Genomic DNA, 144179 nt, shown 5'->3' with positions numbered 1-144179 from the left:
TACTATATTAGGCACAAATAGCATAAAAAGCAGAAATACTATAATTTAGCAGAAATACTGTGTTATGCACAAATCCTATAAAAAGAATAAATACTATAATTTAGCAGAAATACTATATTAGGCACAAATCTTATGAAAAGCAGAAATAGTATGATTTAGCAGAAATACTGTATTTAGCACAAGTACCGAAAAGTACCAGAAATACTATGATTTAGCAGAATAGTAATAACTTACAAAATTACAAATATGGAGGCATATTGAAACACAAATGCACAGAGGGACACACAAACACAGGCTCTAATCCAGTCAACCAGTCTAACTATATTCAATTTAAATCCTACAATGACATGCTGCCAAATAAGGGCAGGGTCCTCTCTCTCCCACTAAACACACACACACACACACACACACACACACACACACACACACACACACACACACACACACACACAGAGGGAGAGAGCTGCCGAATTTAAATCCACCAATCAGAGTGGCTGTTTACGTTTTCCCGCCAAAACAGGTGCATCCTTTTTACACACGCAGCACAGAGAGGCACAGGATTATTGCAGCCTATTTCTCATAGTGACGACTCCCCTCAAACAAATGACCATAATTTCCTAACCGTAGGGGCTAGAGCCGTCATTCTTACACCGTTTTGTTCAGAAGAGATGGGGGAATCTTCCAGTGTTAACAATTTATCATTAAAATATGAATTATTAAAGATATTTGACTTGTAATGCACCATAACTGAGCAGAGCGAAGCAAAAACTGCCTTGACTTGCCCTCAAACAACGCTTTCTAACTCTAAATCTATTTGGAGTATCGATATCATTTTTTCACCGTAAGAGACAGCAGGCTTTGGTGAACAATCATGGAAATTTTCAGGTCTCTGTGGAAATCCAACAAAAAGTTATGACGAGAGAAAAAAGTGGTTCATTTCCAGAGTTTGAAATCTGAAGAAATCTGAGCGAAGGACGAATTTCCTACCCTCAAACAAGTCCAACTCATTTCAGAACGGTAATAGGTGAGAAAGAAATTCTTGAATTGTGAGCGTCAGGGGTGTCTGAAGATATACCGGGACAAGCCTCATGTCTTAACTTTGCTTCGTTAAGGAGATATGACGATTCGAATATGCCTCTCATTACAGAAATCCAGCCGTGATTTTGAACAAACTCTCCATTGACTTTATATGGAGAGTTTTCTGACCTTGTGTTGGTCTGAGGAGATTTGCCAAAATTCTATAAATCCCACAACAATGATGGTGACATTTTCGGAAAGCCAGCAAAAATACCTACGTTTTGATGTATAATTTGTGGAAGTTGAGTGAAAATTGAGCAAGTAGCAGGAAGTTGTTCGGACATGAAGTGAAAATTGCAAAAGCTTCAGTGTCACACTGGAAGCCAAGAGCATAGCAACCATAACAACACATGTATTTTGTGAAAAATCACAATTTTGCAACTGAAAACTTTAAGAGGCATAAAAGTAAAACAGTAAAAGATTTGAAAAAGCTGAATCATACCTGAATAGCCCAATAATTTGTGAACATTTTAAAATTTGAATGGTTGTTCTAGGTGAAAGTATGAGGAAGTAGTTAAGTTTCAAAAACAAGCAAATTTTAGCAGAATTGCTGAAGTTTCCCATTCATTTCAATGGGACAAATTAAAGGAAAAAAGCTTAATATTTTAAAAAGTATAATAGTTAAAAATACCAAAAGTCATAGCCGGCATTAGCAAAAATAGCTGAATAGTTTAAAGTTTGAACGGTGAAAATAGCACAAAAACTGTGGAAGTAGTTAAACGGCGAAAAGTGTACGGAAGTCCTAAGAATAATAAAGAATAAAGAGAAACAGGAACTCAATAGTGTGGATGCTTAAAGCATCCACACAATAAAGAGAAACAGGAACTCAATAGTGTGGATGCTTAAAGCATCCACACAATAAAGAATAAAGAGAAACAGGAACTCAATAGTGTGGATGCTTAAAGCATCCACACAACTAGAAAAATTTGCATTTCCTGCGAAAATGCAGTGTGGATGCTTTAAAGCTGAAGCTGTATGCAAAAAGTAGCTGAAAAAGCTGAAAAGTTGCAGAAATTGTAAAAACTTTGCAGAAGCAAAAGAAGTTTGCTAAAATGGAATAACTTAGCAGAACTGCAATATCTTAGAGGAAACCTAATACTTGGCAGAGATACAATAGCATAGCAGAATTTAGCAGAAATATTGTAACTTACCAGAAACATGATAACTTCTCAAAAATACAAGAATTTAGGAGAAATAGTATAAGATAACAGAAAGAATATATTTAGCCAAAAATACTTAAACATTACAGAAACACTATGATTTAGAAAAATAGTACAACAGAGCAGAAATATTGTGATTTACCAGAGACACTGTGATGAACTATGAATATTGTCATTTTAAATTAAGACTATGTTTTAGCACAAATATTATAATTTGGCAGAAATACTATAATTTAGCAGAAATACTATATTAAGCACAAATCCTATAAAAAGCAGAAATGGTATGATTAAGCATAAATACTACATTTAGTAGAAAAACTATAATTAATCAGAAATACTAAATTTAGCAGAAATACTATATTAAGCACAAATCTTATAAAATAGCAGAAATAGTATGATTTAGCACAATAGTAATAAGTTAAACAGAAAAATTGGAAAAGCAAAATGGACAGCTGAAAAAATGCTGAACATGCTGAGGGTCCCTCAAATATACTTGTTAAATGACAAAAATCTGAAAAAAAATTTATGACAGCCACACAATTACAAATATGTACACATGAGGAAACACACATGCACAGAGAGACACACACACAAGATCCAATTCAGTCAACCAGTCTAACTATATTCAATTTAAATCCTACAATGACATGCTGCCAAATAAGGGCAGGGTCCTCTCTCTCCCACTAAACACACACACACACACACACACACACACACACACACACACACACACACACACACACAGAGGGAGGGAGCTGCCGAATTTAAATCCACCAATCAGAGTGGCTGTTTACGTTTTCCCGCCAAAACAGGTGCATCTTTTTACACACGCAGCACAGAGAGGCACAGGATTATTGCAGTCTATTTCTCATAGTGAGGACTCCCCACAAACAAATGACCATAATTTCCTAACCGTAGGGGCTAGAACGGTCATTCTTACACCGTTTTGTTCAGAAGAGATGGGGGAATCTTCAAGTGTTGACAATTTATCATTCAAATATGAATTTTTAGAGATATATGACATGGATGACTTATTGACTTAGAAGCCACGAATTCCCCAATATGCAAATTTGAATGGCTGAGGCCACATATATGATTGGCTGGCTGGGAAGCCATGCAGGCCCTGATTTGTGGATTTGAATTCCTCAGCCCTCAGATATGATTGGCTGGCTTAGAAGCCATGAAGGCCCCAATATGCAAATTTGAATGCCTCAGGACACATATATGATTGGCTGGGAAGCCGTGCAGGCCCTGATTTGAAAATTTGAATGTCTCAGTCCTCAGAGAGGATTGGCTGCCTGGGGACCTGGCAGATATATATATAGAAATACTATGATTAAGCATAAATACTACATTTAGTAGAAATACTATGTTTTCGCACAAATACTATAAAAAGCAGAAATACTATAATTTAGCAGAAATACTATATTAGGCACAAATAGTATAAAAAGCAGAAATACTATATTAGGTACAAATCCTATAAAAAGCAGAAATACTATATTAGGCACAAATCCTATAAAAAGCAGAAATACTATATTAGGCACAAATAGTATAAAAAGCAGAAATACTGTAATTTAGCAGAAATACTATATTAGGCACAAATCCTATAAAAGCAGAAATACTATATTAAGCACAAATCCTATAAAAGCAGAAATAGTATATTAAGCACAAATCTTATAAAATAGCAGAAATAGTATGATTTAGCACAATAGTAATAAGTTAAACAGAAAACTTGGAAAAGCAAAATGGACAGCTGAAAAAATGCTGAACATGCTGAGGGTCCCTCAAATATACTTGTTAAATGACAAAAATCTGCAAAAAAAATTATTACAGCCACACAATCACAAATATGTACACATGAGGAAACACACATGCACAGAGAGACCACACACAAGATCCAATTCAGTCAACCAGTCTAAATATATTGAATTTAAATCTTAGAATGAGATCATCCCATTAAAAGCCTCTCTCTCTCTCTCTCTCTCTCTCTCTCTCTCTCTCTCTCTGTCACACACACACACACACACACACACACACACACACACAGGGAGAGAGAAGTAAGTTTCTAGGTCAGCCTGGGAGCTGGTGAATTTGAATCCACCAATCAGAGAGGCTGTGCACTTTTCCCCACCAAAACAGGTGCATCTGTTTACACACGCAGCAGCACAGAGAGACACAGGATTTTTGCAGTCTATTTCTCATAGTGACGACTCCCCTCAAACAAATGACCGTAATTTCCTAACCGTAGGGGCTAGAACGGTCATTCTTACACCGTTTTGTTCAGAAGAGATGGGGGAATCTTCAAGTGTTGACAATTTAATATTAAAATATGAATTTTTAGAGATATATGACATGGATGACTTGTTGACTTAGAAGCCACGAATTCCCCAATATGCAAATTTGAATGCCTGAGACCACATATGTGATTGGCTGGCTGGGAAGCCGTGCAGGCCCTGATTTGTGGATTTGAATTCCTCAGCCCTCAGATATGATTGGCTGGCTTAGAAGCCACGAAGGCCCCAATATGCAAATTTGAATGCCTCAGGACACTTATTTGATTGGCTGGGAAACTGTGCAGGCCCTGATTTGAAAATTTGAATGTCTCAGTCCTCACAGAGGATTGGCTGCCTGGGGACCTGGCAGAAATATATAGAAATACTATTATTAAGCATAAATACTACATTTAGTAGAAATACTATGTTTTAGCACAAATATTATAAAAAGAAGAAAAACTATAATTTAGCAGAAATACTATATTAAGCACAAATCCTATAAAAAGCAGAAATACTATAATTTAGAACAAATAGTATAAAAAGCAGAAATACTATAATTTAGCAGAAATACTATGTTAGGCACAAATCCTATAAAAAGCAGAAATACTATAATTTAGCAGAAATACTATGTTAGGCACAAATCCTATAAAAAGCAGAAATACTATAATTTAGCAGAAATACTTTATTAGGCATAAATCCTATGAAAAGCAGAAATAGTATGATTTAGCAGAAATACTGTATTTAGCACAAGTACCGAAAAGTACCAGAAATACTATGATTTAGCAGAATAGTAATAACTTATTGAAACACAAATGCACAGAGGGACACACAAACACAGGCTCTAATCCAGTCAACCAGTCTAACTATGTTCAATTTAAATCCTACAATGACATGCTGTCAAATAAGGGCAGGGTCCTCTCTCTCCCACTAAACACACACACACACACACACACACACACACACACACACACACACACACACACACACACACACACACACACACACACACACACACAGGGAGAGAGGACTAAGTTTCTAGGTCAGCCTGGGAGCTGCTGAATTTGAATCCACCAATCAGAGAGGCTGTTTACGTTTTCCCGCCAAAACAGGTGCATCTTTTTACACACGCAGCACAGAGACATAGACCTGCTTCTTTCAGTTTATTTCACATAGTGAGGATTCCCCTCAAACAAATGACCATAATTTCCTAACCATAGGGGCTAGAGCGGTCATTCTTACACCGTTTTGTTCAGAAGAGATGGGGGAATCTTCAAGTGTTGACAATTTATCATTAAAATATGAATTTTTAGAGATATATGACATGGATGACTTGTTGACTTAGAAGCCACGAATTCCCCAATATGCAAATTTGAATACCTGGAGCCCACATACATGATTGGCTGGCTGGGAAGCTGTGCAGGCCCTGATTTGTGGATTTGAATTCCTCAGCCCTCAGATATGATTGGCTGGCTTAGAAGCCATGAAGGCCCCAATATGCAAATTTGAATGCCTCAGGACACATATATGATTGGCTGGGAAGCCGTGCAGGCCCTGATTTGAAAATTTGAATTTCTCAGTCCTCACAGAGGATTGGCTGCCTGGGGACCTGGCAGATATATATATAGAAATACTATGATTAAGCATAAATACTACATTTAGTAGAAATACTATGTTTTAGCACAAATACTATAAAAAGCAGAAATACTATAATTTAGCAGAAATACTATATTAAGCACAAATCCTATAAAAAGCAGAAATACTATATTAGGCACAAATAGTATAAAAAGCAGAAATACTATAATTTAGCAGAAATACTATGTTTGGCACAAATCCTATAAAAAGCAGAAATACTATAATTTAGCAGAAATACTATATTAGGCACAAATCTTATGAAAAGCAGAAATAGTATGATTTAGCAGAAATACTGTATTTAGCACAAGTACCGAAAAGTACCAGAAATACTATGATTTAGCAGAATAGTAATAACTTACAAAATTACAAATATGGAGGCATATTGAAACACAAATGCACAGAGGGACACACAAACACAGGCTCTAATCCAGTCAACCAGTCTAACTATATTCAATTTAAATCCTACAATGACATGCTGCCAAATAAGGGCAGGGTCCTCTCTCTCCCACTAAACACACACACACACACACAGAGGGAGAGAGCTGCCGAATTTAAATCCACCAATCAGAGTGGCTGTTTACGTTTTCCCGCCAAAACAGGTGCATCTTTTTACACACGCAGCAGCACAGAGAGGCACAGGATTATTGCAGCCTATTTCTCATAGTGAGGACTCCCCTCAAACAAATGACCATAATTTCCTAACCGTAGGGGCTAGAGCGGTCATTCTTACACTGTTTTGTTCAGAAGAGATGGGGGAATCTTCCAGTGTTAACAATTTATCATTAAAATGTGAATTTTTAGAGATATATGACATGGATGACTTGTTGACTTAGAAGCCACGAATTCCCCAATATGCAAATATGAATGCCTGAGACCACATATATGATTGGCTGGCTGGGAAGCCGTGCAGGCCCTGATTTGTGGATTTGAATTCCTCAGCCCTCAGATATGATTGGCTGGCTTAGAAGCCATGAAGGCCCCAATATGCAAATTTGAATGCCTCAGGACACATATATGATTGGCTGGGAAGCCGTGCAGGCCCTGATTTGAAAATTTGAATTTCTCAGTCCTCACAGAGGATTGGCTGCCTGGGGACCTGGCAGAAATATATAGAAATACTATGATTAAGCATAAATACTACATTTAGTAGAAATACTATGTTTTAGCACAAATACTATAAAAAGCAGAAATACTATAATTTAGCAGAAATACTATATTAAGCACAAATCCTATAAAAAGCAGAAATACTATATTAAGCACAAATCCTATAAAAAGCAGAAATACTATATTAAGCACAAATTCTATAAAAAGCAGAAATACTATATTAAGCACAAATTCTATTAAAAGCAGAAATACTATATTAAGCACAAATCTTGTAAAATAGCAGAAACAGTATGATTTACCACAATAGTAATAAGTTAAACAGAAAAATTGGAAAAGCAAAATGGACAGCTGAAAAAATGCTGAACATGCTGAGGGTCCCTCAAATATACTTGTTAAATGAAAAAATCAGCAAAAAAATGCACAGGGAGAGAGAAGTAAGTTTCTAGGTCAGCCTGGGAGCTGCTGAATTTGAATCCACCAATCAGAGAGCCTGTGTACTTTTTCCCGCCAAAACAGGTGCATCTTTTTACACACGCAGCAGAGAGAGGCACAGGATTATTGCAGCCTATTTCTCATAGTGAGGACTCGCCTCAAACAAATGACCATAATTTCTAAACCGTAGGGGCTAGAGCGGTCATTCTTACACCGTTTTGTTCAGAAGAGATGGGGGAATCTTCCAGTGTTTACAATTTATCATTAAAATATGAATTATTAAAGATATTTGACTTCTAATGCACCATAACTGAGTAGAGCGAAGCAAAAACTGCCTTGACTTGCCCTCAAACAACGCTTTGTAACTCGAAATCTATTTGGAGTATCGATATCATTCTTTCACCGTAAGAGACAGCAGGCTTTGGTGAACAGTCATGGAAATTTTCAGGTCTCTGTGGAAATCCAAAAAAAAGTTATGACGAGAGAAAAAAGTGGTTCATTTCCAGAGTTTGAAATCTGAAGAAATCTGAGCGAAGGACGAATTTCCTACCCTCAAACAAGTCCAACTCATTTCAGAACGGTAATAGGTGAGAAAGAAATTCTTGAATTGTGAGCGTCAGGGGTGTCTGAAGATATTCGGGGACAAGCCTCATGTCTTAAAGTCGCTTCGTTAAGGAGATATGACGATTCGAATATGCCTCTCATTACAGAAATCCAGCGATGATTTTGAACAAGCTCTCCATTGACTTTATATGGAGAGTTTTGAGACCTTGTGTTGGTCTGAGGAGATTTGCAAAAATTCTATAAATCCCACAACAATGATAGTTACATTTTCTGAAAGCCAGCAAAAATACCTACGTTTTGATGTATAATTTGTGGAAGTTGAGTGAAAATTGAGCAAGTAGCAAGAAGTTGTTCGGACATGAAGTGAAAATTGCAAAACCTTCAGTGGCACACTGGAAGCCAAGAGCATAGCAACCATAACAACGCATGTATTTTGTGAAAAATCACAATTTTGCAACTCAAAACTTTAAGAGGCATAAAAGTAAAACAGTAGAAGATTTGAAAAAGCTGAATCATACCTGAATAGCCCAATAATTTGTGAACATTTTAAAATTTGAATGGTTGTTCTAGGTGAAAATATGAGGAAGTAGTTAAGTTTCAAAAACAAGCAAAATTTAGCAGAATTGCAGAAGTTTCCCATTCATTTCAATGGGACAAATTAAAGGAAAAAAGCTTAATATTTTAAAAAGTATAATAGTTAAAAATAGCAAAAATCGTAGCAGGAATTAGCAAAAATAGCAGAATAGTTTAAAATTTGAACGGTGAAAATCGGCTGAAAATTGTGGAAGTAGTTTAACGGCGAAAAGTGTACGGAAGCAACTAGAATAATAATAATAAAGAATAAAGAGAAACAGGAACTCAATAGTGTGGATGCTTAAAGCATCCACACAATAAAGAATAAAGAGAAACAGGAACTCAATAGTGTGGATGCTTAAAGCATCCACACAATAATAATAAAGAATAAAGAGAAACAGGAACTCAATAGTGTGGATGCTTAAAGCATCCACACAATAACTAGAAAAATTTGCATTTCCTGCGAAAATGCAGTGTGGATGCTTAAAGCTGAAGCTGCATGCAAAAAGTAGCTGAAAAAGCTGAAAAGTTGCAGAAATTGTAAAAACTTTGCAGAAGCAAAAGAACTTTGCTAAAATGGAATAACTTAGCAGAACTGCAATATCTTAGAGGAAACATAATACTTGGCAGAAATACAATAGCATAGCAGAACTTTGCAGAAATATTGTAACTTACCAGAAACATGATAACTTCTCAAAAGTACAAGAACTTAGGAGAAATAGTATAAGATAACAGAGAGAATATATTTAGCCAAAAATACTTAAACATTACAGAAACACTATGATTTAGAAAAATAGTACAACATAGCAGAAATACTGTGATTTACCAGAGACACTGTGATGAACTATGAATATTGTCATTTTAAATTAATACTATGTTTTAGCACAAATACTATAATTTGACAGAAATACTATCATTTGGCAGAAATACTATGATACAGGAGAAGTACTGACATGTAGTAAAAGTACTTTGATTTAACAGAAATACAATTATGGAGGAGTAATACTTTAAAATGGGAGAAATATTGATACACACACACACATACACAGAGCCTAAAGGGAAGAGTATTTGTGCCATGGAGTGTTAACAAGAATGTGAGGTCCATATTAGAAAAGCTCGTAAAATCACAAAAGTTTGCAGAATTGTAATAAATGATGAATATGAATTACTGGTCTGTGACAGTGTATTAATTTGTAGGGAAAAAAAATGTTGACCAAGGTGGAATCGAACCGGCGACCTTTGGCTTGCAGACCCGTGTCATTACCAACTGCGCCACTGGGAAAAAGAGCAGCCGCTTGGAAAAACAGGGTGATGAGCAGTCAGAATTAGATCGAGGTGAGAGGCGAAAAACGCAGTTTTTTGGAGTTACAAAACGTTGTGTAACTCAAACACTAGGTGGACTAGAAGCATAATCCTTGTACTGGGTGAATCAGTGGACTTTGGTGTACTTTGACTGCGATTTTCATTGCTCTATGTACATCCGTCGCTGAGATATGACGAGAGAGGAAACGAAAGACCTCAGACATGATTGGCTGGCTGGGAAGCCGTGCAGGCCCTGATATGTGATATGAGTCTGAGTCCTCACAGAGGATTGGCTGCCTGGCAGAAATATATAGAAATAGTATGATTAAGCATAAATACTACATTTAGCAGAAATAGTATGATTAAGCACAAATCCTATAAAAAGCAGAAATAGTATATTAAGCACAAATCCTATAAGAAGCAGAAATAGTATATTAAGCACAAATCCTATTAAAAGCAGAAATAGTATATTAAGCACAAATCTTATAAAATAGCAGACATAGTATGAATTAGCAGAATAGTAATACGTTAAACAGAAAAATTGGAAAAGCAAAATGGACAGCTGAAAAAATGCTGAACATGCTGAGGGTCACTTAAATATACTTGTTAAATGAAAAAAATCAGCAAAAAAATATATATAACAGCCACACAATCAGAAATATGTACACATAAGGAAGCACACATGCACAGAGAGACACACACACAAGATCCAATTCAGTCAACCAGTCTAAATATATTGAATTTGAATCTTAGAATGAGATCATCCCATTAAAAGCCCCTCTCTCTCTCTCTCTCTCTCTGTCTCACACACACACACACACACACACACACACACACACACACACACACACACACACACAGGGAGAGAGAAGTAAGTTTCTAGGTCAGCCTGGGAGCTGCTGAATTTGAATCCACCAATCAGAGTGGCTGTTTATGTTTTCCCGCCAAAACAGGTGCATCTTTTTACACACGCGGCACAGAGAGGCACAGGATTATTGCAGTCTATTTCTCATAGTGAGGACTCCCCTCAAACAAATGACCATAATTTCCTAACTGTAGGGGCTAGAGCGGTCATTCTTACACCGTTTTGATCAGAAGAGATGGGGGAATCTTCAAGTGTTGACAATTTATCATGAAAATGTGAATTTTTAGAGATATATGACATGGATGACTTGTTGACTTAGAAGCCATGAAGGCCCCAATATGCAAATTTGAATGACTCAGGACCAATATATGATTGGCTGGGAAGCCGTGCAGGCCCTGATTTGAAAATTTGAATGTCTCAGTCCTCACAGAGGATTGGCTGCCTGGGGACCTGGCAGAAATATATAGAAATAGTATGATTAAGCATAAATCCTATAAAAAGCAGAAATAGTATATTAAGCACAAATCCTATAAAAAGCAGAAATAGTATATTAAGCACAAATCCTATAAAAAGCATAACTAGTATATTAAGCAGAAATCTTATGAAATAGCAGAAATAGTATGATTTAGCACAATAGTAATAACTTAAACAGAAAAATTGGAAAAGCAAAATGGACAGCTGAAAAAATGCTGAACATGCTGAAGGTCCCTCAACTATACTTGTTAAATGAAAAAAATCAGCAAAAAATCTAAAACAGCCACACAATCACAAATATGTACACATAAGGAAACACACATGCACAGAGAGACACACACACAAGATCAAATTCAGTCACCCAGTCTAAATATATTGAATTTGAATCTTACAATGAGATCATCCCATTAAAAGGCTTTCTCTCTCTCTCTCTCTCTCTCTCTCTCTCTCTCTCTCTCTCTCTCTCTCCCTGTCACACACAGACACACACACACACACACACACACACACACACACACACACACACACACACACACACACAGGGAGAGAGAAGTAAGTTTCTAGGTCAGCCTGGGAGCTGCTGAATTTGAATCCACCAATCAGAGAGGCTGTGCACTTTTCCCCACCAAAACGGGTGCTTCTGTTTACACACGCAGCACAGAGAGAGACACAGGATTATTGCAGTCTATTTCTCATAGTGAGGACTCCCCTCAAACAAATGACCATAATTTCCTAACCGTAGGGGCTAGAACGGTCATTCTTACACCGTTTTGTTCAGAAGAGATGGGGGAATCTTCAAGTGTTGACAATTTAATATTAAAATATGAATTTTTAGAGATATATGACATGGATGACTTGTTGACTTAGAAGCCACGAATTCCCCAATATGCAAATTTGAATGCCTGAGGCCACATATATGATTGGCTGGCTGGGAAGCTGTGCAGGCCCTGATTTGTGGATTTGAATTCCTCAGCCCTCAGATATGATTGGCTGGCTTAGAAGCCATGAAGGCCCCAATATGCAAATTTGAATGCCTCAGGACACTTATATGATTGGCTGGGAAGCCGTGCAGGCCCTGATTTGAAAATTTGAATGTCTCAGTCCTCACAGAGGATTGGCTGCCTGGGGACCTGGCAGAAATATATAGAAATAGTATGATTAAGCATAAATACTACATTTAGTAGAAATACTATGTTTTAGCACAAATACTATAAAAAGCAGAAATACTATAATTTAGCAGAAATACCATATTAAGCACAAATCATATAAAAAGCAGAAATACTATATTAAGCACAAATTCTATAAAAAGCAGAAATACTATATTAAGCACAAATCCTATTAAAAGCAGAAATACTATATTAAGCACAAATCTTATGAAATAGCAGAAACAGTATGATTTAGCACAATAGTAATAAGTTAAACAGAAAAATTGGAAAAGCAAAATGGACAGCTGAAAAAATGCTGAACATGCTGAGGGTCCCTCAAATATACTTGTTAAATGAAAAAATCAGCAAAAAAATGGACAGGGAGAGAGAAGTAAGTTTCTAGGTCAGCCTGGGAGCTGCTGAATTTGAATCCACCAATCAGAGAGCCTGTGTACTTTTTCCCGCCAAAACAGGTGCATCTTTTTACACACGCAGCAGAGAGAGGCACAGGATTATTGCAGCCTATTTCTCATAGTGAGGACTCCCCTCAAACAAATGACCATAATTTCCAAACCGTAGGGGCTAGAGCGGTCATTCTTACACCGTTTTGTTCAGAAGAGATGGGGGAATCTTCCAGTGTTAACAATTTATCATTAAAATGTGAATTTTTAGAGATATACGACATGGATGACTTGTTGACTTAGAAGCCACGAATTCCCCCAATATGCAAATTTGAATGCCTGAGGCCACATATATGATTGGCTGGCTGGGAAGCCGTGCAGGCCCTGATTTGTGGATTTGAATTCCTCAGCCCTCAGATATGATTGGCTGGCTTAGAAGCCATGAAGGCCCCAATATGTAAATTTGAATGCCTCAGGACACATATATGATTGGCTGGGAAGCCGTGCAGGCCCTGATTTGAAAATTTGAATTTCTCAGTCCTCACAGAGGATTGGCTGCCTGGGGACCTGGCAGAAATATATAGAAATACTATGATTAAGCATAAATACTACATTTAGTAGAAATACTATGTTTTAGCACAAATACTATAAAAAGCAGAAATACTATAATTTAGCAGAAATACTATATTAAGCACAAATCCTATAAAAAGCAGAAATACTATAATTTAGAACAAATAGTATAAAAAGCAGAAATACTATAATTTAGCAGAAATACTATGTTAGGCACAAATCCTATAAAAAGCAGAAATACTATAATTTAGCAGAAATACTATGTTAGGCACAAATCCTATAAAAAGCAGAAATACTATAATTTAGCAGAAATACCATATTAGGCATAAATCCTATGAAAAGCAGAAATAGTATGATTTAGCAGAAATACTGTATTTAGCACAAGTACCGAAAAGTACCAGAAATACTATGATTTAGCAGAATAGTAATAACTTATTGAAACACAAATGCACAGAGGGACACACAAACACAGGCTCTAATCCAGTCAACCAGTCTAACTATGTTCAATTTAAATCCTACAATGACATGCTGTCAAATAAGGGCAGGGTCCTCTCTCTCCCACTAAACAAACACACACACACACACACACACACACACACACACACACACACACACACACACACACACACACACACACACACACAGGGAGAGAGGACTAAGTTTCTAGGTCAGCCTGGGAGCTGCTGAATTTGAATCCACCAATCAGAGAGGCTGTTTACGTTTTCCCGCCAAAACAGGTGCATCTTTTTACACACGCAGCACAGAGACATAGACCTGCTTCTTTCAGTTTATTTCACATAGTGAGGATTCCCCTCAAACAAATGACCATAATTTCCTAACCATAGGGGCTAGAGCGGTCATTCTTACACCGTTTTGTTCAGAAGAGATGGGGGAATCTTCAAGTGTTGACAATTTATCATTAAAATATGAATTTTTAGAGATATATGACATGGATGACTTGTTGACTTAGAAGCCACGAATTCCCCAATATGCAAATTTGAATACCTGGAGCCCACATACATGATTGGCTGGCTGGGAAGCTGTGCAGGCCCTGATTTGTGGATTTGAATTCCTCAGCCCTCAGATATGATTGGCTGGCTTAGAAGCCATGAAGGCCCCAATATGCAAATTTGAATGCCTCAGGACACATATATGATTGGCTGGGAAGCCGTGCAGGCCCTGATTTGAAAATTTGAATTTCTCAGTCCTCACAGAGGATTGGCTGCCTGGGGACCTGGCAGAAATATATAGAAATACTATGATTAAGCATAAATACTACATTTAGTAGAAATACTATGTTTTAGCACAAATACTATAAAAAGCAGAAATACTATAATTTAGCAGAAATACTATATTAAGCACAAATCCTATAAAAAGCAGAAATAGGATGATTAAGCATAAACACTACATTTAGTAGAAATACTATGTTTGAGCAAAAATCCTATAAAAAGCAGAAATACTATATTAGGCACAAATCCCATAAAAAGCAGAAATAGTATGATTAAGCATAAATACTACATTTAGTAGAAATACTATGTTTTAGCACAAATAGTATAAAAAGCAGAAATATTGTAATTTAGCAGAAATACTATATTAGGCACAAATCTTATAAAATAGCAGAAATAGTATTATTTAGCACAATAGTAATAAGTTAAACAGAAAAATTGGAAAAGCAAAATGGACAGCTGAAAAAATGCTGAACATGCTGAGGGTCCCTCAAATATACTTGTTAAATGAAAAAATCAGCAAAAAAATGCACAGGGAGAGAGAAGTAAGTTTCTAGGTCAGCCTGGGAGCTGCTGAATTTGAATCCACCAATCAGAGAGCCTGTGTACTTTTTCCCGCCAAAACATGTGCCTCTTTTTACACACGCAGCACAGAGAGGCACAGGATTATTGCAGCCTATTTCTCATAGTGAGGACTCCCCTCAAACAAATGACCATAATTTCCAAACCGTAGGGGCTAGAGCGGTCATTCTTACACCGTTTTGTTCAGAAGAGATGGGGGAATCTTCCAGTGTTTACAATTTATCATTAAAATATGAATTATTAAAGATATTTGACTTGTAATGCACCATAACTGAGTAGAGCGAAGCAAAAACTGCCTTGACTTGCCCTCAAACAACGCTTTCTAACTCGAAATCTATTTGGAGTATCGATATCATTCTTTCACCGTAAGAGACAGCAGGCTTTGGTGAACAATCATGGAAATTTTCAGGTCTCTGTGGAAATCCAACAAAAAGTTATGACGAGAGAAAAAAGTGGTTCATTTCCACAGTTTGAAATCTGAAGAAATCTGAGCGAAGGACGAATTTCCTACCCTCAAACAAGTCCAACTCATTTCAGAACGGTAATAGGTGAGAAAGAAATTCTTGAATTGTGAGCGTCAGGGGTGTCTGAAGATATTCGGGGACAAGCCTCATGTCTTAACTTTGCTTCGTTAAGGAGATATGACGATTCGAATATGCCTCTCATTACAGAAATCCAGCGGTGATTTTGAACAAGCTCTCCATTCACTTTATATGGAGAGTTTTCTGACCTTGTGTTAGTCTGAGGAGATTTGCAAAAATTCTATAAATCCCACAACAATGATAGTGACATTTTCTGAAAGCCAGCAAAAATACCTACGTTTTGATGTATAATTTGTGGAAGTTGAGTGAAAATTGAGCAAGTAGCAGGAAGTTGTTCGGACATGAAGTGAAAATTGCAAAACCTTCAGTGGCACACTGGAAGCCAAGAGCATAGCAACCATAACAACACATGTATTTTGTGAAAAATCACAATTTTGCAACTCAAAACTTTAAGAGGCATAAAAGTAAAACAGTAAAAGATTTGAAAAAGCTGAATCATACCTGAATAGCCCAATAATTTGTGAACATTTTAAAGTTTGAATGGTTGTTCTAGGTGAAAATATGAGGAAGTAGTTAAGTTTCAAAAACAAGCAAAATTTAGCAGAATTTTGGAAGTTTCCCATTCATTTCAATGGGACAAATTAAAGGAAAAAAGTGGAATATTTTAAAAAGTATAATAGTTAAAAATAGCAAAAATCATAGCAGGAAAGAGCAAAAATAGCTGAATAGTTTAAAATTTGAACGGTGAAAATCGGCTGAAAATTGTGGAAGTAGTTTAACGGCGAAAAGTGTACGGAAACACCCGGAATAATAATAATAAAGATAAAGAATAAAGAGAAACAGGAACTCAATAGTGTGGATGCTTAAAGCATCCACACAATAAAGAACTAGAAAAATTTGCATTTCCTGCGAAAATGCAGTGTGGATGCCTTAACGGTTGAAGATATCTGCTGAAAAAAGCTGAAAAAGTTGAAACAAAAAAAAAAAAAAAAAAAAAAAATGCCCTGAGCAGGATTCGAACCTGGCCCACCTGGTCAAAGGGCAGCTATTTAGCTCACTGAGCCAAACACTTTCTCACAAAGAAAAGGTGGAGAGATTGACAATTGTGCTAGCAGAATTTGGGCAAAAAAAAGGGGGTGAAAATTCTGCTGAAAAGAGTTCAATCAGCAGAATTTCTGCTGAAAAGAGGTGAATGAGCAGAATTCTGCTGAAAAGAGGTTTTTGCTGAAAAAGAGCTGAAAAAGTTTGGATTTGTGCTGAAAAGGGGTTAAAAAAACTGAAAATTTTGCTGAAAAGGGGTGAAAAAAATGAAATTTGTGTTGAAAAGAGTTTTAAAAAAGTTTAACTGTTAAGTGAAAGAAATGTTGCCATAAGCTGGATTTGAACCCAGGCCTCCCAGTCTGAGAACGGATGCTTATCTCACTGAGGTAAAACACAGCTCAGCCCATCATGCAAAATCAGTGACCACATTGATAATGTGTTCCATTCATTTCAATGGTCAAAAGTCATAACACACATCAGCAGAAATAGCAGAATTTTTTAAAGTTTAAACATAGCATTTCTGCTAAAACTTAGTATTTATACTAAATAATATTTTTTTCCTGCCAAATCATAGCATTTGTGCTGGAACACAGAAAGTTCCACCAAATCATACAATTTGTACTAAAACATTATTTATGATTTAGCAGAAACATTGGGACTTGGTAGAAATACTATGATTTACATGAAATACTTTGACTTAGCAGAAGTACTACAATCTAGGAAAAAAGTACTAAAGCATAGCAGAAATTCTATCATTGAGCAGAATTACTAGGATTTAGAATAAATACTAAGATTTGGCACAAACACTGATGTGGCTCAAGAACCTTTATTGTGCAGTTATACTATGATTTGGAAGAAATACTATACTTTGGCACAAATACTATGAGTTGGAAGAAATACTATGTTTTAGCACAAATACTATGATTTGGCTCAAATACTATAACTATCCTCAGTCAGAAGGAGAGGCTGACATCCAGGGATTAGATTACCACAGGTGGAGTTTATTGCGGTCAGATGGATGGTACAGGGAGGTATGGCATACAGTAGGAGGATGTGGAGAGGTGATATGGTGTGGTTTCTATGATTAAGAACAGGGTATGCATTACAACATGCATACAGATTAAAGATTAAGAAAACTGGTAACAAATTCCTCCACTACAAATCAGTCTGATGCCACTTTTTACAGGGTTCCCGTTTACTAAGGCACTACCCAAAAGGCGCCACAAGAGGGCACTCCAACACAAGAGATGACCTATTTACACTGATGCACTTAGTAAACAGCCCCTACTTAGCCACTACATAATACAGTGATATTACAGTATACAAATTCACACGAATACTATGATTTGGCAGAAATACTATGACTGAGTAGTAATACTATAACATAACAGATTTCCTAAAAAAAAACTATTAAATTGCAGTAATTCTATGACTTGGCAGAGATACTACGTTTTAGCACAAATACTATAACAACGCAGAAATACTATGACTTAGTAGTAATACTATAACATAACAGTTCAATGTTCTTGCACAAATACCACAATATGGCAGAAATACTATGTTTTAGCACAAATACTGTGATTTGGTATAAATACTATGATTTGGCACACATACTATATTCCGCAGATACACTATAACATAACAGATATTCTACAACTTAGTACTAATACTATAACATAACAGAATTATTATTTGGGCACAAATACCACGATTTGGCAAAAATACTATGATTGGGTACAAATACTATGATTTGGCAATAATACTGCATTTTAACACAACTACTGAGATTTAATTGAAATACTATGATTTAGAAGAAATACTATTACTCCATACAAATACGATACTTTGGGACAAATACTATGTTTTGGTTCTAATACTATGATGTGCAACAAATACTATGATTTGGCACAAGTACTATGATTTAGTACAAATACTATGATTTGGCAGAAATACTATGACTTAGTAGTAATACTATAACATAACAGATTTCCTAAAAAAAAACTATGAAATTGCATTAATTCTATGACTTGGCAGAGATACTACGTTTTAGCACAAATACTATAACAACGCAGAAATACTATGACTTAGTAGTAATACTATAACATAACAGTTTAATGTTCTTGCACAAATACCACAATATGGCAGAAATACTATGTTTTAGCAAAAATACTGTGATTTGGTGTAAATACTACGATTTGGCACACATACTATATTCCGCAGATACACTATAACATAACAGATATTCTACGACTTAGTAGTAATACTATAACATAACAGAATTATTAATTGGGCACAAATACCACAATTTGGCAAAAATACTATGATTGGGTACAAATACTATGATTTGGCAATAATACTGCATTTTAACACAACTACTGAGATTTGATTGAAATACTATGATTTAGAAGAAATACTATTACTCCATACAAATACGATGCTTTGGGACAAATACTATGTTTTGGTTCTAATACTATGATGTGCAACAAATACTATGATTGGGCACAAGTACTATGATTTAGTACAAATACTATGATTTGGCAGAAATACTATGCCTTAGTAGTAATACTATGACATAAAAGATATACTATGGTTTTGCAGACATACTATGATTTTGCACAAATACCATGATTTGGCACAAATGCTATGATTTAGCAGAAATACTATGATTGGGTACAAATACTATGATTTGGCAATAATACTGCGTTTTAACAACAACTACTGAGATTTGATTGAAATACTATGATTTAGAAGAAATACTATGACTCCATACAAATACGATGCTTTGGCACAAATACTATGATTTGGCACAAGTACTATGATTTAGTACAAATACTATGATTTGGCAGGAATACTCTGATTTGGCAGAAATACTCTGATTTAGCAGAAGTACTATCTTTTGGTAGAAATTCCTGCTAAAAGATACTATTTCTGCGTTTTAGCAGAAATAATGTAATTTGGCATAAATACTATGATTTGGCATAAATACTATGCCTTAGTAGTAATACTATAACATAACAGAATTATTAATTGGGCACAAATACCACGATTTGGCAAAAATGCCATGATTCAGCACAAATATGATGACATGGCAAAAATACTATGATTGGGTACAAATACTATGATTTGGCAATAATACTGCATTTTAACACAACTACTGAGATTTGATTGAAATACTATGATTTTGAAGAAATACTATTACTCCATACAAATACGATGCTTTGGGACAAATACTATGTTTTGGTTCCAATACTATGATGTGCAACAAATACTATGATTTGGCACAAGTACTATGATTTAGTACAAATACTATGATTTGGCAGAAATACTATGCCTTAGTAGTAATACTATAACATAAGGGATATACTATGGTTTTGCAGACATACTATGTTTTTGCACAAATACCATGATTTGGCACAAATGCTATGATTTAGCAGAAATACTATGAATGGGTACAAATACTATGATTTTGCAATAATACTGCGTTTTAACAACAACTACTGAGATTTGATTGAAATACTATGATTTAGAAGAAATACTATGACTCCATACAAATACGATGCTTTGGCACAAATACTATGATTTGGCACAAGTACTATCATTTAGTACAAATAATATGATTGGGCAGAAGTACTATGTTTCAGTACAAATACTATGATTTGGCAGGAATACTCTGATTTAGCAGAAATACTATGTTTTAACATAAATACTATCTTTTGGCAGAAATTCCTGCTAAAAAGGACTATTTCTGCTTTTTAGCAGAAATACTGTAATTTGGCATAAATACTATAATTTGGTATAAATACTGTGATTTGGCACATATAATATATTCAGCACATATACTATAACATAACAGAAATATTATGATTTGGCCCCAAAACCATGATTTTGCACAAATACCATGATTTGGCAAATATACTATGATTTTTCAAAAAATACTATGATTTAGCAGAAGTACTAAGATGTAGTAGAAGTACTTTGCTTTAGCAGAAATACTATGATTGAGGAGTAATACCTAAACATAGGAGAAATATTGATACACAGACACACATACACAGACAGTAAAGGGAACAGGAGCTGTTGAGAGTCTGGGCTTGGTATATGTAGGTCAGTTAAATTAGCTGCACCTGCTGTAGTCAGCCCTTACACACGCAGACACAGAGAGAGGTGTGAGTTTTCTTCAGTGTATTTCTGACATTCAGGATTCCCCTCGAACAAATGGCCATAATTTCCTAACCGTAGAGGCTAGAACGGTCATTCAGACATTGTTTTGTTCAGAAGAGATGGGGGAATCTTCAGGTCTTCATAATTCAGAGATAAAATATAAATTATTAAAGATATATGACTTGTAATACACTGTAACTGAGTAGAGGCGAAGCAAAAACTGCCTTGACTTGCTCTCAAACAACCTTTGGTAACTCTAAATCTATATGGAGCATCAAAATCATTCTTTCACCGTAAGAAACAGCAGGCTTTGGTGAACAGTCATGGAAATTTTCAGGGCTCTGTGGAAATCCATCGAAAAGATATGATGAGAGAAAAAAGTGCCTCATTTCCAGAGATTGAAATCTGACGAAATCTGAGCGAGGGACAAATTTCCACCCCTCAATCAAGTCTAACTCATCTCAGAACGGTAATAGGTGAGAAAATAATTCTTGAATTGTGAGCATCAGGAGTGTCTGAAGATATACAGGGACAAGCCTTATGTCTTAACTTCGCTTCGTTAAGGAGATATGACAATTTGAAAATGCCTCTCATTAGAGAAATCCAGCGGTGATTTTGAACAAACTCTCCATTGAGTTTATATGGAGAGTTTTCTGACTTTGTGTTACTCTGAGGAGATTTGCAAAATAACTATGAGTCCCACAACAATGATAGGGACATTTTCTGAAAGCCAGCAAAAATACCTACGTTTTGGTGTATAATCTGTGGGGCTTGAGTGGAAATTGAGCGAGTAGCAAGAAGTTGTTTGGACATGAAGAGAAAATTCACACAGTTTCACTGTCCCCTCTGAGTTAATTGCATAGCAACCATAGCAACGCATGTATTTTCTGAAAAATCACAATTTTGCAACTGAAGACTTAAAGAGAGATAAGATGAAAACAGTAGAAGATCTGAAAAAGCTGAATCATACAGGAATGGCCCAATCATTTGAGAACGTTTTAAAGTTTGAATGGAGTTTCTAGGTGAAAGTATGAGGCAGTAGTTAAGTTTCAAAGACAAGAAAGTTTTAGCAGAATTGTGGAAGTTTCCCATTCATTTCAATGGGACAAATTAAAGGAAAAAAGTGTAATATTTTAAAAAGTATAATAGTAATAAACACCAAAAGTCATAGCCGGCATAAGCAGAAAGAGCAGAACAGTTTAGAGTTTGAACGGTGAAAATAGCACAAAAATTGTGGAAGTAGATCCACGGCGAAAAGTGTACGGAAACACCCGGAATAATAAAGAATAAAGAGAAACAGGAACTCAATAGTGTGGATGCCTATTAAGGCATCCACACAATAAAGAGAAACAGGAACTCAATAGTGTGGATGCTTAAGCATCCACACAACTAGATATGGTCGGACTTACAGTTTGGGCTCTGTCTCCTGGAGAGAAGCTGGACTAGAGTCTGGAGTTTCCCTTGGTGAGAGGACTGTAGTTTCCTTTTTTTTTTATTATATTTTTATTGAAGAAAAAAAAGGGACTTGTTACAATAAAGTGCATTGACATTATTTAGTCAAAAAAAGAGAGAAGGAAAAAACAAAAAAAAAACAAAACCCTTTTTCTTAGTCCTTTTGTTTTACATTCTGATAGCAAAAAAATAAAATTAACTCATTGGCTTGACAATGTGTTACATAATGCAGCATGTTTAACTTATTTACAAAAACTACATTAGGTACATATTATGAAGTTGAGGGTCAACCTGACATTGTACGATACATGGGAGATACACCAAGATACACCAATTCAGGGCTGGTCTTACCTAAATTCAGGGCAGATGGGGGACACAAAGCTAATCCATTTATTCCATATTTTGCAGAATTTGTCTTTCCGAATTTTTAAAAAGAATGTCAATTTTTCCATTTTAAATATTTCGAAAACCACATTATCCTCAAGTGTTGGCGGAGTTGGGTTTAACCACTTTCTGGTTATTGATTTTTTGCTGGCTGCTAATAGCGCTTGTAAGAGTTTTGTGTCCCCTCCCCGGACCGAGCCAGCAACCAAGCCCAAGTACAAATTTACAAAATTGATGTCAAATTTTATCTTAAAAACCTCACACAAAGTTTTATGGATTCCCAGCCAGTAATTTTTTCAGTTAGGGCAGTCCCAAAAGATATGATAATGATGTGCCTCTTCTGATCCACATCTTCTCCAGCATTCTGCTGTCCCATTTTTATATTTAGTTTGATGAGGGGTTTTGAAAAATCTAATAATGTTCTTCCAACAGTGGTCTCTCCAAGATAAAGAACTTGTTGAGTACCAATGAAAATTACAAATCCTCTCCCAGTTCTCATTTGTTATACCCATCCCCGATTCCAATTCCCATTTAATCTTAACATTTTGAGTAGTATCCTTCCTTGCTTGAAGGAGCACATCATATAGTTTGGAGATTGCCTTTCTCAGAGAACTATCATATGCTAATTTAACTATCTTAAAAATTTCTGACTCAACCATATTTGGGTTTGGGATATTGCAGTGTTTATTAAAGTAATCCCTCATTTGAAGAAACCTGAAGAAATCTACTTGTCTTAAGCCATTTTTTATTTGTAAAACTGGAAACTCTGTAGTGTCCCTTTATGTGTGAAGGAATGGAATGTTGTTAGTCCACTCTCTATCCAGGACTGAAATCTATTATCACTTTCATTTGGTTTAAAATCTGTGTCATAAGCACACCATCTAAATACTTTTAGTATTCATTCACTACCACATATTTTAGTCACTTTATTCCATATTCTTAAAGTGTGGTCCATGGTCCTTTATATTCTAAACGGTCTGCCAATTTTTTATCCGCAATTGAGGCTTGTAGTTGGAATTTAGGGGTTGTATTGAATTCTATGGATTTCCACTTAGCTTTCAAATTCGGGTTACACCATTGCAGCAGGGGGATGACCTGAGATGCATAATAGTAGTATTGTAAGCATGGGAGCATTGCCCCCCTTTTGCCTTGCTTAACTGTAACGATCTAAATTTAATTCTTGGTTTTTTCACATGCCAAATAAAGCGCGAAATCCATTTGTCCCATTCCCCAAACTGTGCTTGACTTACTTCAACAGGCAGAATTCGAAATAAATAGAGGAGTCTTGGGAATACATTCATTTTCACTGCTAATATCCTTGAGTTTAAATTTAAGAAAGGCACCAGATTCCACCTATCTAAATCAAATTTTATGGCCTGTGACAAGGGACCATAATTTACTTGTGATAGATTAGAAATATTCTTAGTTAAAATTATTCCCAAGTATTTAAGTGTTTCAGCTTCCCAATTTATATTATAATTATCTCGTAAAGTGTTAGATGCTGTATAGTTTAGTATCATTACCTGTGTTTTGTTTAGGTTTCGCCTCTGTCAGTGCGCTCCAGGACAGCTGTGGCTACAATGTAGCTTGCCATCGCCAGTGTGTGAATGTGTGTGTGAATGGGTGAATGACTGAATGTAGTGTGAAGCGCTTTGGGGTCCTTAGGGACTAGAAAAGCGCTATACAAATGCAGGCCATTTACCATTTACCATTTAGTTTATAACCAGACAGTTCCCCAAAAATGGATAGAGAGGACATCAACTCCTCAAATGATTCTTCAGGTTCCTTCAAAAAGACCAAGACATCATCTGCAAACATTGCAACTTTTTGTTCTTCCCCAGCAACTACAATACCTTTAATTTTGGTATTGTTTCTTATAAACTGACCAAGAGGCTCAATATGAAGTGCAAATAAAAGTGGTGAGACTGGACAACCCTGCCTGGTCCCTCTTTCTAGAGTAAATGATTCAGATAAATCTCCATTGACTTTCAAGCGAGCCCTTGGTTTATCGTAAAGGGATTGTATTATTAAAATGAATTTATTGTGAAAACCAAAAGTCTTCAGTACCCTATAAAGAAAAAGCCATCTGACTGAATGTGATGGCATGCCACACATGGTAAGCTCCACACCTCACCACCCGTTGATTCACTTTAAATGGGTAAATGGACTAGTTCTTATATAGTGCTTTTCCACTCTTCTGAGCACTCAAAGCGCTTTACACAACTTGTGCATTCACCCATTCACACCCATTCGCACAAGCACAACTGACATTCAAAAATAAAAAATGCATATATCAATCACCTGGATCACCTGCTGAGAAAGAAAAAAGAAAACAAGCAGAAGAGAACAAGAGTAATAGAATAAACAGCATCACAATGATATATGGGAATATGACAGTAAATACTAAATATTAAACATTATTGTGCAGCACATAAGATCAACAGAACACAGTGTGCTTTGAGGTAGGAGCCAAAAAGGATGTAGTTTGTGGGTGTGATCACCCATGTGTACACCTGTGAGCATGGACGCGCTTGTTTTTTTAAAAGGTTTTTTAAAAGGTTCCTTCATGTAATGATCTGCTAGAGGGTGTGGGGGGCCTCCTCTGCACCCTGGTGACATACCCCTACTCCAAGGCCCTGCATGTGTGGGTGGTTGTGGTGGAGCGGGAAGAGGGAGGCAGCTGGAAATGGGGAGGGAAGGAAGGGAGGGGCAAGTGACCCCTCCCTGGGGCCAGCTCCCCCGCTGACCCCAGTAGGCACCCCCATACTCCGCGACCCGCCAGGGAAAGGGGGCCCAGGCCCATCCAGACCGGGGCCCAGAAAGGCAGCGCCTCCCGGCCCCACAGAGCCCGGGACAGTCCACCCAACCCCACCACAGAGAAAACTGCACCCACCCCACCATCCACTCATCTTCCAGACTACATAAGACAATAAACACCCAGGCTGAGATCTTCCTCCACCTCTCCTGTGTCTCCCCCTCCTGCAGAGAGAGCCTTTACTGCCTTTACTGCCTTTAAGGTATCCCATAATATGATTTGCGACACTTCCCCGGTATCATTTAATTCAAGAAAATCCTTTATTTCTTCTCTTAACTTTTGTTTTAGTATGGGATCGTTTAATATGGTTGAATTCAGTTTCCACAGCACCTTCCTTGCTTTCTTCTCTAAACTCAAAGACAGTGAAATAGGGCTATGATCTGAAAGATCTATCGTTTTAATTTGACATCCCTTTACTCTAGTACAATCATTACTGAACATAAAGAAATAGTCTATTCTAGAATAAGTCCTATGGGGACAGGAGTAGTGGGTATAGTCCCTGCTTTTAGGATGTAACTCTCTCCAAACATCAATTATCCCCAATTCCTCCATCAATTGATTAAATTTTTTTGTAAGAGCATTTGAGCTAATAGATGCTCCAGACACATCTAATTTAGGATTCAATCTAATATTAAAATCACCTCCACAGATTACCAGACCTTGTGAATTCACCATTAAATCAAATATTTGTTTATATATTGTCCAGTTACTTCCTGGAGGAATATACACATTTATAAACGTCATTTCCTGACCTTCAATTTTACCCGTAATTTTTATAAACCTTCCCTCCCCATCCTGTAGTTCTGATATATGTTCATAATTAATTGTATTTGAAATAAGTATAGCAACTCCTCTCCTATGTCCTCCCTTGTATGAAGACGAAAATACATTTTTAAAACCTTGTCTTCTCAATTTATCATGTTCTGATTGACTCAGGTGGGTCTCCTGGAGGAAAGCCACCTGTGCCTTTTTTCCCTTTTTAATGTAGACAAAATCTTACTTCTTTTGACCGGATTTAGAACTCCATTTACATTGAAGGATATTAATTCAATTGGTTCTCCCTGCATTCATACCTTACAATTTCCCCTTTTCTCCCCCACTTCATATAAGCTGCTGCCTCGTAAACACAGTAAAACAAATATTGCCACCAACAAACTAACAAAAATAAATAAAAATAAATAAATAAAGTTGTGACCACTTAACAGTTCTCCCTCTTCTGACGTCCACCCACACGGTCCTCTTTCTGACCTGTAGCAAGTCCGAGGGAAAGCCTCCAACCCAAAATGAGTTGCAGGGCCCTCTACTGTGGCAACAGTCATGATGGTCCTCTCCCCTTTTGTCCCTTTACTTCGATCAAATTACTTAACACATTTATGTTAAGTGTGGCTCTTTATCTTATCTTAACCGTCGATTATCAGTACTAAAGTCCATTTCTTATAGTTAGGATTAAGTTTAACCTGTATTATCCAGTGATGAACATCTGAACGCTCGCAGTTTGTCTTTGAAGCTGCGTGGCTTCGCCGCCTCCGAAGAACGCCTTGTTCTCACGGGCTGCCATGCTGCTCGCTGAATCCTCTCCCAAAGTGACACTGGTTTTTCAATCACTTTTACCGGCAGTCCCCGGCTCGCCATGTCCGCCGTTGCCTCTTCCACCGTGTCATACGTTATCTTTCCATCTTCATAATGTACTCTCAAACGGGCTGAATACAGGGTTTGGAAACGTATCTTGTTTTCCTTTAATGCACGCCTGGCTTCAGCATATTCCTTCCGCTTTTTCAGAACTGCTGGAGCGTAGTCATGGTCAATGCTAATTAGGTGATTATCCATAGTGAAACCTTTTTTCTGCCATGCCAGATGGATCACCTCTTCCTTCATTTTAAAACTCTGGAATCTAACAAGGATAGATCTGTGCTTCATGTCTGGTGGAGGCTGCGGACCCAGGCCCCGGTGCGCTCTTTCAATGTGCATCTGAGCCAGGGGTTGGGAATTGCATCTGTAACCGGAAGGTCGCCGGTTCGATCCCTGGGCTCTCTGTCCTGGTCGTTGTGTCCTTGGGAAAGACACTTTACCCTACTTGCCTACTGGTGTTGGCCAGAGGGGCCGATGGCGCGATATGGCAGCCTCGCTTCTGTCAGTCTGCCCCAGGGCAGCTGTGGCTACAACTGTAGCTGCCTCCACCAGTGTATGAATGTGAGAGTGCATGAATAGTGGTATTGTAAAGCGCTTTGGGTGCCTTGAAAAGTGCTATATAAATCCAATCCATTATTATCTCCGTTGAGGCAGGGATTCCCAAATTTTCTTTCAGGACTTTCTCGATAAACGCTACCATTGCTTTTGCGTTTCCTTCTGCGCCCTCAGGTATTCCATATATTCTCACATTCTCTCTCCTCGAGCGGCCCTCCTGGTCTGTTAACTTCTCTTGTAGCTGCTCTTGCATTTGCAGCAGGCTTGTTAACACTTCTTCCATATCTTGTAGTTTCCTCTCATTTCCCTCAATCCTGCTCTCAGCTTCATCCAATCTAGCATTTGTCTTTGTGAACTCTCCCTTAATTTCTTGTCGATATTCACGTAGTTCTTTAAGTATTAATTTGTTCGTCACTTCTTCCTCCGTGTTAGCTTCACCAGACATGTCTTTGCCAGAGCTAACAGTAGCGGCATCATGCGCAAGCAAATTTGCCTCTTTTGTCGTTTGCGTAGTAGTCTTCCTGCTTTTTTGTTTTGTGGCCATCGTTCCCCTATCCAGAAATTCACTAAGACTATTTTTGTTGTAGTAAATTGACTTTATGGGGTGATTCCTTGATTTTGATCGAGAGACTACGGTCTAAGCTACCATCGCTTAGTTGCCCCCCGGACCCGGAGGACTGTAGTTTCCGCTTATGTGCTGAACGGCAGTTCAGAGTACCCGGTCTTCTTGGAATCATTTGGTGGGGTGCTCGAGGGTGCTCCATCTGATGACTCTGTTGTCTTACTGAGCTTCAAAACTTACATGTGCATTGACACAGAATGATGATCTGTTCCTGAGTCACTGACAAGAAAATCCTCTCAAATGATTTGTTGCTCTCATGGTCCTACACTTTCCTAACAATTAAAACAAGAAAAAGCTTTATCTCCCAGCAGGGAATTGAACCCTGGTGTCTCACATGCTACTCTAGTAATGTGTGCCCCATCATGAACGTGCTGCAGTACTAAATTTAACCACAACAGTGAACACTTTGAGAGGCTGTTTCATTTATATACACCTTTGTGTTTCAGGTTTGACATCAGGCAGCGCTCCTCTGTGGTCAGGGAGGGTATTACATCTATACTAAAAAGAGCAACCATAGATAATTTAAGGATTAAGAAATATGGGTTTGTTCAAAATCACTACCCTTTCAGCTTGTCCATGGCCAAAAGTGTCCACCAACAGATTAGGTCTGTAATTTTTATTATTTTTATATTGTTGGGTTTTTTTGCCATTTTTTCTGCATAAAGCTTTTAACTAACTTCAGTTCTTTTCATAAATATAATTTTATATCATTGCAGTGCTACTGGAATTTCTTGTATTATTAATAGTAGAGTCTGTGACATGTAATTGATTCACATCAACATTGATTATAATTCTTTGCTATTTTTGTGCAGGGAGAGCAAAATCATAAAAACTCCCTCTCAGCTTGTTCGTGGCCAAAAATTGCCACCCCTTGTTTATGTTTACAAAATGCTATAAAATTAATATATATTTAAGAAAATTCCACTTTCATTGATTTATTTTTTTTAATTGGCATCAGTGCTATTCATGAAAATCAAAATTTCATTCAAATTCAGAATTTTAACCTTTAAATACCAGTTAGATCAGCGGTTCCCAACCTTTTTTGCGCCACGGACCGGTTTATGCCCGACAATATTTTCACGGACCGGGCTTTAAGGTGTCGCAGATAAATACAACAAAATAAAACTAGTACCAGTAGCGAACAAAAGAAGATTTATTCATAACACATGTGAAAAGACCAAGGAAAACCGAGTTAACGATAAAAACGATAACAAAATAACGCTGAAAACTGATAAAAACCCTGAAAACCATACATTTCACACCTGAGCCTCAACGTTCGTGGCCAACGACTCACGGACCGGTACCGGTCCGAGGCCCGGGGGTTGGGGACCGTTGAGTTAGATCACAGAATCCTAAGAACTCATAAATGGAAAAAAAATCATAAAATCCCAATTTTTTTCTTTTTCCAAATAATACATGCCATCTGATTTATTTCCTAACCATGATAGAGGTTACATGCATAGCAATAATTAACAGTATCAATGACTTTTATGCATCTTTATTTTTTTGTGCAGTGACAGAAAAACATAAAAACCCTGGTCCTTTAACCGCGTTACACAGGGAACTGCATAAAGGGTGAGCCCTGGTTTTATATCAGTAGGTACTGGATTATAGAGCAGTCTCTCTTCAGTAGTGGGACCCACATGGTTTTCCCTTCATGAGGGATCCACTCAGTCGCCGGCTCCTCGTTCTCAGAAAATGCTCCTACGTTCTTTTCCACCTGCTGCTCGCTTTTTATGAAAAGTACAAGAGTAAAAGTGCTTTTAGCATGTGCTTTGTTGAGAATAGAGTTAAAGAGAATATAGTTTGGGATTGCTTGTAATATTACAATATGGCAGTTAATGGGTATAGAAAGTGTCCTGGATTGGGAACAAAGAACTGGGGTGCAGGGCAGGAGGCCAATCAACCCCCACCCCCAGGGCAGGAAGCAAGAGTTACTGAGAGTGAGGGGCAGACAAAGGGCAAACGGACACTACCTTAAAAAGGAGATGGGGGTCAGGGTGTCAGCACTAGGGATGGGTATCGTTTAGGTTTTATCCGATACCGGTGCCAAATCGGTACTTTTGAAACGGTGCCGGTGCTTAAACGGTGCTCAAACCGGTGCTTAAAGAATGGAGAACACAAACTTTGTCCAAAAACCTCTCATGTTCAGCTGGTTTTTTTTGTAAAAAGATAACAATGTTAGCCTTTTCTGCAGCTATGTGGCATATATGGCATCACTCTTGGCTGGAAGCAGTGCTTAAACAATGGAAAAAACACAAACTTAAACCCTCTCATGTTTAACGGTTTCCCACTTTTTCTTTGGTCATTTTAGCCTTTTTGGCCAGGGTGAAGGGAGTATCTGCCATCAAACAAGAGGACAGCCGCATGTAGCTATGATGATGTTTGCTAGTTCACCTTACATGCATTAATGTAATAACGTGGTTAGCCTACTCAACGTAAATTACACACGAACAACATGAAGCTACTCACGCAGAGAAGAACGGCTGCTGCTGCCATCATCATCCGTCATCATTTCTGCTACACTGGCAGGGCTAGGGGCCAGGACTCTATTCTTCGGGTTTTTGGGGGATGTTGCTCCGGGTCCGATAACTGGCAACCAGTGTTGGGACTAACGCGTTATTAAGTAACGCGTTACAGTAACTACGTTATTATTGTGGTAACGAGCACGGTAACTAGTTATTATGCCAAAATCAGGAACGCGTTACTCGTTACTGGGATTTAGATAGGGTCGTTACTCGTTACTTCGTGTGGTGGCATCGCGGAGTTTCCACAGATTCAGTAACATTAGCAAGTGGTGGAAGCCAGCAGGTGGATGAAGGAAAGGGGACGAAGAAGGAAAAGAGACCCGAGGCGGCCGTCGGTCCAAGTGTGAACTGAACTTCAGGTAAGAAGTTATGACCTGCAGTCTCTCTGGGTCAGATATAAACCAAGTTTAGGTGGAGTTTATTTTCCTCATTCTGACTTTTTCCGTACTGCGTGCTAGCTAGCATGACGGAGTTTCTACACAGCTGGGTGGTGCTATGAAGTTAATGATGTTGAACCTTATTTTGTTCATAAGTTATTAGAGTTGCCAACCTTCCCGTCTGGTATTCAGAGAAAATATTACGCGTTTCTTATTGAGGTGAAAAGGAACAGTTTGTCCCATAATTCAGCTACAATGAAAAAGGCACAAAGCTGGAGTTATTCTGTGTCTTTACTGCACAGCTGCCTCTTCTTCTCTCATTCTCCCCCCTCCCTCTCCCGTTTCTACTTCAATCATGAAAACTGATCAATGATCAGCTGATCGTCTCTCTTGTTTGTTTATCGCTCACTTTGTGCCGAAAGAGGAAACCAGCGGATGTCGCGCTAAACAACAGCAGCACTTTTAAGCTTGATCATCTGTTGTTAGAATTTATTTAATATTAATTTCTAGTATCAGCTGATGTTTGCTGGAGCCACAGCTGCAAAAAAAAGCTGCTGGTCATGATGTCGGTTTGGTTATCTGGTGAGAGGGAAACATGAAGATGAAACCAGGAGATGTCCTTACTGGATCATCAGAGCTGAACAGGTGATGGAGAAAAAGGTTTACCTTTTAGGTGACATGAATGAGTTGAAGGGAAGTTATGAACTGTTTCTGAGAGACAAATAACCCCAGGATCCTTTTTTAGGTAGCTGACAGCTGGTAACTGTGCAGGTGCGGATCTAGCAAAGTGTGGCCAGGGGGGCATGTAGGGCATTAACAGGGAATGGGGGGCACAAGGAAATACTTTTCTTTCTTATTCTCATTTAAAATGTCTCGCTTTTAAAAAATAATTATCTGAATCTTACAACAAACGATTGATAGATTGATGCATATATACCATCAAAACAGTGTACATCACTGTCACAACAGCGTTTGTTTTCATTCAAAGGCTTTATGATTTTTCCTATAATGGTGGGCCAGTTTCTAGTCAAAATGCCCGGGCCAATTTTCTTTCCCAGTCCAGCCCTGTATGCAGCTCATCTGCAGTCTGGTGTTACCTACATCTTCCTATTCAGAAGGCAGAATTTCTGAGTTCTGAGTACAATCGAAAGCACCACGACTGCAGTTTTTGTGTTGGATGTAAAAGGCGCACATGACGCTGTGACGTAGGCTAGAATCATGGCAGCAGTCAATGACAGTCCAGGCGTGGGATTTCTCTCGTGGAAATATGCACGTTATCATATCCTTTCTATTGGTAGGTGGCACAGTGCACTTGTGGCAAGTAAGCAAGCTAGAAGACTGGCAAAGTTATGGAAGAAACACATTAACAAGAGAATTCTGAGTAAAACCAAAGTTACTTTCCCTAGTAACTAGTTACTTTGAAAGTAACGAGTAACTTGAAGTAACTGAGTTACTTTTGAGAGAAGTAACTAGTAATGTAACTAAGTTACTATTTTAAAGTAACTTACCCAACACTGCTGGCAACCCACCCGACGTGCACGGTGTGAGGTCTCGCAGCAAGCTATCAAATACGGCGCATTTCTCGGCTTTTAAAAAAAACGCTATGCGTCGCCAGCTGTTTAATCGGATTCTTGGTGTTACCTCCTTTGACAGTATCACAGTATCAGCTTAAAGCACTTGTTGCAGGCTGCTGAGTTTGCATATTTTGCTGTGAAGTACAGCCAGACTTTTGACCGCTTCGCCTTGGACATTTTTAATCTGTAGCTCTGCTCTAACAGAACGTAGGGTACCTGGCCCCGCCTACTATCCTCGGAAACGTAAAATGATTGGCTAGAAGTGTATCACAGCTCAGGAAAAAAAAGCACCGAAATAAAGCACCGAAATGTGCGCTGCTTTTTGGTCTGGTTACTACCGTTTATGTCAGAACCGGTGCCATCATAGCACCGGACACCGGTACCCATCCCTAGTCAGCACCCTTGGCCACTGTACTACAGGGAGTGCAGAATTATCAGGCAAATGAGTATTTTGTCCACATCATCCTCTTCATGCATGGTTCTTACTCCAAGCTGTATAGGCTCGAAAGCCTACTACCAATTAAGCATATTAGGTGATGTGCATCTCTGTAATGAGAAGGGGTGTGGTCTAATGACATCAACACCCTATATCAGGTGTGCATAATTATTAGGCAACTTCCTTTCCTTTGGCAAAATGGGTCAAAAGAAGGACTTGACAGGCTCAGAAAAGTCAAAAATAGTGAGATATCTTGCAGAGGGATGCAGCAGTCTCAAAATTGCAAAGCTTCTGAAGCGTGATCATCAAACAATCAAGCGTTTCATTCAAAATAGTCAACAGGGTCGCAAGAAGCGTGTGGGAAAAACCAAGGCGCAAAATAACTGCCCATGAACTGAGAAAAGTCAAGCGTGCAGCTGCCAAGATGCCACTTGCCACCAGTTTGGCCATATTTCAGAGCTGCAACATCACTGGAGTGCCCAAAAGCACAAGGTGTGCAATACTCAGAGACATGGCCAAGGTAAGAAAGGCTGAAAGACGACCACCACTGAACAAGACACACAAGCTGAAACGTCAAGACTGGGCCAAGAAATATCTCAAGACTGCTTTTTCTAAGATTTTATGGACTGATGAAATGAGAGTGAGTCTTGATGGGCCAGATGGATGGGCCCGTGGCTGGATTGGTAAAGGGCAGAGAGCTCCAGTCCGACTCAGACGCCAGCAAGGTGGAGGTGGAGTACTGGTTTGGGCTGGTATCATCAAAGATGAGCTTGTGGGGCCTTTTCGGATTGAGGATGGAGTCAAGCTCAACTCCCAGTCCTACTGCCAGTTTCTGGAAGACACCTTCTTCAAGCAGTGGTACAGGAAGAAGTCTGCATCCTTCAAGAAAAACATGATTTTCATGCAGGACAATGCTCCATCACACGCGTCCAAGTACTCCACAGCGTGGCTGGCAAGAAAGGGTATAAAAGAAGAAAAACTAATGACATGGCCACCTTGTTCACCTGATCTGAACCCCATTGAGAACCTGTGGTCCATCATCAAATGTGAGATTTACAAGGAGGGAAAACAGTACACCTCTCTGAACAGTAAATAAATAATTGAAATGGGTATATATTTGTTTTTTGTTAAGTTGCCTAATAATTATGCACAGTAATAGTCACCTGCACACACAGATATCCCCCTAAAATAGCTAAAACTAAAAACAAACTAAAAACTACTTCCAAAAACATTCAGCTTTGATATTAATGAGTTTTTTGGGTTCATTGAGAACATGGTTGTTGTTCAATAATAAAATTATTCCTCAAAAATACAACTTGCCTAATAATTCTGCACTCCCTGGAGGTGTTTACTGTAGGGGGGAGGAGACCAGAGGTTATAACTGTAACTGTTGTGTGAGTTCTTTAGATCAGCCTTTAGCATAGGACTGCATAGGAATGCATTGTGCTGATCTCCAGATGTATCTGTAAGAATAATGGGTAATAAAAGGATTGTGTAAAACATGGAAACATCTCAGCGTGGTCTCTACCAGGACCAAAAGAATCGCAGAGACCGGCGTTGTCTCAACAGCTTCAAAGCTAAGTTTGACTGGGAACCTCAAAGCTCAATAGCCTGCATCAACAGAAATTCACTGCAGCCTATGTAATATTTGATGCGTCATTATTTATTCCAGTCTGTCTTGCAAATACATGTTTGTGCTGCAATGTCATGCACAAACAATTAGATCCTTAAGATCAAACTTATGTCAAAATTGTTTCATTCTTTTGGTCCATTGGAGCGTGGTAAGCCATCAAACATCGCTATTGGAAACTAAGAATATTACATGTAATTGCTTGTTTGGCCAAAAATGGGTAAATGGTGTCATTTGGTAAAAAACATTAAAAACTACAATTTTCATGTGCTGAGTTTAGAATGAAAGCAATTTTACCTAAATTGCATGATTTAGTACTGTAAATAACAATCAAAAAAGGTGGTTATAATGGGTTTCAATTGGCCAAAAATGGCCACGATAGAGCCAAGAGGAACAATTTGATGTATAGTGTATATTATTGATGTATTTAAGGAGCTGAAGTTAAAAATTGAAAAATCTGAAAAAAAATCGAGACCCTTGGAAAGTTTCATTTCATTTGCTTTAACACAGCGAAAATGGTTGGAAAAAGTGAAGTGGCCACAAATGGCCACCACAGAGCCCAGAGGGTTAAGAGTGTTTAAGAAACTTGAGGGAGTGAGATAAACAAATACACGTAACTACAAAAGAAAAAAATGGGAGAGAATAAGAGGGGTTTAGCTTCGTGAAACTTTTTTCAAATGCAGCTTTATTAAAAAATGTTTGAACATTTTGTGGCTTCACACAATACTTCTAGGGTTTCAGCCATTTTTCATTATTTTCAAATGCTTTCATTCCGTCTGCACAGGAAAAATAATCTGATGATAATTACTTTTGTGAGTCTAATTTTCCAGAATGGAAGCAAAACAGCATTTATGTTTATGCCACAGTTTAACACAGTTAAGCAAACTTTTCAGAACTGCTTTGAAAGTATTCACATGAGCCCTATCCCTCCACAGAGATCTACCCTCCAGCTGTTAGAGGTCCCAGCTGTCTGTGAAAAATTGGATCAACTGCAGCGTCGCCATGGCAGCCACCCTCACATGAGTGATGGCTGCTCAGTCCTGCAGTGAAATCAACTGTTAGAGGTTTAATGTGTGTGAGACATTAAGTCCAACATAAGCACTTCTTTGACCAAACTGCCTTCACCAGCTCAGAATAAAATCTAAACACTATATTTATTTACCACTGCATTTACATTTAGTTCATGTTACTTAAAAGTCCCGCAAGAAGGGCTGAAAATCCCTGTTAATCCCTATTAAGAAAATTGCTACAAGAGATTATTAAGCAAACATTTATTTTCAAACATGTTTCATTACTATGATGCCAATGTTAATAATGTAATAAGCATAAGAAATTAATAATGCTCTCGCACACATTTAATAATATGTTAATAGTATTCTATATTAATATTAAATATATTTGAGAGTTAATATATATTAAGAATCCAAGAAATACTTGTTTTTTAATAATACCGATTTTGTGATATTGTAATTAATATAAAGTACTTTTCTTCCAAATACAAATATTGGTCCAAAAAAAGAAATCTGTGATTATTTTATTTGCAAATAACCGGATGTACAAACCTTTGCGTCACAGCTGTATGTTATAAATAAATCCAGATCGATTTGTATTTCTTCCACTTCCTATGGGCTCAAAGGAAGTGATACATACAAATCTTTTTTACACACACACAAATTCTTTTTACACATACAAATCTTTTTTATGCTCACACAAATTCTTTTTACACACACAAATTCTTTTTACACATACAAATCCTGATTTACAAGTACAAAACTGATATACAAGTACAAAATATTTATGATCACAATTTGAGGCCATACTTATCCTATCGGTATTACGGTAGGATCAGGCCACACCCCTACATATGTTGGGTTCTCTGATTAGATTACTGCTGTCACGTGACCCGACAATAGCGGAAGAAGAAGGCTCGACCGCAGAGCGAAGGTAAGGAAATAAACAAAATAAAGACGGGTCGTTTTAACGGGGAAAACTCCCGGTAGTGTTTTTACTTCCCGCACGTATACAGAGCCTGGGGCTCGCTGCTGACGGACCCGGTGTTCGGGCTCGGTTTGGACGGTAGGTTTACTCAAGTGACGCGGTTTTTTTGGTCGTTCCGGTTCGTGTCGACAGAAAGAAAAAATAAGACACGAACAGATCAAACAGATACCGGATCGATAACCAGCCCAGAGGAGCTCGTGCGGCACGGGGTCAGCAGGTAACCTGAAGTGTGATGGCCCGCAGGTGGAAGCGTTCAGCTGTGTTCGTGTTTAACCGGAAACCGTAAACAGTAAACAGAAACAAAGGTTAAAGACGTCATCGTTTGTCCGGTAACGACCCAAAGTCGGCTGAATAACCTTCATGTTGCGCGCACTTCTACCTTTTTCTTGTTTCAGGCCTCAAACGGGAATTTCCAGGCAGCTGCCGTGACGTCACGACGCAACCGGTGACGCAGCGAAAAAACATTTTTTAAACTTTTATTTTTTTAATATATATTAAGTGGCGGGAGTTTTCCAACCAGGTGCTTTTTATTTATTGATTGATTTATTACTGATATGTACAGCAGTTTAACACTATCACTTTATCAGTTATTGATTAGTTGTTTCTGCTGAATATTGATGTATTGTTTTTGCTCTTTATCGATTAGCTGTTTGTGGACTCTACACCACAGCCAGCTAATGGATGCATCTTAGAAACAACTGATCAATATAACAGCTGAACAGTGTAGATCAGAAATACCTGACCCATACAAACCACAAATAACAATCAATGGATGCCACAAATTCAGATCAGTATACACCAAAATGCCCAATCTGTATCGATGATTTGTTCACTACTGTTTAGTACTGATGACCTGATTGTTGATTTATCAATATAAATCAGACACAGCCAGAGTCTCTAGTGTGTATAAACTGGCTGGTTATGCTGTATATTGATGAATACTGATTGACAGGCCCTTAATTTTTTAAAGTAAGACTAACATGCTTCTAAGAGAAAATAAACTCTAAGAAATGCCTCAGATTTTCAAAGTAAAGGCCCTCAGTTAGGGTTTAAGTTACTAGATTTTCAAAATAGAAATCTGCTTACTGTATCAGTAACAACTGCTGTCTCCTTTTTAGCTAATCTATTTACCTCCAAGTGTTTTAGCAGTAAACTCGACTGATTGGGTTGTGTTGTGTATTAATCGTTGTTTCCCTTGATGTTGATCAGTTTGTGCTGTGTCTGCAGGATCACCCGCAGCCTTCAGGATGCAGAGCACCGCCAACTACCTGTGGCTGATCTCAGACCTGCTCGGTCAGGGAGCGACGGCAAATGTTTACCGTGGACGGCACAAGGTATTTTGCCATGCCAGCCGCGAATTGTTTTTCTCTCTGGAAATACAGAAACACTCCGTGAAGATATCAAGATATTTTTATTCTGGTTTTGATCCCTTCTGTTTATGAAGAAGTGAACTGTTTCAAAGTCTTTCAGCAATATTTGAGTTCAGAACTGATGGTAGACAGCAGATAGATATTGAGTGTTTCCCCTGATTGCAAAGGGGAAACATTCAGGTACGCTTACAGTTTATGGTTTAACATGTCAGAGTGAGAGGCTCATATGTTATTTTCACCTTCTCAAACCTAAAGATGTCACCTGGACACATTCCAGAAAGCAGGTTTAACAAATTCTAAACCTGAACTCTGAGTTTCGGTTCTACAAAAGCCAATCAGAGTCACAAAATCCACAAAATCCACAATTATCCATTATTATCCACAGTTAACGAATAACAAGTTAACATTAGTTTCTTGTTTGTAAAGCCGTGAAAGCTTTCATATGAGCTTCGATTCCGACTGAAAAAGAGCCAGGCAGCTACTTCTGCATGAGGGGCGGAGTCATTGACTTCATAGTCTGTTACCCTGGTAACATCATCTTGGGGTGAACAAACTCAGTCTTTAGTAAAACCTGCGTTATTGATCTTCACGCTGATGTTGATCTCATTTATTTGTTCCAGGTTGAATTCATTCATAAAAATGTTGTTACTGTGCAGAAAAGTTTCTCCTTTTCAGATCTGAATAATTAAATCTGATGTCGGGTTGAGTTTCGTGTCTGAGCTCAGCTTGTGCTTTAAACCCTTCACGCTGCCTTCAGCCTGCAGACTACGCTGAGGGCAAATTTCTCCCAGAATATTTATGGTCCTTCTGAGTTTCACCTCTTTTAAAAACAGGATTTATTTAAAAAGTGATGATTCTTGAGTGTAATGTACACGTCTGTGTGTAGAAAACCGGCGACCTATACGCTGTCAAGGTGTTCAACAACCTGAGTTTTCTGCGGCCGCTCGATGTCCAGATGAGAGAGTTCGAGGTGCTGAAGAAACTCAACCACAAGAACATCGTGAAGCTGTTCGCTGTGGAGGAGGAGGTCAGTAACTTCATGTTTTATTCTTACTGAGAATATTTAGTCCTAGCAAGTGAAAGATCCCTGATTTGATCCCAGGAGGAAACGGGAATCTTCCAGAAATAACATGTTAGGTTAGCTAGGGCTGTTGCACATCTGGGCCCAGATGTGGCCCAGATGTGCAACTGCTGGCCCACATTCGGGCCTGGCTGTTGTTGTTGATTCAGGTCGAGTCTACATGCTTTAACGCAGCTTCAGGTTCATCTTATATGAGCCAGATGTCAGGTATGTCGCAACTTTTTGGCCACATCTGGCTCACACAATACCTGTGAGTCCCATAACTGAGCTGAAAGGCCCAAAAGTGTCTGAATGATGTGAGGCCGTGATAAAGAGCTCAGCTCCACTCTGCCAGACAGAAACCTCTGAAGGTTTGACCCACGACTCATACTCACTGTGAAAAAGAACCCGTCAGACAAATGAAGCCGAGCACAAGGATGAGGTATTGCCACTGTATCCTTGTGCTCGGCTTCATTTATTTGTTCAGCTGTCTAAGTTTACAGAGTTTATTCAGCTGTAAATGTGAACAATATTCAGCAGAATTTGGGAGTGTTACCTGCTCTTCATAGTTAAGTTATATTTAATTTAAAAAAGCAGAAAATATTATTTTCATTTTTCATGTTGTTGATCTTCAAAACCTTGAAAGCTGCCACTAAAGATTCCCATCATCATAAAATTGGTTTATAGCCCAAAACAAGAAGGAATATTTCCTCTAATGTAAGAGGAGGAAAACAAGATGGAACCTAAAAAACAGAAACAAGAGTGAAGTCCTAAATATTTAAATTGAAGACAAAAGTATAACATTTTTAATGCCATAAATCTGACAACAACATTCAGATTTCGCATTTTTTAGTTTTTAATGTAAAGATTCAAATTTCGTGGTTATTAAAAGAGTTTTGCAGATGTTTGTTTCAGTAACTAAAACAAGTAATTTTTAGCCCTGAATTAGCCTGTCGGGCGCTTCTACCTCCTGACTCTCAGCTCCAGCTTTAGTTTCAGCTTTTAGGCTCAGTTTATGTGGTTCTTCAAAGTGATTTCAAACTAAACTAACATGTAAAAATTGACCAAAGCTGAAATTATATTTTGTAGCTGAGAAATAATGTTGACGTCTTTAAGGAGAGTAAAAACATCCTTCTAACGTCCTCCTCCTCCTCTCAGTCCAACACCCGTCACAAGGTCCTGGTGATGGAGTACTGTCCCTGCGGGAGTCTCTACACTGTCTTGGAGGAGTCGTCCAATGCGTATGGACTCCCCGAGGACGAGTTCCTCATTGTTCTCCATGATGTTGGTGAGGGACACATTTAACTGTGACACTCTGCGTTGGTTCCAGCTGATCAGGTTCTTTTAAATGTGAAATCTTGCTCTGTGAAGTTTGAGCAGTTAAAAGGAAATCAAACACGAGTGATCAGTCTTCTCTTTAAATGTGGAAAGAAATGCATATAAATGGTTCAATATGGCGACTGAAACTGATTGGTTGTTGTGTCCCCTTCAGTGGCAGGTATGAACCACCTGAGAGAGTACGGCATCGTTCACCGGGACATCAAACCGGGAAACATCATGAGGGTGATCGGAGAGGACGGACGCTCCGTCTACAAGCTGACCGACTTTGGAGCAGCGAGAGAGCTGGAGGACGACGAGCAGTTTGTGTCTCTGTATGGCACTGAGGAGTACCTGGTCAGCAAAACAAACGCACGCAGTGAACAGGAACTGTAGATAAAGGATGGCAGCATACACAAACATGCCAGTTAGTGATGTCACAGCTGGTGCAGCTGCTGCTGAGTAACTCTTCTTCATATGTCTCTTATGCAGCACCCTGACATGTACGAGCGCGCTGTGCTGAGAAAAGACCACCAGAAGAAGTATGGAGCCACGGTGGACCTGTGGAGCATCGGCGTCACGTTCTACCACGCCGCTACCGGCAGCCTTCCCTTCAGACCGTTCGAAGGGCCGCGCAGGAACAAAGAAGTCATGTGAGATCTAGCTGTGACCTTTGACCATTCTGACACGAATTGGACTGAGCTGAAACTTACCCAGCTGTTTGTCTGCCTCAGGTATAAAATCATCACAGAAAAGCCGTCCGGGACGATCTCTGGCCATCAGAAGTGTGAGAACGGGAAGATCGAGTGGAGCACAGAGATGCCGGTGTCCTGCAGCCTGTCAAAGTATGAGACCCTCACATACCCTGATCATCACGCTCATGAACAAACATGTTGAGGGATATATGTGTGGAAATGTCTCGGCCTGTTGTTTCCTTCATGGTCACACACACAGATCATGTCTCTGGTTTTGTTTCAGGGGTCTTCAGAGCCTCCTGACCCCAGTTCTCGCCAACATCCTGGAGGCCGATCAGGAGAAATGTTGGGGCTTCGATCAGTTCTTCGCTGAGACCAACGACATCCTGCACCGAACCGTCGTTTATGTCTTCAGCCTGCAGCAGGCCACACTGCACCACGTCTACATCCATGAGTACAACACGTAAGCCTTGAGTGCCCGTGCACCTGCTTTCTCAAACAGTCTGCACGGTGTCTGAAAGCTGCTGTTCTTCATGTGCCCACAGGGCAGCGCTGTTCCAGGAACTGTTGTGCCGCAGGACCAGCATCCCTCTGCATAATCAGGAGCTGCTTTACGAGGGCCGCCGCCTCGTCCTCGACGCCAACCGCCAGGCCAAGACTTTCCCCAAGACCTCCAGAGAAAATCCCATCATGCTCGTCAGCCGTGAGTCCGTCGCCACCGTGGGACTCATCTTTGAAGATCGTATGCACTTCCTTTTTTTTCTTCTGTCATGTTTAATAAAACCAGAATTGATGTGATGGGTTTTGTGATGGGATATGTTGGTTAGAAACTGGACTTGATTTTGTTTTCACAGCCAGTCCTCCTAAAGTTCAGCCCCGCTATGACCTCGACCTGGACGCCAGCTACGCAAAGGTACTGAACTCACATCATCTTAGCTGTGAATCTGATTGGCCCTGGAAAAAAATAGTAAAACATTGCTAGTTTATACGGCCTGTTCAATTACAGGAGCTTAGGTGTGTCAGCATAAGAAATCAGGACCACTTCAGGATGAACTCTAACCCATTAATCTTTCTCTAATTCACTCATCTGGTGACTTTTAAGAAAAAAGTTTATTTTGAACTCTTACAAACAGATTTACAGAGTTACAAAGACTGAACTACACAGAATAATTCGGAACTATTTTTAAATAGATAGATAAATAGAGACTAGAAATGATTGCAAAGGGACTCTAAAAATAACTTATAGATCACCCCAAGACAGCTGGGTTAGGCTCCAGCCTCCCCCCCGTGACCCTGAAAAGGATAAGCGGAAGAGGATGGATGGGTACAAACTACCACAAAAAAACTTGAAGCTTTTTGCAGAGGGACCACCGTGAGCCAGTCTTTTTTTCCTTCAGTCCCTCGATGCTCGCTGACCTTCCTCTTCCTGTTGTTCAGACTTTTGCAGGAGATGTCGGCCATTTGTGGAAAACTTCAGAGTCTCTGCTGCTTTATCAGGAGCTGGTGCGGAAAGGAGTTCGAGGTTTAATGTAAGTTCACGTCACAAAAATCTTCTCAGATGTGGAGCTCAGTTGGTTTTCTCATGTGATGTCATTTTTCTTTGTGTATTTATTTGTGCAGTGAGCTGATGAAGGAGGACTACAATGAGATTATGCGCAAGAAGTTGGAGGTTTTCCATCTGTGTAACTTCTGCACACAGATGTTGGAGAAGACCGAGCAGCTGTGAGTGAGGCCGTTAACCCGCACACTGCTCCTACAGATGCATCACAAACGAACAAAGCCAGCGCCTGACCCTTAGATTAGCGAGATCGATGGCCTCAGTTCTAACTTATATAGATCCTAATGTCAAAACCGCTGCAGTGAACAACCGGCCCAAAGAGCCGCTTGCAGAGACTAGAAACAACGAGACTTGGAACTATCACCAAGTATCACAAAGACTCGTAGTTACTACCAAAACACTTGACATTAATTTAAAAAAAAAAAAAAAAAAAAAAAAAAAATATATATATATATATATATATATATATATATATATATATATAAAAAAAAAAAAAAACACCCAGCACGCCCCTGCGGGCGGTTTATCCTTCAAGCTCGGGTCCTCTACCAGAGGCCTGGGAGCTTGAGGGTCCTGCGCAGTATCTTAGCTGTTCCCAGGACTGCACTCTTCTGGACAGAGATCTCCGATGTTGTTCCTGGGATCTGCTGGAGCCACTCGCCTAGCTTGGGAGTCACCGCACCTAGTGCTCCGATTATATATATATATATATATATATATATATATATATATTTATTAGGGGTGGGTTTTTATAATCGATTCATCGATTAAAATCGATTCTGGCTTGGATAGCGTAAAATCGATTCATTAAAATCCTGAATCGATTTTTTAATATAAATTTATTTTGTCCGAAATGCCAGAATCTCTGGTGACATCTCACAAAATTTCAAGAACCACCAAACAGTAAATGAGAGCAGGTACAGGGATTCTGCACATAGACTTAAACACACAGCGCGACCCGCGGATCAGAATCAGTTAGATGTCGCCTTTCTCACAGTCGGGGCTGAAAGCCGACAGCTCGCTGATCCGGGTCCGCGCTTTGTGTTCACGCCCTTTATGCGCTGATTCTAAAGCTGTTAGTTTGATCTCTTTCCAAACAATATTGACCGAACCAGCAGCAAAAGAAGATCCAAACGCTTCACATAAACATCGTCATGAATTCACTCTTTTACTGTTTTGCTTCCATTGCGATGCGCAGCTCTCTCTCTCTCCCTCTCTCCCTCCCCCCCCCCCCCCCCCCTCTCTCTCTCGAACAGTTTCCCTTTCTTCATTATTTGCTTGCTTGTTACGCACAAGTCTACTGTTGCTTACAGCGCTGTCGGCCGCTGTTTTTTCCCCTTTTACATTCTTCCGAAAAGAAAACCTCATTTCTGCTGTTCAATACTGAACAAATTGAAACTTTTTAAAATTATTCAAAATGAAAAATGCTTAGCCGTGTCTCTAATAAAACCGCTGTAACGTCAGAGGTAATGTTCATTAATTAATGGTTTTCTTTCGTTTTTGATGTACTGCAGAATATTTTTTATAAAATCCCAGGCCAGGAAAATCACCTACATGTTTTTCTGTGTTTTATCTTCAGCTACTTTGACACAAAGGCATCTGCTGTGATGCTCACACCTTGGATAAAGTCTTGAGAGTGTCAGCTTCCTTTTTATAGATACAAAAATATGTAAATGTCCTGATCTGAATTATATCTCTGACTGTCAAAATTTCCCAGATTTAAATCGAATCGAATTAAATCGAATCGTGGATCGAATTGTGGATCGAATCGATTCGGGACCTTGTGAATCGGAATTGAATCGATTCTAGGAATCAGTGACGATACCCAGCCCTAATATATATATATATATATATATATATATATATATATATATATATATATATATATATATATATATATATATATATATATATATATTGCCAAGAGACTCAAAACTTAAAATTATCACAAAGAGACTGAAGTCACCAAAGGGACTCAGAACAAGTATTGAAAGCATTTACTTCTGAGACTTAAAACTACTGCAAAAAAAAGTCCACAGAACAGAAACTTGACACTACATTTAATAGTCTCTAGCACAGCGGTCTCCAACCTTTTTTGCGCCACGGACCGGTTTATGCCCGACAATATTTTTCACGGACCGGCCTTTAAGGTGTCGCGGATAAATACAACAAAATAAAACTAGTACCGGTAAGGAAGAAAAAGAAGATTTATTCATAACACACGTGAAAAGACCCAGGAAAACCGAGTTAATGATCAAAACGATAACAAAATAACGCTGACAACTGATAAAAACCCTGAAAACCATACATTTCACACCTGAGCCTCAACTCTCGTGGCCCAGTACCAAACGACTCACGGACCGGTACCAGTCCGAGGCCCGGGGGTTGGGGACCACTGCTCTAGTAGAGCAGGGAGATATGACCAAAAATATTTATCACGATATACATTTGAAAATTTGCGATAACATGTAACTGACGATATAATTGACAGTAGACAAAATACTTAACAACTCGAGACTTTATTCAACTTTAGTAGTGCAAAAAAAATCACAAACATGTATTTTCACTTAAACAAACAGCTGTTTTTTATGTGCAATAAAGTTATATAAAAATTTTACAGTGCAAATGCAAATTCCTTGCTGACAGTTTAACCAAAAGGCATTTCCAGTGGAAAATGGCCGACATATCCTCAGCATAACCATGTATAATATCCACAAAACTTAAAAAGTGGTTATACACACACAATACGGTAATATTATGTTGAAGCACAGTACGTATCACTCCGCGAGGCTCCGGCCTACAATAGCTGTAAAGCTCCGACAATCCATCAAGCAGTGTGAGTTTGTAGCTTAGCAAAGTCGGACTAAAACATTTGACAGATTTTCGAGCGCCGTGTACATAAAATCGTTTCGAGGTCAGTAAACAAACAACCAGAATTCATACATAAGGCACACGGGATTATAAGGGGCGCTGTCCAAGTGTGCCGTATTTTCCAAAAAACACGGTAATAACGACGGCCCGCTAGCATGCTCTACCAAAAATAGTGCTTTGTTGTGTATCTGACGGACGAAAGCTAAACCAGTTCCACACCACTGAAGTTGCAGCATTTTTACAAACCAATTCTGTTTCATCCGTTTGATTCAACGATCCGCTTTCGCCCTTCTCATTCTCCATCGCCATCATACTTTTTCTGCCATGTGCGTACAAAAACAAAGGCATGTGTGTTTTACCCATATTCTAAAGCGATATTTCATTTTCTTATCGTTGCCAAACATTATACCGGTGTTACCATGAACGGTATGATATGGCCCAGCCCTAGTCTCAAGTTGTTTTTCCACCAACCTCGCATTTCTGTTTAACACTGACTTTGTGAATTTGTTCAATGTAAGCAACTCTCTTAGATGGTCACAGTTCTTTAGATCTGTTTTTCATAATTCAGCCTTCATTAACTGTTAAAAGTGAAATGTAATGCAGTGTTTGAATAATAATAATTTCCAGAGTGTAATCCTGAAAGTTTTGTTAATAACGTGATGCTCTCGCCGTGCTTCAGGTTCGAGGTGCTGATGCAGGCCAACATGCTGTCGTCAGAATACGACGAGATCTCAGACATGCACAAGAAAGTTCTCAGAGTGAGTGCTGGCGCTCTTTTCCTGTCTCTGTGCATCACATTTGTTATTCAGACATCTTTCTAACATGCTGCAGTTCTTTGTCTCTCAGACTCTCCAGATTTTTATCAGCTTGGTTCTTAAAACCTCTGAACGAGCTGAAACTCATAAATCCTCTTTTTTAATTTTATTGTAACCTGACAGTAATAATCTGAGAGAACAGCCACACTGAACTCTTGGTGGTGACTCTGATTTTGAGTTTGAGAATTGAAGAAACTTTAAATATTTTGCCCTTCATAAAAATATATCCCGTCAAAATTATGCAAGTTAGAAATATGAACCTGCTGCCAAAAACCCCAGAAAAAATAAATGAAAGCATACACAAGGTTCGAGCCGCATGTAGACAGAGCTGGGTATTGCTTCAGGAAAGGAACTAATAAACTGTGCGGGCCATTCAGTGTCGTACTTTCCCTTGAGTGTATCATTACACTGCAGCTCCATCTGAATCTGCACAGGTGCAGTTCAGCAAAGTCCGCTGACTTGGTTCAGCATTACTTGGCAACAGGGAAAGTGAGGCAGGTTGCACTGGTGCATTTGTGACAGTGTCACTTGAAATGCCTTCACAGCATCATACATGCCATGTCCATGAACTGACAGATTTCCTTGCTGAGCTCAAAAACTCTATTGAGAATTTTTATCCCATCTCAGCCAACGGACCTCTGTATGATGAGGAATGTCGGCAAACTCTGAATCTATTTCCCACATAAAAGACTGAAATTGACGGTGATTTAATCTTTTAGCTCAGATAAAATTTATGGTTTGCATTACGGTGATCATTACATGCTCCATTTTTAGTACTTTACCACACAGCCTTTCCTGGTGTGTGATGCAGTGATATGCTGTTAACTCATCGGTACAGTTCTCCTCCTGCATCTTTACTCTCATCCTGCCGACTAGTCCACTTTTTTCACCGCACAACACCTGCGCTCCATCTGTTGTAAGTCCAACAAGTTTGTCCCAGGGCAGTTTCATGTCGGCTACACTTTGACATACGTTTTAAAAAATGTCTTTCCCTGTCGTTGTCCCGTGCATCGATTTAATGTTCAATATTTCCTCTCCACGGATGAAGATGGCCAGCTGCGCAATGTCCACAGCAAGAGAGTATGCAACAAAGTTTTTGCTTCTTTCACACAACTATGTTCTTAAATCCGTGGCCATCTCACAAACCCGATCAGCAATCGTATTTCTGCTCAGGCTCACATTTGCCAAACTCTGCGTTTTGTCTGGACACAAGATGTCGCACAGGTTCATCATGCAGCTCTTCAGAGTGGTACCGGGCTGATTTGACTGTCTCCTCTGCTACAATACACAGCTTCACTTTGTGATTTTGCTGTGGTGAAAAAAGTCTGCTGAAATGTCAGATTCTTCTTTAGCTCTTCTACTTTCTGTAGTTTCTGCTCTGCATTTAGGATTTTCAGCTTATCCTGACGTTTTGTCTCGTAGTGCCGTCTTAAATTAATTTCCTTAATTGGGGCGACCGTGGCTCAGGGGGTTGGGAAGTGTATCTGTAACCGGAAGGTCGCCGGTTCGATCCCCAGGCTCTCTGGTCATTGTGTCCTTGGGATATGGCAGCCTCGCTTCTGTCAGTCTGCCCCAGGGCAGCTGTGGCTACAACTGTAGCTGCCTCCACCAGTGTATGAATGTGAGAGTGAATGAATAGTGGAATTGTAAAGCGCTTTGGGTGCCTTGAAAAGCGCTATATAAATCCAATCCATTATTATTATTAATTACAGCCACATTAGCTCCACTAATAAGACACACGGGTTTACCAGCAATGTCTGTAAACATATATTCAGTCACCCACTGGCGCTGAAAGGCTCTGTTTTCAGAATCAACTTTTCTCTCCACCATTGTGCGCGGCTAACTTCGCAATAACAGAAGTTTGACTTGATTGACGCGGGAATGTTCCCAGTTAGCCTAGCCTTCAGTGAGGAGGCTGCAGCGCTGCATTATGGGATCTGTAGTTTGTATATTATTAGCGCCTCATATTGCTGGGCCATGCATAACAATAATAGTACATCTATATAAAATGATCTCACGGGCCGGATATAAATGTACGCCGGGCCGGATGTGGCCCGCGGGCCTTGACTTTGACACATGTGGTTTAAAAGGTCAAACTTAACAGCTGAGTAGGACTATAAGAAAAGTGCTTAGTAGTTTTGTGACTCTCAGAAACACTTGAGTTAAGAATTTTTGGTCACGTGCTCACTTTAAAAACCTCCAGTATCACCATACATATGATATCATTAGAGTCTGAGGTTGTCTGTTAATTATGGTGCAGTCGTCTAACTGTGCCTCATTTCTTTCAACTGTTTTTAAAATGTTGGTGATTTTTCTTTGTTTCGTCCTGACGTAATGTTTCTGTGCAGATCTCCGGCTCTCTGGAGCCCATCGAACGTACAACACAAGACGTCAAGAGTAAATTTCTGCCTGGAGGCCTTCTGACCGACACTTGGACGCAGCAAGTTGGGACGCACCCTGAGGACAGGAAGTAAGTTTGAAAGAACAGGAAATAATAATGCAAAAGTGATGTGTGGTGATGCAGTGCGTGACGCTGGGCTTTTTCTCTGCAGTGTGGAGAAGATCAAAGTGCTGCTGGACGCCATCACCGCCATCTACCAGCAGTTCAAGAAGGACAAAGCAGAGAGACGTGAGTTCACAAACACGGCTGCAGATTCAGCTGTTTATCTGTGGAGGAAGAGTCATCGTTAAATCAGGTTTCATTTAGAACCAGCTTCACCTACAGTCTGCATCAGGATCAAAACTTCTGTTGGTCTAAGGAGATTTATTGATGAGGCTCAGAAACAGAAAGCCTGCACACAGTTAGCTTCACGGCTGGTCCAACAGCACATGTATTTGTAGGAGTTTCCTTTTCAGGGCACCTAATAATTCTGGAAGATTATTTAAAGAAAACATAAAAACATGATTTACTAAGTTTTACAGCACACACTTTACTGCAGATTGTACCATATCAGCAGCTTTTATTTCATGCCTGATGTTGCTATGTGGCTGTTCATTTCTTCACAATTTGCACAATACCTGTGGTGTACTGCAAGGCTCAATTTTGGGTTCCATTTTATTTTCTATTTATTTGCTTTTGTCTTCCATTGCTATGCAGATGACACTCACATTTACCTTCACAACCTCGCTGCTGTATTAAACTTTTAAAATGTCAGATGTTACGAAATATTCTGCACCTGCATAACAGAAAATCAGAAATCATTTCTATTTCTTTCTTGAACAAAACACACAAACTGAAACAAAAGTGATCCTCCATCAGTCGAAGTTTAAGATGTGGGATATGTGCAGCTCTCCTTTGTTGTCATTGTTGAGCTGTTCTTTTCCATTTACTGACAGCACACTTAGTCTTCTGTTTAATAAAAGCTTTTGTTTGCTGTTGAGGTTTACCAACAGTTATGATGACACGACACTGTCACGCTGTGCTTAAAGCAAATGAACTGAAGGTTTTAGTTAATTTAAGCCAATTTTAAAATCTTTTAAACCGAGAGCATGTCGCTGTCACAGGAGTAAAAGTGAAACTTTAAATGGTTTGGTTTCATTTCTTCTGTTCAGGTCTGCCGTACAACGAGGAGCAGATCCACAAGTTTGACAAGTAAGTTCCGGTACTGTCAGCTATGTGGATGTCCTCCGTCAGGCTCCGCCTTCTTTCTGATGCCATGTTTTTGTTTCTCTCCTACAGACAGAAGTTGGTCCTTCACGCGAGTAAGGCCAGGACTCTGTTCACAGACGAGTGCGCAATGAAGTACCGTCTTTTCATCTCCAAGAGCGAGGAGTGGATGAGGTAATGACAGGCAAGTGGGCAGCTGGGTCGTGACCCGAGCTCCTCTCGGCTTGAGTGTTGACGTTTTGCTTTTTTTTGCTTTTTCAGGAAAGTTCATCATGTGAGGAAGCAGCTGCTAAACCTGTCCAGTCAGCTGATCAGCATCGAGAAGGAGGTGACCATGCTGATGGAGAGAGCCATCAAGGTAAACATTAAAGCGATTTCAGGTGCTGGGCGGCTGACGCACACGAAATCTGTCATCATAACTAAGCACATTCGTTTACGGCCAGTTTCCCAGAATGAAGTCTGGAAGTGACAGAAATACGTGTCTGTTTGTTTGTCTTCCAGCTGCAGGAACAGCTGCCACAGAAAGTTCTTCCTCTGGTGTCCAGTGGCATGAAGCCTCAGGCCTACCTGAGCCAGAACACGCTGGTGGAGATGACTCTGGGGTTTGTTTGTTTCCTCTCTATTGTCGCATCGTGTTGAGTTCCATCTGAAGCAGCCGTGAGTGCTGACTCAGTGCTTCTGTGTTTCAGGATGAAGAAGCTGAAGGAGGAGATGGAGGGAGTGGTCAAAGAGTTGGCAGAAAACAACCATTTCTTAGAGAGGTCAGACTTTTCTGTTTTTAATTTAAGACTACGGTAAATCAGCTGCAGGTTCTGTTTCTATTGTCTGATTTAAAATGTAAAAAGTACGCAGACCGCTCGGAAACAGACGCAGGTTCGATGTTTATGGTTCTGAATTTATTGACTGAATGTTTTCTCTAAACCAGGGATATCAAATTTATTTTACACCGTAGCCCACATACAGCCCAGTCTGAGCCGAACCAGTGATATCTTAATATAAGATAAAGAAGTGCAGTGCAGACTGTCCTACAGTTATAAATCTGTCAGTTCTCAAAACAAAAAGACATTAAATTCCATTTAATGTCTTTTGTATTTGTTTATTTATTTTTATTGTGAACCCAACATAAAATCTGTAACTTTCTGTAATTTGTTTACCTGTTACTTAATTATTTCAATGTAGTATGAATGACCATTGAGGAGCTCCTCACCATCAGCAAAAGCTGTAAAACTAAAATAAAGTTAAAGTCCAAATTTCATGCCCTCCTTTGTATTTCCGAAGTCATGCAGTAGGCTAGTTGGAGTCTTTGGTCGGCCGATTCTGGCCCCAGGGCCTTATGCTTGACATAACTTTGATTTCTGTTTAATCAGCTCATGTAAAATTTAGACCTAAAAGATGCTTATGAGCGTGCCTCTGAATAATATGGACCAGTGCCAACTCCCTAACAAAACAATAAGGACAAAAAATGAGCTGATCAGTGACCCCTAAAATACAGTAAAGTTTATTCTAAAAGAATTTGATTTTTAAAATCAAGTTGTCACACTTAGTACTACCAGTAATACCAGTATTCTAATGGTCGTCAAACCACAAATTTATTGATACATACTGAAGTGTCAACACTCATGATTAGGGTCTTTTATGAGGGAAAAGTGAACATTATACAGATTATACATTATCCTCCTAAAGTTCCATTAAAATTAGATAATTATAATGTTAGTACATTTAATGAAGCAAATAAAAATGTTACCTTCAACTAAAACAGTTTCAAATGTGGCCAACTTATTTTTTTTCTGCATTTTAAAGTTCAGCAGGTTTCTACTTCATATTTTCAGAGCTGAAAAACACAAAAGTTCAGTTTAAAAACAGCAACCAAACCCACAGGAAGTACAGAGGTGGGGGTCATTTTGACCTGGATTTATGAACACTGACACTGAACACGTGAACACTTTCTTAGAAACAGAATAAAAATATTTTTGTTTGCCTGAGCCAGCTTCTGAAAACCTGCCTTCAGCTTCTTGTTTGACTTTCTTTTATTTTAACTTTAGTGTGATTATTTTGGCACAAATGTGACTCTGTCTGGCCTGTATCACCTCTGCAGGTTTGGCACTCTGACACTGGATGGGGGCCTGAGAGGATGAGTGGAGTCGAGTGTCGCTGCAGTTTGTACATATTCTGTGTGTTTACTGTGTAAATAACGTCGGACTGTTGAAGACAAAGCTTTTTGTATGAGTCTCTGGAAACTCTGGCTCAATTGCTTCAGTCGCTTTAAAAGAAAAAGATCGGAGAGGTTTTCAGCTAAGGATCGGCAAAGGAATGCAGAGCAGCTTCATCCAATCACATCGCAAAGAGACCCTGAAACACCTTTGAGTATTTAGGCGGACACAGCCGGGAACAACAGGTTTAGGGAGGGTTTATGTCACGTTTGGAGTCAAATACTTTTGGCTGCAGGTGTTATTGGAAATGATGAATGGATTAAAGATCACCACAGGTGTGTTTACGTTGTTCTGTAGTTTTTCACCTGAAGTGGAATATTTAAGAGAACAGTTTTAATGGATTAAATGTTAATGGTTTAATGGGTAAAAAAATAAATAAAACAAACGTTAACTTCAATGTCTAAAGAGTATTTACTGGACCTTTCAGCAACAGGCTCTGATTAATCTGATTTTACTCTGTAAAAACTTTAAAGCATGAGCAGAGTTTGAGATGCTTTGATATAGAAGTTTTAGGTTCTAATTAATATCAGGTAGAAAACATTTAAATCTCTGACTGATGATTCAGATGAAGCTGTTTCCTGCTCTTTGGGGCAAATTAGGCTAACATTATATAGAGTATATTATGGGGTATTTAATATTTTTCCAGCTGGATTAAGGAACATTTAAGGGTTTGAATCTGTGGAAAAATACAAAATGGCATTAAGTTTGCAATTAAAATAATTTTTAAAGTGTTAACTTCTGAAATGTTCAACTTGATCTGAGTTTTTTAGAGGATTGTGTATTAAATTAGTTTTTTTTTCCTTTGTTAAGTGTCATCAAATGTATTTATTTCCCTCTAAGTTGCATTAAAGTACTGTATTTATGGGGAAAGCTGGTGTCCTTTTAAAGGCACTGAATTTTATCGGACTGTGGATTGAACAGAATATTTTTTTTTTTTTTTTTTTTTAAATGAACAGAATATTTCTGATTAATGATTATTTTTTTTCTCATATGTTAGTCTCTCTTTGTCATACCTCTATCCTTCAGCTGGTCGTCCTTTTCGCTATCTTTGTTTTATTTCTTGTCCATGATTAAAACGCCAAGTGACTGTTTAAATGACCTGTAAATACGCCATTCAATCAATCAATAAATAAACTGATCAGGCATGAAGCTGTGTCAGCGTGACCTGTTGAACAGTTTCAGATTAAAAGAGTTGTTTCACACAAACTGCTCCAAAAAAGTGTTCGAGGGCAACCTGATCACAGCTCACCAGACCTCCTTCATGTGGTGGATTCTGTTTATCATTAATGACTTTACAACCTTCAAAGTAAAGATACTAAAAACATGCTGCTCTGATCTCCACCCAACAGCAGGTTTTCAGTTATTAAATACAAGACTGAAGGCAGAGACCCACAAACACGCAGCAGCACGAGGTGGATGCAGTATAGGCCTGAAGAGGAGGAAACACGTGATGCCTATGGTTTCTAGACTTCAGGCAGATCCTGATTGCAGATATTAAAATGTGAGACTGTATAAATGTCTGCAATTCCTAGACAGTTAAAGCAACACTTGTTTTGAAGCCTAAACTAAAAGTGAAAGTTTACACCTCAAACACATCACCATAGTTTAATTCAAAACCCACTGAGGTGGTGTACCGAAGCAAAGCTGCAAAAGAGCTGTCTTTATCCAGAAACACATAGTCCTCCCTGTAAGAATGAAGCTTAAAATAATAAAGAAATAATGTCAGTCCCTGTTAAACTTTCCAAGCTTTAAAACATTGTTTTAATTACAAAAGGATTATTAGTTATTATTTATTTTAAGCTTGTGCTAATGTTTTTGTTGAGTATTGCAGCATCGACAGCGATCAACTCGAAGGAAAATGACGACGGAGGCAAAAATGTCCTTAATATTTTGTGAACTTTATTCCTCATCAACACGCGGCAAAACTTTTCTCATGGGTGCCATTTTCGTTGTGGTATACTTTTTTTTCTTAGGGGCGTGATGACGCAGCATCCGTGCTCTTACAATGAAACAGTGCCTCCTTGTGGTGGCAACTAAAATACTGTCTCTGTTAAACCACAGTAACCATAATGCAGTTAAACACTGTACAACATGAATACACACAATGAATATCTTAACTCAGTTGTTCTCCTGGCTGAAGTTTGGTCCTTTACAGCATCCTGCCATGCGATTACATTTGTTCCTGACCACCGAGAACACTCACGTTAACTTTTATCGAGTGGAAAAAAGTTAGCTTGTTTATATTATGCTAACATAGCTGTGTCGCTAGCGGTCACGTAGCACATCATTATATACCAGCTAGCCAAACTTCAGTAACCCTACAAACATCACTGCTGTTTAGTTTTCTGTCTTCATTTATGTTGGAAGTGATAACAGAGCTGTACGTTTTAATTTGTTTCCAAAACCCCGCAGTCAGAACATGCTATATTGTATTTAGATAGAAGCTAGCGAGCTAACTTCCTGCTAACTTCTAACTCCATTAAATATCATAAATTCCGTTTTCATGGATGCCTGGATGTTAAACTCAATTGTTACACCTGGTAGAGCAGAACGCTGATCATTTTATTAAAGATGAAAGACTTTAGACAGTTTTTCAAGTCTCAGTAATGCCATAGTGATGTTTGATATATGGACCTGCAGCGGAGTTTAGGTCCAGACACGGCTAGTTTGTCAGACTTTACGACCGGATAAAGGGGCATCTCTGCAGTACACTGTATAACGTTCTTTTCACAAACCAAGATGGCCAGAACGAAGCAAACTGCCCGTAAATCCACCAGAGGAAAGGCTCCCAGGAAGCAGCTCGCCACCAAAGCTGCACGTAAGAGCGCGCCGGCCACTGGCGGTGTGAAGAAGCCTCACCGCTACAGGCCCGGTACCGTGGCTCTGAGGGAGATCCGCCGTTACCAGAAATCAACCGAGCTGCTCATCCGCAAGCTGCCCTTCCAGCACCTGGTCCGTGAGATCGCGCAGGACTTCAATACAGACTTGCGCTTCCAGATGGCACCTTTATCATTTGCCTATACTGCCTATGCCACAGTCAGGCTCTGCTGTGTCCTTCGCATCCAGCTTTTCTAGCTATGACCAAAGAGGAATTTCCATCAAAGTTATCTTCAATCTGATTCCTAATTTGTTGGCTCTGTAGCCACCTTTCCCTTTCTATCTGCCTTTATATAATCCAACTATTGTAGTAAGTGCTGTGCATAAGATGGATGAGTTGTACAGGAAGTAGGTAGGAATGATTTCTTGTGGTGTTCAGAGGTGAATTTTGGTAATCTCAGTCTCTCACTAAACTCCTATGACTGGTCAGCACATGATGGAGTTGGTCGGAGGTATTGTGCAGCATTTTACTTATCTTAGACAAAAATCTGTGTTTACATTTTACATTTTTCAGTTGGCGGAAGAAAGAATCCTCTTGAACGGCTGGAGGATTCCAAGCCCAAGAAAGTTGACCCCAGCGTGGGCGAGCTGATTGTGAAAACCGTGGCCGCTTCCAAGGAGCGCAGCGGTGTGTCCGCAGCTGCTCTCAAGAAGGCTCTGGGTGCCGGAGGCTACGATGTGTACAAGAACAAGGCCCGTGTCAAGACTGCCATCGAGAGCCTGGTGGCGAAGGGCACTCTGGTGCAGACCAAGGGCACCAGGGCCTCCAGATCCTTCAAGATGAACAAGAAGGCTACTGAGAGCAAAGCCAAGAAACCCGCAAAGAAAGCCGCTCCCAAAGCCAAGAAGCCCGCCGCGGCCAAAGCCAAGAAACCGGCAGCAGCTGCCAAAAAGCCCAAGAAGGCAGTAGCAGCCAAGAAGCCCGCAGACGCTAAGAAGTTGCCCAAGAAGGCCAAGAAGCCCGCAGCAGCGGCCACAGCAGCCACGAAGTAGTGAGCTGCCACCACTCTCACACAACAACGGCTCTTCTCAGAGCCACCACAGCAACACACAAGAGCCCCTTCCTCACACTCACCACCAGCGGCGGACTGGCCATCTGTGGATTCTGGAGAATCACAGAATGGCCGGTACTCCAGGAAGGCCGGCGGGCCAGCCCACCACTCTCCACGCATGCTTTCAACACCTACCGTATTTTCACGACCATAAGATGCACCGTACTAAAAGGCGCAGTCTCAGTTATGTGTGCCATTACTGTATTTAACACACACATGAGGCGCACCTGATTATAGGGCTCATACAAGTATGCGTGTTTAAAAATAAAACGGGAGCAAAACTGAGTTTGGTACTCACATTTTTATTACCGGTAATTGTCATCAATCAAACCCATCGAAGTCCTCATCCTCTGTGTCTGAATTGAACAGCTGTGCTAAATCTCCATTAAACATGCCAGGTTCACTTTCTTCACTGTCAGAGTCACTTTCCGTGCCGTGCGGCTCCTCGGAAATGATGCCGGCTTTTGCGAAAGCTCGAACAACAGTGCCAGCAGACATGTTAGCCCAAGAATCTACAATCCATTCGCAAATTGTGGCGTAAATCGCCCGGCGCTGCCTTCCACTCTTAGTGAAACTGTGGTCCCCATCGGTCATCCATCGCTCCCACGCCGCTCGCAGCCTTACTTTGAACGGGCGGTTCACACCGATGTCCAGCGGCTGGAGTTCCTTTGTCAGGCCTCCCGGAATGACAGCAAGCTCACAGTTCATTTGTTTCACTTGTTTTTTCACATTATGCATGCCCATCTCACAGCCAGAGTCACAGATCAACAGCAATGGTGATGCGTGTCTTTCCTCCAACTCGGGCCACCTCGCCTTATGTCCGCGGAAACTCAGCTGCGTTTTCTTGACCTGCCGGAGCTTGTTTTCCAGCTTCCTCCACTTGCGAACCATCGATTCATTAATCTTAAATTCTCTCGCGGCTGCTCGATTTCCATGTTCCTCCGCGTAGCTGATGGCCTTCAGTTTAAACTGTGCTTCATAAGCGTGTCTCCTTGCCATTTTCAGGGGTGTTAAAACAACGATGTTCCACATAATGCACATACCTGTCCTTTTATACAGGTATGTGCGATTGTCCGGTATATACGATCAACGCCCACACTTCACCCTTTAGCGTTCTCGTGGTGTTCTCTACTACGTCCTCCTTACAACACACAGGGCGCACTGCACTATAGGGCGCCCCGCACTTTTTAAAGAAAATCTAAGGCTTTTATGTGCGCCTTATAGTTGCGAAAATACGGTATTTTTTCCCCCACTGCACCTCTAAGTTGGATGCCAGCTGCATTGGCTGTGGCCGCCAGGCAAGGAGTAGAAGAAGTGGAGTAGGAGGCAAAGACGATGGAAAGAAACGATGCAAAACGCAGCTGCAAGTAAAAAAAAGGAAAGAAACTTGCAGTCTGAGTTAAAGTGTCTCAGTGGCCATGGCTTAAAATGTCTGCACTTGAAGAGTACAAGGTCAGGATGGTAGGGGTTGGCTGTGATGATGACGAAGAAGAGAACACAGATGTACTAAACAAACAGTGCAAATCTTGTAAGGAATGCCCAGTCTGTTGTTATCAGATTCTGAAACGATACAACCTCTTCACAGATGCTTATCATATTCTTGGCTGGGGATACAGGTACTTTCTTACTCTGCCTGTGACACAGGTAGCATGTAAGAGAAGTTTCTCTGTTCTCAAACACATAAAAAGTAGAATAAGAAGCACACAGTCACAAGAACACCTGGAAGCATTCATGCTTATGACTACAGAGAAAGACATCCTCATCTCCCTTGACAATGACTTGATCATAGACAGAGTTGCAGAAAAAACTGACCTCTTGAAGAAAATACGTATCCCCCAACATTGAGTAAGGTGAGTATTCAAGTTAACCTGCATACTAAAACCTCTTTACTTTATTTACCATAACTCATACAGTACTATGTGTTGTGTGTTTCCAATAACCATTTTGTATTGGTTCAGCCAGAGGGACTGCAGTATGTTGAGACCTCCATTACTATGTGAGTATTCAAGTTAATCTAGAATAATATACTTTTAATACAACATCTAGTCAACATCAGCACTGTTGCTATAATTTTGATGTTAACTCAATATTTACAACCATACCTTCATAGTACAAGACATCACACCACTTCTTGTTTTACTATGAGACACTATCATACAAGAAATACACCTTTAAAAGTTATCACCTACATTTTAAAATATTCTATTAAAAAACAACAAATATGACAGAAAATATTACATTTATAGATGCATGTTATTATCTATATATGAGATATGTTTCACTTATATTTTTATTTTTTGTAAGCCTACACTGGCTGTTTTAGTGGAAGTACAATGTATAGTTTATTGATACCTTGCCAATATAATCCACTTGAAATGCTTTACTCAACAACCTTACCTGACTAAATCTAGGCCAGCTGAATTGATATTCGGTGATTTTAAGGACACACATTTTACTCCAAGCTGAACCCAGACAGCTATTTATTTTACCATGTATTTATTTCATTACTAATTTCATAACCAATTTGATTCATGTACATTTGAACAAATTGAGTTCTGTAGGGTTAAGGATGCGAGGAAACCCATTATTTCAAAAATATAGTGTTGAGGTTTACTTCTTCTTGACCTCACCGATCCTTTTGATATCCCAGCTGAAGAAGAGTCCGCGGCTGCCCTGTGTCCCCCTCAGTAGTTTTCCACTAATTCTATTGTTGTGGGGGTTGTCCTCTCCCCAGGCTAGTAACTGTAACTCTCATTTTACAAAAGGCAGACCCCCACTGTCAATAAATTCTTTCCTCCATACAGAGACACGCCAAAGTTTATAGATAAACCTACTGATTTGGCATGTTAGAGGTCAGGGTTCAGCAACTCAATGTCCTTCTTGAGAGCTTTAAGGTCGCATGAAATGCTTCGAGCACACAAATCCACTATTGTCCTTAAAACAGGGGTTGACAAAGTCATTCTAACAAAATCAACACTTACGAATCATTTTCTGTTCCTCTGATCTCCAGCTGCCCCCTATTATCTAAGCAAACCTAAGTACATTGTATTGTAATCATTGTTTTATTGTGCTCACAATAGACACAGACTTTGCAAAATGTCCCAAATTCAGCAGCAGTGCTGAACATGTTGCAAACAGCTCCACATTTTCCTCCCTCTGTACCTGGATAGTTCCTGCAGCACCAAAGAACTCCACCTGTCCCACTCCTCATCATGTTCTGCGTTATGATTTACTATTGCATTTGTGTTTCCATGAGCTTAAAATCTGCTTTTATTATCAAGCGAGTGAACCATGATGCATGTTTACAGTCATAGTTAGGATATCACTAATGATTAGCTTCAAATTGACCTCAAATTATTAAGCTATAGGAGCACACTGAGGTTGAACAAGGCACAGGCCTTAATCACACAGTGAGAGACACTGCAAATTTCTTTTAGTTTTATTTTGGGATGTAATGTTAAAATTTGAGCTTTAACTTTTTATTCTTGCCTGATGACAATAAAGCAAACTGACAGTTTCAATTAAAAATGTAGTTTTTAAGGTGCACTTGAGTCCCTTACTGTGAAAGATGGCATGAGTTAATATACATTTCAAAATAAATAAAGGTGCATGTCTGCTAAATTTCCAAGTACACAAGTTGTTAATAACGCATCAAGAAGGAAGTTTGCTCAGAGAGAAGTGTGTGGCTCTTAAAAGAGCCTTTGTTTTTTTTTGTTGAAACGGAGTGCTTTGCGTTTACTTGGCCTTGGCGGGCTTCTCGGTCTTCTTGGGCAGCAGCACAGCCTGGATGTTGGGCAGCACGCCACCTTGAGCGATGGTGACTCCCCCCAGGAGCTTGTTAAGCTCCTCGTCGTTGCGCACAGCCAGCTGCAGGTGACGTGGGATGATGCGAGTCTTCTTGTTGTCGCGGGCCGCGTTGCCAGCCAGCTCCAGGATCTCAGCGGTCAGGTACTCGAGCACAGCTGCCAGGTAAACGGGCGCACCGGCTCCCACACGCTCCGCATAGTTGCCTTTGCGCAGCAGTCTGTGGACACGACCCACGGGGAACTGAAGCCCGGCACGAGATGAACGAGTCTTGGCCTTAGCTCTGGCTTTGCCTCCAGTCTTTCCGCGTCCACTCATTTTGACAGGTTCTTCTCTTCGTAGTATCGACACTCAAAGGAAATGTGGCCTGATCGGCTCAAAGCCTCGCTTATATTCCCGCAGAGCGCGCGCAGCTTCGTCACGCACCAATCGCAGAGAGGCTTGCGGCAGCGCGCAATTTCAATGCACTTTTCTCCAATGAGCAGCACACACCGAGGCGGGGCGGTGCTCCTCTGAACGGTGCTGAGCACCACGTGGAGCCCCTCACCAATCACGAGCCGGAGCGGCACCGCGTCACAGCCAGGCACACACTTTAAGAGCAGCGAGTCTCCTCTGTTTGCTACAAAATCTGCTCGTATCACAGAAGAAGAAAAGTGAGAAACAATGGCAAGAACCAAGCAGACCGCTCGCAAGTCTACTGGCGGCAAAGCCCCCAGGAAGCAGCTCGCCACCAAGGCTGCCCGTAAGAGCGCCCCGGCCACCGGAGGCGTCAAGAAGCCTCACCGTTACAGGCCCGGTACCGTGGCTCTGCGCGAGATCCGCCGTTACCAGAAATCCACCGAGCTGCTCATCCGCAAGCTGCCCTTCCAGCGCCTGGTCCGCGAGATCGCTCAGGACTTCAAGACCGACTTACGCTTCCAGAGCTCTGCCGTTATGGCTCTGCAGGAGGCCAGTGAGGCTTACCTGGTCGGTCTCTTCGAGGACACAAACCTGTGCGCCATCCACGCCAAGCGGGTCACCATCATGCCCAAAGACATCCAGCTGGCTCGCCGCATCCGCGGAGAGAGAGCTTAAGCTACTCGCTCTCCTACAAACAACGGCTCTTTTCAGAGCCACCTCCTTCCCACCAAGAGCTCGCTCCTTTCTTACTATTACATCAATATTATAGTCACACTTTAATCTTCATGCTCTTTCTATACCAGAAACTATAGTCGGCATGAACGTGGAAATCACTGACATCAGTTACAAAAATGAAGCTTTTTTTTATTTTTGTATGATACCTGATTTACTATGATGGAATATGGCTGAAGTAAACTAAAGTCTAAAATTCTTAGTCATTTGTTTAATAGTAATTTGACATTATATAATTCACATATAAAACTATGAATTGTAATTTTAAATGGTTTAAAAGCATGTAGAACAGCATATGTAGGCAAGTATATTTCTCCTCTTTTTATCAAGAAGCAAAGACAAAAGCAGGGCAGGGTTCGGTGGTTGAATCATCCGTCCCCACCAATGCCAAACCTACACCCACGCCAGGATCGTCCCCGCTACCTGCAGCTGGCCATCCGCAACGACGAAGAGCTGAACAAGCTGCTGGGCTGAGTGACAATTGCTCAGGGTGGTGTGCTGCCCAACATCCAGGCCAAGAAGACTGAGAAAGCTAAATAAAATCCCGCGACTGTCCTCAACCAACTACACTTGCTTAAAGTAATTAAACTAAATCTTTAATCCATAGGTGTCAAACTCATATTCACACTAGAACTGAAGTGGGACAGCCCTGTTACGGTAGTCTCAGTGTGTGCAACACATTTAGCTGTTTTACTACATGAATAAAAATCTGACTGACTTAAATTGTAAAGTTATTAGACTTTTCTTTTTATAAACTTGCTGTAAAAACAGAAATCTGTGTAGTAAGAGCATAAACATTGTCTGTTCCTTAAAGTAGTTGCACTAAAACGTAAAAACAAGACAGCTGAGTAGATTAAAGAGGTTCAGACTTATAATAATAATTATAAATCACTACAAACTCTCATTTAGGTCTGAGATTCATTTAGACCATGCCTATTCAACTACGAAGTTAGTTGGGCCAGATTTTCAAACCGAGGAATTTATCTGGGCCAGATATTTTTTTTGAAGCCAGTAAGCAGCAGATCATGATCAATTTCAAACCCACACAACTGTACTGAAAAACAAGTATTTATTTTATTCCTTTTCCCCTATAAATCTGGTGGTGACCTCTGACAAATGCACACCAAAAAAAGGAGCTATAACTAAACTATTTTTTGCACATTTGAAATAATAATAATAACAAAAAACATTTTGATAATTCCCTTTAAAATTAAAGTAAATATTTCGCTGACCATTTTCCTGCCATGGATGGAGCCCCATCGGTCACAAGTATACAGACACGCTTCATATCCAGACCATTTTCCTCAAAAAGAGCTTAAATCTTCTCAAACATCATTTCGCCAGCTGTGTGTCCCTTTAACGGTAGTAAACCGAGCAATTTCCCATCCAAAAAAACGGACATATACGCATAACTGTGCATTATCAGTTCTGTCTGATCTCCTGCTATAGACATTACATCAGTTTTCTTCAGGTCATCGAACAGCATTTCAAACTCGTCTGACGCCAGAACTTCAACTCTACGAATATTTGAACTGTCCTACAGGGGTACGTTTTTAATAGCAGATGTCACACTCACTTTTCACCGCATCCACCACGGCCAGCATGCAGTATTTCACTGTTTCAGAATCTGTGAAAGGCCTTTTCTTCTTCGCCAAGAAGCAAACACGAAGGGAAGATGCTGCAGCTCTCTCTTGGGCTGTACAGGACCCTCACCATGGTAGTACAACTCCGGTTGTAAGATTATTAAACTCGGTAAAACGAATAAGTATTTGTCAGTCCGGGCAGGGTTAAACCGACAGTTTTCATTGTCAATTTTGCACTTTTGGAGTGAGAAAGACATGCTGTTGTCGCATCATATATTACGATGATTTTTTAATATGTTTACATCACGGTGCATTGTGGGTTAAATATTGCTAGGCTACTAAGAGTGTTGCATTCACAGTCTACACTACGCTGTAGGAATTTTTAATTTTTTTAAAAATTAATTAATTTTTTGCGTTTTCTCTGTGTTTCTGCCAGGACCACAGGCAGGTTGCTTCTGGGCCGCATTTGGCCCGCGGGCCTCCATTTGAATAGGCTTGATTTAGACCGACAGCGAGCCACAGCTGTGTGCTACATGCAAACACACTTTGTGTGTGGTGTATTTTCTGTAATTCTGATCTGCTCCTTCAAAGGAGCTTTTTTAAAATGTTTTTAATTTATTTTTTAACCTGGAAGCACGTCAATTGAACGTAGACAACCTGACAAAACTTCTTGATTGCGATGTGGGTCATTTCATCACAGATCATTTACAGTTCCCTTTGATACTTTGTTTGCAGTTTAAACAGACATGCTGCATTTCAAGTCCATAAAATCTGGGTACTAAAACATATCTTTGATAGTGTTCCTTGTATGAAGGTTATGTCAGGATTGTAGGCTGAGTAAGCCTGTGGAGAAAGAAAGATCACACATCAGAATTGTTACATTGATATGATTGGTGAAAATGATATTTCAGGCAGACATCAGGAAGAAGTTTCAAAAGCTTCTTAGAGCTCCATCCACTCATGTCCACCATGTACTAGACCAAAGGTGGGTTGGTTATCTTTAAAAAAAGAAAAAAAAAAGAAAAGAAAAAACCTTATTAAATAAGCACTTCTGCTTTAAGCGAATTTCTGGCAAGAAGACATTTACAAATAAACCAAAAAAAAAAAAATTAGTGAAATCTATCGTTTGGTCTATGAGTGTTCACACTCCTGCTATAGGTGAGTTTTAATAAACAGTGGTATTGAATAGGTCTGTAACCTCTGAAGTTCAGTTTGTGGTTGTCAGTTATTGTAATTTTGTGAAGAAAAGCACACATTAGAAACACCTTAATCTTATAGCCTATAGAAAGATTAAGTCACTGTAATATGTTGGGAATGTGAGTCGGTAATAGTTTGTGAAGTTACAACATACTATTGCTTCAGAAGTCAGTGGGAGATACTGGCAGGTAGTTACTAATATTTTCAGGACTTCCTTCCAAATTATGACAAAAACAACAAGGTTGTAGAACAAAGCTCTTAAAGTGAAGTGTGTGGCTCTTAAAAGAGCCGTTGTGTTGTAGAGTCGAGCTGTGGATTTAACCTCCGAAACCATACAGAGTGCGACCCTGCCTCTTCAGAGCGTACACCACGTCCATGGCGGTCACAGTCTTCCTCTTCGCGTGCTCAGTGTAGGTAACAGCGTCACGGATCACGTTCTCGAGGAACACCTTGAGCACACCACGGGTCTCCTCGTAGATTAGACCGGAAATACGCTTCACACCGCCACGGCGGGCCAGACGGCGGATAGCGGGCTTGGTGATACCTTGGATGTTATCACGAAGAACTTTCCGGTGACGCTTAGCGCCTCCTTTTCCGAGTCCTTTGCCTCCTTTGCCGCGTCCACTCATTTTCTCGAAGCCGTGTAGAAACACTACTGGAGAACGAGCAGCCAGCCCCGTAATTTAAAGGCGACTTGCGGACGTGATTGAGAACAGCCAAGTATTGGCCCAACTTCAGCTTCTCATAGGCTAGTCGCATTTCCGGGTTGGGAAAGCAAACATCTGCTCTCGGTGCACTACGTCATTGAGTTACTGGTTGTGAATTGATTTAGACTGAAATTGGAGATAGCTACTCTGTTGTAACACTGGGAGCTGTGCTTAAACAGTTTATAGATGCTAGTGATGGGGTTTCTGGCTCTTTTTAGAGAACCGGCTCTTTCGGCTCGGCTCACTAAAAAGAGCCGGCTCTGAACCGCCTCATCAGGTTGTTTTGTTGCTCTAATTTATTATTAACAACAATATACAATTATGCACAAAAGGAATTACTAATATAAAATACGTGGTTTTATTTATATGTGTTGATATATAAATATATGCTGTGGACCGAAGAGGCAAAACAGTACAAACTCCAAAACACATTTCTAGCGTTAACTGAACTTCCAAAACAGAGCTACCGAGATCAATTAAATAACACAATTGAAAGCTCATCACATTCGAGTGCTTTGTGCTCGGCAACATGATAGACCCTGTGCTAAAACACAGCTCGCGATGAGGAGCCGGCTCGCGTCGTTCACGTCAAAGATCTGGCTCTAAGAGCGATTTCGTTCGCGACCGATGCAGCCAGCCAACTTGGTGAATCTGAGGTGATCATTTTGGAACAACAAAAAAAAAAGAAAAAGAAAAAAAAAAGTGAAATTATTAAAATGGGAACGCTTTAGTTCCTGGTCTCGTCAGGTCATCCTGCACATTAACCCTTGTGTCATCCTTTAAAAAACTTACGTTGATCACCCTGGGGACCCAAAAAGGGCCCAGTATGACACAAGGGTTAAGCTATGCCTCTTTTGCTTATATTGCAGTGAAATGGCACACACTCTATACGACAACATTAATAATCAGTGTGTTATAGATTGTAATTCACATTATAAATGTTAGCGCGGGGGTTGTGATTAGAGGATAACTCTTAAGTTGGTGTGGCTCTTAAAAGAGCCGTTTTATGAAATACTGGAGGTTTACTTCGCCTTCTCAGTTTTCTTAGGAAGAAGCACGGCCTGGATGTTGGGTAGCACACCACCCTGAGCGATAGTCACTCCACCCAACAGCTTATTCAGCTCTTCATCGTTACGGACAGCCAGCTGCAGATGACGGGGAATGATCCTGGTCTTCTTGTTGTCGCGGGCAGCGTTTCCTGCTAGTTCTAGAATCTCAGCGGTCAGATACTCGAGCACAGCCGCTAGATACACTGGTGCTCCAGCACCAACGCGCTCTGCGTAGTTCCCCTTCCTCAACAGCCTGTGAACACGACCGACAGGGAACTGAAGCCCGGCTCGTGAGGAGCGAGACTTTGCCTTAGCTCTCGCTTTGCCGCTTTTGCCACCACGTCCAGACATGTTTAAATCTTTTTCCGTTTGCCGAGGAGAAACAGGCTACTGTGTAGCAGCAGAGTCTCACTTTATATCGACGCCATCGGCCTCTTCCTGATCGCTCATTGGCCAGCTTGCGCTTCAGCGGGATGGTCCAATCAGAAACAAAAACGTAGTCCACTCTGTGACAAACAAGATCTCAGGGAAATGTGAAACACAAAGGACTTCGAAAAATACACTAGGTTGTAAGATTATATTTACATTGTATACTCATACAATGTAAAAAGGATACGAAGACCAAGGTTATTACAATAAACTAGAGCCAAATAAAAACTGTTTGATACAGCACTGACAATAAACATTCGCACAAAAATTAGAAATAAATAAAAATAAGGATGATTTTTTTTTGTTTTTTTTCTGCCTGTGTATTTACATTAGGAGGCTTCAGTCCACATGTACATCAGCATTTTTTTTCTTTTTTTTTTTGCTTTTACTTTGAAAAATAATCACATGAAAACACAAAAATGTCTTAAGGTTGATCGATATAAGATAATTGTAACTGAAGGACATTATGTTCAAAGGTTCTCCTGATCAGTGGTATTGTTAGTTCTGTTTCCTTCAGTGAATGATGAATTCCAACTCACCCCGGCGTATGTTGACCACTGAGGGTGAAGAAGCTGGATGAGCATCTCCAAGGGTGGAGCACCTCTCCAACAAGCTTAAGGGTGGAGCACACACTCTGGGTCATGGACAAATTGCTTCTCTAAGTGGAGGAGTTTAAGCGTCTTGGCATTTTCGGGTCTAGGGGGAGTTATTCTGGTTTTTTTTGTGGTGAAGCAAGAGCTCAGTATGACTGGCTGATCTCTGTACCTGGGTCCAGCTTTGTGGACAACTTTGTACTTCTTTTTTGAAGTCCACTTGCAATCGTAGGATGGCCTCTGTGGCCCAGACCCATAAGTAAAAGAAAATGTATGGATGAATATTTTTATTTAATATGAACAAACCCCTGTAGGAATAACAATTATGATAAAAGTAAGAAAATGTTGTTACTTTTTTAATACTAACAAAGTCAATAGATACTTTGTGTTATTAAAATAAAAAATGAAAAGTTAGGGTAGCAAACATTCATAAATAATGTCTGTGTTCTTTGCAAGCTCCTTTGATTCATAAATAATCCACTGCAGAGCAGCCACATGTGCACTGTGAAGTTGATATTTCTGATTCAACTTCACATGGAGTGGAACAGAAGAGGAAGAGGAACATAAGAGTAATCCGGTTAAAGTGAACATAACAGAAGTTGAACTTTATCTTCTCTTAAAGAGAAGGCCCTGGTGTCTGACAGTAGAGTTGAGTGGAGTAGAACAGAGTAGAGTGATGGAGCCTTCCCAACATCCTCCTGATTGGCAGTGAGATGTCGGCCATCTTGGATTGTAGCGGGGAAGAAGGATTGATGCGGTGAGCTCCTTTTTTATTGCTTTAAAATCTTTTTTCGGGAGTTTCGGGTCTGAGGGTCCTTTAAATGAACCCGAGTTTGTGTGCTCGCTGCAAAGACCCAGCTGGTGAAGGGCGCAGTCGGGAACAGTACGGCTCTGAACGGCGCGGCCCGGTTTCGGTGCTTTTTGTTGTTGTTTTGGGGAACTAACAGCGGAGGCGCAGCAGGCCCAAACACGGACAAAAGCACACCTGCCCGCAGTTCTCCTCTCAGCCCCATTTTCTGTCCGTACAGCAGCGTCTATCCCGGTGTTACCGAGTCGTTAAGCCGTAATTTAACGACCTCCGGGTTTCCAATTAGATGCTTTTCTACGTTCACATAAATGCAACAGCTAGCTTAGCTTCTATGCTAACAGCCCCATGTATTCCTATGACAGAAGCTGCTAGCCTGTGTGCGTTGCTCAGCTAGATAGCTGTAGCGTCTGACACATTTTTAACGCTAAAGAGATAACGCTTGCTGATAACTGCTGTTTCCTGGAGACCTGCAGTCAAATAGCAGCACACGGCGGGACAAGCCGGCTCATTTAGTTCTGTCAGGAAATTCTAATATTGGAGTTAACGCTAATCAGACACACTAGCAGCGCTAGCCTTAGCGCTCTAAGCTAACATTAGCCGTTTTTGCGACACTGCTGCGCCTTCAGCGCCGCTTAGAAACGAGACAGACAAGACAGGCAGACGACTGGGCTTCGGCTGCAGGGATAAAAGGAAAGTTTGTGAGGTTTTTAACTCGTTATAAAACCTCAGAACCGAGCAGGATCTCAGCTAGCCGTTGTTAGCTGGGATTGCACCTGCTTTAGGAGGCGTCGCTTATCTCTGTTAGCATCGCTTTGTGTTTTAGTGGAAGGTTTGACACATTATGGAGATTAGCTGGTGCTTTATGTTATGAGATGTGATGTTTTGATATTACTTTTGGCTAATGTGCAGTTTGTCCTCACAAACACACCAGTCTGGTTGTTGATCAGTGATTTAGTAGTGGAGGCTTTTACTGTAAAAAACAGAAACGTCCAGCAGACTTCTTTCACTCTGAAAGTTAAAAGAACTAAGCGTTCAGAGGCTTAAAGATGTGTAGTCGGTTGATTTTCTGTAGTTGTTAAACAGTGGAAGCTTTCCTCTGTCTTTGTAATTAAAACGTATTCTGGGAAGTATGAGGAGCTGTGGTGGGATACACACCTTTGTCAGTGTTTTAGTTTTGAGCCTTTTTGGTTTGGATGCTTTCAACCTAGGTTCATCTTTTAAAATGGGTCCAGCTTTGCAGATTTGTTTGTGGTGACAGTCTTAATTCAGATCAGAGTCTACAGCTGCAACTGCTTCACTCAAGACTCAACAACTCAATTTTTATTAGTGGTTTAGTCAGTTTCTTCTTTCCCTGCTCTCACTGTGAATAAAATCAGGAACCATCAACGCTTAAACTTGTACTAGTCCTTTTCTGTAGTGCTTTAGCTGCCCTGAAAGTTTCTGATCAAGTAAGATCACACCTCTGATATTTTGTTTATTCAAAACATTTTACATGCCACAGACATTAAAACCTTTGTGTTTTGACCAGGTGTTTCCCCAGATTAGGTGTGTTTTTGTCACATCTCCGTCTTTGTAACCTGATCTCTCTGTGCATGAATTTGAGAGGGGTGTGACCGGATGATATTACACTGTGCACTAGCACCTGTAATGTCACTTTCGGTGCATGCTGCTTAACCAGAACTTAGCATTTAGCCTAAAAGTGAGTTCACATCCTCATACAGAGTGAGACGAGAGAAGGAAATGGTATTAATCCAGTTTCTGATAACAGGTTACCCTGCCATAGATGCAGTAAAAGCCTCCCAAGCATCTGTGTCTTTTGAGCTTTCAGTTAAAGCAAATATTTAAAACCTGAAGAGAAATGCTGCTGATGTAGTAGCAGCTAAATGGCTCCAAACTGCTGATCAGGGATCAACTGATCTGTTTGGATCACACATCGGCCTCAGAAGCCTGGATCGGGTATCTCTCTCAGTTCAGCCTTATTCTCTGTTTACTTTGCTGCGAGGCAGCAGGTGAGCACAGCTATTACACACCTGCTGCACCAACATACTTTCTAAAAAAGGTCTTACTTTAACACTTAAACTGTTATCATGGCTGAAAATGTTCAGAGAAGCTGCTAAAACATGTTTTTAAGTTTGCATTTTTTTGCTCTGACAGTAACACAACATGTTGTTCACAGCATTAATATTGCCTCTCTGCGCCACACTGAGTGAGGAGGTCCACCACAGTGCGACTCAGAGGAGAAACAGTAAACATCAGCTCACAGACACATTTATATCAAGGAAACCTCACAGAGAGGAGTGTAGCTTATTGATTTTTCACTGCTGTCAGCACAACACACAGGGAAGATACTGAAACCTGATCCAGATGTTGGAGTTGGGATCAGGCTGAAAAACATTAAAATGTTCAGTTATTTGTTTGTTTTTGGCAGAAAATGATAAGAAGTATCTTTAAAAACAAGCTTAAAACAATTACATAAAAATCTAAACGTAAGCAGTGCAGCTCAGCCTGTAAACCTGAGATTAAGCAGTGAGACTAAATATTATATGAATTTTGTTTTTCTTTTTAAAAATTGAATTTCAATTTTTTTTGTGTTTTGTGAGTCATGCAAAAGTCGTTCCTGAATGAGACTCTGAGCACGCTCAGAAGCAGGTTTCTGGTTTCAGAGCATGAAATGTTCCATGACAGTGAATGACTTCTGTCCAGGTATGACTGGTCTGACTGTTTCCCGTCGTCTTGTCTCCTAGGTGACACGCGGCATGTTTGGTGCTAACCGGAAGAAGTTTATGGAGGGAGGGATAGAGAGTGACTACCCGGACGACTCCAGTCTCTACTACAGCCAGCAGTCCATGTTCCCTCCTCACCGTGCGGACAAAGACGTGAGTCCTGCACGTTCAGCAATCATTACGGTTTATTAGGTCTGCTCGATTATGGCAAAAATGATAATCATGATTATTTTCACTGAAATTGAGATCTCGATTATTTGACGATATTTATTTAACAATAACAATGTATTGAATAATGACTTTAAAGATTGTCAAAAAATATAAAATAGTGTGCAAATACTGATAACAGTGCAAATGTTTGCAATATAAAAAATAAATGAAAAATGTAAACATCTATGTTTAGTGAACTTTGCAGTGTTGCTCTGTGGTGCAGCTACGACACTGTAGCAAAGTTTACACACTATGTCTACTTGATCCACGTCTGACTCCGCGAACCCATAATGTTTCCAACCACTGAAGCTTTTTTTACCTCTCTTTTCAACCAACGGCAGTCACTCTCCTCTCCAAATAACTTCTGCTTAGCTTTCTGAGCTTCCCTCGGGTCCTCTTAATCAGTGGTCCCCAACCCCCGGGCCTCGGACCGGTACCGGTCCGTGAGTCATTTGGTACCGGGCCGTGAGAGTTGAGGCTCAGGTGTGAAATGTATAGTTTTCAGGGTTTTTATCGGTTTTCAGCGTTATTTTGTTATCGTTTACTCGGTTTTCCTTGGTCTTTTCACGTGTGTTATGAATAAATTTTCTTTTTTTTCGGTACCGGTACTAGTTTTATTTTGTTGTATTTATCCGCGACACCTTAAAGGCCGGTCTATGAAAATATTGTCGGGCATAAACCGGTCCGTGGCGCAAAAAAGGTTGGGGACCGCTGCTCTTGTGACACGTGTTCGAAATGCAGAGAGGTCCGCTCGATTTGCCACACAGAGCAGCGCGAGAGTAAAGCACGAGGGAGGGGCTAATAATCGGCTCAGTCATTTTTAATGATCGTTGAAAGCCCAGATCGTAATCGAGATTAAAATTTGGTTAATTGAGCAGCCCTACGGTTTATAATTATTGTCAAAAACTGCATTTGAGGGTTTGGACATGCTCAGCCAGTCAAGAAACTTCAGAGGCGTTTTATGGGTCTTGCACATGTACATAAGGCATAGTGCCCCATGGCATTACATTTCATTCACATGTGTGAAATTCAGTATCCTCATGTTAAAAAAAAATGCCCTAAATCCAAGTGGAAGTACACAGTATTGAATATAAGATGATATCTTGGGGCCGTTTTTGTCACTTTTTCCAGGTGTTGTACTTCATGCACTAGAAAAAGAAGTATGTCTCAATTTTTCCAAATGATAAAGAAATATGCTGCAATAAATAAAAGAAATCTGTCAGCATAATTCTTATTAGGAAGAAAATGTGTAAAATTACAGAAAAAAAATCTTCTTGTAGCTCATTGGCTAGACTGTCCAGAAAATGTCAGTTTTAAAATGTCATTTAAAAAAATCTGAAATTTCTATACTTAGTATTGAAAAAACAGAAACTTTCCAGTCATTTAGTTGTTTATTTATTAATTAATTACTTTAATTTAGTATGAACGGCTGTTGGGGAGGCTTCTATCAGCAGGAAAAGCGCATTAAAGTACATTTAAAAGTGCAAACATTTAAGCCCTCCTTCACATTTTCCAAACCCATTGAGTGGCCAGGCCAGGTTATGCCAGGCCAATCCTGCTCCCCAGGCCTTATATTTGATACCGCTGTCCAAGGGGGTGAGAGCTCTGTGTGAAGCAACTCGAGCAAAAACAAAGAAAAATGAGTCTCTTGTTGTAAAAACAGCACACAGCTCGTCTCCCTGTCATCTCTGCCCTCTTCTATTCATCCTCACTTTGTCCTCACTGCCCGGGGATGCAGCACAGAGCCCTTCACAGCTTACCTGAGTGGTTGACAGTAACAGAGCATGCTGCTGCATCTGCAGCTGCTGTGTGTGTTTCTGTGTTTTGATCTGTGTGATTGTGTGTTTGTCCTCCTCAGATGCTGGCGTCTTCCTCTGCCTCCTCTACGGGTCAGCTGTCACAGCTCGGAGCCAGCCTGTACGGCCCGCAGAGTAAGACGGACAGGCACTGACCTGTTTCTGCTGAATAATGTCGACTCATTACTGTGATGTTATCTCAGAGAAAACGTGGGAGAGTCAACCTCGTTTTTCACGCTTGTCTGCTTGCTCTCTCTGTAGGTGCATTGGGGTTTCCCATGCGAGGCATGAACAGCAGTGCAGCTCCTCCATTGAGTCGCAGCGGGCTGAACCAGTCTGCCGGTCAGCTCTCCAGTACGCCCAATGCCGGCTCGATGCACACGCCCCCCTCACCCAGCAGGTACCCCTCACACTGTGTGCTCTCATTATAAGAACTCTCTGTCAGTGTCTCTGCTTCTTCTTCAAACCACAAACTTCTTCCTGCAGGGGAATACTGCCCATGAGCAGCCGGAGTGTGCTCAATCACAACCAGCAGGTGGGGGGTCCAACGGGGCAGTCAGGTGGGATGGGAGGCGGAGAGCGTGGAGGTGGAGGAGGGAGGAGCGGCAGTATGGGGAGTCCCAGCCGGTCGTCACCCAGCATCATCGGGATGCCCAAACAGCAGCAAGCACGGCAGCCGTTTACCATCAACAGGTAACTCGCATCACTGCGGTCCAGATGTGACCTTTGACCTGTGTTGTTAGAAAGGAAGGTTTTCAGCAGCACATCTGGACCGTGTGATGGAGACGAGGGTTCAGGAATGTTTATGATTATTTATGATTTGAAATGATAGAGAGGAAGAGCTCATAATGGCAAAAACCTGTATGAAATTTACGCAAAACCTGTGTGTGTGTGTCAGTATGTCAGGGTTCGGGGTGAACAGGAATCCAGGCTTCATGAACAACTCGCTATCCAACAACATCTTCAATGGCACAGGTAACAGAGTGACATCAGAATTTTAAAAAATCTGTCAGCTGTTACCCAACCTGCTGTAATGTGACCTCTCTGAACTCGTTTCAGACGGCAGTGAGAATGTGACGGGGTTGGACCTGTCAGATTTCCCGGCATTAGCTGACAGGAGTCGGAGGGATGGAGGTTCGAATCCCACCCCACTGCACAACCCGCTGACCGGTCGAGCTCCCTACGGTAATACAGAAGGGACATTTATCTGTTTGTGTCCGTTTGTCTAATATAGAGTTGTCCTTTAATTCTACGCAGTGGTCTTGACTTTACAAAAGTCAAGCAGCCAATAAAATGTAAAGAAAATAAAACCATTTATGGAGCTGTTAGAATATTTGCTTTAACTTCAATTGAAGCATGCTGGGGGACAGTGATGAGAAATACGGAACGCTTATTTTAGTGGATTTTCTTCCTTGTTTTATAGTAAACTGAATATTTTCAACCGTTGGTCAAACACAATAGATATTCAATAAAAACCTTTAAAAGTCTTACATTTGCTGCTGATCAGTGTGTCTTTCTGTTGTGTGTTTTGTTAATGTCCTGCAATTGGTCACTTTCTCCAGTTGGCATGGTAACCAAGCCGTCCAGTGAGCAGTCGCAGGACTTCTCCATCCACAACGAAGATTTCCCAGCTCTCCCAGGGCCAAACTACCAAACAAAAGACCCCACCAGCACCAACGAAGACAGCAAAACGGTGACATTTCTGTCTCTCTCCGTCATCCGCTTTCTGCTTCTTTAACTTCCCAACTCATCCTCATTTGTCCCGTCTGTCTCCATCCAATCAGAATCTGAACTCATCGGGAAAGCCAGCCTCTAACTCAGATGGTCCAAAGTTCCCCGGCGATAAGAGCTCTGCACCGAGCAACAACAACCAGCAGAAGAAAGGGATTCAGGTGCTTCCTGACGGTGAGACAGTTCAATCAGATAATCGCTCAAAAGCCAGACATCAGCTGATCTTTGTTTCTGAATGTTAACCCTGAAAATGTTTAGAGTCATCTCTTTGAGAATTTAAAGAGAAAGGAAATGAATGGGACATAAGAGCTTTATTAGTTTATCACAGACTCGAGATAAAATAAGAAAAGCTTAATTTGTCCTTACTGTAGGGAAATACTTTTGTTTCAGCGGCTGAAACTATAATGGAACATGTAAAATCATAAATGTTGTCATCAGATGATGAGTCTGCCAAACAAATGCAGTTTTATGTTGCTATGAAAGGGTTTAATAGGTTTCTGAATACCCAGCTGTGACGTGTTTAACCAAATTAAAAAAGGCCGGAACTGAAAATCGTTAATGTGAATTTAATCTGTGTATTAAAAGAACCTCCGAACACTTTCATCCTCCTTATTTCCCCTCCGTCCTCATCATCCCCAGTCTGTCACAGCAGATAGCTTCCCCACCCTCAGCCTGATGCTGCAGGTGGATTTTGTCTTAAAAGGGAGCTCTTCCTTTGCACTGTTTTTTTTGTTTTGCTTTTGTTCGTCTCATTTAATTAACTCAAAACCATTAGACGGAGATTTTCTTATCTTTGAGTGAGTTTGGGTAAAAAAACAAGCAGGAGAGATTTTAAGCTAATCCGTAATCCTCTGTTGTCTTTGTGTCCCAGGGCGAGTGACCAATATCCCTGGTGGCATGGTAACAGACCAGTTTGGAATGATTGGCCTGCTGACGTTCATCCGGGCGGCGGAGACCGACCCCGGCATGGTCCACCTGGCGCTGGGCTCAGACCTCACCACACTTGGCCTCAACCTCAACTCGCCTGAGTACGAGTCGCACATGCAAACGCGATTTATAGTTGGAGACGAGCGGCGTCTTTAAAGTTTGTTTTTTTTTGAATGGCCGCAGCAGCAGCTGAATGACCTGTCACTGTTCTCACACTCAGACCCTCTCTCTCTCCCTCTCTCTGTCAGGAATCTCTATCCTAAGTTTGCATCTCCGTGGGCATCGGCTCCATGTCGACCGCAGGATATAGGTGAGTTTAACACCAACCTGGAAGTAGTGACTGAGGCTATGTCCACACTAAATGCGTTTTTGTTTTCTCCCCGTTTTGGCCTCCTGTCCACATTGAGACCGCGTTTTTCGCTCGAGGAAAACACAGCGTTTTAAAAATGCTCTCGAAAACGCAGAGATTTGAAAACGGTGTGATGCAGTCAAGTGGCCAATTAAACTAAACGGAGGGCATTATACAGCAGTTGTTTTGTTTGCTCTCAATTTTAAAGATTTTAAAGATTAATTAAAGATTAAAATTAATAAATTAAAGATTAATATCAGTTTGTACATGCTTCAGATAACTTTTCTTCAAATTCTTTAATTCTCAATTGCTTTTGCAACTTTGTACTTTTGTGTTACTCGCAGCAACAACTCCACCTCATTGTTAGTCTATTTAAAAAACTCTGTGATTTTCCTCGACATTTTGCCGCGACATTTCAAAGAGCCGGAAAGTAAATAAGCGGCAGACAGAAATGAGGCAGGTCGAATCTTCTTGCGTTTCACGCATGCGCAGTACTGGAACGTAAGAGTTTTCTGCCGTTTCAATATGGACGCTGTCTATATACACTGAACAAAAATATAAATGCAACACTTTTGTTTTTGCTCCCATTCCCCATGGGATGGACGTAGAGACCTAAAATTCATTCCAGATACACAATATAACCATCCCTCCCAAACAGTGGTCACAAATCAGTCCAAATGTGTGGTAGTGGGCACATCTGCTATATTGAGATAATCCATCCCACCTCACAGGTGTGCCACATCAGGATGCTGATCTGACATCATGAGTAGTGCACAGGTGTACCTCAGACTGCCCACAACAAAAGGCCACCCTGGAATGTGCAGTTTTTTGCGCTATTGGGGGTCTGGGGACCCAGAACCGGTCAGTATCTGGTGTGACCACCATTTGCCTCATGCAGTGCAACACATCGTCGCATGGAGTCTATCAGATTGTCAATTGTGGCCTTTGGAATGTTGGTCCACTCCACTTCAATGGCTGTGCGAGGTTGTTGGATATTCGTGGGAACTGGTACACGCTGTCGTATACGCCGGTCAAGCACATCCCGAACATGCTCAATGGGTGACATGTCCGGTGAGTATGCTGGCCATGCAAGAACTGGGACATTCTCAGCTGCCATCTGCCCTGAACAATGTGAACCATGATTCATCCGTGAAGCGCACACCTCTCCAACGTGCCAGACGCCATCGAATGTGAGCATTTGCCCACACAAGTCTGTTACGGCGACGAGCTGGAGTCAGGTCAAGACCCCGATGAGGACGACGGGCATGCAGTTGAGCGTCCCTGAGACGGTTTCTGACAGTTTGTGCAGAAATTGTTTGGTTGTGCAAACCAATTGTTCCAGCAGCTGTCTGGGTGGCTGGTCTCAGACGATCTTGGAGGTGAACCTGCTGGATGTGGAGGTCCTGGGCTGGTGTGGTTACACGAGGTCTGCGGTTGTAAGGCCGGTTGGATGTGCTGCCATATTCTCTGAAACGCCTGTGGAGACGGCTTATGGTTGAGAAATGAACATTCAATGCACGGGCGACAGATCTGGTTTACATTCCTGCTGTCAGCATGCCAATTGCACGCTCCCTCATTGCTTGTGGCATCTGTGGCATTTTGCTGTGAGACAAAACTGCACATTCCAGGGTGGCCTTTTGTTGTGGGCAGTCTGAGGTACACCTGTGCACTACTCATGATGTCAGATCAGCATCCTGATGTGGCACACCTGTGAGGTGGGATGGATTATCTCAATATAGCAGATGTGCCCACTACCACACATTTGGACTGATTTGTGACCACTGTTTGGGAGGGATGGTTATATTGTGTATCTGGAATGAATTTTAGGTCTCTACGTCCATCCCATGGGGAATGGGAGCAAAAACAAAAGTGTTGCGTTTATATTTTTGTTCAGTGTATGAACTCTGGGAAAACGACTGATACTGAAAGCGATAGTGTGGACGCAGAGCGTTTTTTAGACACAACCGCCATTTTCAAATCTATCCGGGCTAGTGTGGGTGTAGCCTGAGACCTTGAAGTCAGCATGAAAGTGTTCATTTTCTCACAGACCTGTAGAAGAGCCATTTGCTCACCATTAGAAACGATACTTTGTGAAAAATGTGAAGGCTGATGCTGAGTTTACTCTGACTTCAGAGAGGTGCTGGAACCTCTACAGGCTCAGAAACTCTGAGCGTCTGACTCTTTTTGGGACTTCAGAGGCATTTCTGTCAGTGTCATTGCAGCAGTAAAGTGACAGATCAGCCTGCAGAGTGAATTAAAATAGACAAGCAAAATTGACCTGATATGTGAACGACATCAGTGTATTGATGTGGTCGTACGTAAGAAACCAGCTTCATTCGAAACCTGCTCACTCCAAACAGCCAGCAGGGCGAGGAGGAGTCCTCTCGATTTCTGGACGCATTTTCACGGCTTTCCCTGAAGTTTGACTGTTAGCCCTCACTGAGTTAGATCTTTTTCTTTGACAGTGAAGAACCGCTTGGCTCCAGCCGCCCCCAGACAGCATCGATGAGCTCTTCCATTCTGATTGCTTCTTGGTTTTCACGCTGTGCAGTGAAGCAAATTTTCACCAAAGTTGGAAATTTTAACTCTTGAACACAGATTCTTCTTCAGGGTTTTTGCTGTATGTTAAAAGTTTTGGTGGCCAACAGAGGACAATCATCATGGCTGATTCAAACAGTTTTTAAACGATTTTAATTCTTAATTCTGTTTTATTTTAAAAAGTCTTTGCTTTTAATGCGTGTTTGCCAAACTCGTTTATATATATTTATAAGGACTCGTTGAGTCCTTCATCAGCAGGAAATTTAAATCTGGAGTTTTTCTGCCTCCATGTGGTCTGAACAAGTTAATGCATCATGATTTTTTTTCCAATCAGTTTTTATAATGTGAGACTGAATTTACTGAAGTTTAAATTTATTTAATTTTAGTTGCTTAAATAACATCAAAATGCTCTACGCCTGTTCATTGCATTAATTACATGCAGACCAGTTGTGCAGTTTTTCTAATGAAGCTTTTCATTTTGTCCTGTTTGTTGATTTTATCTTTTCTTTTCCTGCAGACTTCCACGTCCCCTCAGAGTATTTAACCAATATCCACATAAGGGACAAGGTACCTCCTTCACAAGACACCCCAAAGGTCCTTTACATGATTGTTATGAGACTGATCTCCTGAAAAATGTGTCCGTATTAATCTGTCTCTCTCTCTCACGTGCAGTTAGCAGCTATCAAGTTGTCTCGGTATGGTGAAGATCTGCTGTTTTATCTCTACTATATGAACGGAGGAGACCTCCTACAACTGCTGGCTGCTGTAGAACTGTAAGAGCGACCGGTCATTACTGCACCCTAATCACACTAAGTCAGTCACCACGTGGGTGGAAACTAAATTACTTTGATGTTTGGATGAGAAAATTGCTTGAAACTGAGATAAAAGTAAGATTTCATAGTTTCCTGTTGTGCTGGCGTTCAGTGCAATCAGTTTTTTAAAGAAATCCGCTCACCAGCTTCTTGTCATCACCAACAAACTCTCCACTTTTCCATACTGATCTAAAATACATCCTTCCATTTTAAGATAAGTCTGCAAATGTTTTTTTTAATGATTGAATCTATTTTTCAGAAGCTTCTCATCTTTTTAAAATGTTTTAATCTTCATTACAAATAAAGATTAAAGCATCCAAAAGAACCCCAGGCTGTCTGAAATGTCTCTCTGCGTTTATGATGGTGTACAAGCTGTTTAAAGCGATCATTTCCGCGTGTGTGTGCGTGTCCAGGTTTAACAGGGACTGGAGGTATCATAAAGAGGAGCGGGTTTGGATCACTCGAGCTCCGGGGATGGAGCCCACACTGAAGACCAACGCCTATGAGAGAGGGACCTACTACTTCTTCGACTGCCTCAACTGGAGGAAGGTGGCCAAGGTGAACGAACACACACACACACACACACACACACACACACACACTTTAAATCAGCACCAGGATGTGTTGCCTACATTTGATCAGGTTGACAGTTCTCAGATCTTGATTTCATGAAACTGGTCCGAGTGTTTGAACACTCAGTACTAAAGACTGCATTCGTACAGCTGTGTGGTGGTAAGGGCAGCTCCTTCTGCTGCTATCCGTGTCTCAGCCTCTAAAAGAGCTCCTCAGGTGAAAAACTAAGTGAAGAAGAAGGTTCTACTACTTTTTTCCCCTCCAAGGGAGGAACAACATACAGAGATCTGATGAACTGATCATTACTGAAGTATTTTTGAGACTTCATCTCTGCGAGGAATGTTTGTTGTTTGTCCTGGATCTGTAGATCTGCTTGAAATGAGGTTCAGAACTTCTGTTTGATTTTATTGAACAAGTCTACATTTGAGAACAATTATATTCTGGAAAAAAAAGCTAACTGTTTTAATAGTAAAATGTGATTGGATCAAATAAAAATATGCATTTGTATCCCATTAAATCCAAAGCTAAAATTTCATTTTGAAAGTAAACACAGAATATGATGAACGCTGTGTACAGTCGATGACAATTTACCACTTTCCTCCTCGTTTTCAGGAATTTCATCTGGAATATGACAAACTAGAAGAGCGACCTCACGTTCCCTCCACCTTCAACTACAATCCTGCCCAGCAGGCCTTCTGATTGGCTGTCTCTCCTACTGCCTGCCTGCCATTGGCCCTCCTGACCCCATTAGGTTTTTCCACCGGCACACACTGAACGGGGAGGACATCCTGGCTCCTGTCCTCCTCTCTGAACAGACTTCATCCTTTTATTTTTTTCATATTTTTGTTCCTTCTTTACCTCATTATCGTTATTTTTTTTTTTTTTTTTGAATTTCACACTTTTCCATCAGTTTGATTTGGCTGGTCTGTGAAGTGGACCACAGACTCGATACACAGACACAAGCACTGCAAAGTGTCCATCTGATTGAGTGACTCATGTTTCTGCTCAGTCTTAAGAATCGACTATTTTTGTCTCCAGAAGCTTTTAAGAGAAACCAGATTTTAACACAGGAAGTGATCACCTTTCAGGATGGATAATTATTTCCCACTGTGTCGCACCTCTCTGAAACCTGGCGATATCTTTAACCCACTCTCTTTTATCAGGTTTATCCCCCAGCATTACAAACCAGAGCACATCATCAGACAGTCAGGAGGACATGCAATGTACATTGTAGCACTATTTCATAATAAAAGAGGAAAAAAATATCCTTTTTTCCCCCCTTTGGTTCCTTTGTGTTATAAAGCGGGTTTAATTTAAAGAGACAGGTGAGAGTGCAGCAGGTGATTTCATACTGCAGGGAGGTCTTTCACAGGTGGACACGTTCCCTTTATACCTCGAGGAAAAGGCAGGAAATCTCTCTCTTTTTTTTAATTACGTTTTTTATACATATTTCACCATCTGCAGTTATTTTATCCTCCTGAGGTGGCAGCCTGTTTAAAAATGAAAAAGACATTAGGTTTTTGGGGTTTTTTTGTCATTTGAAAGACAGAAATCTGAGGTGGCATTTAAGAAAACCGATTTGTCTTTCTGGATGATAATGGCGTTAAATTGGAAATCTGGTGAATGCCATTTCAGATTTATCTACTACAAATCTTGTTTTCAGCTTTTTCAAGATGGAGAAAAAAGAAAATAGTTTCTTTTTCTTTTTTTAGATTTTCCTCCTTTGTGTCGGATCATATGTTAGTCCATGCAGAAGTCAGCTTTAGTTTGGTGAAATAACTGACACTTGCCATATAAGAACAGTTACATCAAAAATAATTTTGAGTTTTGCTGCCTCATAATCGGCCCTTGGGGGTTCTCACCATAGTAAACATGGCTGTTCGGTAAAGCAAAGGGACTCAGTTTGTCTTGCTTTATTTGAATAGAAATCAGCGCACTTTTCTCAAGTTCTCGTTGATTAGATAATCAGAAAATGTCTGCTATGTTTAAGTAAATAAAACCCCAAATCAGATTCTCCTGGCTCTGGCTAAAACCTGATCAGGAGGCACCAATCACTACCCTGACCTTACAGCTACAAAGACGTTGGGATGATTGGTGATGCTAATGTTGTCTGTTGTTCTCTGTTAGCCTGTTCAGGGTTTAATCTCCCAGCTTATCCCACTGTCAGTTTATCCTGAGGATAAGTGGCCATAATATTTAATAGGATGGATTTATTGTTGGATAGCTGCACCTATTTCTACTCCTGCGATCTGTTTGATATTTTAATTGTTATTCTTGCAAGGCTTCTGCCTGGAGATCAAAAACTCAAACTCTGCTGCCTGTATCCACTTTTAAAGATTACAGTTACTTGCTGCACTGAAAGCCCCCCACAGTGAGTCACACAGTTTCCCACTGAGCGGAGGTCTGTACTGAAATGCAGAACCTGGGGTTTAGTGAGGTAGCTTCAGGTTTAACCCCAGGTGCTCCATCAGCACATGTAGAAAGCTCCACCTGCTGCTTTTCACCTATTTTATGTTAATTTTTGTTAACACTGCTCTCTGCTTCTCAAACTTCCTATTTCTTCACCTTTAACATTATTTTCTTTTTTTTTCTTTTTTTAAAATTACATTTTGTCCCAACTGTTTTCTGCCCGGTAACAGTCAAACCAATTGGATCCTCATGACACCACCACCACCTTGCTTGTAAGCTACAGCCAGGAGATAATTAGCATCATTAGCAAAAACACTGGAAGTGGACACTGGCAGCCCGGCTCTCATGGGTCTGTTTAGTTTAATCTGCTACATACACGTTGTTGTGTTGGGACCAGTTAAAACTATACTCCAAGGAAATTCTGATTTTTACACTTTTTAAAGCCGCTTAAACAAACATACCATCCTAATCGTGAGGTGCTTTTCTTGTGGGCAGACCTAAGCTACCTGTTAAAGCCCATTCAATCTTTATGCTAAGCTAATTAGCTCATAGCTGTAGCTTGAGAAAGTTTCAAAAATCAAAAAATCATCCCAAAAAGTTTTTATTTTAAGGCTTTGAATTTTTCATATCTTTAACTGCCAGGAGACACCAGTGTCCAGTTATGTATATGTATTTTAAATATGTATACATAAAAGTGAGGCAGTATTTTTATGGAAAACAAAAAGGGGTAAAAACGGAAAAGAAACTCCTCCCTCTTCAGCTGGCCGTCACTTAACGATGCAATACTCCACTTCCTGTCATGGAGATGGTTTCCAGGGGACCACGCCCGACTCCGCCCACCTACTAGCAACAACAATCACTGGGGGAGGGGAGGGGCCAGCTAGTTCGCACTGCAGCAGCAAAGCCAAGGACACGCCCACAGACCTGTGTGACCTGTCTGAGGAGTTTTGATTGGAGGATGAGGACTGAGGCACTTGGCCGTTGGCTGTTTTATTAAATATGGCAGCTAGTGTTTTAATAGAAAAAGAATAAAATAAATATTCTGGTAATGAAACTGAAACATGACTCCTGGGTGTTTATTTTTGTTTGTGTCAATCTTCGAGGAGCCAAACCTCCAGTCAGGTCCATAATTCTGTAAATTATTCCTATATAGAAGTATTTATAGTTTGTGTGAAGATGGCTTTAATTCGTAAACAGTTAACGCAGCATTTTTATGAAACCCTCTGATTAAAGCTGAACATCAGAGCTTTAATTTGTCAGTTCAAATACTTCTGGTCATGGCTGTAGTTTAAAGTGAGGTTTGTTTAAATGTGGAAACCATTCAAGTCAGTCTCACTGGGTCTGTCTCATCTGTTTGAACCCTCGTCTTTATATTAATTTGTCCTCAAAAGCTTACTGCTCAATATTTGTGTTTAACAGTCAGTTTATTGCAGCTTCATTATCTGCTTAAGATCAACAATGAGACTAATTTCAACTCCACGTTTAATTTGATTCAACTCCACTATGGAGTCAATAATTAAAATAAACTGTGATTTTATTCAAATTTCAGCCTCACTGGACTCAAATGGATCCAAACAGCAAGCAACGTTTTCCTCCACTGAGAACCCGGTTGTAAATATCGTATAAAGATCAGGCTCAGTTTGAACCATTTTCTCAGACTCACAATCAGTAAACAGGTTAGGAAAGTTTCCTCGTCCTTTACTGAAGGACCTTTGGACCATGATGTTCTGCTCGGCTTTAACAGCTGCAAGTAAATGTGAAATGGCGTGCTATGAATGCTCATTCACCTGTCCTAGAGGTGTAACTTGCAAAATTAATATAAAAATTGTTTTGTCTGCTGTTTCAGGGTTTGTCCAGCAGAGGGAGCCACATGTCAAAGGACGATAAACGGTAGGAGGCTGCTCTTCACCGTGTGAGGTTCACTAAATCAATTAATCTATAAATTATCAATAAATATAACTAAAGTCAGTCATCGAGTACTTCCACAGAGTTAAAGGGTTCATGTTAAATAATTTAAAGCTTTTTTCACCTAATCGGTGAAGTGACTTTTCATTGACTGTGGGAGATTTAAAAAAAACAGTTTAATGGAGACATAAACCTGCAGGAAGAAGACAGGTTTATATCCCAGAGGTAAATACACAGACTGTAAATGAGTAAAGGAACAGGAAAAGTGGATTGTAGTGCAGCGGTAGATTAAAACTGCGGTGTAACAAACCAATGAGTATAAAGAGAAAATTTGAGGTGAACACTGAAAACAAATTACCTCAGATATTTAATTCAAATCACTGAGTGTTAGAGAAATGATCATGATGATGAAGAGATCTTCAATCTCTGTGATCAATAGTTTTGCTTGGAAAATTGGAATTTTAGTCTCAGTTTAAACATTTAAACTTTTCTTTTAAACATTTCTCTCTGTGCTCTAATACAAAGGTGAACCTTTGCTGCTTCTTCTCCTTGTGTTAAATATGTTTTCATATTTTTATGTAACTGCCCTCTAAACACAGTTATGTAACCGAGCAACAAACTAATCTAACGTGAAACAAAGAGTGTGAGAGCGAGTGGGTGAATGTGAGAAGTTAAAACTTCACTTTATTTGTTAATTAGCTCGTTTCTTTTTATTAAAGCCAGGAAAAAAATTCCATCACACAGTTTCCTTAAAGAGTCTCACAACATTAACCGAGAACGACGTCGTGACTCTACCTTTGCTGCCTCAAACAAATCCAAACTACACTAACCTGTTTGGAAGGAGTAGAGACATTAATGAGCGTCACGTTCCCAAGGCGAGAGCTTGGATTATTTGTCCTGTTACTGTGAAATAATCTGCCGTGCATGGAGGGAAACTCACTCCATTTTGCTGGTTTCATTAAGTCTGCAAACAACCAGCCATTTATTCTCATTTTTAATATTAAGTCTTGAGTTTTAGGCCATGCTGGGAATTACAGATGTAGATTATCCATCCATCCATTCGGTTCCGCTTCTCCTTTTCAGGGTCGCGGGAGGCGCTGGAGCCTATCCCAGCTGTCATAGGGCGAGAGGCAGGGTACACCCCGGACAGGTCGCCAGTCTGTCGCAGGGCCAACACACAGGAACAGACAACCATTCACACTCACATTCACTTGCACATTCACACCTAGTGAATTTGGATTATCCAATTAACCTATCCCCACAAGCTGCATGTCTTTGGACGGTGGGAGGAAGCCGGAGTACCCGGAGGGAACCCACGCAGACACGGGGAGAACATGCAAACTCCACACAGAAAGACCCCGGCCTGATGGTGGAATTGAACTCAGGACCTTCTTGCTGTGCGGCAGCAGTGCTAACCACCGTGCCACCGTGCTGCCCAGATATGCAAAATTCAAATCTACATCTGTTCACCAGAACAGATGTAGATTATTGACACCTTAAATCTGAAATGTTTGTCCCAAATAGACTTTTTACATCATTTGTCTACAGAAAGCACTCAGACAGATCACAATAAACTTTATTAGACTTTCTCTAGCGCAGTGAGGCAAAATAACCCATCCCATTACAGTTCTACTCAAAATCAGGTAAAACTTTATTTATACAGCACATTTCATTCCACCACAGAGACTCTGACATAACACGATGCAGATAATATAAAACTTAACAGACGTAAGTGAATCAGTGGAGTCATTAAAAACCGAAGTAAAAACACATCAATCCAGCAAAGAAATTCAAGTTTAAGAAGCTGCTTATTAAAACCAGTGAAAAATTAAGTTAAACAGAAACAATTCTATTTAATTCGTTGCTGCATACTTTCATAATTCCCACCAATAGAACTAAGTCAGAAACAAATAAAGGGTCCCAAAATAGAGCCTTTTAGTCATGAATAAAGAATATTAATATTTGGTTCTTTAATTACAATAAATGAGAAGTCACAAATGCTTTTGTCTGAGGTGTTATTGTGATATACATGAACTTAAAAATCAAAGAAGTGCAAGGAAATAATAAAATACATTTTATTTATTTAATCTTATTCATTTAGGCCCAGAGAGTGGTTGCTAAGGGAAAACATGCATTCCCTAAGTGGTTGGCGAGTGGTTGCAGGGTGAAATCTGTACCAAAGAACTCACTGTGATTGGTTAATAGCAGGTTGCTGCGGTCGCCTGTAGTTTGCATGGAAGATGTCAACTTGCCTACAAATTTCAGCAGAACCAGAGACCACTCACCGCCAAAGTAAAAGCTGCACCTTTTGAAACATGCTGGTTGTGATGGTACGACTTTTACTTTGAGGGTGATCATTGGCTGATTCTGGTTTGTGAGTTTCAGCAGGGTTGGCGTCTTCCATGCAAACTACAGGCAATCTCAGCAAGCTGCTATCAATTTTAGGTGATTTTTGATTGTTTTTAGAACTTTGTGCTTAACGATTTACATCATTTCTTCTTTCCTTTACCAGCAGTCCACATATTGATCACAATCAGTCACCTTTGCATTATTGCTGTTTAAATCCACTTTGCACACAGAGCATACATTTGAGCTCTGGCTACAGATTCCAGGAGAAGAAACTCATCAGACTGAAATGAAATGTAATACGTGACAGATTTTCAGATGAATATTTCTGATGTGGCGATTCTAGCAGCAGAAGGCCGTCTGTCGCTCTGCGGTGCAGTGATGTGTTAACGCTGCCTGAAACCTGCAGACTGAGACCGGACTCTCTCCCGATGCTGTCGGAGGCCTCTGTCGCTCCGTGATGAGGGATGTTACTGTGTTGATGGAAGGATTTTTAGCCAAATGTTGCCTCTGCAGCGGCTGCGCTGCTGCTATATTATTTCAGGACAGTCGGAGCAAATGCTCTGCAGCCTAATCGCATCATCTGAATGCTGATTTCGGTCACAGGATGGCCCTGTTTTCTTTTCTTTCTTTCTTTTTTTTATCCATTTTTATTTGTTTTATTTCATGAAAGTCTAAATCCCATCCACAGAGGATGCCAACTGTTGCTCCCGGCTGCCAAAAGTGAAATGCTGCCTCACTTTCCTTTGCTCATGCATGCAAACTGAGTGTAAACCTCAAACTTGTTGAAGCTGTCGGGAGTTCCTCTCCAGTGGCTGCTTTCTCCTGCTGCTGCTGGATCTGCAGAGACAAGCGGCCCCAGTTCCTCCTCACTGATGTCCGTTATTATTTGTAATCTTTTGATCCGCAGAGATGATAATAATCCTGCCACATGCCTCTCTCTGATTACCAGTGCATAATGCTGAGCCTTTATTCTGGAGCCTTTCAGCTCTTGGCGTTTTATGCAACAGGCCGAAGCAGAGAGAGAAAACCGCACACCCACTGCAGATTGAAGGATATCATTATTTAAAAGGTGATATTTTTACTCTGCAGCTGCAGGAAGCTGCTCTTCTTTCACTGCTTCCAGCAACAAAATCCTTCCAGTGTTTAGTCTTTTCTGACCCACTCAGCTTTTCACTGGCTAAAAATATTTTAAAGACCCGACTGATCACTTCTCTTGGCCTCAGCTTAGACCGCTAAAAGTCACTACATTTAAACAGCTGGAGATTAGGATTCAATCTTAATATCTGCAGCAGAAATTTAAAGTTTGATCTCTGAAAAGCACTAGTCATCTGCATGTTGTTATCAAGCCGCAAGAAACTGTTTTCAAGTATTTTGGGTTTATCTTAAGAGAAGGATTAATCCACATTGGGTGTTCTGGTTTTTGTGGCAGTTACTGTATTTGTGATATCAAACATGGATGTCTTTTTTTTTTCTCACTGAACAGTAAATCCAGTGAGGCGCTGCCTAAAGGAGTGCCCAGTAGGAGGCGACTCCTCACCTAACCTCTGACCTCAGCAAACACTGACTGCTGCTGGTTTTTTGGGCCTGTTAGAGTCAAAGAGGGAATGAAGCAGAGGAGGTTTTAGAGACTGAATTTGCATTTCTTTGTGTCCCTTTAGATCTAATTCTAGACATTTTAAGTGTTTCTATGTTCATTTCATGTCTTTTCAGGATTGTTTTCTGTATATTTTTGGTCATTTTTCTTAATTTTATTCAATCTGCTTGCAGTTGTTCTTTTAATATGGTGGTCATTTGGTTGTTTTATGTAAGTTTTAAAACATTTCTTTTCACCTTGGTGAATTTGCAGTCATTTCACATCAGGTCTTGGTTCCTTTGTGCCTCTCCAGGATTGATTTTGTGTCTTTGGTGAAGACTGAGGTTTTGTACCTCAAGTGGTAAATTCTGGACCAATGCTTATGGTGAAAAACAATTCAGCTGATTGCTGAGGGTAACATTTGTTCAATTTATTTTGTTTCGTGCCAGAAAAACTAAGAAACCTTTATTGTAAAAAGTGACAAACTGGTTTTTAATTCTTTAAGGCATGGATCACACTGGCTTTGCACATTTATCCAGCACAAAATTACTGCAGCTGATTGAATAAATATGAGACTGATCAATCATTGGATACTGGGCGGCATTGAGCTGGTGCACTGAGGTCTCTCTAAAGGCCAGGTCACTGACGATATGAAGAGCTGGTTTGGGAGCCTACAGCTGACATGTGTCATATGTTCAAACATTACTGCAGTTATTGTTTGACAGGTTTAGAAACCAACTGGTGAACAAAGTGGAGAATTTACAGCTGTCAGTTTGTTGAGGAGCAAAAAAACTGCATACTCACTGACTAAAGAATTGTCAATTACAAGTCCTCAGAAAAATGCATTACCCCCAAAACTGTGTTTTTATTCAGCATGACCCCAAAATCAGTGACTGAGCCGTGAACTCGTCAAGGAAGTGGTTCCCTGGCCTAGCCCCTGGGTTTAATAGAAAAAAAAGCAGATTTAGCTCCACCCCCTTTAAGACACGTTTCTTCTGATTGGCAGTCTACTACAGCCAGGGTGTGACAAGCAGGTGGGTGTACCTGAGATGACCATATAAGGAGATCACCCCTCTGTGACATCACAGATCCAAGAGTAAAAAAAACCCAGTATTTCTGAGCAGTCTGAGCTTTTGGCTCACAGGGATTTCTATTCATACACCAACCTGATCTGTGTTTACAGTGAACATCCACCTTTAGTACAGGAAACATATGACAAGAAAATAAAGAAAGCTGCTTTGTGAGCGTCTCAGTGACAGCAGTCAGATATTTACGGCTCTAGCCGACATTTTAATCTTCTAATTTAATCTACTGTTGAATTTGTCTAGAATATGTAAAAAGCTTTATTCCTAACCCCACAGCCCCAAGTGACATCATCAGTGTCCTTGTGTTTACTTGTACTTCATTAGAAAAAATAAAGCATCTTTGAAGCAGGTAGTGTTTAAGCTTTGGTTTCCTGTTGGTAAATGTGATTTATCTGCTGTCATTAGTGTGATCTGAAGACTGATTAAGTCTTTTTTGCTGTAGTCGAATTTTGAGCTGAGGCTCCTTCACCCACTGGGAAAAAAATTCAAAACAGCTTCTGCATAAAAACCCAACAGAGTATTTGAAGGGGGTGACTCTGTGTCAACGGGTGCCTTTTTTTTTCACTCTCTGGGCTCCTCATTCTGGCTGAGAGAGAGGGAAATCAATAGATCTCAGTTGGCTCATTGATCGTTTGGTCTTTGGAGACTACTGTGGTTGGCTGTTTTGGTCTTTAACAACAATCAACCTCTGTCTACGCCACACTCATCTCTCCTGCCTGTGTGGACGAGCAGACTGTGTCATCACAGCAACACTAATGAAGTTCTGATAGTTTAAAAGCACACAAACACCATCTTTTAATGCCAGGAACAAGATGATGATAAACGCTGTGATGACTTACAGTACGACTGGTTACCCACAGACTCTTCTTCCTATTTTTCATCCCTGAGGGCAAAACTGGTTTTACTGTTAGTATCTTTAAATGTTTTTTAGACAGAAATAGGAAAAAGGCTTGGTTCCTTGGATACAAAAAATCCATAATAACCTTTCAGCATGTAGTAATTTATCTAATCAGAGCTCTTTACTGAGCAGGTCAGAGAGAAGAAGTCCAGATAGAAGCATGTGGCTCCAACATGAACGAGAACAACAACCTGAAAATGTTAATCTGTCGCGTAAAAGTAAGAGGCAAAACCTGCAGTTCCTCTAGCATCCACTAGAGACCACTAGAGAAAATGTTAAAACTTCACAGCAGAGATAAATAGCATGATGTAACTTGCCTGTTTGAGTTGTATTAAGGCTTAAAGTTTGCATTATTAGTGGTGTGGCCTCTTTGACTAACACGTGGACAGAGTCTCTGAGCTGGACTTCTAAGCTGTGTTTGTGCTGTTGGAGCAGTTTTAATGACACTATTTGACCAATAATATGGCTGCTGTGAGGTTACTGTGCTAACAGACTGTCCAAGACGTCCATGAGTGAAATGCTGGGATTTTATTTGGATGTTACTGAGCACCGTGTAATTAATGACTAAATTATCTTGAATTAGCTTATAACTCAACCCTCTTTCCCTATTTAAAAGGTTATGAAGGGTAAAACTATCCACAAAGGCCAAAATTCATGTTTATTTGTATGGCAAAGACATTTTAACAAGCGAGACTGTAGCCAGCTCCTAGTGGGCATCACAGGAAATGCAGTGTTCTGTTTTGAGGTTTTGGTTTTGTTCAGTCACAACCAAAAAAAAACTTTCCTATGAAGTGAAATGTGTAAATCGTGTCATACTTTTACGTTTTACATGTTAGCAGAGCAACAACGGCATGAAGGTCTGCCATGGGCATGAAATCCAGTTGTTTCAGCCTGAGTCATAATGGTGAACCGACCAAACGAGTGTTTATTAAGCTTGCCTCAGCCACTCAAAGCCATAACTAGTGAAACTAACTGGAAACACTAACTCCATCTCTGAATACGCAGTTATCTCAGCTAAATCCTCACATCTGTCTCACCATCTGTGGGATGTTTTCAATTACTGCATTTCTAAATCCAGACTGGCGATGCTCCACTACTTCTGAGAAAGACAGATATTTGAGATAGATATAAGTCCGGTATTAGTTCCTGTGTGAAAGCAAACCTGACATCCAGAAAAACAGAGGATGTTTCTGAGAGTGTTGCGCTCTCTCGATCCGCTAAGAGGCTTATCTCATGCAGCATGTAACAGCGAGAGAACAACAAGGAGCCAGCGGCGAAATAAAACCTGATCTGGATTGAATCATCAAGCCACCGGAGTGATCGAGCATCACTCAACCTGCAGAGAGAGAGAGAGAGAGATGAAACCATAGAAACATGCCACGTAGCCACAGGCTGCACCACATGACCAAAAGTATGTAGACACCTGAGTCGCTGCTGGATAGAGTTCAGGTTAGGACATCAAACTGTTTCCCAAAGTGAAAGGTTTTCAGCAGGAGGGTTGAACTCAGACACGACACTCCTGCTGGACGTCCTTGCGCCGCTCTTTGGCTCCATTACACATGCGTCTAATCTTATAGCTTAAGTTCTGCAAATAAACCCCTAAAGTCTGACGACCACATGCTAAAACTGTCCACACTCATGGCTAAGAAGGATCAAGCTTCTGCAGTCTGTCCACACAAATGTGTCACTTTTGCTGCACCTCGCGTCTACGTTTCTCCACCATCTCCAGAGATGGGCTCTGGAAATGCTGCTGAATCTTGGCACACACATCTCCACAGAATCCAGCCAAGGAGGTTCACCTGTCCAGAAGCTGTTGACCCGTTAAGAACTGCTGACCCATTAAGACCTGACATAGATACAATCCCAAACTATGTGCAAGTACAACAAAGACTGTCTTATGCAGTTTTAAAAACACATAACCAATAAAGAAACTCTAACCATTTAAAACAAATCTGAACTTTTAGATTTTCAAGAGCAGGGAGCTTTGATCTTTCATCAGCTGTGGGTAGCTTCCTCTGTAGATGTGATGAGGTGAGGAGCTCATAGTAGAACCCAGAGCTTCTCCACCTCAAGACGAGACAGCTGAGGTGCTTCACCAGGATTGGTCCAACGAAGAGGAGACCTCTTCGTTTGACACAGGACACCCTGGAAAGACTCTCAGCTGACCTGTGACCTCTCTGAGGAGCTGGAGGGGGAAGTGTGGGTGTCTGGGTCTGATTGGACCTCTTCCCTGTGGTCACATCTGGCTCCATTAACATTAAAACTACACAGTGGCCATAGTTTATATACAGTCTTTGCTTTCTCTTTATAACGTTATCACTCGCTATGACGTCAGTGCATGCTGCTGACGCCAAACCAGCTGAAAGCAGACTTGTTGTTGACAGAGTTATGTGCAGAAGTGTCCACACAGTTTTGGCCACGTCGCTGAGCGCGTGTGTTGTGATTTTGGTGAGCTGAGCCTTTATCGTAGAAAGTTCCAGGGTTGTTTGGGCTTTTGCAGTGAAGATGAGAAGAGTGAGGAGAGTGGGAGGTGAAGGGTGAGAAGGAGGGCAGGCTGGGGTGAGGTGGGCGATAAAAGAGGCAGAGGGGGAGGAGGGAGGACAGATGAAGCGCTTACAGAACGAAAGCGGTCGCGTTTAAACTCAACAGTTTCTCAGCACACAGCGAGCAGCGCCTCCTCCTCTTCTTTCCCCTCCTTCATCCTCCGTGCATCCATCCTCCTCCTCCTCCTCCGTTCCTCCTCTCCATGCCGGCGGAGGTCTCCGCGGGGCTGCCATGGCGAAGATCCGGGTGTCGTACGAGTACTCCGAGGCCGAGGACAAGAGCATCCGGCTGGGCTTGTTCCTGATCGCCTGCGGGATCCTCAGCCTCTTCATCCTGGGCTTCTGCTGGCTCAGCCCGACCCTGCAGAGCCTCCAGAGCAAGCCGGCCAACTGCACGGTGAGCCCGGCTGCCAGCTCCGAGCTGCCACCGCCGCTGCTGCCGGAGCCGCCGCCGTACAAGGAGGTGTAGTAGATGTAGTAGTAGTAGTCAGGTTAGTGGTAGTATTAGTTAAAATACACACTGAACCCGACTTTTCTTGTCGTTTGTTGTCGGGGTTCACGCTGTGCTGGTTTTCAGAGGTGTGTTTATGTGGAAGTAGTTTTAGTGAGGACTGCTGCTACCACACTTACTGTAGTACTGCTACTGCACTCAGTACACGCTGCAGTTAAATACTTTTGATATCACACAATACATTTCTAGGGCAGGCTTTGACTGTCTATAGTACTTCACTTTAAAATATTATTTTAGCACACAGCCTATTAATAGTTCTTCTATAAAAAGAAAAAAAATAACTTGCAGCCTACTGCAGGATACTGAGAGCTGTTAAGGATTTCAGCATTTCGCAGGAACTGCTGACACAACCAGGACTTTAACTGATTAATTACACACATTAAAAGTACATCAATCACAAGTACTGAAAAATAGTAAACATATGTCTGCTGTAGTGTTGCTATAAGGCTACTAACACTCAGCGGCAGCAGGGTGGCTTTACCTGGAGCCTAAATTAGTGATGTGACTGTGTAAGTGTGTTATTATCAGCTGTGGTATTAGTGGTTGATAAAGAGAGGAGTGCTTCAGTGTTAGTAAAATAATAAGTGAAGTCAGGACCAAAATAAATGCAGTTTTTAACATAATACTGACATTATTTTCTTCATATGTGCACTCGTCTGCTTTCAGCTCAGTGTGGGAGTCTTTTTGCACTTATTTACAGTCTCCTTAGTTTCTCCTCACACACGGAGTGGAGTAGACACATTAAGCCAACTCACCACTGTACGTATGTCACCATGAGTTCAATAAAAGTGAGAAACACCTCCAGGCTGCCAACTCTCTGTTAGGTCTCCCGTTGCTGATGGTGGAGTAAACATTTCCATCGATACTCAATATCCAGATTTTGGAGTCAGGATCGGGACACGTCGGCATGATTGGAGATTTTATAAAGTATTAATGTTGATTCAGACAAAAAAAAGTATTTAAGGGAAAATAATGTTGATTCCTGTGGATCTGGGTCCAGTATTTGCATTTTTTCTGTTTTTAATCATGTGAACTTAATGAATTCACAGCTTTTTGAAATTCTATGCATTAACTGGACAAAGCTGCAGCTTTACTTATAGGTGAAAGGATCCACTTGCCTCTTTTGTTATGCTGCAGTTTTTAGGAAAGTCCAAATTGTTTACTAGAAAGTCACTGACATATTTACTCTAGTATATGTTGCACTGACACACTGACGAGAAGCACCATGTCGAAGAATTCCTGGTGTTGAGATCAATATTGAAGGATTTCTGTGAGTTTGACTCAGATTATCTGTGCTAATCTCCTTCAGCCACTCGAGAAGTGTCCAGTAATAACTGAGGGCAAACTCTAATGCAGATCAGTTATCAGACTTTGATGGACAGTGAGGGGGATCCCGCCGGTCTGACCGAGGTGATCTGACACAAACTGTCAGTCGTCTGTCAGTGAACGCGGCCCTCGCTGTTGTTTCTAAATTAAAGTCATTCTGACAGCTGAGTCTAACATCTGTAGTCCAGATTCTATGTTAGTCTGAGGTTTTGCTAACTTTAACCTCACAGGTAACATGCTGTAGTTCTAGTTTAAGCCTCAAATTTGGAAAATGCTAACTGGATACCCAGCAGTCAGACATTTTTTATCCCCCAGAGGATTATTTTTAACTTTCGGTATTTTCTCTTCCATTTCCTGGAAACCATCCTCATAACTCTCTAAAACTACTTGGTATTAGTTGGTATTTAGCTATAAATTACAAGAAGATCACAGAGAAAGTCCTACACATGGGATATTGAGAAAGAATGACATTGTTATATTTGTGTTTTTTACAAAGAAAATACGTATTAATGCATTAGAAAAGCCAAATATTGCACTTAAACTGATCTTTCTTTCTTTTTTTCAAAGGTAACCTTCACAGCTGAAGTTTTACTCCTGCTTTATGCTTGGAAAGTTCCTAATTTGTAGTAGAAGGAGTTCTAGAAAAAACCCTAATATACCACTTGTAAAATCTGCAGTTTTCTCATGCAGTTCATGCAGTGTAGACACAGAAAGAAAAGCATAACTCAACCTTAGTTGAACTTCAATTTCAGTGACTGTCTCTGCAGAATTAGAACATTTTAAGGTGCAACCTACATTTCTAGTAATGTTATGTTGACCTTGTCATTGTGTTGTTTTGATGTCGATGTTTCTAGTGGATCCAACCAGTTACAAACAAAGTTCTGTAAGATTCTTTAATCCTTCCATTGTGGGAATCCATGTTTTTGGATGGACCTTGCAGTGATGATGGTTATTTTTCCTGCCAGATTGATGGACCACGGCCAAAATTAAAGCCTTGTTAAGCTTTTACTCAGAGAAAGAAGGCTGACCTTAACATTTCCCTAAGCTCATCGTCTTTTTCTTGCTGTTAACTATTCAGTTCAGTTCAATTCAATTCAATTTTATTTATATAATGCCAAATCACAAGCTTAAACGCTAGATTGACAAAAGCTTATATTAACAATCATTTAAGAATCTACTTTTATTTCTAGAGAGGAACTTCGTTCCATATGACGTTTCTTGAGATTGTTTATCTTCACCAAACCCATTTCTCAGGGAGTAAGACTTTCAGATGCAGAGGAACTTTTAGAATGGAACTACAGGTTAATCAAACAGATATTCAGTGATTTAAAATTCCGATGTTCTCAAATATTGTCCGGTATTGTTTTTTTCTTTATGACACACAAAACATAAACAGGCTTCTCTGATATTTGTTATGTGTACATATTTATTTAAGTTCCAACACGTGTTATTAGCAGGGAAGTTCCTAAGTGCCCTCTGGTGGACAAAGACAGCGATACGTATAATGTTTTTGAAGGGTGTTTTATTTTCCCTTTTTAAATTTCGGCTGGTAGCCAATAATATCGTCCTGCTTATAAATTGGCCGGGCTCAAGGTGGAACTTGGAGTGCTTTATGCTGTTTTACAGTATTTTGAGCTTCACAGAATATCTTTTGAAAGAAGGGCAAGTTCATATTCTTTTAAGCCTTTATCTAGAGGAAGACACCCAGTAGGAATTTGAAACGACAAGCTTGAATGAGTCAACATTTTGACAAGTTCGTCATCATTTTGTTGCTTTTCTGATGCTTCAACTGACTAATTTACCTGCAGCTGCATCTTGGTAACTTCTAAAGCTATTTTGCATTGTCTTGTTGCTGAATAGGAGGCCACCACTGTGCAATCAGAGGGATGATTGCTGTGAGAAGAAGGCAGTATAATTACTTTGTGAGATATTTTTACTGAAAGGGAGACAAACTTCCGTCTATTACCTTCAGTCTTAACAAACTCCACTGCCATCAGAAACATATTGAGAAAACACAAGCAGCCAATCAGTTTTTCTAGTTTCAGCTTTTTGTTCATGTAGCGAATCCATCTATTATTTTCAGGGGAATCTTTTTTGGTCACAGACGGTGTCTCTGAATCTCCTTCCAGACATCTCAGTTGTTTCATTTTTAAACTTTTTCTTCGATTCATATGCAGCAGGTCGGTCTGGTGTTCTGCTCACTGGCAGCTGTTTCCCCAGTTGGTAAAGCCAATCAGCATTCTCCTGCTTCGGAGCCAGAGAACCAGTGACAGAAAAATGGCAACAAGCCTGAATGAGATCAAGACAGCTGTGCAGGTTTTGTACGTTGAATTTCCCAAATAACAACTCGTAAATCTCAGTGTTTCTTCAGATATCCTGGTCACGGATTCTCCGTCTTTAAAATGGATAAATTAGATTGAATGAATCAATATTTCCATTTAGAGCTCCTGCTGCTCTCAGAATACAAAATTACCCTTTAAATAACTTCTCGTTGGGTTCAAACATTCCTCTTCTTGCTGTACATGGCAGAAGAAAAAAACATGACCATTAGTTTTGACAGAAACTAAAACATATTGTTTGAAATCACAGCTCAAGCAGCCTGAGGCCTTTAATGATTGAGTTAGTCATTTATTTAGATTTTTGTTGTCAGGACCAGTGTTGGTCAAGTTACTTGAAAAAAGTAATCAGTAACTAATTACTGATTACTTCCCCCAAAAAGTAATCCCGTTACTTTACTGATTACTTATTTTCAAAAGTAATTAATTACTTAGTTACTTAGTTACTTTTTAAAAACACGATTTACAACCTGAACAGGTGATAAATATAGATAGATCTTTCAGCCCAATTCTACTTTTTCTACATAATCCATCATACAAAATGTAATCAAATGGAAAAGTCTCTTTTTTTTAACTTGTTTTATCAGTTTTAATCTTTTAACTTTATGCATCAAGCAAAAATTTAATTATATGCAACATTCTCTGAGTTGAATAAATGAGTTTAACATTTAAACCTATTTTCTACTCAAAGTAAGGTCAGTACTTCCACGCTGCACGCTCATACTCTCTCCCACAATCGATATGTGATCCATTGTTGATCTGCACACAGCTGTTGTCACTAACGGCGCACTCGCTTACGTCACTGTCGTGAGACATTCTTAGTAACGCAGTAACGCAGCGTTCCTACGGGAAAGTAACGGTAATCTAATTACCGTTTTTGCAATAGTAATCCCTTACTTTACTCGTTACTCGAAAAAAGTAATCAGATTACAGTAACGCGTTACAAGTAACGCGTTACTGCCCATCTCTGGTCAGGACAAAGCGTCCACCTTTAGCTGTTTCGGTTCGCTTGTGCTGCATCACTTTCCGCTCTGGATCGTTAAAAGTGTTTGCACAGCGTTTTGAAGCCATTGGGACTTCTCGTGGTATAAATTACAGGCAGCCACAGCCTGCACTCCCAGCTGTTTACTGTGGATGATGAATTCATACCGGCCTGATTTATTTGGCTTTTAGCTTATTGCATCATTTTGGAATAATGTTCATGCATTATGGAGACTGGAAGTCCAAAGTCATGTGGCAGAGAGCACGTCTGCTCTGTCATTCACTGATCCATTGCTTAATAACACATCAATCACGATGGTTCGACATTATTGCAGCTTTGTGACCTCTTGAGTGATGAAGCGGTCTGACTTTTATCAGATCTGCAAAGACTGACTGATTATTTCTCATGGACATTGATATTTATTTTCATGCCCGAGGTCGTTGTTTGAGTCCAGTAATGAGCCGGTAGACAAGTTTCCGCCATCGCTCATCATTAACATCCAGACATATAAAAGATTTAGACTGTACTCTGTGTCCACACATTTTTAAAAGCTGCATGAACAAAAGTTCCCACAGATATAAGTGTTTACTAAAAACTGATGCTGACTGAGCCTCAAGAGAGCTGCTGCTCCCACTGCAAGGATGTGGACTCCGTCAGAGGCTGTGCAGAAAGCACAGTCTCCTCTCGAGCGTGGAGATGTAGTTGGACACGTTCAGCAGGACAGGACAGGACTTGGATTTGGGACAAGTTGAGCAATGTGGCACAAGTCCATCTCCGATGCTGGGCCAGTGAACCAGCTGGGAAAAACTGAAACATCACAAGCTCAACTGGAAGGATCTCTGGAAAATGGAAGGAAGCAGACTCAGCTTTATAATCAGAGTCACCTACAATATCCTCCCTACAGCCCAAAACGTCCATTAGTGAAGTGGAGACGACCATATGTATGCTCTCTGCCAAACTCCAGCAACTCTCAGGCAAAAAAAGCCTGTCCCAAGGCCACAACACCTAGAAATGTACAACTTCCACAACCAGGTCCTGCAACAAATGGTGATTATCTCATAAGGAAGGAAAACTGACGCCAATGCCCTCGCTCCTACAGTGGTCTGAATACCAAGCCTCATTCCCTTCATGAGAGCAGGAGAACTTCTTGTGAAGTCATCGGCAAGAGTAAGCATAACCCTGGAAGATGCAGGTCAACCCTGATCACACTGGTCTTTCTGATAGGAACAATAACTAATCTCAGGCCAGACCTCATGTTGCGATCAGCTTTGCAGAAGATATTAGACATTCTGGAACTAATGGTACTTTGGGAATCTGGAGTTGAAGAGCCATATGAATGGGAAAGCTTGTCATAATAGCAGCTCAGGCAGAATCTTGCTGTGGAGGTTGAGTGTAGAGGGCTTATTGTCAAGACCAAAACTCCTGAAGAGGATGGGAGTGCGAGGGCACTGAGCGAAGTAGTGACTGGTTGTGGATCAAGAAAAAGGACGCCAGGTGTCATGTTGAGTCCTCTGGAGGTATTGTGGAAATAAAATCAATGAAATACTGAGGATGGAAGATGCCCATCTGATGACCCTAATGAAGCAGTTACTGCTCACCCACTAAGGACCCCAGGCAGGAAGCAGTGCTGATTACTCAAAGGATTGCACCATCAAGTCCTATAAGCTCCACTGAGTCAGAGTTCCTGTATTTGTTTTTAAATCCTTAAATGGTATTTACCCCGAGCTCTCAGGTCATCTAACCAACTGCTGCTACATATACAGAAATCTAAGTGGAAACTCAGAGGGGACAGGATTCTCTATCGCTGCCCAAAGGTTATAGAATAAACTGTCTTTGCATGTTAAACAGTCACCTCAACAGTCCATTTTTAAAACTCATCCTAAACACATTTTTCCTCCCAGGCCTTCAAATCAGCATGATACATTCAAATCATGTTATTTTTACCTTAATCCAACCTTCGGTTAAAAACCCAAACAAAACATTCAAATTTACCTCACAGAAAATTGGACAATTAGCAAATATGTATATTTCAAATAAAATTACCAGTAAAAGATGTTATTTTTCAACGAATCAGCTATCAGAATCGACGCAGTCCACTAACATATCCATCACTAATCGTGTGCTCCCCCTCTTGCAGGTGGTGTCGGTGTTGCGTCCGGAAGAGATGTTCGAGTGCGTGTTCACATGTGGAGCAGACTGTAAGGGAACGTCGCTCTACCCCTGCCTGCAGATCTTTGTCAACAACTCCGAGTCCAACTCTGTGGCTCTGCTGCACTTTGACGAGCAGCAGCTGGTCCTCAACCCAAAGGTAACGACACCTCGTTTTACCGTGTGACGTGAAGGCGTGAGCGGCATGTTTTTTATAATGTTTTTCTTTATCAGTTAGGCTCTGATGATGCTGAGCTGCTGTCCTGATAGTCCGAACTACTTTGTATCCGCTGTTTGGTCATTAAAACAGAGACGCTCATCGTGTTTCAGCGCTAAAGAGGATTTTATTGAACCTGTTTATTTCCTTCATTTACTTTTTAAATTAGCTCTCACATCAGATAAGCTGTATTCTCCAGTTTGAAGCATTTAATGTCAGCTAATTGATTCATTGATTAATCCTTTCAGCCCATATGACAGCTCATTCTGTGGATGAAATAGTTTATTAAAAAATCAGCTGTTCCAGCTCTTATATCAGACAAATCAACAGCCAGCCTTTTTGAACGTTTGTGATCAGATTGCCCACACGACCTTTAACGTCATCTTCACCTTTGGAAGCATTGCTGCTACTTTCAGATCACTTCCTGTTCACTTACTGTGTGCACTTGGTTGAGGGCTATTGCTAATGTTTAGAACTGGGTCTTCTTCTACAGCCCAGAGACCAAACAGCAGGTTTCAGTCAAAAAGTTGTACAGTTTGCAGTCAGGACAGTTGTTCTTCGGTTTGTTTGTGTTTTTCAGGATTCGTTGGTTTGTCCAGATCTCCAGGCTCAAAGTCTCATATTTGACTGATGCCAGTGCTAGCTTTGTATTAAAGGCTGGCTTTTAAAGGCCAGTTTTACAGCCTTTAAATGAAACTAATAAGCTTTGCACTGTGAATCAGTGTTGCTATTACACATCTGAATTGGGGCAGACCTGAAAACCAAGGCTGTTGGATTCAAAATGTCTGAATGATTATGGACGATAATCATCGTGTCATGAAATAACACGTAAGCTCATACGAGTGCTTAAAATTTGATTTACCAGTCTCTCTTTTCACAGATCATTTATTTTAGTACAATACACCTCACCTCACCGACGGTGTGAGAGATTTCACTACAAGCTTAATTACTGACCCTTCATTTAGCATCACAATGAGTGAAGAGTGAAAAGCTTTAATTCCTGCTGCCAAATGTGGAGATTTACAGCAGCTCAAACTACAAAATATTAACAGTGAGGCTGCCAATTACTCAGAAATGAAGTACTCTGAGTACTCTACAGTGGTATTTGTACTGCACGAACACCCCTAAGTTGTAATATCTTGAGGCAAATGCAATAATCCGGGAAAGCTGATTGTGTTCACTGAGAACGCCGCCTCCGGATGAACACAAACAACTGTCTGAGTTTTAATGGCAGCAACAACATATCAGGCAATCACCATATTAGGGATATCTGCTCTTGGTGACATCATACAGACCCAAGACTGGAAATTTGATGTGAAACTTAACATTTAGCTAATGGGTATAACTGTAGCCACATTATTTAAATCTTTGGCCATGTTTCATATGAACGTCACCACTGAAACAGCAGATTTAGGGCAGATTTAAAGTAAGTAGTTTGAGTACCCTGATAAAAGGTGGTCTATGCCTCAGTGGGTCAGAGGTTAAATGGCTGAAATGAGGAAAAAATGGAAGTGTTGCAGTGATCTTGCCATATTTTGCTGTTTTAGTTCCATCTGAGTGTCAGGAGATTTTCAGTCTGATTGTTTTTGTATCGCAGCATCTAAAGTCAGAGGTGAACCTAAACAGATCCGCTCACTGTGTGAATGAAGGACTCAGAGCGCCATTAACAACCAGCTGATGGTAAACACTGCACAGCTGCGTGACTCCGGGTCTGAGGGCTGGCTGTTTACAGTTTGAACCCCTCCGGGTTTCCACTTTAGCTGTGTGGGTCATGAAAGAAAGCACATCCATGTAGTCAGGTTCAATATCTGGTGAAACCAAAACAGCTGAATCTTTCATAGCAATGACACGCTTGCATAATCTGGATGGGTCCACATAAATTTGGATAAATAGTGCAGAAAACCCCCCCACGAGGGGCCAAAAGGACAATATGCAACAAAATAATCAAACAGTAACAGAGATAAACACAGAAGTCTGTGCTGCTGCTGCTTCTTCTTCTTTGGTGCATGCCTGGGTCGTCGCTACAGCAACAGAGTAAATATAGAGGGGAGAGACGGGGCGTCATCGATGCTGCTCAGTCGCCATGGCAACCCATGATGTGGAGATGGAGAAACGGAGAGAGTGCGAGAGAGAGAAGTCACGCTTCATTCAGAAATCCTTTAATGTCGAGAGAGAGAGGCTGAAAATTGGAAAAGGACGGATGTCGCACCGCTCGTCGGCTGGGTGACCTTTACATGTAACTGAAAAAGGGGTGGGCGAGGGTTGGAGGGGAGGGTTCCTCGCTTCAAATATAAAACCTTTATTGCTCCGTCTCCTTCAAGACCAAAACATCGTTAACATGTTGGCAAAAAGACAAAAATGAGCTTGTTGGCGGGTCCTCAGCCTGCCTCACAGCGTCATCAGCTCCTCACAGATTCCTCAATGTAAACATCCAGATTCATAACGGGAATAATAAGCGCGTGTGCATCACACACACACAGGTATACAGCGATCATAAACAGACAGGTGCACCGAATGAAATATGATTTCATTTGGTGCTCACGTCCTCCTCCACGGGTTTGTTTTCAGACTCTCTTACAGCAGCTTTGTATGATTCATAGTTAAAAATAAGCCATATCTTATCCTGGGCCTCAAGCAGCTCCTTCGTCTCAAATAAGCTATAAGACAGCACAGAAGGTGGGCAGGGCTTCTGTGCCCAAGATGACCATCTTAGGGTTATATCTTTGTGTGACATCAGAAAGATCCAAGAGGAAAAAAAAAACATGAAACTGAGTGTTCAGAGACGTGCTACACAGAGTGCTGTTTGAATATAATACCAGTGCTGGGTTCTGGTTGTACGGTCGCCATGTTTCACATGGCTTAACATGGGGCCGGTGATTGGAACAGTGGGGTGGTGGTTTGATCCCGGGCTCCTCCAGTGAACAAGTTTAAGTGTGTGAGTCTGAGTGCAGTAGTTAGAAAGCACTTAAAGAATACAGTGTTTTGTGATTAAAAACCTCTTTGAGTGCTGAGTTTGTGTGGAAAATTTGCAGTTAGAAGGGTATGGTTGAAATTTGAATTTTACTCTATGTTCAGCAACAAGGAGAAACCAACAACAGCTCTGTATTTCTGTTCTTGGACTTTAAAACAGCAGCTTTGCTTGATCCACAGTTCAAAATAACCGTTCTTTATCATACACTGGTGCAGGCCCTCAGTCTGAAGTGAGCTGTAAATTTCCTCAGACTGGCTGTCCCTCATAAACAGGAGGCGTATGGAACTCCCATGACTAGATTATTAGAACTTCAAGGAGGTGTTATCAAGCTGTCTTTATGAACATTTTAACATGGTTAAAACCCTGAATGGAAGTTTGATAACATTTGAAGGATTTTTTTTAAGAACTGTAAAAATGTATAAAACGTAGAAATTACAAAATTACAAACATTCAAAAAATTGGAATTTTCACATTTCTAATTTTGTAAAAACACAAGAAAAACAAAAAAACAATCAACCAACACAAAAACACGTATTTAGTTTTTCAGTTCTGTGTCTGTAATTCATGCAGTCGATGGATAGATCCAGCTGACATCAGCTGATAACTTAGCACTCCAGCTTCTTGTTCAAATACGGTCACTTCTGGCTCTTTCTGGTGCTCAAAATGCTAAAGTTTAGGCTTCAAATGGCCAAATGTCCACAGCAGATGGGTGATCAGGGTGCTGGTGTGTCTTTTATATAGAGCATATGGTTTGGGGCAGTGCAGTAATAGATGGTTTGAACCACAGCTGTCTTAAGCAGCTTTCATGTGGTCTCAGATGACAAAGATTGTGAAACTTTGTCGTGATATTTTTCCTCTCTGAAGCTGTTTGGACTTCAGCTCATTGTAAAGGCAGATGAAACGATAAAAGGCTGTGTGCTGCTAGCAGGGGTATAAAAAAAGACAGCGCTGGGATTTTAGCCAATCATGATTTTAATAAATGACATATCGGCAGAATGTGTCTTCAGGGCCACAGCAGATCTCAGACGAGCAGGCGAGACGCATCGATATGTCTGTTTGGTAACCTCTCAGAAGGTTATTGTAGACGACACGCACACACCGGCTGCAGATACACAAAGTGACGCACACCTGCTGAACCACTTCATGTTTATTGGGGTCAGGAGTTCATTTCATTTTTGTTGGAGGAGAAATGAACTGTGATGACACGAGCAGAGAAATGAGCTGCAAGAGATTTTATACTCAGCGTGTGTATTTAAGTGTACTCGCCCAGCTATTCTCATGAGGACTCGTGTCATTTTCAGACCTCGTAAGGACCGTGGGGTAAAAGAAAGGTCATTTTGGCCATTTGTGATTTTGGGTTGCTTCTGGTTATGACGTGGTTTGAGAATTGTCACAAAAGCAGAAGTGAAATATGTGTGTTGGGCATGTCTAGCTCTCAGCTTGTGTTTAACCACGAACTGATAAGCTGGTGTTTCTGATCAGATAACGACTCAGACCTGCAGCTTTAATTAAAACCTGACAATCTCTTACGTGTGTGCCTACATTACTGTGTGTGTGTTCGTGCATCACTGCGTAAATCCAAGCGCCGTGTTCACTTGATTCAGCAGGTGTGAAAACAAATATGTGGCTGGATATGCTCTCCGTTTCCTAATTTAAATCTCTGAAGGTGACATGAAAAGTGCAGCAGGAAGGTTGTTGGAGAGCTTGGAGAAGACTGTTGCATTTTAGTCCCATTACATTAAGAATACTGATAAGTACTGATACAGATCAATGGAGCCAGTATTGATAAAATCCTGATGATAGCTATCTGTAATCCTCAGATGTGCAGATATTGATTTGACTTCTGTTTACTGCATTATTCTTAAAGCACCTCAGTTTTCCTGCCTTTGCTTTACATGAACAAATTCAGTTGGCCTGTGCTGCTGTTGATCTTAATGTCATGTCAGTCATTTGGTCCACAGGTGGCTCCATTAAGTAATCCCCCCCCATAGACACAACACCAATTAACTCAGAGTGTCTGTCTTCTTCTTCTTCTTCTTCTATCTCTCTTCAGCTGTTTTACAGCCACAACATCCATTTTAGACACAACTGCAATTAAGGTTCCCAGTCTGTCATTGAAAGGTCATGAAGAAAATGAGCTGAACCAGAGGTGCTTTTAAAGATGGAATTTGTTTAGATGGGTTCCCTGTTGGTTCTGTCTGGATTATATCCAATGCCATGTCAAGTTTTTCGCCTAACTTTCTTTAATTTCTTACAGAAATTTGTGCTGCCAGTCAGATCTATAGCACAATAACATGAAAACCATCCAACGACCAATCAGCTTTCTGCAATCTAACTCTATATAATGTCATCTGCAGGGCAGAGTGTGTGGATATTGACTCTTCCTGTTTTTTCTGGTGATGGTGATACACTTTGGGGTCCACAAGTACTCAGTGGGTTAGCAGAATGTAAAGGTTTCCAATGTTCTACTGACTCAGTAACTGCAGATCTCCAAACCTCTTCTGTCATTATCATCATTACAGAAACTGTGCACTAGGAGCTTCATGGCGTGGGTTTCCATGGTTGAGCAGCTCCTGTGGGTGTAATGTGAGAGTAGCCCAGTACTTTTCTTCATGTAGTTTATGTCAAAGTCTTTCCAGAACAAGATGTCATAAATAGGCAGCCATCTTGAAATTCCTCCCAGTGCTAATTTTTATTTGAGTAGTCACCAGGAAATAAAACTAAATCTATAGAACCACCAGGGAAGTCTCATCTTAAAATACAAACACTTAAAAGGTTTGATCCAAATTAAATGTTTGAAAAACATTTTTCCCCTGGGAGTTTTACTTCGACCTGCATTTCCTAAATTTTTATTTCAGGAGTGCTATGTCTGTCTCTTATAACATCTCTGCTTATGTCCCATTTTCACTTCTTGGGCTTGCTGTAAGTTGTGAACACCAGTGGGATACCATACAAACAGGACAGAAATAACAAGAGGCTAAACAGAATGAACTCAAAGCAGGACATGAGGATGAGTATAAATAAACTCAAAAGCAAAAAGAACATTAGAATGAAAATTCAACAAAAGTCAACAAAGCAAAATCTCTGGGTCCAAAAATCCAGGACCAGGAGAACATTAACAAGCATATAAAGAAAAGTTGAAGGTGGGGAAGAAATGAGAAACCTCCAAACCTCAAACTGCTGACGCTTTGCTATTACATGCTGATATAAACACAGTTATGGGAGGAGCTACTGAAAGAAATCAAGCAATTATTAGCAGATTCTCACAGAAATGACCCCAGACGTCTGCCTGTAATGTTCAGACCTGTTTAAATGTGAGACGGATCTGGATTAAAGCCGCAGCAGGGACAAAGAGACATTCTTCAAGGTTGTTCAGTTACAGAGCCACTCCTGAATTTAGGGGAGTGTTTAATGCATAACATAAAAAAATGTTTCTGCCTGGTCTTTGTAAGTTTATCCAGCTGAAAGTTATGAAGTCATAATGGTGATGGATTGATGTGTTTGATTAATTTCTCTGTCCTGCTCTGTTTTATTCTTTGTGTGCACTTCATCAGTCCAAACTCACAGTGTCCCTCTGGCTTTCTGTCAAACACACACACTGTTCAGTTCAAATTTAATGGAGTTTGCCAATCCAAGCTAGGCTGGTTACATTAGTGAGTGTGTGTGTGTGTGTCCAGCCCATAAAGTATTTCATGAGTGCAGAAATCCGACTCTAAAGTCTTAGCAACAAACTAAAGCAGCTTTGGCTTCGCTGCAGCTCGGTAATATCTCAGCACAGCGCTCTGCAGATGTTGGTGTTATGGCAGGATTACTTCTCGGCACTGACTGGTCCTGCTGCAAATGTTTCCACTGATGTCCACATCTGTAACCAAACGTGTCGGGTCAGTTAGATGTTGCATCGTATGACGTATGATTTAGTGAAGAACGATCATAAATGTTTCAAAGATTTTTTTTTTTTTTTGGGGGGGGGGGAATAAATCAAATATATGCACAGAGTCAGTGTTTACAGCAATGGCACTTCTTCGTGACTTCTTCGTCACTGTGACTCTCTGTGGTGTGCTGGATACTGATTGATGGACATGTCTTCCTGTCTCATCAAGTGATTGGTTTGTGGGCTTTTTAAATAGATTCTGGATCAGACTGTGATCTGGGGAGTTTCATAGCCATGAATTTAAAGTGTAGTTTGATGATCTCCAAGGTTCTTGATAATCACTTGTGCCAAAGGTCACTCCATCGTGGTTGAAAAGACACAGATTGAGGACATTTTTCCATATAGTCAAGAATCAAGAAAACTTTAGTCAGCCCTTAAAAAGAGATTGTGTTGTCAATTTGTAGGCTGAAATCTCTCCGCTGCTTCACTGGACACTAAAAATACCAGAATCATTTCATCCTGAGTTCATTATCCAGGAAAGCCATCAGAAGTCTCTAAATACTCTGCCTTCTGTCCTAAAATTTATCACTAAAAGGCCTCACAACCTGCAGAGGCCTGACACGCTCCAAGAAATTGATGGTGGTTTCTCTAAAGTGTGCCTATCGAGTGTGCCTATTTTACAGTTGTCTCAGTTTTTTGGGGGCCCACAGTTAGGAGTCAACTTAATTAGCATTACTGTAAGAAACAGATGAGATAACGCACAGCCCTGAATCACATGTTACACGGGACACGTGAGGTAAAGTTAGTTGCTCAGCGGAGAGAAAGGAAAGGCATGACTGATGAACCAGGTCAGTGTAAACTGAGTTTCAGTCAATACGTGTATGAAAGGTTTTTCTTTTTGGGATTAACATTTTATTGAATTTTCCAGAACACTACAGTCCACTTTAAATACAGATCACAACATGTAAAAATTGCCTCAGCATAACAGCAGAACAGTATTCTGTGATCTCTGACAGCGCTTGTCAGGACCCCAATGTCTGTCCCACTCTAAGTTTTAACCTAATCCTTTTATTCTGAACAGATACAGATCCCGCTTCAGGTGGAAGCTCTCCATTCTTCACTCCTTTAGTGGAGAATTGAAGAAAGTTAGAATCATGCAAAAGGCTTGAGTTTAGCCTCCATCTGGGAGACTTGAAGCGGCTACCAAATGAGGTCAGATGCTGGAGCACCGAGGCATGGTCAAATAAGTGTATACCTCCAATAGAACAAGACATTGCTCAGGGCATAATAAAATTTGACATAAGAAAATAATCAATCCTCGACGGAGCATTGTGGGGGGCAGAATAAAAGGTGTAATCTCTTGTGGATAGGTTGAATACTCTCCATGCATCTACTAAACCCAAGTTCCTACACATTTTAAGAGCAACTGAAGCTGATCTAGAGTGTCGCTGTGAGGGAGTGCTATGATCTAGTTATCATCCACTACCAAATTGAAGTCCCCTGCTATCAGGATTGGGTAATCACCCATATAGCTAATTATACATTCCAAATTACCAAAAAGGTAGGGTTGTCAACATTTGGTGCACAGATATTGATTAAAATCTTGAAATCTTGAATCTCAGCCAAGAGTAGCAATGTCCACCCATCTGCATCCTTAACCATCCGGGTGCATTTAAACTGTAGCTGCTTATGAATCAAAATTGCTACACCCCTACTCTGACTCTGACATGAAAAAAATACCTGACCCACCTAATCACGGCAAAGTTTATCCAACTCCTGGGGGGACAAGTGAGTCTCTTGGAGAAAGGCAATGTGAGCTTTTTTTGATTTGATAAATGTAATGATTTTCTTTTTTTTAATTGGATGGTTAAGGCCCTTTACATTCCAGGTCAATAAGGTAAAGGGCCTTTGGTGCTTATTCGCCATCATGCATTTTGTATTGGACATATAACAGTGGGGTAACATATTATTAAAACCAGGAGTTCAACACCGAGTGGACAATATATGGATGGCTGGCTATAAATAAAATAGGCTATAAATAAAATATGGAAGTAAATAAAAATAACAACTGATAAACATTTAAGCAAATACGTCTGGGGTGACAGAGAACACTAGCTACCCTCAGGTGGGCCAGGAGCCCCCAAAAGCAAAACATAAACTTTATGGTCCGTGACTCTAACCAGTCAAACAGTAATAAACAGGACCCGTTGCCTGCAGCAGCAGCATACCAAGTCAATGCATTGTGAGCAGAGCAGTCATTTCAGGACTTAGCTCCCAGAACACACCTCTGTGCAGGTTGGTTAGAACTGTCCCTTGAAAGACAGTCTTTAATAGTCTTAGTGAGATTCTCTACCAAGCAGATTGCGTCGTATTCTCAAAACTAAAGTAAGTGAATAAATCAAATCAAAGCGTGAGACCCTATAATATTGAAACTTAAACAGTTAGGAGGTGCAAAATATATCAATAATTTTAAATACTATAACTGAGCACCAGCCAAGGCCTGTTATTCAATGGCATGTTAATTACGCTATGGCAAAAAAGGGCAGTTTTTAAATCCAAGCCCTTGACTGTAAATAATTCCCTTAAGGTAAAGACAGAATGTAGTCCTGGACTTTTTTTGGGTCGATAAACTCACGTCTGCCCTCCGTCATTTTCAGCACAAGCAACGCTGGGAACAGTAGGGAGAACTTGATCTTCCTTTCGTGTAACAGCCTTTTACAGGGATTAAATGCCGCTCTTTTGTGCGTCCATACCCTTGCAGCCCTCTGGAAAGCAATCAAAGCGCAGGTGGTTTCTCCGTCCTCTGTTTTCGAGGTGGTGTAATTCCTGTCGTAGAGCGTTCACTTCGTCACTAGTTGCAGGAGAATTTTCCTTTAGTGCTCTGCTGGCATCCTCAAGGAAATCCAGGCAAGACTCGGCATTGCTTAAGCGAGTAGCCAATATCCCCTAACTTAGCCTCCACTGCCCTCGTAGCAGTTTGAATTGCATTGGGTTTGCTCTCTTGTGTCTCGGAGGTTTCCTTAAGTGTGCGTAAATACTTGCAATGTCCTTGGCTATTTGTTCAGTTGTAGCAATTTGAGTAGTATTTGACTTTGAAGGTGAGGGTGGCTGCACATCATTAGCTTTCGCCGAGGCTTCCTTGCTAACACCTTCTTGGCGTTGAAGTGTACGCTTTTGTTGGTGACTTGGCATTATGAGCTTTCACAAAGAGTCTTAAAGGCTCCCGCTGTCCTGAGGCGATATTTTGTAAATGTTGTGTAGCGTAATGTTCTAATAATAAAAATACATTTTATTTGAGGCGCCTTTCTAAAACCAGAGGTCACCTTACAAAGAGAAAAAGACATAAATAAAATAGAATCTAATACATTAAAATACAGAAAACAACAAATAAAAACAAAAAACACAAATAAACAAGATGACAGCAAGTAAAATCTGTATTAAAATCCACAAGCAGTAAAGTCAGAGATAGAAACGACAAGGAGCAGGTGCATCTAGTACAGGTAGAGCTGCTGCAAAAACCCACAGAGCCCAACAGCCAGCGCAACAAATTCTGGATCCTTGGCTTTTAGTTAGCATTAGCAGCACATCCTGTGTCCGATGTGAAAGGACTTTTATGCTGCACACTGTGACTCACAGCAATGGTCCCGGGTCAGCCCTGACTTTGTGTTAAACTAATCCTAAAGTAATAATGGTATTTCTAACCACTGATATACCACAACTTTATCCTTTCAACAGCTGCTGAAAGTTAGGGGACCTAGCTGCTATCGGATATTTATATAGAGATCCTCCAGCTTCAAACTGTATTACCCTTCAAGGACCTGCAGTTCAAAAAAGCGCCCCTCCGACAGCCAAACCCATCTGCTCTCTGATTGGATTGTTACATTTGTGATTGACATGACATTCCAATCAGATGAAAGGAAGAAAAATAGGGTCAAAATTCGTACTTGTAACTTGCAGGGTTTTTTTTGGCTAAGTCCACACCCAAATCTTTTTTACCATCCATCCATCCATCCATTCGCTTCTGCTTATGCTTTTCAGGGTCGCGGGGGGCGCTGGAGCCTATCCCAGCGCCCTGTCATAGGGCGAGAGGCGGGGTACACCCTGGACAGGTCGCCAGTCTGTCACAGGGCTAACACACAGGGACAGACAACCATTCGCACTCACATTCATTCACACATTCACACCAGGTGACAATTTGGATTATCCAATTAACCTATCCCCACAAGCTGCATGTCTTTTTTACGCACACACAAATTCTTTTTACACATACAAATCCCGATTTACAAGTACAAAACTGATTTACAAGTATCTTATGTACCTATCTTAAGTATGGGCCTCACAGCCCATTGTTCCTTCAGTGGGCTGGTTTCAGTCATTATGCAAATGTACTGTTTATAAGATTGGGGAAACCTGCAGTCAGCTGAGACTGAAGAAGTCACTTGGATGAGTGACGAAACGTTTCTCCCAGAAAACGCTACGTCCAGATGGACAGAATCAACTTTGGTGATTTACAAGTACAAAATATTTATGACCACATTTTGAGCCCATATCGAGCCTCTAGTGGACGTTAGAGGAACAGCAGCTCTTGGCTGTTGTCTTTATTTTTCACCCACAGAAGTTGAAGTTTCCATTTCAAATCAAGATGCCACTAAATTCACCCCGTTCTCCTTTAATACAAATGTTAATCCTGATGTAAATAGCTAACGCTCCATTTTTTGTATTGTTGGATTAAACTGTTAATCAGACTGAATTAAGGTGAGCTGCAGCTCTGGTCACATATGTTTACGCAGAAGGCTGCTGCACGCACCCACTGGAAACTGCGGGTTTTATTTAGCAGAATAAGTGTGTGCTGTGTTGGTGATTAAGGAGTCATTGAGCTGTTTACTGCACATCTACTCTGATTTTTCTCTGTGACAAGCAGCAGAAGAAACGTCTCACTCTCCCCTCCTGTTAGGCAGATTGATTTAACACTCCCTCTCTGCTCCGGTTTCTGTCATGTAGCGAACAAATCGGCTCTAAATCGTGTGTTTTGAGCAGTAAAATGAGGATTTGGCAGCTGAATAAAGCGATGACATGAACACAGTGTGACAGCAAAGAGAGGAAGGAAGCAAGGAGATGAAGGCAGGTGGGCGGTTTCACTCAGCTAATTACTCGCCGAGTAATTTCCTCGTCTGTGACTTAATTATGTCATAAATGTAAATGACAAGAGCTGCAGGTAACCAGAGGGCAGCTGCACACACATACATGCATGTTTTGTAATAATCTCCCCACCCAAAGTCCTACCTTTTGCATTATTTTAATATCAATAATGAACTTTGACCCCAAACTAATAATTTCTAAAGATAACCAGCAAAAAGGTTGCTCTGTAGACTTTGTGTTTTCTCATTTTTCTATCAGTATGAGGACATTTAACACAACGCCAAAGGAAACAGATTTTACTGGAATCTTTTAAAAGGTGTCTAAAACTTTTATTTTTTCTAATTATTTAATGTCAAAAATTTCTTTAAAATTATTTTTAATTATTGATGGTTGCCAGGGGTTCACCAACTGGTCTCTAGGCCTGTGTGAAGTCTAATGATTTGAACTAGACTCTACTTAAATATGGCAGATCAAATATGTCAAAATAATATAATTTAAAAACTCAAATATAAATAAATACAATAAGAAATAAATGACCCAGTTATAAAATGAATGCAATTAAATACTCAAAATATTACATTTCTTTTATCATGTTTCATTTAGTTTGGCATTGATTTACCTTTTTATGATATAATTTTTTTGTTTTTATCATTTATTTTGTATTAATTTATTCTTTTAAAATTTGGTGGTTCATCTTCTGTATATAAAAATTTATTTATTATTTGGCCAGTTTTGGTCCTCCCTACATAAATGTACTGCGGTTACTCATAAACTTATAACACTGAAACACATATGATTCTTTTCTTTTTTTTTACCTTGTGCTTTTTGATCAGTCATGAGATATACAGATATAACTCAGCAGTCTGCTCTGTTTCATGGAAGGCATTACATCTATGCTGCTCGTGTTTTAATACTGACCTTTTTATGCTTTAATCCCAAAGAAGTAGGCAGCAAACATTTTTCATTTTTCTGTTCATATGAGGACATTTGGAGCTTACAAATACAGCAAATCTCAGAGCAGCTGGAGAGGTCAACAGAAATAAGCCGAACTATTAATTTATGAAAGTATATTTGGTTCATGGAGACAGAAAAAAAACATTTAATATAATCACTGAAGAATGACGACAGCAATAATGACTTGTGTGTGTGTGTGTGTGTGTGTGTGTCATGCTAAGTTAAACTAATTAACTGTGATGAGGCAGCTTCTGGAGCTCCTGGACGCAGTGGAGGTGGGAGGCAGTTGTCAGTATCTTCCTGCCCAGCCAGGAGGCACTGTCCCTGCGGACAAACGCTACCTCTCTCCACCTCTCCTCTGCCTCAGAGGAAATGTTCAGCTGAGGCTGTTCAGACATTTGTGTGCTAACAAGTGTGTTCGACCTCTACCTAAACTGTACTAGTTTATACTTTACTCAATTCCTGGACCTTAACTGATCTTTGACAAGTGGTAAATGGCCAGTTTTGTCTCTGGGTGCTTTAGAGAAATCTTAAGCGTGTCTCAAGTAATTTAATTTGAAGTTCTTGTGCAGGTGTCGAAGTTTCCAAAGAACCTGAATCAGGTTGAATGTTGATGATCAGTCAACATTAAAAAAAAAATGAGGTGCTTATTTTTATTTAATAGTGTTTTCATTAATTATTGAATCTGGATCCAGCGCAGAATTTAGTGCAAACTTTAACCGAACATTGTGATATTCTTTAAAATCACACATGAAGTGATTTTCAGCCACTGCTCCTACAAATAGGATTTCTTTGGTTTCCAGGTCAAAAGCAGGTACTTTATTTAACCACTACAGATGACAAGATGACAGACTGAAGTTAAACAGATGAATTATAAAAATATGGAAAGGGGGGGGAGGGGGGGGGGGTTGTGGTTTATTCATTTTGCTCTGTGAGACTGTAGCTGGTCTGTTCAGTAATCCATGCTGAGAAGTATGAAGTCATCATCAAGTGGATCTATAAGCTGCTGCTGCGCTCTGATGGGCATGCAGAGAAATAATGCGCTCTCTAAATGTACTCGATGAATATTTAAAAGTGAGACGTCAACAAGACACTAATAAAAATTCAGCTGGATTTACGGCTGTCGTTGTATCAGCTGGCCGTCAGAGAGGCTGACCACCTTTCAAGTGAAGGATCTCCACATGTTCGTCTCCTCACTGAAAGCTTGAGTGGATGCTGCAGTGTTTGATCCAAGCATCTCTTCATCATTTACACACTGCCTGAGACTTGGCATAGAAAGTCAAATATATAAATTATTAAAGGCTCCATAGCGCTCCCTAAAGGTGTGTTTGTATTCCCATCAGTATAGATTTTAATAAAAACTGTGACTATGAGGAGCAGAACTGAAGGGGTTAAAGAGACTGCTGAGCCACTCATTCATCACCATACTGTTCATCCACATAGAGGCACACAGGTGGACAGACAGGTCGTCATGACCTCATGTTAATCTGTTTAGCCGAGTCAGACTGAGAGGCGACAGCAGGTCACAGAAGACCAAAAACCTCAGAGCTTCCGATTATCTGCTCCAATTCAGGACAGAAACGCCGCTGTGCTACCGTCCTGTCTGTTAATCCAACCGCTGCAGTTCCTCTAACGTCCAGCAGGGGCTCCGGCAGTGGCTTAGTCCCCACAGACTCCCATGTTAAAATGTTACATCAGAAACAAACATGTTTCCAGCCTTATACCAACACTGGTTTATCTCTATAGATAATTCCCCACTCCATGTTTTTAACTGTTTGCATCATTGGAGGCGTGGCCTCCCTGACAGGGAGCTGTCTACTAGCTGCCTAGTGGTTTTGCAGCTATTGTGATCACATGCTGGTGATCACATGTTGTTGTAGTCTCAAGGCTTTTGTGGTTGTTGGATTGATTTAAATTTCCTTGCAGTTCTTTGATTTTTTTTCCTCTCCAACAACAAATAATGACAGCCGCTCAGCAGTGAACAGAAAGCTCTGAACATGTGACCTCCTGAGAGCCCCCACGCGGCTGATCAATAAGAAATATAAAAATCAGTGAAGAGATCGATAACTCCCCGCAGCGTCAGCTAGAGCTGAGAATCCTGCTGAGAACCTTTGTCTTACAAGACACAACAACAAACACCTGAAAAAAACCCACCTGAGAGTAAAACATGAACCAGGCTTCCTAAAGTGAGAGCAAATTTACAGAAAAACCAAAGAGCAGTAATTCCACAGGTACAGCAGGTGACACTGTTGGTAAAGTTGGTGCTGTTAATCCATTACAGAAAAAAACTGAGCTTGTTTCATGTCTTAGTCATAGACTGAGATGGACATAGCAACTATGATATCATCCACTGGCCTCTTGGTGCTTTAGCATTTGCCATGAATGCGTGTCAAAGGCTAAGCTAGCCTGTATCACACGGACACAGATACCTGCTAATAGCTAACTGGAGCCTCCGGTGGACGCTGGAGGAACTGCGGGTCTTTGTGTTTCTTTAAATTTCTAGCAAGTTTCCAGGTTGATGTCCTATGTCAACATGAGGAAAATGACAGTTCCCTCATTCCCTCCTGGAAGCTTCAGTGCAGTTAGCTGATCTTTGCAGGACAAAGGTCACATGTTCATTACCGTCCAATCAAAAAACATTTCTCCTTGTCTGATCTAATCAAGACAGACGGTGTTTGTGCTGTCAGCCTGTCAGAACATGATTGATGTTCTTCAACTCACAGCTAATTGTGTGTTGTCATGTCCCAGTCGTTTCCTGGTTATTTGGGTCAAGTGTTTGTTCAAGCTGAGTTTGTACTGAAATTTAGACTGAATGAAAAAAAAACAACACATTTTGTACAAAACTGCGTCAAACTAGCTTTTTACCTGAGTATCTTTGTGACAGATCATTCACCGTCTCACTCTTTTAATGCTCCTAATGCAGCAGGACCTCTCAAGTTCTTCTAACATGTGGTTGAAGCTGTGGAAAAAGTATCGCTTAAAACCGCATTTTCACCGCTTTTTCAGTGTTCATAGGTTGATGGCTCCGTGTCAGAGCACTGGCTACGAATCTCAGACAGATCAGGCCTTAACTTAACGAAAAAGTTATCAATCGTTCTTTTCATCTTTTCTTATTACCCACAGCTACATCCACTTCTGTTGGGCCTAGGCTACTCACTAGGGCTGAGTATCGTCACTGATTTCTATAATCCATTAGATTCCGATTCACAAGGTCCCAATTCGATTTGATTCAATTTTGACTCAGACATTCAGAAAAATTATAATTCTGATCATTTATCAGTACTGACACTTGTGAGACTTCATCTGAGGTGTGAGCATCACAGCAGATGCCTTTGTGTCAGAGTAAATGAAGATAAAACACAGAAAAACATGTAGCAGATTTTCCTGGCCTGGCTTTTTATAGCAGATCAAAAACTGAAGAAAACCATGAATCAACATTTTAACATTACCTGATGCTGTTGAAGTGAAGGAGAGCAAAGTTACAGAGGGTTTTATTAGAAACACAGCTAACTCTTTTGCAATTTGCCATCATTTTAAAAAGTTTAAATTTCTTCACTATTAAACAGTAGAAATTAGGCTTTCTTGTCGGAGGTAATATTTGGGAGAACGAAAAAGAAAAACAGCGACCAACTGTGCAGTACATGACTTGTGCGTAATAAGCAAACAAATAATGCAGAAAACAGAGATTTGAGATGGGAAACTGTTCTAGAATTACACTGATAGAAAGAAAGAGCTGTGCAGGAAGTGGGAATTTAATTGTGGTGGAAGCAAAACAGCAAAAGAGGGAATTTATGACGATGTTTATCAAATGTGAAGTGTAGTTTGGTTGCTTTTGTTGCTGCTGGTTCAGTCAATTTTGGTTGGAGAGAGAAAAAGCCTGCAGCTTCAGAATCTGTGCAAAAAAGACGTAAACACAAAGTGCGGACCCGACGCATCAGAATCAGTGAGCTGTCGGCTTTAAGCCCTGACAGCTAACCAAGTATGTGCTGTCGGTTGAGAAAGCCGACATCTCGCTTATTCTGATGCGTCGTGCTCTGTGTTTACGTCTTTGTGCAGAATCTGTTTACCTGCTCTCATTTACTGTTTGGTTGTTGTTAAAATAGTTTTATGAGCTTTAACCTGAGATTCTGGCGTTTCTGGCAAAATATATTTATATTTAAAAGTCAATTCAGGATTTAATGAATCGATATCGCTACTCACCTCCCTCTATCCACCTGCGCTTTCAAACTTATATACACGTAGGCTGACAGGAATATCTGGACCAGGCCAATCAGAGAGGCCCCGCCCCTGACTATCTCTGATTGGTTTAGACCATGATATGGGCATAATGTGTGTCTGTTGTTGATCACACAGAGACTTTCAGAGTTGCAGAGATTTTTTTTTGTACTCGAACGGCTGGTCAAACCAGTGCGACCTAGGATTTTTTTTAGTCACACCACTGAGAAATTAAGTTGCATATGTGACCAATTTGGTCGCACTCTAGAGCCTTGCATAAGTTAGGCAAAGACCTGAAAAAGGTCATGCTAATGCCTGCAAGTCCACTAGAGGCTCCAGCAGTGAGTCAGTCCCCATAGACGCCCATGTTAAAATGTTTAAAGTGTTTACACAATGTCACATTCCTATTTATCAGGATGAACATGCATATTTCTCTTAGTGTTGTTAGCTTTAACAAGCTTGTTAGCTCTAACAACACTATTCCATATTCCAAGCCCTAGATTTTGTACATTTTTATTGATTTTAGTTTTTGATTTTAAAACTGTTTCACTGTTTCCAATGTCAGTGTGAATAATTAAGATGAATTTTGCTGTATATCGTCAAATAAATTAGATTTTTCCTGATTTAAAAGGAAACAAACACAGACTGATGTTTGATTCTAAAGAAGTGCCGTTAAATGCCTGAACGAGTCCACGCTTGGACTGTGAGGAAGGGGAGATAACAGCAATCAGAGGCTGGAGTGAAGCGAGCTTGTGCGTGGAGCAAACCTGCTGCGTGTTCAGAGCGCTGCTGCTCGCTGATCGCCGCGTGATGGTTCATCCTGTCAGCAGCAGGCCGCTGCTGCTTCAAACCCAAACTCCTCTCATTCAGGGCGCTTATCACACACTACAACACACACACACACGTAATTATAACCTCAGCCTGTTGGCATGGCAACCGCAATCATCTGGCAGGGAGCCTCACTTATGATGTCATCAGGCGAGCCGAGTGTGATTGGACGGGTGATGAATGGCTGCTGAGCTGAGAGGGCTGATGAGCGGGCGTTTACCTGAAACACAGAGACAGAGCGATGGTCTCACTGACTGCACGACAGGCAGAAACTAACCCCCGACGGTCTGACGTCTCTGCACTCTCAGTAACTGTCCAACATATCACAGGCAGACCACTTCACACCCAAGCAAATGAGAGCTGAGGAGCTCAGATTTTAAGTGTAAGTTTTTAGATAAAAGACAAAGGTCTCCAAAAAATACCACCTGTGGTTAGAAAGTGAGCAGTGGGCACTTTCAGACACGAAGTCCACTCATTCAGATAATCTAAGATCAAATCTAGTTAACTATTTCTCCTGTATTTGGACTGGATATCCATAATAGCCTTCTGCAGCAGCCCATTCATTTTGCAGCAGTTGATGTGGGTCCAGGCTGTCAGGGCAGCAGTGATGTTCAGGTCTCACTCTCCTCAGACGTCACCTGCAGCTCTTCTCTGGGGACATAAAAGCATTTCCAGGCCAGGATTAAAGTGTAATTCAGGTTAAGCAAAGGGTCCCAAGGTCCCTCAAATGTGTCCATCTGCGTAAAAGTTAGCATTTGCTAGATGTGGATTGGTTGACAAGTGAGGAAAAAATAGGGAACGAGGGAACCACAAAAAACAACAGCAGCACAAGCAGGAGTAGCCCCCAGACCGCTCACTCCACCTCCAACTCTGCAGGCAGACAGTGAATGCACCACCCAGGAGTCCAGGAGCCATCATAATCACATGCTGAACCACCTCAGCTGCTTCTTTGCCAAGTGGAGGAATGGTGGCTCAGCTCTGAGTGCCTAAGGCCGAGCCATCCTCCAGAGGAAGCTCATCTCTGCCACTTAAATCCACAGTCTCATTCTTTCAGTTACCCAGAGCCCATGGTTGTAGCTGAATGTTTAAACACCAACTACCTGGTTTCATGCTCACTCGTTTGAGACAAGCTTTCTGTTCATCCCACTGTGAGCAGCACCTCGTCCCTGTCCTGGAGTGGGTGTGTTCAGTTATCATCTTACAACCACGGCCTCAGACTTGGAGGTGCTAATTCCCAGCCACTCTGCTGCAAACCACCCAGTATGAGCTAACGGTCATCATAAAACAAAGCCAGCAGAGCCACATCAGCTGCGAAAAGCAGAGAGGTGATCCTGACACCACCTGAACCATCTCCCTTCTCCTCTTACCTGCACTTACAATTCTGTCTATGAAAATTATGCACAGTGAAAAACCGCAGCTCTCATCATCATCCTAACAACATATCGAGGCTTGTAGATCAATAAAATCATTGCTCGCATTCAGCAGAGAGAAAGTTGCTCCTGACATCAAACATGAGAAACTTTATATCTAAAAGAACTCTACTGCCATCAGGGCTTTTGCAGGAATGATGACATAATTTTCCAGGGAGCTGATTGGTTAGTAGGTGTTGGTTATGTACATGTTGAGTTGTTATGTCACATAAGTGAAACACCTGCTTCATAACACATGAGGTTACCTCACTAAGCCAGTAATCTTGCAAGACTCTCAAAGCAACTCAGAGAAATTAGAAAATAATCCTCCCCATCACTCCTAAAACTGATGCCATATCAAACTGTTTTGATTTGAAAGGTGTGAAAACAACCATAAAAATATTTCTGAATGAAAGTGGTTCGATGAGGGAAGACCCACATTCAGAGGCCAGCCTGAAAAAGCCTGAATAAGAGCAGTTCAGTGAGTCACACAAGCTCAGCGCTCACAGAAGAATAAACCTTAAAAGAAAACAACAGCATCCCTGCTGAGAAACATGGACGAGGCTCAGGTGTGTTATTGGGCTGCTTGGCTGTGTTGAACCTGCGCTGGACTCATAATCAGAAGATTATCAGTAAAACCTGGAGGGAAACAAACCACCTGGTGTCAGAGAGAGTCTGACTTGGTCGCAGCTCAGCAATCCTGCTACAGGATAATATGCATGTAAAAAGCATGGAGTGTGCTGAGAAGGGCCTTACTTCCTGATCTTAATTAAAGTGAACAGCTGTGGAAAAATCTGAAAGTCCTCAGAACACTGGCAGGATTTCTCAGTGGGAGGCCCACGGGAAATCAGAAAACTGCCCCAGAAATTAATTAATACCAAACGAGATGAAAATTCATCAAGTTCTCAGGATTTTAACTGTAGACAGACCTACCCCACTAAACATGCACTTGGAGTTATGGCCACAGTGAAGCGATGACCCCAGGGTCTGAAAAATAAATCCATTGTAGTGAAATCAAAACCTGCAGTTCCTCTAAAATCCAGCAGAGGCTCCCTCAGTAAGTCAGTCCCCACAGACTCCCACATTAAAAAAACTCTCGATAGATAATAAGGGACACCCCCATTAGCCCCTCCGGTGAATCAAAGCTGCAAAAAAAGAGCTTAATTTCTAGCACCGTTCAAAGGTCTACTGTATTTCTCGCACCATAAGGCACACCGGATTATAAGGCACGTTAAGCGAAACAAAACAGTCAGATAAGTCAAACTTTACTCAAGCCACTCTTCTTGCTTCCTCCACTTCTGTACCATTGATTCATTCTCTTGCAGCTGCTTTATTCCCATGTTTCAGTATATTAATGACTAACCTCCTATTGTGGATGGATTATCTCAGTTGTTCTCCTGACTGAAGTTTGGTCCGTTTACAGCATCCTGCTATGTGATTGCATTTGTCTCTAACCATCTGGAATGCTCCCATTAAATTTTATGGAGTGGAAAAAAGTTAGCATTCATCCTCCAGCTTCCCTGTGTTTGTTATGCTTACATAGCTGTGTAGCTAGCAATCACGTAGCACATCATTATATACCAGCTAGCCCAACTTCAGTAACCCTACAAAAATCACTGCTGTTTAGTTTTCTGTCCTCATTTATGTTGGAAGTGATAGCAGAGCTGTATGTTTTAATTTTTTCAGACTATTTTTTCTATGACATTTGTACGGAAGAAGATTAGGGTCACTGGAAGAAAAAAAAGTGTGAACGTCTTCTTCTTTTTTCTTCTTTTCCAGAATTCTGAGAAAAAAGTCAGAATTCTGACTTTAATTTCAGAATTCTGGAAAAGAAGAAAAAAAAAGACGTGCCCACTTTTTTTTTTCTTCCAGTGACCCTAATCCTCGTTCGTAGATTTGCATTAGTTTTGGTTTTTAGGTGATTTTTTTGCTCTACTAAAGAATAAATGTAACGTATTTCGGCAGTAACACATCTGGGGCCACAGCTGTGCACACTGGTACCTCATCTGGAGAAGAGTGGTTGATTATTCTTGAGCTTTGTTGGGAATAAATGTGCATTAATTAGCTCAAAGAGATTTTTTTCTGCTTTCATACGGTGACTACACATACTCAGGGAGGGACTGAAGCCAATCCAAGCAGCTGCTGTTGCCCCTCCAGAGGAATCATTTAGCTGGCTGTCATCTTTAATTTAGTTCCACCTACTGTCCACAAACTCAGGTGTGGCTCCATGCTGGCGAGAGATGCTCCGTTCTGCTTTTGACCTTTGAGCTTCTGATTCGGTTAAAAACATCCACCACAGTTCCACAGAGTCCACAGCTTCCATGACTGATGGAGACGACCCCCTGCCCCTTCTCTGCACCAATCAAGTCATCATCATGGCAACCAGTCGATTCACAGGAACCAGCCAGACACCAATCAACCTCCTGCTACATGAATCTGAGTGTGTGTGTGTGTGTGTCACAGAGGTTATTTTTGTTCGCTGAAAATAAAACTGAAGAAAAACAACGCGATGCTGACCCCCCTTTAAACTTTTCAGATTATTGTGACCTCATTAGAGCACCTCCTGCCGAGTAATCACTGTCATTTATTTATTCATTTAAGAGCTGCCACAAAATCAATGTGATGAAACACTGAAACAATCTGTCAAACCCTTTAAGTTTTGTCTGCACAGTTTATATGTTGTATATTTTGAATCTTGTTTTCACCTGTTTGCATCACAAACTGTATATTCAATTTAATTCAATTCAGTTTTTTTTTTTATATATAGAGCACCAAATCACAACAACAGTCACCTCAAGTCACTTTATACTGTAAGGTAGAGACCCTACAATAATACAGAGAAACCCAACAATCAGAAGACCCACCATGAGCAAGCTCCATGATAGTAAGAAGGAAAAACTCCCTTTTAAGAGGAAGAAACCTCCAGCAGAACCAGGCTCAGCTTTTTGAACCCCATTGTGGTTTTCACCATCTTTTTTCTAAAACCAGAAGTGTTATATTTGGATACGTTATTAGCCAGTCCTAGCTAGCAGTGTTGGCAAACTACAGGAAGTAGTTTGTTTAGATGCTGTTAGTACAGTTACCTCACAGCAGCCATAATATTGGTCACATCATGTCATTAAAATGCTCCAAAAGGCTTCAGCAGCACAAACATGGTCCAGAGATCCACTTCAGTTAGTTGAGGTGTAACCTAGCAGGCAGCTATCAGCTACAGCTGGCTGTGTCGTGTTGTGGAAATTTTAATTACCAAATCCTGCAGACACGATGAGTTGTAACAACACCTTTATTTCAGCTATCTTATGCATAAGGAGGGACGTCAGTCAGGGGGCACTGAAAGTCGTCTCTCACAATGAACAGTTCAGGTTCCTTTTATACACAGTCGCAGAACAAAAGGCTTTTACAGTTGCAGTTCACACCTTGGCTCTAAACAGAAAGACTCTCTATCACCTGTGTGAATCTCCCCCCCTCTGGGGTCAAGTCTTCCTGTGTGAGGTTCCGTCTCCTGGTTTTCGTCTCCTGGAAGACATTCACCAGTTTCTCACCGTCTGTTTTCCGGCATGAATGAGGTGTGAACCAGATGTACTAAACTAAGTAACATGAAAGCATTTCATCAAGACAATACATTAAAGGACAATACATTAAAGATAAATCCCACAACAGTCGCCATTCACCTGTCAGTCAAAGAAGCCACGCCCCTAATAATGCAAACTTTAAACAGGTGTGTTATTAAATACAGGCGTTAGGAAAAGAGAACAGTTTCTGTATCCGGCTGTAAACATGTCTAAGTGTGCTGATGATGTTTATATGATGTAAAACTTCATGTAAATTAAATTGAATATTTGTGCTGAATTTTTTGTCGCAGTGTTCGTTTGTGCCTCCGTGTGAGAGGGACAACCAGAAGAACAGAGACAGCGTTCTGTGGTGGGAGGATTACTTCACCAAAGAGGTCAACAGCCAGTCGTTCATCTGCTTCTTCAACCAGCAGCGGCGGTGAGGCTCACGCACACGTTTACAGCTCAGTCTATTTGGAGGTGCGATTCAGATAAATTGGAAATCAAAGAAAGTGTGATCCTGTCACATCATTGTTACCACAGAAGACGAATGACCGGACTTTCTGACAGACACACTTTCCACTTTCAAATTTGCTGTTCCTGACCTTTGACCCTCAAGAAGTGACCTCTGACTTCACTTTAATAGTCTTTCCACTTCAACTTATAATTAAAGTCATTTTTTTGTCAGTGCCCTAGAAGGATTCAAACTTCATGCTTATACTTAAAATTTTAATATAAATTCAAATTTTTATTTCTTTTATGCCATGTTTTACCTACTGTCTAATAATACCATCATATTATTCATTTAAAGGTTTATCTTACTATAGTTTTATTGTAATATTCATCTTTTCTTCTGGTTTCATTAGTGCTCTGTGTGCATTATACATGATTTCTATTTACATTTTGCTTTCAGGGTGAATTTATGTTGCAGGTTCAGATGAGAAGTGGTATCTTAGCTCTTTAACTTTGATGCATTTTTAAGAAATGTTCATTCATGCTTATTTGAATATTTAAATACATAAAAAATATACATATAAAACATGATGAAAAACAAAGTGATTATACTGCATTTTCAAACAAAATCCTGTCAAATGCCAAAAATCCTCAAACCGTTGGTCTTTCAATCGTTGGACCAAACATTGTTTAAATGAATAAAAAATAACCTTTAATTAAAATCCCAGAGCCACTTCATTCATTCAGATTTTAAATGCCTTATACATTATTGTTATTTTAATTAAAAAATGTGAAACATCAATTCAGGCTCCAGCCTGAATTCTCAAAATATATCTTGTAACCAGTGAATAATTTCAGTCTATAGAACATGGAACAAGTACAAAATTAAACCTAAAAAAATCAGTCGTGTACCGTCAGCAGTGACGTTGTCAGGAATTCGAGTAGATGATGCTTCAAACTAGATTATCACACTAATCAGAATGATTTTTTCTTCCAGAGTGAAAATAAGACTGCAGAGTCAAATAGAGACCAGCAGAAAAAAATGACTTTGCTGTTCATCTAAAATAAGATATTTTGACTTTCTGAATTTCCTTTATCACACTACCGATGACATAAAGGTGAAAATGTGGGTCAACAGTATGATGAAGGTGGATTATCAGAAGTGAGCAGGAGATACTGAGCAGAACAGCAGAAGGATGCTGAGGTTACAACCTGAAAATAAATACTGCAGTGAAACATAATAAGAGCAGGAGGAGAGATGTTTGAAGAAGCTCTTCTTTCCTCTCTTTTTATTCAGGCTCTGTCCAAAAAACTGATGAGACAAAGAAAAGCCAGAGATCTGCTTTAGCGTGTCAGCTTAATCCTCCGATAATTCACCGTCAGTGCTTACCTGTGACCTTGGTTAGTTTTATTTTTATCTCTGCACCAGAAAGATCCGAATGAGGAAATGCTGGTTCATAAATGAGGCCCCAGTGGGAGCTCATTGATGCTACACATCAGCTCTTCTTTGGTGTTTTAGAGAACAAACTGGAACACGCAAAGTTTCTTTTTTCATTAAGTTTAGAAAAGCATGTAGTCTCTAGATGTCTGGCTTATTTCAGAGGTGGCATGAAGGTTATATCCCAAAACTTTTTGGTGGTGTCAGTCAGAGTATGAGAGCTTAAATTAGACTGTGCACAGCTGGAGGAGATCTTTCTTCTGGTCACTTCCAACTCCCTAATTTTTATTTTGGGATTCCACTAGAGCATCGGTATGATTCACAGTTCACAAAATCCTTACTGATCTCATAATGGCCCAGAATTTAGATGCTCACTTCAGCATGAACTTTACTGAACACTTTTTAACCCTCATCCTCCATTTTCCCTCCGCTAATGTGTTTGTATTAGCCTAACCACAGCTCTATAGCTAGCCACCAGTTATCACACCACTATCTGTCAACTAGTAAGACTTCACCAGCCGCCCAAACATTGCTGATATTTAATTTTCTGTCTTCATTTACAAGTAACAGCAGTGCTGTACATTTTAACTTTTTTGGACCCTGAAATGATTAAAGATGCTCCACAGCTAACTGTGGAGATGAATGTGTGCTCAGTTAGACTGCAGATAGCTTAACTCTATTTTTGGGAAATTTGCTGTTAGTTTTTGTTGTTACATAGAAGCAGCTTTGCCTTTCTTTGTTAAATTGTTAGGTGTACAATTCATTTTAATCATGTGAAGATTGAGATTCAGAAATGAGACAATGCCACTTTTCAAAAGGAGAGATAGATTTTGTTTATCTTTAGTAAGATGTCTATTTGAGTATGCCGATGTTGGATTGCAGTTAACGATATCCAGCTAATGTAACATTAGCTATACTACCTAAATGAATAACAACATAAACACTTGTTGAGTTAAGCAAGCTAGTCATTAAATATACTCCGAGTGAGGCCCATGGACCTTAACTGCATTCTTTCTAATGACCAGCAGGGGGCAATTCCTCTTATAGAAAAAAATCATTGTCATTACTGTGGAAAAATTACTCTACTGCTCACCTGATTCGGCACTTTCAAACAAAGCTTTCCTGATGGGATGTGATTAAGGGGGTGCTTGCTTCTATCTTGCTTTCATTGTCTGTAACATGAAATATTAGTAGGAAGCCTTTAATTTTAGTGACAGGAGATGGTTTGGTATGAAAAAGGAGTAAAAGTAGAAGGACCTGCAGGAGGTCAGTGAATTAACAGTCAATCCCAAGAGTAGTGTTTTAACACCATGTTAAATTCGTGCTTTTACTTTTTCTTCTTTTTATTTCAGGCCTGATGACGTGTTGTGGCGCCGTTCCCATGACACCAGTGTCCTGTTACACTGTGTTCTTTGGCCAATGGTTTCCCTCCTTCTGGGCACACTCATTGTGCTCCTGACGGTATGTGCTCGCTCCCTGGCTGTTCGAGCCGAGGCCCTCCAGAAGAGGAAGTGCTCCTATGAGGTCTGCCAAGACCTGTCTGCCATGCCACCTGACCGCTGCGGCAGCAAGGCCAGAGACCCACTCACGACAAACTCTGACCCCGAGCTGTCATCGCCCTCAAGGACCCTGCCGCTGTTTGCGGTCCCAGTGCGGCGCAGAGATCGGGAACATTAGAGCGAGCAGAAAGATGTTTCTTCAGCATGAAATCACTAAGAATGCCAATGAGCCGGTGGGCGAAGTCGACTTAATGGCTAAAGACGCCACCAACAACCCATTGCTGTCCGGACTGGTTGGTATGATCAGAATGTTTGAATGAGGTGAAGATGAGGGGACATCCACTGTTGCCTATAGATTTCAGCAGGAAGACTATACAAAACTTCAGACTTTTTCCTGATTTTAGCTTAAAGTGGATCAGTGGAAATCTTCTGACTAGCAATGAAAGGCTGTTTAAATGAGGGTAGTTGGTGTTGGGTACTGATAGCTGATTCTACTTTGGGTCTGGTTTCTAGTCATCAAGAAACCCAGACTTATTAAGTTCTGGTGTTTTAAGGGTCTCTTATCAAGTATCTTTATCTGTTATACTTGTTCAGTCATTTCAGCTTACTTGTGAGCTCCAATATTTGGATTATATAATTTGTTATAGACCAGCTATATAAATAAGTTTGTTCCAACTATTAAATGGGAAAAATCTGTATTCATCAGAGATCTTTCAGTGATCATCCATCAGTTTCTGGCTTCGTCCAGCAGCAACTAATCACATATAGAACAATATATGTTCAAGATATTCTGGGAATGGGCTAAAAGTTATTTAAATTTAACCATCTCCAGTTCAGATTATTGAACTGGAAGTCCCATTATGACCTACTTTTGCCTCAGCGATGAGAGCTGGATCTCCTCCAATCTCAAAACGATAAACACTGATCTTAATTTCAATTTTAGAAAAGTGGACAAAGTTGGATTGAGGTGAGTCTGGCAAATACACTGTCGCAAGAAAATGATTGAGATCAGCCAAATTTGAATCAGGTAGGGTTTTTGATTCTTAGAAATTTTTGACACCTTGTGCTGATCTTTGACTTGTGTTTTTAAGTTGTTATACAAAGCATGAAAGCTGAGATTCTATCAGAGATTTAGATTTAATAGGATGCTATCAAAGCCCAACCCAAACCCTCGCGCTGTGATTGATGATGCAGTCAGGACAAGACAAGCATAAGGACTGACTCTTGGGAAGTAACTGCTCTTCTGTAGCTCTCTTATTAATGTAGTTTCCCTTCAAGTCCCAGTAGCCATGAATGTTTCTTAACAGAGGTGCAAAGTCCTGATGTTACCTTCAGGATTGTCTCTGCTGTTCTAGCTTGTGCAACTCAAGGCAGTCTTTTGCTGAGAATTTCTTTCATCAGTCTTCTAACAAATGAGACATATTACATATGTGAAGATAAATAGTTGTCTACTACAGCACTTTTATAGTACAATTTGAACCCTATAGGAGCTTAGCAATGATTTTGTTTTGATGAAAAAAGTTTTTACCAGCACACAGTCACAACTGTTGTTTTCTCTTTGATTTGTATCAATGGTCATAGAAAATATCTGGATTGTTTAGTCGTCTCTTGTGCTCTTGGTTGTTTACTGGGGGGGGGGGGGGGGGGGGGGGGGGGGGGGGGGGTTGTGCAAGATGTTTTTAACCTCGTAACATCTGCCAGATCACTAGTTTAGGTTTACATCAACTTTTCCTTGTAATTTTCACCTGTTTTGCATACACAAATGGACATAACTGAAGAACTGTAAGACTGTGAGACTGACATTTAACTCTCATTTAACAACTCTAGTTTTTGAAGCCCATATAACCCTAAAGTAGGGGTCCCCAACTCCAGGCCTTGAGGGCCGGTGTCCTGCAGGTTTTAGATCTCACCCTGGGTCTATACACCTGAATCAAATGATTAGTTCATTTCCAGGCCTCTGGAGAACTTCAAGACATGAGGAGGTAATTTAGCCATTTGAATCAGCTGTGTTGGATCACGGACACATCTAAAAACTGCAGGACACCGGCCCTTGAGGTCTCGAGTTGGGGACCCCTGCCCTAAAGTTTACACTAAAAGGTTTGCCAGGTACCTGGTGGATATTAGAAGGTTAAATCCAGTTGGTTAAAACAGTCTTGGAATATTCTGGAAATACTTTCAGAGTCAGAGTTTCCAAAGACCTTTTTGAAAGGTCGACTGGTGTGGGTTTTTCTAACATTTTGGCTGCTCAGCTCTGTGACTGGATTTTAAGGTAAAAAGTGAAGAGGTGAAAAATATAAAGAGCCAGTAAAAGGCAAATAGACGGGTATTTTTAAATCAATATTTGGAATTCAATTTAAATAATTAAACCTGCACTATTAATTTATGTATTCAAATACACTGGTGACTCATCAGAGTGCCCATTAGTGGATCCTATTGCTTCAGGGACTCGAATCCTCTATAGGGTTGACGATGCAAGAGCTCTTTGAACCGTGAAGGTGTTGGCAGACAGCAGGGAGCTCAGCAGAAACAACCACAGCTAATGTTACTGACAACGTTACCCTTCAAGTCGCACCCAAAGAAATACAAAGTTCATGTATTCAGCTCAGTAAAATCAGCTGCACCACAGTTTCCCTTCAAAGTAGAGTGTAAAAGAGACCAGGCGCCTGCAAGTCAGTTATAACTTTTTTACTTTAAGATATAAAGCATCCTGAAGCAACTGACAGATTACTTTTGTCTGATACTATATAATTAAAAGTGAATGTTGGAGGTAGAACATTCTGTGGTCTAAATTTGGCAATTTATTATTTCCTCTAACTGGGCTGAAACTGCCCTAATTATGTCAAAAGAAAGATGTTAAACGTGCTGTCCCATTTCACTAAGCCAGGTTTCCATCCAGTTGAAACCAAACCTAAACCAAATCATGAATGAATCATGAGTTGGTTCATCAAACTGCACGTGGCTTTAACTTACCGGTCAGTACCATTAAAATAATAAGACACAAGGCAAAAGCTCAAAAGGTGGAAATGTAAAGTACACTTTTGCTATTATTATTATTATTATTATTATTATTATTATTATTATTATTATTATTATTATTATTATTATTGTTGTTGTTGTTGTTGTTAAGGTTTTCAATCCTTCTATGGACATTGAAGTGGTGTTTCAAGTACATCATAAGTCTCTTTAATTGAAACATCACCAATTTTGTCATATTTTGGTGATTATGGATTAGACTACTAGTTCTTAATGTTTTTTAGTCTTCAATCCTTCTATGGACATTAAAGCTAAACACCATAACTAAATATTACTCTATGAAAAATATCCATAAATGGATAACTTTAGATCCCAATGTTATCTACAGGACTGCAGTTGTCAGTATAGGGGTTCTGGCCCATTAAAAGATTAGATTAGATTAGATTAGATTAGATAGAACTTTATTAATCCCTCGGGTGGGTTCCTCTGGGAAATTCGATTTCCAAAAAAGCACAGCACCGACAGAAGTTACAGAGTTACAGAATATTATATATATATATATATATAATACACACACACACACACACACATATATATATATAAATACAGAGACAATATAAATAAAATATACGAAGGGGATAAATAGAATAAATAGGAATAAAAATACAAGTGAATTGCACATTTCAAGTATTGAGTCTATTGCACCGTTGACTATTTACAAAAGTATTGCACAAAAGGTATTGCACCGTGAGGTGAAGAGGCACTACAGCTTAGTTGTTCCCCCCTCCTTTGTCCTCCTGTTTCCCCTCCCTCTCCCCTCCAGGGAGGAGTTAAACAGTTTGATGGCGTGTGGGACAAAGGAAAAACTGCATTTTAAAGTATTTAGAAGTAGAATTCTACTTTAATTTATGCCACATTGTTCACTTTTCAACGCTTCAAAACAAAGCAAAGCGTCAGTAAGTCTAATTAGGAGGACAATAACAAGGTTGTAGTAGGATGTTAAACAGACACGTTGTTGCTTGGTAAACACTCCAAGGTAAAAAAAAAAACGACACATGCCCATGGCCCGGGGTTCCCTCCACATGCTGCCTTCAGAAGTAATGAGGACAGAATCTAGACCATGTGAGTAAAGTGTGCGGGTGCTCGGGGGATTCTCTGTGCTGCAGATGGTTTCGCTCGGCTTCAACCCTGATTGTACAGGCAGGAAAAACCTCTGAGCTGACAGCTAAGGGACAGGAGGCTTATAGCTTGTACGTTATACAGGTACCCACAGAGGCAGTATGTACTGCTTCCACAGAAATGTCTCACAAAATCTTCTTATTGGTTCCCAGTCATAATCAGCTTGTGAAAATTTAGAAATATTCAAATGTACCAAGGAGCACTACAATAAATTCCAGCTCAAATTATTTCTTTTTTTGATTTCCTGGACGATGAACGTTCATCCTGCTATCCATTCTCTTCCGCTTATCCAGCTCAGGGTCAGAGACTAGTGTGCAGCTCGGTGCCCTAACAGAGATACATTACACAAAAAAAGGCACCGGGCAAACGTTCAAACATTGTTTTATCTTAAATAACAGTTTTACAAATTGGCGAAACAAGAGTTAGAGGCTTTTTCAGTGAAAGTTTTAATCCTCCTTAACAGTCCATAACAGGATCTAAATTAAATAAAAATATTTAAGTTATTATGTATCATATTATTATGTGTCATACACATGCTAATACTGGATCATAAGGAAGGATTTATTTGTGTGTATAAAATTTTAATTTTGCACTTGGTATGATTTATGTTAATTTGAAGGGCCACCTGAGTATAGCAAAGTATGTAAGTTAATTAAGTGTTATTCTTTTATCTTTTATTTCTCGAGTCAACAAAAGAATCAGAAGTTTAAAAATTTTGGGAGCAGTAAACGTCTTAGCCTCATATGCCACAGGAGATTTTGAGACTTGAAAGTTGGCCTTTGAACTTGCAAGTCTGGAAATGGCTGATCTATATTAATACAGCATCATATTTAAGCAGAATTATGTTTCAAATTTTGCTAAATAAGAAATCACAAACACTTGTTTTGAAGGCATCAGCAATTCCTCTTTTGATTCGTGATGACGTTCCTCCATGGCAGCAGTTGGCACCCCACGTCACGTCCTGTGGAAAAGGCAGCCATGTTTGGTGGTGCTGAAGCCTCTCTGCTTTTCTCATTAAACGGTCTGCAAACTGTAACGATGCTGAGCAGCAGACAGCAGGTGGTGGAGAAGCTGTAGGGAGTTTTAATTTGAATATCTTCACAGCTCCCACATGTTGGCGAAGACATTGAAGTAGCTTCTCAATCTGGATCTGTTCAAGAACGATCAATGTGAAACATGTTTCAGGAAGTCTGCAGAGCTGCTGGGACATGTGATGTTTGGTTTGCACAGCTGTGTTTGCCTGGTGTTGCTGGTATTCGTGACAGTTGCTGAGGGAAGAGTTTAGACAAAAAATTAAGTGCTTTAAACATATTTAAGCTCATCTCCAGAAACGCTCTGGGTAAAATTACTTAATTTTCTGCCAAGTAGCAGAGTTAACAATAGACCTGCAATCACGAAGTGTGATTCATCTTGTATCAGGGGGAGTTTTTAATCATCAACTGTTGTTTCCAAATGTCTACCACCGCCTTTCAAACATGCCCAGCAGTCTAAATTCGACCCTGCTTTAAGCAATATTTTTGCCAAGCTGTTCTCTGAGCGAGTGAGCTGTTATTGTCCTGTCATCTCCTCCTCGGGTTCAGCTAGGAGACTGCCATCATGTTTCGTTGTAAACTTGAATTTTGCTGCTGTAACACATTTTATTCACATCACTTTTCATGAGAACGTCCATCCTGTCTTAGATTTGTGTTGACTGTTGGACACCTTTTAACCATTCCTTAAAAAAGCCTGAGAGCATGAATGTATTGTTTGTTTAATACGTCAGATTCATATCTGATTGTTCTTTGTCTTCATCAGTGATCTTTGTGCAAAATTCAAATTTATTCACAAGTGGCGTTCCTCTAATGTCCACTTGAGGCTCCAAAAATGAGCGTCTGTCTCACTTGCAGCGCAATGACCCAAATATGTGTGTATGATGACGGGAGGCTTTAATTTCTGATCTTAAGGAAACTGAACAGCTGTGGAAAAAGCTGAAAGTCCACAAACCTGAGAACATTGGTGGGACTTCTCAGTCTGCTGACCCATGAGAAATCAGAAGGTTACCCCTGAAATTAATTAATACCAAGCAAGAATTCAGTTTATTCTCTGTATTTTAATTGTAGAAAGACCTTTTCTCTCAACAAAAATTCATTGGAAGTCATCGCTTAAGGGACAACACATGGGTCTGAAAAGTAAACCCAACATGGAAGTACCAAAAGCTGCAGTTCCTTTAACGTCCAGCAGGGGCGCCAGCAGTTGGTCAGTACCCATAGACTCCCATATTAACACTTTACAACAGAAATAAACATGTTTACAGCCTGATACAATCACTGAATTGGCCTTTATACTGTATTCACCCTTTAGTTTGTAACTCATCTTTTTAAATTGTATTAAGGTTTAAAGTTTGCATTGCTGGGGTGAGGCCTCTTTGACTGACAGGTGGATAGTGACACAGGTGGCTATAGCTGCTAGCTGTTTGCTAGGCTTCGCTTCCGCTAACTGGTCTCCCTGAACTGGACCTCTGTTTGTACTGTTGGAGCCGTTTGGAGCCTTTTAATGATGTTATCCGACCAATAACATGGCTGCTGTGTGATTACTGTACTAACAGACTGTCTAAAGAAGCTACTTAATGTAGTCTGCCAACAAAGCCAGCTCACGTTGGCTAATAACATATCCAAAGATGGTACTTCTGGTTCTAGAAACAAGATTATACATATAGCACCTTAGTGTGCCACCACATTTCAAAATTGAGTTGAACCATCTGATGCATACTGTCTGTCTGATGCTCTTCAGAAACCTGTGAAGAAAAACAAGCTTTCGTCTTCTGGTGTCCTGTGTGAGACACCCGTGACCCTAACACACTTTCTTTCTAGCACAGGATGTCTGGTTCCCACGGGCACTTCTCTGGAGTGCTTCCTCAGGGAGAGTGGTCCATCCTAATCCCCTAATTAAGATAAAAAGTCTGAGCTTGGCTGGGCTAATGTTCTCCAGACCGTTTAGGGAAACATAAACACCAGTTTACAAAGATATTGTGTCAGTCATTTAAACATGTAGGGGGAATAACCACAGATCCAGTCACAGTGAGAATGAACAGTTTGACTCCATGAATGTAGAGAGGCAGAAACACGACTGAGTGATGTAGCGTCATTAAAACATAATCAGTGCCTGAAGGAGTCAATCAAAAGTCATCAATTCTTTACCTTTTCTGCTTCTTGGACCCTTTCTTCTATTTGTACAGCTGCTCCTTTTAATACTTGTCCTTGCTTGCTTGCTTGCCTTGTTTTTGCCACTTTTATCATTTTAATTCTTCTGATTCTCTCATCTACTTTCTTTCTGCCCTTTTCTCCAACATTTTCTCTTTCCATTATGCTGTTGGATAAAAACTTTCTAAAAACAAAACAAAAACTAAGGGATGTTTATCTGAAAGAAAATTTGTGCACACTTTGAATCTGTTTCTACCGTTAGCTCCTGTTTTTCTTCTTTAACACCATTAAAACTTCCTTATAATCCAGGATCCAGCTGTTTAAAAGCCATCATGCCGTCAATGAATTTCATTTGTCCTCTCCAAAGAAAATGTAGCTTTTGTAGCATTTATGTGTATTTTCGTGAGACTTGATGAGGTTTTATTGTCTCTGTTTGAGGTCTCCATGTTAGATTTTCTATCTAAAGCCATATGCTAAGCTGTGACCTGCAGTAGCAACTAAACGCTGTATTTAGCTTCTTAACACAAGCAAACGTTTCATTTCATTCTGACAGATGTTTCGGTTTTAATCCACAATGTAACAGTCAGTGACTGAAAGGTGGATGATGGTTAAATGTTTTAATTCTTCATTGACTGTTTCTCCATAATTATTCTCGGTGTTATTCTAATGACTGTCAAATCATTTCTGTTTTTTGTGTTTGGATCATGCCTCTGTACTAAGAACTGTGTTGTCTGCAGGTATCTTGTCGTCTCTCCATCTTTTTTGAACCTCAGCACTGTATCATGTGACCCAGGTAGCCGCTTCGCCCGTGTTTTCACGATAAAAATGATAACTATTGTGCCTCATAGAAATCTTTAAATAAAAACAAACTTTTTGTCTTCAAAGCCTCGCCATAGAAGATTCTTTTTTCATTTTCAGATCTTCGTGACTTTAATTTATTGATATTAGCTTCACAGAAGCAACTGTGGCTAATCAAATTAAATGTGTATATGAGAATATCAGTTATCTATCAATACCAGATATAGGCGTTTACTTGCTAATGATAGCTCTGTTTATGTTACAAAACACACCGTTCCTAACTGATCTCAGAGTTGGCAGCCGCTTATATAGCATGCTAGTCCAGAGATTTATGCACAATATGCAATTAATCAGAAATGGCTGCTGGTCTTTCAGCTTAACAAGCTCAAGCTCAGAATACAAACTCTAGTGGCTCACAGTCAAGCAGAATTACAAGGTGACAGTAATGTAAAGGATGGTACTAACAGAATGAGAGTTCACTTTCACTTTGACATATTTTAAATGACGTCTATTTTTAGATTTCACAAGATAAACACTTGCTTTTCTTGACCTGGTGGTATGTTGCTGGTGTTTGCATGAATTGGCTAAACGTATCTACTCAAGATAGTATTTTACAATAGCCTTGAGATTAGTGTTTCCATTGTTGGTTTAAAAAAAAACATATGATGAGAAGGGGCAAGTCTGACTATGAAACCAATTGGCCATTGGTTAATCACAAATCAATAGCCAATGAACATACCATGGATAATCCTTCATTTTGAAACAGAGTTTAGAGTGACTGAGCCCATAATCTCTGTAGGACTAAACTAAGTGAACTAAACAACAGAAGCGTAAAACCCTGTGTTGCGCGGGAGTTGATGATTTGAAGACTTAATTTCTAAGCTAATGTTACCTGGTGTTTTTTTTTTCTTTTTCCGCATTAGGACTATCAATGAGAGGCACTGACTCAAAAAACCTGTTGTGGGAAACAGAAACGACTCCTCGGGCCTTTAGACTCAAAGGGGACAACTCAGACAGAGCTTATTTTTTTCTTCTATAGGAAGTTCTGTTCACACACTGGCAATAAAAATGGCTTCATGCATTAAAAAAAAAAAGCAAGCCCAGGCTATACCAGAAGCAACCAGATGCAATCTTCATCAGCAGTCTTCAGGCAAGGTTCAGTTTCTAGGCCCAGTCACCAGACTACAACCAGGCTCCACCATCAGCCACCAGGAAAGTCAACCAAGGCTAGGATCAGGCTCCAATGGCCCAGGACCAGACATCCTTATTAGCCTCCAGGCAATACAACCGACTGAAATTTCAGTTGTAGCTTAGGCATTTAGCCTTTGTACAGAAGAGGTAAGACTGTTTGCATTATGCCACCAAGAAAAAGTGTAGTCAATGAAGAAGCAAGCAAGCAATTTAATCATATAGCACTTTCAGAGCAACTCCCAGCTGAACACAAAGTGCTGTACACTTGACATGCCAGAAATGATACATTGAATAAGTGAAAAAATAAATAAAAATAAAATTTAAAAAAATAAGATGATAATTAAAATGATCTTAAAAATAATAAAATTACCACAAATAGCAAAAAATAAAATAGTAAAAAATGATAATTAGAATTACATTTAAAACAATAAAATCAGCACATTAGATTAAAACAATAAAATCAGGGTCATATTGTGTCATATGCCAAGGAGTAAAAATGGGTATTAATAAGACATGTTTTAAAAGTGGACAGTGAAGGGGCCTCTCTAATGTGCTGGGGCAGATTGTTCCAGAGATTAGGAGCAGCGATAGAGAAGGCTCTGTCCTCTGAGCTTTCTCTATATATCTTCCAGTTATTCTGGAAGATATATAGAGGTCAGTTAACTTCATGTCTGAAGAAATGACAAAAATCTCAAAACAGCCAAAAAGTGATTCTGGACTTAATGGGAGAGATAAAAGACCTTAAAAAGCAAAACGAGGAGAGGGTTAAAAGGATTGCTCTCTCGAGTTTGTGAGCTGGAACAATACTCCAGAATGAATGGCCTGATAGTGAATGGGCTGGAAACCATGCACAGATCATGTGCAAATGTTACTGCAGGAGAAAATAGGCAACCTTCAGAGAAAGAACAACTCTCCTTAGAACAACAGGTATTTGCCTTTTTTGAAACAAGGGTATAAATTTAGAAAGCAAGGACACTGACGTATATCACTTTCTTCCAAGAAAAAACTTTTGAGAAAAGTTGAGAAACCTCTCATCATAATTCATGTTATTAACAGAAAACAAAAGAAACAGTTCCTTAAACAGGGACAAAAACTGATAAAACTATGTTAACGAACACCTAACAAAGAAAAATGCTGACACTTGAGAAAGCAACTAAAAGTAGTACTAGTGGAGAAGTACTAGTCAGTAAAAAAGTAAATGTTACAGCTATTATAGAGAGGATGTCCTGTGAATGATGTTGACAGTTATATATTGCAACTAACACAATATACATGTTAGAAATTGAAAATGAGATTGATCCAGACAACAATTTACTAAATAAAATGGAGACTAACTGTTGCTATTACAATGAACAACAGTTTAATGACACAATTCAGCATGTGCAAGGAATATCACTTATTCATTTCAACATCAGAAGTTTATATGCACATTTCCAGAACATAAAAGAATACTTGGCACAGTTTAAAAAACATTCATTATAATTGCAATCTCTGAAACATGGCTTATGGCAGATAAGGTAACCGATATTGAGCTGGATGGATATGAATTAAATTGCATGAGGAGGTGTGGCTCCATATGTTGGAAAGAGCCTCGTGTATAAGATTGTTGACAGCATGACAGTGTCTATAGACAATATATTGGAATATGAATGGAAAAAAAACGAGAGATATAGTTGTCAGTTGTGTATAAAGAACACCTGTCACGGTCTGGCTGGCAGACCGTGGGGGTATGGGGAAAAGGAGGACCCAGGCACGGAGCTCTATGTGTAGACAGTGCGTTTATTTACAGTGAGGTAACAGATGCACAATAAATCCCGTTTGCTCCCTAGACTCCCATGTGTGTCTTCCCCTCCGACGTCCATGCTCGTGCTTCTGGCAGCTGTGTTTCTGCACACCCTGTGCGTGCTGCCCTTCTGGTCCCTCGTTCCACCTGCAGGACAATAACAGAAGCAGCCGTTAAACACTGAACCCGTGCGCACACACAATCCGCACTTCCTAATACTACGCACACACACACACACACACTGACTTGGAGTCTTAGCTTAATGATCCCGCGCCGGTGGGAGCTCCAACACTCTCCCAAGTAGCTCCCCCGACGAGCCCTGATCACGAACAGGTGTGTGGCAGGCAGTGTTGGGAAGGTTACTTTTAAAATGTATTCCACTACAGATTACAGAATACATGCCCCAACATGTATTCTGTAACATATTCCGTTACGTTACCCAATGAGAGTAACGTATTCTGAATACTTTGGATTACTTAATATATTATCATGCTTTTTACAGCTACATGAATGTACCACTGCTGTGTGATTTATTACTGTTACTGAAGGTCCGCGGCTCCGAACCGTAGTAAAGGGACCTTAGTAAAGGTCTAATTCCGTGTCGGCTCGTAGCCGAAAAATAGCTTTACTTTGTTGTGTGGCTCAACTTTGCTTACAAGAGACGCGAGAGACAGAGAGAGGCGTTGAAAGGCTGCTCCAACAGAACTTATTGTTTTGGAGGAAAACACGAACACACTGTACAGTCGAGTCTTAATAGCTACTTATAACTGGGCTCGTCAGGCACTCTTCTTGGCTGCAGTGGTTATTATTATATTTACATGCTTCCAGCTCCCGTTTTTGCTCGATTACAACTCGTACTTTTCCACTCACTTTTTTCTCCCTCCTCACGCTCACAGACACATAATGTGTATGGCAGTCCATTCTCCCTGCAGCATGGACTACACTGCCCATGAGGCTACATTCTTTAGGCCAGGGGTCGGCAAACTGCGGCTCTTTAGTCCTTTTAGTGCGGCTCTGCGTGGTTTGGGAAAATAAATTAGAAGTATTTAGCTGAAGTGTATTTTATTTATGTTAGTTCTTTTTTAACTTGTAGTTCTAAATTGGAAGATTATTGTGATATTAAAATATAAAAATAAAATTATATTCTATTATTTTTTCATCGCTCAAAATAAGCGTCATACTCGCGGAAGCTGGTGTACACGCTGAAACGCCGTGCATTTATCGAGACTTTCAACCCGAGGTAGGCCAATTATGGATCTTCGGATCCACATTATGTCAGCAGCTATTCTCCACCGTGAACTATGTTAAAAACAAACACCGCTCACGCCTCACAGATGACAGCTTACAGTCCTGCGTAAAGATGAAAGTGACTTCGTACAGCCCCGATTTGCACATTCACCAAAATGTGTTAATTACATAAATAAAATGTAATTTTCTCTGTAGAACTTCATGGATTTCATAAGCAACACACCTTAGTTGTTCACACAAAGCATAAAGGTAAAAAACAATATATACAGTGTTATCTTCATTTTAGACGTCAAAAAGTATTTGCGGCTCCCAGTGTTTTCTTTAGGCGTGGAAACCGGGTCCAATTGTGGTGAGCTCAGACAAGGAGGAGACAGAGGTGTCGTTTGGTCTTGCTTCCCCGAGTTTCCAGGGAGCACAGCCGTTTATTTTCCAAAAGAAACACACTGCCGCTAACCAAACTGCTCGGCATAGCTTAGCACAACAACAACATCAAAAAGGCGCTCTCTCAGCCAGGAAACACACAGTCGCAGAGAGAGAGAGCGTGTCACCCTGTACCTATGGCAACTGTAATGATGCCGCCTGGAACGACAGAACATCGCTGTCAAACAAAACCCAAATGGTCCTGACCCGCCAAAATATGAAACAGGAAAGTACCGCAGTGTAATCCATTTATTTCAACAAAGTAACTGTATTCTGAATACCACCTTTTTAAACGGTAACTGTAACGGAATACAGTTACTCATATTTTGTATTTTAAATACGTAACGGCGGTACATGTATTCCGTTACTCCCCAACACTGGTGGCAGGAACTTCAGGCGTGGCCAGTCCTCCTGCAGGGCCACACCCATCAGGCCTGCATGTGGCTGTCCTCCAGCCACACATGTACACACCCACACCCTGACTATACATATAAGTGGAACACAGAAGCATAGTGCAGAAAAACACACATCCCCAAATAATAATAATAATAATCATAATAATAATAATAATCCCTACTGCTCACAGAGACCTCCCGAGCCGGGTCCATGACCCACCAGGATCAAACATACAGTGGGGCAAAAAAGTATTTAGTCAGCCACCGATTGTGCAAGTTCCCCCACCTAAAATGATGACAGAGGTCAGTAATTTGCACCAGAGATACACTTCAACTGTGAGAGACAGAATGTGAAAAAAAAAAAAATAAATCCATGAATCCACATGGTAGGATTTGTAAAGAATTTATTCGTAAATCAGGGTGGAAAATAAGTATTTGGTCAATAACAAAAATACAACTCAATACTTTGTAACATAACCTTTGTTGGCAATAACAGAGGTCAAACGTTTACTATAGGTCTTTACAGGTTTGCACACACAGTAGCTGGTATTTTGGCCCATTCCTCCATGCAGATCTTCTCGAGAGCAGTGATGTTTTGGGGCTGTCGCCGAGCAACACGGACTTTCAACTCCCGCCACAGATTTTCTATGGGGTTGAGGTCTGGAGACTGGCTAGGCCACTCCAGGACTTTCAAATGCTTCTTACGGAGCCACTCCTTTGTTGCCCGGGCGGTGTGTTTTGGATCATTGTCATGTTCATCTTCAAAGTTCTCACTGATGGAAGGAGGTTTTGGCTCAAAATCTCACGATACATGGCCCCATTCATTCTGTACTTAACACGGATCAGTCGTCCTGTCCCCTTGGCAGAAAAACAGCCCCATAGCATGATGTTTCCACCCCCATGCTTCACAGTAGGTATAGTGTTCTTGGGATGCAACTCAGTATTCTTCTTCCTCCAAACACGACGAGTTGAGTTTATACCAAAAAGTTCTACTTTGGTTTCATCTGACCACATGACATTCTCCCAATCCTCTGCTGTATCATCCATGTGCTCTCTGGCAAACTTCAGACGGGCCTGGACATGCACTGGCTTCAGCAGAGGAACACGTCTGGCACTGCGGGATTTGATTCCCTGCCGTTGTAGTGTGTTACTGATGGTGACCTTTGTTACTTTGGTCCCAGCTCTCTGCAGGTCATTCACCAGGTCCCCCTGTGTGGTTCTGGGATCTTTGCTCACCGTTCTCATGATCATTTTGACCCCACGGGATGAGATCTTGCGTGGAGCCCCAGATCGAGGGAGATTATCAGTGGTCTTGTATGTCTTCCATTTTCTGATGATTGCTCCCACAGTTGATTTTTTCACACCAAGCTGCTTGCCTATTGTAGATTCACTCTTCCCAGTCTGGTGCAGGTCTACAATACTTTTCCTGGTGTCCTTCGAAAGCTCTTTGGTCTTGGCCATGGAGGAGTTTGGAGTCTGACTGTTTGAGGCAGTGGACAGGTGTCTTTTATACAGATGATGAGTTCAAACAGGTGCCATTCATACAGGTAACGAGTGGGGGACAGAAAAGCTTCTTACAGAAGACGTTACAGGTCTGTGAGAGCCAGAGATTTTCCTTGTTTGAGGTGACCAAATACTTATTTTCCACCCTAATTTCCAGATAAATTCTTTACAAATCCTACCATGTGAATTCATGGATTTTTTTTTCACATTCTGTCTCTCACAGTTGAAGTGTACCTCTGGTGCAAATTACTGACCTCTGTCATTGTTTTAAGTGGGGGAACTTGCACAATCGGTGGCTGACTAAATACTTTTTTGCCCCACTGTAAAATGTTTAACAACATTATGGAAGAACTGTTCACAAAAACAACTCCAAAGACCAATTTCATCCGTGAGGATTTCAATATAGATTTGTTGAATCCAAACATAAAAAGACTGATGATTTTATTGAGCTAATGTACAGAATGAGTTTTTTTTCCAACAATTACAAAACCAAGCAGACCATCACCAACCATCTTATAGTGCCACTCTGCCACTATTTCAATTTACCTACAGGGAGAAGACAGGGCATAATGAAGTGGAGTATAGGAGAGTGAGAACAGAGTCTATATATGCTCTTAGAATGGATTTACTAAACCATAACTGGAAGAGTGTATATGAACAAACTAATGTAAATAAAGTATATCATTTGTTCTTGCACACATTTAAAACCTTGGATGGCAAACACTGTCCCATAAAACAATACCGCTTTAAAAGTAAGTATTCAGTCGCTGGATGTCCAATGGTTTACAAAATGCTTGTAAAAAAAACAATAATCTGTATCAAAAATGTAGAAATTGCAGAACGAAACTGACAGAAGTATAAAAAATATAAAAATGTATAAAAATGCATTAACTAGAATTAGAAGAGAATGTAAGAACGATTATTATAACAAAACGCTAGAGGATAATAAGAATAACACTAAAGGTAAATTGAATATATTAAAAGTATTTTTAGAAATAAACAAACCAAAGCTAATTACCCAGACTATTTCAAAAAACATGGTTATTACAAATAGGAATAAGGTGATTAACAGATTTAATGAGTTCTCTGTCAGTGTGGTCCAAATCTAGCCAAGGAAATAAAAAATACACTGCCTAAGGAGAACAACGTACGTGAGGACTACGCTAGTTCTTTCTAGAAGAAATAGTTAATAAATGTAAAACTACATTTTCAACACTGATTGATGACATTGATATGACTATAGTAAAGAAAGTAATTGATGGAATTCTATCACTACCAATATATATATATGTAATTTATCATTCAGAACAGGTACTTTCCCAGAGAAAATGAAAATTGCCAAAGTTATCCCATTACATAAAGCTGGTGATAAGCATAATTTTACTAATTACGGGCCATTTTCCTTATTTTCACAATTCTCTAAGATAATTAAACATCTATTTGTTGCAAGACTTAACAACTTCATTGAGAATTGTAATATTTTAATGGGGAGTCTGTATGGCTTTATATCAACTGGATTAACATCTATGGCAATATGGAGTTAATGGAAAATATAACTGAATATATAGATAACAGAAAACATACAGTGGGGATATTTATTGACTTGAATAAAGGCTTTGATACATTTAACCACAAAATATTGTTACAAAAACTGGAAAGATATAAATACCACACATAAATTGCACAACTCTCACGAGCAGAGATGGGCAGTAACACGTTACTGTAATCCGATTACTTTTTTCAAGTAACGATTAAAGTAAGGGATTACTATTGCAAAAACAGTAATTAGATTCCCGTTACTTTCCCGTAGAAACGCTGCGTTACTGCGTTACTAAAACCGTGATTTTTTTGCGAGAATGTCTCATGACAGCCACGTTCGTGACAACAGCTGTGTGCAGATCAACAATGGATAATATATCGAGTGCGGAGAGAGTATGAGCGTGCAGCGTTTAAAGCGTGGAAGTACTGACCTTACTTTGAGTTTGATTCCATAAAAAGTGACAAAAACATTAGTGTCCGTTGTGCGTGGGAAGAAAACTTCTTTTTACAGCGAAAAAACCCCTAAACTTCCAAGCAAGCACCGAGTGCGCAACGACGTAATGGGAAACTCACAGAGAAACTCACAGAGAAACTCGCGGATTCTTCCACTGACCGCCGCGGCACACCTGCCGCCTACCCAACTCCTGCTTTACAGGTGAAAATAGAGCAAAAGGAGCGCTAGTCTTTGATCTTATTTATTTTCTGCTGTGTTTTACTTGCATCTATTTGAAAGAGTGAGTGTAAACACACACAAAAAAAATTATGTGCTGGAATGTGCAGAAAATAGGTTTAAATATTAAACTAATTTCTTCCAGTCAGAGAATGTTGCATATAATTAAATTTTTGCTTGATGCATAAAGTTAAAAGATCAAAACTAATAAAACAAGTTTTTAAAAGGGACCTTTCCTTTTGATTACATTTTGTATGATGGATTATGTAGAAAAAGTAGAATTGGGCTGAAAGAGCTATCCTTTATCAACTATTCAGGTTGTAAATCGTGTTTTTAAAAAGTAACTAAGTAACTAAGTAATTAATTACTTTTGAAAATCAGTAATCAGTAAAGTAACGGGATTACTTTTTTGGGGAAGTAATCAGTAATTAGTTACTGATTACTTTTTTCAAGTAACTTGACCAACACTGCTCACGAGTCATGCAATTTATGTGTGGTATTCAAAGCAAGTAATAATATGCTTCCAAGTAATGTTCAAAATGTATTTAAGAATAGAGAAGTACGACCTGAGAGGAAAATGCAATTTAAAGCAGCTATGCGTTCGCAGCACTTGTTAAAGCATGTGCACATCAGCTTTTGGAATAACTACAGGCAATACATATTTGATGAGTATACAAATAAAGAGATTAGGTCCATCATGTATAGTTTTTATTCTGGTTTTTTATGTTTTCCATTTCCTGATTGTTTTGTTGACATTTTAATCGTTTGAAATGAAATAAAGAAAGAACGTTGCATAAAGAATATTTATCTTCGCAAATTTTTCTTTGTTTCAGGATTGACCATGATGTTTCAAATCCTTCTGAGCCTAATTTAAGACTGAGTAAATAAGTAGGATAGAAAAGATAATGGTATGTTTTGTGGGAAGTGGAGATGATGAGAAAAAAATGGTGATGAAACGAAAGTAGTTGGTAAATGAGCATTGATGCTGTGGGCAGCGTTGACCGTGTAATCACAATGTTCCTGTTTGATTACCAGTCAAGGATGTTTGTTGGATTTAATTTTCACCCTCTTTCCCCTCACTTCCTGCCACCTCACAACTACCCTCCATCAAATAAACCTAATTAGTAATATTAGACATATTTAGTGACAACAACAATCATACTGTGAGCATGAAA

At 40.3% G+C, this 144179-nt stretch overlaps 8 protein-coding genes across 18 annotated transcripts; 5 read left to right on the top strand and 3 right to left on the bottom strand.

The window, feature by feature from the left end:
• Positions 1-36994: 36994 nt before the first annotated feature.
• Positions 36995-53024, top strand: tbk1 (TANK-binding kinase 1). Of its 9 annotated transcripts, none has more exons than XM_080886155.1 (22): positions 37025-37070; positions 37520-37644; positions 38352-38458; positions 39381-39521; positions 40713-40842; positions 41047-41228; positions 41364-41524; positions 41606-41716; positions 41850-42029; positions 42112-42308; positions 42421-42479; positions 43004-43095; positions 43187-43288; positions 46675-46753; positions 49159-49280; positions 49363-49439; positions 50363-50402; positions 50490-50591; positions 50679-50775; positions 50919-51019; positions 51107-51178; positions 52513-53024. In XM_080886155.1, exons 3-22 carry the CDS (start codon positions 38372-38374, stop codon positions 52550-52552), a joined length of 2172 nt encoding a protein of 723 aa, XP_080742281.1. In that variant the 5' UTR covers positions 37025-37070; positions 37520-37644; positions 38352-38371; the 3' UTR covers positions 52553-53024. The 9 variants fall into 9 exon arrangements, with proteins under 9 accessions (XP_080742278.1, XP_080742281.1, XP_080742280.1 ...); XM_080886154.1 differs by having other exon boundaries at positions 38334-38458; XM_080886156.1 differs by having other exon boundaries at positions 37065-37202.
• A 2342-nt stretch (positions 53025-55366) lies between these two features.
• On the top strand, positions 55367-56497 carry LOC308399866 (uncharacterized protein; the record flags this gene model as incomplete). Its single annotated transcript, XM_080887275.1, has 2 exons — positions 55367-55676; positions 56019-56497. 2 exons carry the CDS (start codon positions 55367-55369, stop codon positions 56495-56497), a joined length of 789 nt encoding a protein of 262 aa, XP_080743401.1.
• Positions 56498-60014: 3517 nt separating this feature from the next.
• LOC308400093 (histone H2A-like) lies at positions 60015-60701 on the bottom strand. Its single transcript, XM_080887597.1, has one exon. The coding sequence runs from the start codon at positions 60676-60678 to the stop codon at positions 60292-60294; it is 387 nt and encodes a 128-aa protein (XP_080743723.1). The 5' UTR covers positions 60679-60701; the 3' UTR covers positions 60015-60291.
• Positions 60702-60901: 200 nt separating this feature from the next.
• LOC308400325 (histone H3.2) lies at positions 60902-62153 on the top strand. Its single transcript, XM_080887965.1, has one exon. The coding sequence runs from the start codon at positions 61024-61026 to the stop codon at positions 61432-61434; it is 411 nt and encodes a 136-aa protein (XP_080744091.1). The 5' UTR covers positions 60902-61023; the 3' UTR covers positions 61435-62153.
• Positions 62154-64547: 2394 nt separating this feature from the next.
• LOC308400104 (histone H4) lies at positions 64548-64901 on the bottom strand. Its single transcript, XM_080887607.1, has one exon. The coding sequence runs from the start codon at positions 64898-64900 to the stop codon at positions 64589-64591; it is 312 nt and encodes a 103-aa protein (XP_080743733.1). The 5' UTR covers position 64901; the 3' UTR covers positions 64548-64588.
• A 439-nt stretch (positions 64902-65340) lies between these two features.
• On the bottom strand, positions 65341-66438 carry LOC308399267 (histone H2A-like). Its single transcript, XM_080886426.1, has one exon. It carries the CDS (start codon positions 66376-66378, stop codon positions 66001-66003), a length of 378 nt encoding a protein of 125 aa, XP_080742552.1. The 5' UTR covers positions 66379-66438; the 3' UTR covers positions 65341-66000.
• Positions 66439-67661: 1223 nt separating this feature from the next.
• LOC308400064 (CCR4-NOT transcription complex subunit 2-like) lies at positions 67662-82985 on the top strand. Of its 2 annotated transcripts, none has more exons than XM_080887553.1 (15): positions 67662-67806; positions 70602-70733; positions 72649-72721; positions 72848-72986; positions 73073-73279; positions 73485-73561; positions 73646-73771; positions 74149-74279; positions 74371-74491; positions 75189-75345; positions 75493-75554; positions 78649-78698; positions 78804-78904; positions 79357-79501; positions 80129-82985. In XM_080887553.1, the coding sequence occupies exons 2-15, from the start codon at positions 70614-70616 to the stop codon at positions 80213-80215; spliced, it is 1596 nt and encodes a 531-aa protein (XP_080743679.1). In that variant the 5' UTR covers positions 67662-67806; positions 70602-70613; the 3' UTR covers positions 80216-82985. The 2 variants fall into 2 exon arrangements, with proteins under 2 accessions (XP_080743679.1, XP_080743678.1); XM_080887552.1 differs by having other exon boundaries at positions 78649-78725.
• Positions 82986-92192: 9207 nt separating this feature from the next.
• LOC308399722 (calcium-activated potassium channel subunit beta-4-like) lies at positions 92193-127761 on the top strand. Of its 2 annotated transcripts, none has more exons than XM_080887117.1 (4): positions 92193-92741; positions 99571-99741; positions 123048-123175; positions 125980-127761. In XM_080887117.1, exons 1-4 carry the CDS (start codon positions 92511-92513, stop codon positions 126302-126304), a joined length of 855 nt encoding a protein of 284 aa, XP_080743243.1. In that variant the 5' UTR covers positions 92193-92510; the 3' UTR covers positions 126305-127761. The 2 variants fall into 2 exon arrangements, with proteins under 2 accessions (XP_080743243.1, XP_080743244.1); XM_080887118.1 differs by having other exon boundaries at positions 92199-92675.
• The last annotated feature ends 16418 nt before the right edge of the window (positions 127762-144179 follow it).

This window comes from Rhamphochromis sp. 'chilingali' (genome assembly GCF_963969265.1).
Source record: "Rhamphochromis sp. 'chilingali' genome assembly, chromosome: 7".
NCBI lineage: Eukaryota > Metazoa > Chordata > Actinopteri > Cichliformes > Cichlidae > Rhamphochromis > Rhamphochromis sp. 'chilingali'.
This window is presented reverse-complemented; position numbering and strand designations above follow the sequence as displayed.

Excerpts from the sequence above, each read along its gene's own strand:
- tbk1 (XM_080886152.1), top strand. The coding sequence starts at position 38,372 with ATGCAGAGCACCGCCAACTACCTGTGGCTGATCTCAGACCTGCTCGGT. Across the intron at positions 42,480-43,003 it reads TGGACGCCAGCTACGCAAAG|ACTTTTGCAGGAGATGTCGG; the intron begins GTACTGAACTCA and ends CCTGTTGTTCAG. Across the intron at positions 49,281-49,362 it reads ACGCACCCTGAGGACAGGAA|TGTGGAGAAGATCAAAGTGC; the intron begins GTAAGTTTGAAA and ends TTTTCTCTGCAG.
- LOC308400093 (XM_080887597.1), bottom strand. The coding sequence starts at position 60,678 with ATGAGTGGACGCGGAAAGACTGGAGGCAAAGCCAGAGCTAAGGCCAAG.
- LOC308400325 (XM_080887965.1), top strand. The coding sequence starts at position 61,024 with ATGGCAAGAACCAAGCAGACCGCTCGCAAGTCTACTGGCGGCAAAGCC.
- LOC308400104 (XM_080887607.1), bottom strand. The coding sequence starts at position 64,900 with ATGAGTGGACGCGGCAAAGGAGGCAAAGGACTCGGAAAAGGAGGCGCT.
- LOC308399267 (XM_080886426.1), bottom strand. The coding sequence starts at position 66,378 with ATGTCTGGACGTGGTGGCAAAAGCGGCAAAGCGAGAGCTAAGGCAAAG.
- LOC308400064 (XM_080887552.1), top strand. The coding sequence starts at position 70,614 with ATGTTTGGTGCTAACCGGAAGAAGTTTATGGAGGGAGGGATAGAGAGT. Across the intron at positions 72,722-72,847 it reads CAGCCTGTACGGCCCGCAGA|GTGCATTGGGGTTTCCCATG; the intron begins GTAAGACGGACA and ends CTCTCTCTGTAG. Across the intron at positions 74,280-74,370 it reads CCAACGAAGACAGCAAAACG|AATCTGAACTCATCGGGAAA; the intron begins GTGACATTTCTG and ends CCATCCAATCAG.
- LOC308399722 (XM_080887117.1), top strand. The coding sequence starts at position 92,511 with ATGGCGAAGATCCGGGTGTCGTACGAGTACTCCGAGGCCGAGGACAAG. Across the intron at positions 92,742-99,570 it reads AGCCGCCGCCGTACAAGGAG|GTGGTGTCGGTGTTGCGTCC; the intron begins GTGTAGTAGATG and ends CCCCTCTTGCAG. Across the intron at positions 123,176-125,979 it reads TTCTTCAACCAGCAGCGGCG|GCCTGATGACGTGTTGTGGC; the intron begins GTGAGGCTCACG and ends TTTTTATTTCAG.